Here is a 144,179-nt window from a genome sequence, read left to right on the forward strand (position 1 = left end):
TTTAGCACCAGCCCCAAGCAGTGCACCAAAAAGCCTGCTAGTTGAAATATAGGCTATTTCAAACATACAACTTTACAGGGACTTGTTAATTTCACTTGGGCATTTACAGTATTTATTGTGGCTTTAAAAAGTTTTCTTTAAGGTACTTTGTAGACTAATTGAATACACATGTATGATAGACCGCTAGAAACCAGTGCTTAGTAGAGGTCATTGTTAGAACAGTTACCACTTCTTACCATCAGCAACAAAGAAGGCTTTACTAGATTACCAAATTAAAATAGCAAGAACTCTGTCTTTGGTACATCTAGCCTCCTGGCTTTTGTACATACTAAGTGTGTTCCACCCCCACCCCTCCCTAAAAAAAGAACAAAACCCCACAAAAACAAACAACCCACAGACCTAAAACTATCAGGTTCCTAATATGGACATAGGCTAAGGCTACAACTTTTAATAATTACAGTAACAGCTGTAATTGCACCTTCATGAGCAGAACAATCGGAGGCTGGACACACCAAAACTGTAGGAAACTAAAGACTTGCAATATCATCACAGAATGAAGATATCAAAGGCATTTAAGAGAAAACAGTCGTCTTTCCTTATCAGATTCCAAACCACAGCTAAACAAATGAAAAATCTGTAACTGACTGAATGACAAGCTCCTCTTCTTCTCAACAGAAAAGTTCCTTATTTATTTTAAAAATCCTCTGAAAGAGTTACTATGTATATGATCTTTCTGACTTGAAATAAAAAAGGCTATAGAAACGGTATGCTAACAAGAAAATAACCATGTTTAAAACTATCATCTGACAACTCTTTATACAAAGACTACTTGTGGCTTGAAGGATCATTACTGTAAGTTTCTTCTTTAACTCTGGATGCTACATTTATTATTTTTTATCGGCAAACACATAAGTGCTTACTGTGATTAAGTTTCCAGGAATTAACTTCTTTCTCCTACTCCAGAACATAGTCTAAAGCAGTCTACTGTTATCTATGCAAGAAATAGTCACAGGTTTGTCTTTATCTTGAAAATACCAAGGGTTATTGCCTAAGAGGGAGAAACAAGAAAAAGTTCACTTCAACCTCAGTTTACACTTTCTCTAGCTAAACATTGACAAGATAACACTAACAGACACCATGCTTGTAAGGCAGGCAAGGTCTACACCCTAGAGCTGCTTTTGGAAAGAATTAATGCCTCCAATAAATCAATGGTAATTTAGACAGACAAAACAAAACAGTAGTCTAAAGAAATGTGTCAACATTTCTCAGCCCTCCTGTTGGACTCTAATTTTAAAGCCTCTTTATAACCATTTAAATGCCAGTGTTTTAATTACTTCTTTGATCTTTTCAGCAAAACATTCAGCCAATGAACTGATCCAATGTTTCTGTTCAGATGTTCCAATCACAAACAGACACTCTGTCCAGACAAGGCAGAAATTTGTAAAAAGTTTATTTAATTGTACTATATAGGAGGTCTAAGTAAAGCCTTGAATCATACTTGCCCAATTATCAGTTTGTTGTTCAATTCAATTAAACTTATATAGTTATGAAAATTTATGTATACACTTGTACCAGTTGAAGTTATTATATTTTGTTTTAACTTGAAAATCGTTTACTTGAAGCTGGTATACTTACATATTTTTAAGGGATTGCATAAATAATTTAAGAACTTTATAAATAAGTTATTAAAAACCCTATGCTTAGGTGGTCAAATTTAGCCAATTTATTTGACTAGCCACTAGGGTTTTTTTTTTTTTCTTCCAGAATTCTAGTTTCCGTGCACTGCAGTTAACAAATCTACCTGCATTTTAAGTATCTACAGATTAATGACATTTAAAGTTAATAAAACTTTGTAACTTATTATGACGTAAGTATCTACACTCAAAATTGTTTTGAAAGAACTACTTCTGACCAGGTGTATGTGAAGACAAGACCTAAGCAAGTCGTAGATTTAAACTAAACTGATTTCTAACAGGAGTACTCTGAAAGTGGCCCACAGGCTAACCAGATAAAAAATTTAGACTAGCTTTTTCCTCCTAGAACTGAATCTTTTTCTTTTATTTTTCTTCTAGCAATGTCTATAAAAGAAGTGATTTTTTGTCACCTTTGTTTTCTTCTAAATCTTAATCTCCCCAATCTTTAGCATTGTGCAGCTGGCTGGTTGACGAGGCCCAAGTGAGGGGGGGAGGTAAATGAGAATGGGTTTTGGGGTGTGGTAAACAAAAGAGCCAGGAAGAGTGAAGAAAGCGGCAAGAAAGATGTCGTATTTGAGTGATAGGCTAATGATTGGTTTGCCTACAGGCATTGCTATTGATGTTTTCTTAGTAGAAGGGAGAATGCAAAATGAAATTGAATAAGAGTAGGGATACAAAATGAATGAAAAACAGGCAAACTAGTCTATTCCTGCTGCATGTAACATCAGCTGAGGAGAAAGAAAATTTCTGATGTTGTATTATAACTAGTATTGTGGTCTGTGAGCTCTTCAGGACATGTTTAGAATTAATTGAAGAATAGGAGAAAAATCAAAGTAGTAAGTGTGGTGGGGAGTAAGAAGAGGATAAGAAAAAGGGAAGAAACCAGTACCTAACTTAGTGTGTCATTAAACATTATTTCTTGTGACTATCTTGGCTCACTAAAGACAGCTAGATCCAGTATTTAAGGCTTCACTACTTGTCCTAGTTTCAGCTGGGATAAAGTTAACTGTCTTCCTAGTAGCTGGTACGGTGCTATGTTTTGAGTTCAGTATGAGAAGAATGTTGGTAACACTGATGTTTTCAGTTGTTGCTAAGTAGTGTTTAAACTAATGTCAAGGATTTTTCAGCTTCTCATGCCCAGCCAGCGAGAAAGCTGGAGGGGCACAAGAAGCTGGCACAGGACACAGCCAGGGCAGCTGACCCAAACTGGCCAATGGGGTATTCCATACCATGTGACGTCCCATCCAGTATAGGAACTGGGGAGTGGGGGCGGGGAATCGCCGCTCGGGGACTAGCTGGGTGTTGGTTGGCGGGTGGGGAGCAATTGCACTGCGCATCATTTGTACATTCCAATCCTTTCATTATTGCTGTTGTCATTTTATTAGTGTTATCGTTATCATTATTAGTTTCTTCTTTTCTGTTCTATTAAACCATTCTTATCTCAACCCACGGGTTTTGCTTCTTTTCCCGATTTTTTCCCCCATCCCACTGGGTGGGGGGGAGAGTGAGTGAGCGGCTGCGTGGTGCTTAGTTGCTGGCTGGGGTTAAACCACGACACTACTTTAAAAAGGAAAAACTTCTTTGTCCAGAAAAGCTTCTAAATGTTAAGAATAGAGCAGTGATAAATCTTTTCTTTAACATAAGATACTGTGATAAACATGAACCACTACCACTATTAAAGATACGTTAAGGTAAATAACCTGAAAACATAGACATTGAAATGGATTGTGCTAATTGCATAACTGAACTCTGATTGTGTATTGATTATATTTTGTCTACAGGCACAAATCCAACCCAAGAACGGCCAGGGGGATAGGAGTGGGGTAAATCAGTGACACCTTAGGCAAAATAAATATTCTCACCCACATCCTGGAGGCATGCTGAGATGCCAGGAACCTGTAATACAGTTTCAGAAAGACAGCTTATTCCCGTGGGTGATAGCTTTTCTGTAATAACAAAATCTTTGTCCAGCTATCCTTAAAATGTTGTGCTTTACATGTATTTGTCTCTTGATACAGACTAAAAGCGATGTGTGACAGAAGTCAGTATTACTTATGGCGTGAAATGCTGCTAAGATAGGAATGTCATGCATACTTTGCTATGCCATCCGCGAAGGAATTGATTAAAGATGCAATACAAACAAGTTCCGATGTGGAAGAAAAATCCTTCTCTCACAGGGATGTGGAGAAAGATCTCCAGATACTGTTGAGGCAATTTCTACCACTCCAAGTAACAATTGCTGCTACTATATTACTGCACAAGGATCACTGCATGTGTAGCTGTGTGGTGACCTAGTTCAGAAAGTTGAAGTGGCCAAAAAGCAATCATTTTTGGGTGGGGCTACTTTTTGGCTGGTACGGCAAACAACAGGATGGGATCACAGCAGCTGTAACTCCAGTTAATTTAAACCGTCGTGAAACCATACCTTCAAAGGGGATTTCCAAGACAGCTGGGAAACTCTAACAACAACAACAAAAAATCTAGGTGAAGGAAACCGAAGAAGGCAAGAAGGCTATTAAGTAAAATATAACTGAAAATGTAGAGTTCTTCCAAGTTTTGTAATTAGGAGTTCAATTCATAGCCTGCTGAAACAGAAATTTATTCTGCTTGAATATTAAGCCTGCCTCGTATTGCAGTGACTCCAAGTAAGGTGACCAAATGTGAGGCATCTTCATTTCTCAAACAAAAAAGAAAGGGTGTGTGCAGGTACATCCTGGGGAACAGCACTTTGGGACATACTTAGAAGACTTAGGGAATGGAGGTTATCTCCTGGGTTGCAAAGTGCAGGCTAGTATTTTTGACTGCTGTGTTCAGGAAACAATTCATATTAGTGAGCACACAGGCTAGCATGTCTGCTACAGACAGGAAGCAGAAAGATACCTCACACCTCTAACTAAATCATGCAGCTGTAAAAAAAGCTAAGGATTGATCTTTATTGGAAAGGAGGTAGGTTTAACCTTATTAATTTGGATATGAAAACTACTGGTGTTGAAGTCCTGGGGAAAAAAAAAAACCCAACAAAACCCAACCCTGTTTATAGCAGACTATCCAATAGTAGCAGATTATGGTAAAGTTTACACATAAATGCCTTGCCGGCAAGAGGGCACTCATAGCAGGTGCTATGTGTGTATCAATTAATATAAAACAGCATTGCCCACACCAGAACCTTCTAGCAATCACAATGCAGCTCTCCAAGGACATCTGACATGCTTGGCTGCATGTAACTGTGAAGAGGATAGAAGTGCTGTGCATCTGCAAATGGAACCATATGTGACAAAAATTTTTTAATCTTGATAGTCCTGTTGGTAAAATTCTCTAGCACTGACTCTGATTATTAATTTATGCTAATGTTCATTCTGTCGTATGTTCACAGTTAGTGACTTTTGATAGCTAAAATAAGCTACTACAAATATACTTACTGTAAGTACGATCATACCTTCCTACCGTGCAGACAATCTTGCAGAATATAACCATCTTCTTAATGAAGCAGAGGCCCTAAACACTCAGAGAAATGCCAGGAAATTGTGCTCATATTTAAAATGTTTGAAGATTTGGGGGCCTTAACCTGAAAAAACCCTCTGTATGTGCAGTGTGATCAATATTTAAATGTAGAAACGCTCACAACGGTAACTTTAACCATGCAAAAGACAAAGTAGCACTTGCCCTGTGAAATGGAAAACCTGGACTTTCTCCCTGAATTCTTTTCCTGTAAGAACAGGTAGTTTTTGTTAATTCCTGTACTAGTGGCTAAACCAACTTATTATGGGAATACTACTTTACTTTCATTTGTTAATAGAAGTTGATTACTATTGTTGAAATTACTATGGATTAAAAATCAACATGTAGCAAAATGAAATTATGCATATGACTCGAAGCAGCAGCCTGGAAAGATATTTTCTAGCAGAATAAAACTATTTTCTCTACATGATTTCTTACAGAGGGGTGGGAAGGAGGAGAAACAAAGAAAAGAGAAGGATGAAAGTAATTTTATCTCTGTGAATAATTAGGAGCTTGAAGAGAGGAAGTTGGATAGCAAAAATAGAGGAATTTGACTAACACCTGCCCTCTTTATAGTCATTTAGCTTTTTGGATGGTTAACAAAAATTGAGTGCATTCTGCAGCTAAGCAACTGGAATTGCTGGAATTTATTTAGTTTTCTCTCTCTTTTTTTTTTTTTTTTGTTTTGTTCCCCGTCTCCTTTCTTCTCTGAGCATTCTTCATGTATCTCCAAATAGACAAAGTGTAGCAGTTTGCAAGAGGGATTCTGTAAACAGAAAAGGATGGTAAATTAATGTATTTCCTTTTATTTGTACTTAGGTGTGGTTGCATTATTAAAGGTTTTACTGATTCTGTGGATCATATTTACATTAAATGTATTTACATATCTATATTGACCTATGGGTGTTGTGCAATCAGCTCTAAATCCCAGTGAAAACTGCTTTGTTATTTATCTACGTAACTCTAAGTATTCATGTATGTAAGTCACATCATTTGTACACCTAACACCTAGCATGTATCAGAATTCTTATCAACTTGGTCTTATCTCCTCGTTGCTGCAGGTAACTGCTTTAATCCACAATTTCTGTGTAAGGCCTGTCCCTTCCGGTTGAACAAGGCAGTGGCTTTCTACTGTTTCTTTCCTTAAAATTAACAAATCCCTAACAGTAATAAAAATCCTTCCATTAGGGTCTAACCTATCCTTGGTAAAGTGTTGTGTTATTAATTACCTTAATTTAAAACCGTTACTTTCATTTTTACACTCTTGAATTTAAACTTCAGTCCATTGATCTTGCAGCACTCTTGTCTATCACAAGAAAATATTCTCCCATAAACTGACTTAGGCAAACTTGAGTGTCTCAATAAGGAGCATAGTGCAATATAGCCTTCTTGCAAACTTTGAAGCTGTTTTCTTGTCTGAGCAATTCCTGGTGGTTTTTAACTTGGGGGGGGGGGGGGGGGGGGATTATTCTCTGCCATCAGCCACTGAGATTTTGGAGTACTTTCCTATATGGTGCTTGAGAGCTGGGCTAGTATATATGCTTCATCTAGCCTCTTGCTGCTCCTCAGACAGCGAGCTGCTATGCCTGGCAGCCAATCCTACAACCTGCTTGGTGGGCTGAAGGCACAGCTCCAGGAAACCGCAGCAACCTAGCTGAAGCATGGTAGGTACATTGGCTGCCCACGCCCCACTGAGCGCTGAGGCAACCAGCTTTGCTCATGCTGGAAGAGCAACCATGAGGTAAGCTATAGGCCTGAGAAGTCTCCAGCTGACTGACTGTGGCTCAGACCTTGGCTCCTGGCCAACGAAACTCCTCAAGCTTGAATTGATTTGACAGCTACTGTAACCACCTTCCTCTAGTATACCCACACAGTGACTCCCTTCCTTCAAGCTTCCTTTTGTTGATGAGCAAACCGTGTTTTCTTGACCTCTTTCACTCTTGCAGGGTGCTAAACAAATAAATGTCCAAAGGCCTGGTGCCAGCTGTCAGTCAGCAATGACCCCACAATCCTCCTTTAGAGTGACAGAGTGTAACTGCGTACATGTACCTTCCAAAGGGGAGAAGGCAGGTAAGTTGATTCCTCTTTCCAACACAGTTTGGCTGCAGCATTGTGTTGTTTACAGCACTCTTTCACTCAACTATCACTACTTTCCTTTGCCACTCTGGAAGCATGTGGAGACAAAACTTACATGACTTTTTTCTTGTGTGTTTGATTTTGGGGTTTTGGTGTTTTTTTTTTTTTTTCCCGATAACGAATGTGAGGCACGTCGAACAAACGGCTCACGTCAACCGCTTTGAAAAGAACGGGCGTTAGGTTCTGGAATGGAAGGAGGAAGACCAGCCCCCCTCAGCCAGGGACTAGACCTCACGGAGTCAAGCGTCCTCCCAGCAGCAGCACGCCAAGCCTTCCTGAATACGCCCCGGTACCCCTTGTAACTGCATAGACTAAGACATGCGGTCGTGTTTGTCGCCGGGCTGTGATTTTACACCGAAAAGCCCAAAGCAAACACAAAAACCACGCTAGGCAGAACGCTAACGGGCGGCCCGGGCCGGACTTGCGGCCGCGCCGCTCGGGTCATGGCGCCCCGCCGGGCCGGGCCGCGCCCTGCGCCTTCACACGGGGATGGGAGCTGCAGCCACGCCATCCCTCGCGCCCCTGCCGTGCGGCAGGCAGGGAGGGAGGGTGGGGGCTGCCGCCGGCGCCCGCGGCGAGCGACCCATGCCGCCTGCGTCTCCCGCCTCTGAGCAGCCCGGCAGCGCTGCCCGTCGCCTCCGGCCGTGGCTCCTCCTCCTCCTGCCGGTCGGTCCCAGGGCGCAGGGCTGACATCACGCCCGGGGTTTCCATCCGACCGAGGGAGGGGGAGCTTGAGCGGAGCGGCAGCGTGATGGCGGCGGTCGGGAGGACTTAAAAAGCGGTGGCGGAGCAGAGCGGCGCAGCGCCTACCCTGGTTCTCTCGGCGCTTCTGCCTGCCCAGTTCGGGGCCCCATTGTTCGAGCCGCAGAGGGAGGCCACCGCACGGGGCTGCGAGGAGCCGGTGGCTAGCGGGAGGAGCGGCGGCCCAGGCCCCGCCGCGGGAGCAGCCCCCGACCCTGGGCTGCGGCACGAACCTCCCCGTGGGGCGTAGCGCAGTCTCGGGCCGGGGCGGCCCTGGGAAGGCCTGGCCGGGCCGGGCGCACGCAGGTAGGCAGAGGCCCGCCATGGCTCTTCTCCCTTTCGCCGGCCGGGAGTTGTGCGGCTTCCGACGATGGAAGCGGGAGGGACGGGCGGTGCTGAGGAGACGGGGCCTGGGGCCCGCTGTCGGTCGGGAGGGGCTGGATGCCCGGTGAAGTGCTGAGTTCTTGGGCCCGCTCGCTGTTTTCCGCGGAGGGGGGGAGCTGCGAGGGCCGAGGCGGGCAGCCGGGATCGAGCCGCTCTCGCTGGCTCCTGCGGGGGGAGCCAGTGTCGAGCCGCCCGGGAGGCAGGAGAGCGGCCGTGGCTCTCCTCTGGCCATGGGGGGCGCCGGGAGAAGTGAGCATGGAGGACGGCAGCGGTCTTGGAGTCGCTGCCAGGGAGTCTTGGCCGGGAGCGGCGCCTGTGCAGGCCGCGCCGCTAGCGGAGAGCCGTCTCCGGGGGCGGGAGGCAGCCCTGGCCCGGGCTCCCGCGGGAGCGCCCTGGGGGCGAGCAGAAGGACAGTGGCCGTGGGAGGCCGCGGGAGTGCGGTGCGGGCGGCTGGGGCTCGGGGCAAGGCGGCCGCGGAGCAGGAAGCAGGCGGCAGGGAGAAAGTTTCGCCGCTGCTCACAGTGTTTCCCGGGGTCCAGCGGGTGCCGGGCGCGGAGGCGAGGGGGTTTTGTCCGCGCGGGAGGACAGGCTGCGGGGAGCCTGCTGCCGGGCGGCGCAGAGCGCGGCCGGGCCGCGGGGAGCCGTCCGGCTCGCCTCCGCCGCCACCGGGTCCCCGACCTTTCCTCGAGGCCTCTCCGACGTTGCAGGGCTCCTTTCTATCACTTTCTCCTCCTTCATCGCCTTTGTTTGCTGGACGCAGTGGCCCGGGTGTCTGTTACGGTGCCTGAGCGCAGGACATTTCCCGTCCCGGGGGGAGGCTTCCCCACCACCACCCGATGAGCTCTGGATGTTGGATATTATAGGAGAGCACCTCGGGGCAGGCAGCCAGCAGGCGAGCCCCTAATTGCTTTCACACCACTAAATCTGTAAGAGGCAGTGCTCTTTATCTGATTATCAGTGAGTTTATACTTACAGTCCATTTACCATGAGCCTAAACTTTCTCTAGCTGCATCGGATGCTGCAGTGAACTGATTTAAGATGCTCTTGTATGTGAAATATTGATCTGTGGGATCTTGCTGGTTTGATTTAGTGGAGACACTTGTTTTAAACAGGACAACTGCAGCAGGATGTAAGCAATATGTGTGTATCTGGAAATGTTTCCACTATGTTTTGTGCATGAAGTACACTAAGCAGATCTTAGCAGAACATTAATATCAATGGTTTTCACCTGTGTGTTCAGGTAGGCAGTTTTTCTTTAAAATTTAGATCTACTTTGTCCTGAAGTCAGTACTATGGCACAGATTAAGCCACAAGGTATAGTGCAGACATGCAGTAAACTGTTCTTCTCGCCCTGTGATGCTAAAGAGAATGTAATTTCCGTAACATTTCCTCTTCTGCAGCTAGTTGTTCAGCAGAAATTGCCACCTTTATAGCACGATCAGTGAAAAGTTATATAAAGAAGCATAATGGCCTGTATGCTGGCACCCAACTGCAGTCGAACATAAAGGTCTTTCCTTTCATGTGCTTTGTGTATTTCATTTAGTTCTTTCAATTTTTTTAAGTGTAACTAATAAAAAGACCACTTATTTTCTTCTGTCTGAGAAGAATGTTTTCTGGCTTTCACAAACATCAGGAAACATTTTAATATTTTTTTCAGACAAGAAAATAGTGATAAAATGATCAACCATGAACAGGTAACACCCAAAAAGTTATTTTTCAGTTAAAAACATGACATCAAACATGATGCCCCCTTTCAGTGTTGGTGAAAGACCAAGTTATTTTTACTATCTTTTTAGTTGCAAACATGTTACCAAATTGCATCAGCGTTTTCCTTTACTATTTTAGGTATTTGGGGAGAAATCTTGAATACCTGCAGAGCACACTAGAGCAACTACATCAGCTGGAAAACATACAGAGTACCAAGAAGTGGATTCTTGATATCCACCTTGTAATCTGAGTGGACTTCTATTTATCTTTTCAACTTCTTAATATTTACAATGAATGGGCACAGTGATGAAGACAGCATAAGAAACAGTAGTGGAGAGTCAAGGTAAGCACTTGCTCATTTCAGTTATCCTTGGCTATCTATTCACCTAGACTTTGTTTACTAAAACTGATTTATATTTGAACTTGGCACCAAAGCTTCCTAGTTAGCAAGCAGACCATAGTTAGGAGAACTGGATGTGCTTTCTTACAGGTGCTTTATCTCTTTGTTACGTTCACATTGCTTCAGCTGAGAATTATAATGGTCTTGTATATACCTTCCATAATAAAGCTTAAATTGTATTAAAACTGCGTCAGCATCCAACTGGATAGCATTACTCTTTTGAGGAAGAAAAATTCCTGAACTGTCAAAAGCTGAAACATTGGATTAGAATGTTAAGATAAAGCTACTGTCTATAAAGTGCAAGGCACACATGCATTGTATTGTATAAAACCCTAACTAGACTATCTCTAAAAATGGAGCAGTGGGCTGTTCATTTTAGTTTTTGATACAGAGTACTTCATGATTCTTCCTTCTTTAGAGCTGTTAGAGCAGTATAACTGAAAGTGTTAACTTTGCTGAAGTTAACGTACAATTTTCCGGCTGTTTTTTAATAAAAAAAAAAAAAATCAGTCCTCTAATGCTAAATGCTAGTCTTCTAGCATATGTAAAGTGTTCATGTGTTTGGAAGAGCCTGATGAGAACTTCCCTGCATCCATGCAGGATGACAACCAGTTTGTAGGGGTGGAATTAAGTTGTCTTTCTAGAACAGCGCTAAGTTCAAAAAGTCCCTCCTGCGCTAGAAAGTTTGGATTTCTAAAACTGGAAGTATGAAGAATGCTGAAGGTTTAAGAAGTCAAAGTACACTTGCAAATAAAAAGTGGTTTTAGGCTTCTCTTCTAAGAGGTGGTTATGACCGTGCTGTTAGCCCACCCATCTGTCTTTCTACCACTCTTTCTGATAACAGCCTGTTGAATCTGTTAGCTGATTCTGTCAGTCAGAGGGTCATAAAGAAAACCATGTTCTGCAGATTTCATGGAAACTTCCAGTTGGGTCAGGAGAGCTCTAAATTATTGCCTCAAGTGAAGAAATGCAGGAAGAACATAACTGCCAGCTGATCATTCAGTATGAGCTGGCCATTAAGCTTGCATGTAGCACAGTGTATGATGGAGTGGGAGGAGGGCGAAGAGAGAAGTGTTTAGGTGACTTTAGGTGCAAATCACAAGGAAATCTATGAACAGTAAAACTAAAGCAACTTTAATAAATGTGTTTTTATGTCAAGCTTCCTGTTATACAAGGGAGTGTCCCAGAAAGACAGTAAACTTTCAATCTTGTGAATAATTTGTAAGCTCTACTACATAATAATTTTGGAAGATTTCTGCTTCCAATAAGTTTGATACTGTTCTGGTTAGCAAACAAATTTGGAGTTTCTTCTAGTGAGGGGTGAAATATTCCTGTTTACTTTAAAAAAAAAACCCAAAACAAAACCACAAACCAGTGACTAGTCTGATTTGGTGCGTGAATTTTCGTACTACTTGAAACAAGCCACCTTGCTAAAGATATGTGGGAAAACTACTTTGTATCAAACTGTGACTGCCCTAAAATACCAGTATATTAAAGTTATTTAAAAGCTGTATCAATTCATAAGACTAAACCAGCTAAACATCATAAACCTCCCAGAAACTTCATTAAAAGTACATATCAGGAGGATGCTTAGTACTCATAACTTGATACTTGCCTGTGAAGTGAAACTTTGTTCTTCATCTTAAATGTCCTGCTGAGCACATCTTAGCATTTTAAAATTTGTTGAAGCTTTAAAACCTTTTTTCCTAGGCTTGTATCAGTCATTAACCTCATAGCCTAATTCACAGGCAGCTCTTGGAAAACTTATTTTCATGTTTGCCATCTATTATCAGGAAACTGGTTTTGTAAATTAAAGGTGAAAGCTTTCTTTTTTAAATGATGGAACTCTCTTCCTGTCAAGCCTAGTTCAATTATTAAAATAATTATTTCAAAAGGAGTGTGAAAATTATGGAATATCTTTATATAACTCTAGATGGTTTTTACTTGGAGGGGAGTTGCCTTAGCAAGCTGCAACTGCAGACAGGTAGCTAACTGTAACTTGGGAAGTGTTGCTATACAGAATTCCACAGAATGGAAGTGGAGATCAGTAGCAAAATATAAGTGGTCCCATTCTATTCAGAATGCTAGGGAGGGAAGTGGGACAAGTGAGGAAAGCAATTGAGAATTGCTGCTGGGAGTAGATTGGAAAGAAGATCAAACTCTACAGAACTGGTAGAAAAGAAGAAGAGATTAAGATTAATGTAGTGATAATCTAAACAGCGACATTGATGATAACTACAAGAGATCTTTGAAAATTTGTGTCACTTTACAAGTGCAGTAAAGCCATTCACTTCTCTTTGATGTCTGGTGTAATCTTCCATGGCTGTCATTCTGGAGTGACAGTCTTGATAACAATTAAATATAGGCTGAGGTAGGGGTGCTGCCATCATTACATTAAAAAGGTAAGAGAAGCAGTGGATCAGGACTGGATTTACAAAAATACACAGGCCTCATGGATACTGCTTTGTATTGTTTTATGGAAACACTATGACTTGCAAAAGTTGTGGAAAGCCTGTACTATTCTCAGCAGTAGGAGGGCTGGAGAAGGGATTGATCATAAACCTTTGATTTTACGCACTGGTCAGCATTGTGGTAAGGAATTGTAGCTGTCCTTACTCCTGTGACTATCTGCGAAGGTGAATTATTTCTGAAGTGTGTGAAAGGAATGGCCAATTTGCCATGCTCCCACACTCCTTTCCAGTGTTGTATCTATTCATCTGTCTGGTAGATGAGCAGAAAACTTTCCTGTGCTGCAGGTGTTGAGCCTGAAGTTCTGTTTTGCTACAGGTGGAAAAGTGAGTCTCTTGTATTTTCACGGTTGAATAACTGGCTGCATTGTTTGGACTTTCCTTGCCTATTTCAGCAACCTCTGAAGCTATAAATCAGTACTAGAACCAAGCATGACGGAAATTGTAGACTAGCATAAACATTATTATCTATTCTTTTTGCTTGATATTCTGATTTCTGTGTAATAATTACAGTAGAGTCTACTCTCCAGCTTCTTGTTTACTTGAAATCACTACTCTGGAATATTTTTAAGTAGCTTAAGGTAAAATACTACAGGTACTGTTCACCTGGACAGCAAGTGAGTGTAGACACAACTTTATAACTACTCTGAGAAGCTGACTCTTAAGTCAAGCAAAGCATCTTTGTGTAGTGTTCTTGAAAGCATTCTGCTGCAAACCTGAATATGAATACATTCTAGTTAGATAGTAATAAGAAAGCTTAATCAGCAAAAGGAGTTTTACCTGAACTGCAAGATGAGCTCCAGGTAAAACAGGGACTGCAGAAGTGAAACATTGGTGCTAATTGAATAACAATCTGATTTCCCATCTCTTTGCTCTTCTGATGTTTCCTGGAGAGCAAGGTATGGAAGGCTTGAGCTAACCTTCCTTCTCTGTAGGTAAAAAGGGATGTGCTGAGTGGAGCTTAACTGGAAAGTAGCTGGCTGGAATGTATTGTACTCCTGTTTTTGCAGGAAGCAGAAAGCAGCTGCTTACACCGAAGACTTTCACTGTTCTTCACACACTTGAAAGCTGATGTTAACAGAAGATAGTAATTTTAGTGGGTTTTATTTGCTTTGTGAAGTGAATAGTCTGTGGACCACAAAAGATAGTTAAGTAAAGACTAAAGACTTTGTCAACAGGCTTCAATTTACTATATAAATTCATACCTTCCATAGGAGGTAAAAAAGGTGAATTGAAAGCTGTGACTTTAGGTTCTTGCTTTCAAGAAATCTAAGTGTGAATTAAAACATATTCCCCAAGCATATTAGCAGAATTACTCCCATGCGCTGGCTTCTTTTTGGTAGAAGTTTAATTTAATTTTATTTTGGTAGATAATAAAAATGTGTGTATATAGCAAGAGAGAGCATATACATAAAACTACACATATGTAGATACATACTTGTATGTTAGTGCACAGGAATTCTCAGATCAACAAAAGTACTTGAATGGTAAAGGAAACTGTTGGTAGAACTTACTGTGGATAAAGCAAGCTCTTCACTTCTGTTAACAGTAATCTTCTCTGGTTAGTAAGTTGCTATTTTATCAGGAATGATGTCTTACAGAATTAAGCATACTAAAGCATGCGAAGGTATCCTGATCCAAGTTAAAAGCATCCTTTCACTTCTTTTTGGAAGAGTTCAGATTGAATATGTATCAAAACACAAGTGTTTTTTGTATAGAAACCTTTCCAACTAAAAGAAGAAATAAATTCATGATACCGCTGTCATTGTGCGTATGGTCTCTAGTTTAGCTTTGGGACTCCTGCTGAGTTCATCCAGGTCCCAGTCTTTGTGTAACCTAATTGGCTGGCAAATACCTGTTCCACATGTTTTAGATTCACTTCCACCATTCTGAGAGTTTCAAAATTCTAGTTGATGTGAGCTTTTCTCATTCCTCAAGACAGAGCGAAGTTTTGTGATACAGGCAGTGTATACACCAGACCTATCCAGATGTGGCTCCTTGTGGGGTTTTTTGATTAAATTCCATTTAATACTTTTTTGCTGGTGACCTACAAGGAGCTTCTGGTAGAGACATCATCATGTTGTCCCTGGAACTGCATGTGGAAGGATGGTCACATTGCACAACAGAGGAGTTAACCCTTGGGGAACCACTGATACTTCCTGCCTGTGAACGATTCCTGGAACTTTTTTGCGCTCTTAAGATGTGTGACTTGTGGCTCTCAAATAAAGACTTGCAGTGTGGTTCATAGGGTCATGAAAGTTTGTTGATGATCAGCGTAGTTTTGATACCTTTGCTTTGGGGAAAGTTTATAGAAGTGGCAGCAAATCATAGTCTGCAGGAGTGGAAATATAATGCATCTCTTTGAGTTGTTAGCCCGTATCAGGAAAATTCAATTGAGTTAATGTGCAGTAGCTGAGGACAGGAAATAACACTTGGTAGCCTGAACTTCATACTCTTTGTTCCTTCTGCTTTCTACTGGCAGTGATAATGAAGATAAATCTTCCTTATGCATCTAAATCAAATTAAATAGTTAAGATTTCTTTAAAAATAAAACTGAAAAACACTTATATAGCATTTGCGTAAAGAGGCTTATTTGTGAACTTCCAATTTTAAGAGTTGGGCAGTTAGTGTCTCTTACTTCTGCACATTTTGAATGGGCTCTTCGTATTCAAATGCTTGTCTTCCTTCAACTTCTGGTTTATTTTGAAAACAAACAAACAAACAAAACCCAAAACCAAACAATCCACTGTTATCTCAGACGCTTTTCAAAGACCCTGCAGAAAGTAATCTTTTTTTTTTTTTTTTTAGTGTGTTGAACTTTGTTTTGCTCAAATTGGTACTCTCTTTCCTGCTGTTCTTAAAAACAAAGATTCTTAAGGCAGCTTAACCTAATGAATGCGCTTGAAATCAGTGGTGATAAATTATCTGCTCTTGGATCCATTGTTAACCTAGACCTTCCACAGGAGTCTAAATGCTCAGTCAGTTCTTTTACTATGTGACTTGTGTAGCTTTCCATCTTAGGATTTGTCTTCTTAGTGCCTTGTGTAAATGAGCAGACTTTGTTCCTCATTGCGTGATCCTGTCAGGGGCACCTTGTTTTAAGGGGTAAGCTAGTGAAGCAAAACTTAAAGACTATTGAAAAGAACTAATGACTCTATAACAGGATACTTGCTTTTTTAGTCTGTTTCAGTGATCTGTCTTTTTAAGCCTGTCATCTCCCCAAAGCATTCTCCAGTTTGATTGAATAGGTATTTGTTTATTAATTATTATTATTAATAGGTAGTTATTGGGGGGTTGGAAAAAAAAGGTAAAAACAAACATGAAAAATTATCTCCTTGAGTACTTTCATTAAGCTATATTGCTTTGCTGGCAAAGTAGTTTGTAAATAAATATTGCATTCGGGCATAAATTTGTCTTGAATATGTAGGAAGTATCCAGATACAGCGTTTATAAAAAAGAACAGACAAATTACTTCAGTGCATCAAACTTCCTTACCAAATCAGATTTGACGTGTGCTGCTGTACAAATGCAACTACTTGACTCAAGGGCGAGGGCTGAGAGAGGTTTCTTGACTACATATCCTGGAAGGTGCTCTTTATAGACTTCACACCTCAGTTTGTCAACTTGCATGAAACTATACTTTTTCATGTAGAAATCCCATCCTGAGAACATGCTACTCATTTTTAGTATATACTGTGGCTTGCCTGCTACTGCAGGTTATTATTGACAGCTAACTTTATCATCGTTGCTGTGGATTGTTTGCATGACAGAGAAATAGTCTCGCTCCAACAGTACTGAAGAGATGATCATTATTGCTTTATCCATCATGTTTGTTTCTATTTCCATAGCCTTATGATGCCCCACTGTTTTTTACAGTCTTGGGTATTGCTGTCCTTGTTTAGTTTTGGGTTTTGGTTGGGGTGGGGGTTTTTTTTTGTTGGTTTGGTTTTTTGTTTTTTGGGGTTTTTTTTTCAGTTGAACAAAGTACAGTGAATGTTATGTAAGGTTTCCTATTCAGGAACACCTCTAAACAGATAATTCTATTTTGATTTTACTGGGGGTTTTTTGGTTGGGTTTTTTTCTGTTTTTGAGTAAGTAGTATATATAATTTGCTTGGAGCCAGGGGAGGGAAGAAGGCTTATGTGACACATTCTTAGAAGAGGGACTTAAAAAGCAGGAATTCCATTATGAGTAATGGAGTTAATTGCCTAAAAGAGTACAAGTGGTCTTCAACAGTTCATGTTAGCAAATATTGTATTTCTGTATACATTACATTAACACCACCTCTATTCTGTAGCTTAACTTGCTTTGCCCTGTTGTTTCCATCTACGCTTCCTTATCTAGTCGTGGTGGTGTTTATAATTTCTGTTGGCATTTTGTTCCTTGGAAGCCCATTCATCAGTGAAAAAGGTAAGGGGAAAAAAACAAGTTAGGCCACAAAATAGAGTTGGTAAGCAGAGGTCAGCGGTACAAGTCTAGAGAAAAGGGAAGTCATAATGTGGCATGGTGGAATAGGATAAATTTGACAAACACAGGTGACTGAGAATGAAGTGTTGGATGCTGACTTTCTCTGATTATGTTTAAGCTATGTATGACTTTTCTACTGGAAGAGTTGAACAAGGAAAGTAGGCTCCAGCTCTGGATTGTCCTGCAGAGAGACTGTCTTGACTATATTCAGAAGGGGTAAGGGAGAAACAGGAGGATCCTAATTTATGCTAGCTGCCTGAAAATATTGGAGATTTTCTCTTACTTTTGAGTATTAATCAGGCTTTTTTGGAAGAAGGAGAAAAGAGGATACAGATGCACAGGCAAAAGCCTGGTTAAGTTGTACCTAAACCATCTCTCTTACTCTATTCCAGGTGTCCACAGCATGGTGGGTATGGTGTCCACTTTTGCCTTTTGTTGAACTGTTTCCAGTAAAAGCATCTTAAGCAAAGGCAATGACCCTGGCCTGTACAGGAAGAGAAAGTGGCAAGAAATAATGCACTTTGCCGTACATTTTCTGTAAGGGGAATTCTGAAAAGCAGGGGACCAGAATTGCTGTTCCTGAGGTAATACTCATGTAACAGCATTAGACAGCAGGTGACAGGTAATTGTGACAGTATTCCAATCCTTGGTTGAGGAAATATTTAATGTTCCTTGCATCCTACCCCTAGAGATATGATACCAGAATCTTGGTAATTAGTAGTGCCAGTTCAGGTGATTCATTTTGTGGAGGTCAGTGGTAATGCTACTTTGCATTAATGGGCATTACTCATTGCAAGAAAAGTTAGTCAAATTATGGACTGTAGCTAGACTACATCAGATAATACTTAAAGCTCTTCAGCTAGAGAAGGAATTGGTTATAGACTATGCCTCAAAAAATGAGGGGAAAATTGAAGAACTCCATAGGCAAAGGTCAAAAAGAAAGTGACCAAGGGTCTTATTATTACTTCACAACTATTATCTCCCTGAATTTATGTTTTAACATATTTATTACAGAACTTAGGTTCTGTTTCTTTAATGCAGATTAACTGTCTTGCTATCAAACAGGGGGTTTTGTCTTTAATGCAGCAACTGTTTTAAAATTCAAATTTTAATACAGTGTGAAATGCTCTCACTTACCATTTGGTTTGCAATGGTAGCTTCCATTGATTATTTATAGAAAATATACATGTTTTCTTCTTAGATTCTATCTCCTTTTCTGCTTCAAGGAATATTAAACCATTTCTGGAATTCTGCTGATACAATTTGTTAAAATAAGAGATTGCTTGTCTTCAAGCTCTGAAAAACTTGTAGACCTCTCAAGCTGATTATGATTGGTTTTGCCTTCTTATAGCTGGCTATTAGGGTATCCATTTCAGCAGATCAAGAAAATGTCATCTGAGCTACTAGAAATCTGTATGAAACTTCTGTATCCTGTATGTCTTTTCCTATGAACTTCAAAAACTCAAACAGTTACATTTTAAAAACTCTGGCAAACAAGCTGTCTAAATTTCCAGTGGTGCAGGTAGACACCACAGTGTAATAGGAGTTCTGCGTGCTGTTGCCCTTTTTCTTAGTCACGTCAGCAGTGCCATACTCCATGGGAAAGGGGAGAAGGTATTACACCATGTAGCAGTTTAAGCACTTGGAAAAAAGACTTGCAGTATGTCATGATGCAGTGTGGAATGTTTGTGTCCTAAAATTGAAAACTACCAAAAAATCCTTTTTCATTTCAAATCTTTTTTTTTTTTTTTCCCCTAATTTCTGTATTGATTTCCACTGTTTTATACCTTAGTTTCAGGACAGCAGTCTTAAGAAATACTGCCTGTTCACTCCTGCTTGTTTGTTCCACTTCTTAATCAGCCCTTTAGAATGTTTGTGAAAACAGAGGCTGTTAAAAAGCTGAATCTGTTCCCTCTATGGGTAGTGCTGACACCACAGGGGGATTGAAGAGGGCAGCAATAACAATGTCAGAAAAAGGTATTCTTGTAGAACCCTCACCAGCAGGTGAATATACTGGTGAGGACTGAAAAGTGTTTTGAAAGTGCAGTAACTCATACTACTACTCCTACCATTATTCGAATTGTGTGAAAATTGCTGAAACTCAGAGCAAAGGTAGGAGCAGTTAAAGGGAAACTTCTAAGTTCCTTGTTCCTGAGTTCCCCCTTGAGATGGCAGAAGTAAATTTTCCTGAATGCATGTGCGTGTGTAAATGTGTGTACCTTTTCTTAAATAATTCCATCTTTTCTCTTAGGGTTAGCATCTAGTATATGAGGATTTAATCTGAATTACTGCTCATGTGGAAGAGGGTCATAGGTAGTCCCGTGAAAAGGATTACAGATTTATGTTCATTTTTAATAGCCAAGGCTTGCTTAATGTGTCTGGGTTAGAGAGAAGGGAAGCCTTCTCTCCATTATGTTGTTTTTTTTTATCCCTTAGTGCAGTGGTCTCCAAAATTTTTGTTTGCACACTCCTACCAATAAAAAATATTTGAGCATGCAGCTCCAATGTATGTGTATGTCACTTATAAATTATATACATGTACTGCTGTACTAATAGCTACATTATAAAACATGCACAAAAAAAAGAAATTTTCAAAGGGTGACATAAAGGTTAAATAATATTTGAAAATATTTTACTTTGTTAATGGCAAAACGCCCCTTTTCACTCACTAAAATTATGAATATTTTTATTTATTAAAATCTTGGTTCAACGCTTTGTGATATAGTAGTTTGAAGGTATGGTTCTAAGTTCAGTTAATTTTGGTTCTTGGTTTTAATGGCTGGCATAGCTGAAAAACATAACTTGCAGAGATAAACAGAACCAAATGGAAGAAGTGCATCATTAACTGTGCTTACTAAATCATGATACTAATTTTTTCAATCCCATCAACTAATTATGCAAGGGTTTTTCTTAAAATTTGGCTTAAAAGTTGGTAATTTTCCATCTGCCGTAGTGTCAATCATTTCTTGCAAATTAATCAGAAGGGGTTGCAGTTTCATGTTTTCAACAAATGGGTTCAAAACCCACTGAAGCTTTTTGGAAGGTTTTTAAAACAGGTTAGAAATTTCTATCTCCCATTTTTTAAGTGTACAGGTATAAAAGCTTTTACAGGTGACACGCATTGTTTTGGGCAATAAAATCACATAATGATTGAAACCTTTCCAAACATCTGTTTTCAAAATGCTCTCTCCATAGTGTAAGTTTCTTTTGGAAAGCAGTTGCTTTCTCATTGTTAAAATGTCACCTTCACCTGGAAGGGATACACTAAGTGTGCTTTGTTTTTTTGGTGGCCTTTTTTTGTTGTTGGTTTTTGTTGTTTTTTTTTTTGTTTGGATTTTTGGGGGGGGGGGGGGTTTGGTTTGGGTTTTTTGTGTGGGGTTTTTTTTTGTTGTTTTTTTTTTTTTTTCCCCAAAATACCTGCAAGGTAGCATACTGCTGGTGACCAGTAGTTTTCACAGAAAAGGTCAGCAAATTTGGAACACTTGTCTTGTTTGGTTGTTTTTTTTTTGTTTTTTTTTTTTTTTAAAAAAAAGCCCCCCAGACCCCACCAAAAACTAATCTTCAAAGTCAACAATGCTTTTAAGCAGAGAACCTCTCTTGGTACAAAAGATTTTTATGGTCATTCCCCATCTCGTTACAAAGTAATGTAAAAAATTTTTCTATTTAATAGTCTTGTTTTCACAAAATCAACCACACTGGTGACATCCTTTCACACTTTGTACAATTCTGGCTCCAGATTCTTTGCTGCAATAGCTTGCTTATGGTTGATGTAGTGGATTAATTTCATGTGTGGTGTTATCTCTATCACCCTTACTAGAATCTGATTTTTATTCCAGTCAAAGCAGCCACTCCGTCAGTGCTTACTCTTGCACAGTTTTTCCATAAAACTATTTTTTTTTTAATTAAAGTAGTCATTTACCATTAAGAGCATATCTTTTCTAGTACATCTTTCCTTCAGTGGCTCACGAAGGAGTAGTTCTTCGTGCATTTCATCATTGAAACAGAATCTAGCAAATACTGTAAACTGGGACATGTTAGAAGCATCTGTACTTTGATCAAACCATAGAGCAAACCTCCTACGTTGCATGATTTGTTCTAATACTTGTTTCTTCAAATCTTCACCAATGTTTTCTGTATGTCTTTCAACAGTGTTTGCTAACAAAGGCACTTCAGTTTGTCACTATTGTTTTCTATGAATTATTTTAGCCATTTTTACAGCAGCAAGAAGTAAGTTCTCAAATGGCATGTGGCATTTTTGTCCCTTACTCTTAGGAAAAAGAACCTTGAAAGAGCCTTCTAAACATTTATCATTAAATCTAGTAAAATTTTGTGAAGTACAGGATGAGTATTGCATGACGCATGACTTGAAACACTGCTGGAAAAAACAGAGGTTTGTCTTTGTGTTCTGGATGGTTAGTTTTCACATGTCTTGCTGATTGTGATGGCTTCATACTATTGTTAATTAATATCTCAAGGCACAATATACATTCAGTGCAAGGTTAATTGTTAACAATAGTGGATGTAAATAGGTATTTCAAATTGTGTTGATAATTCTGATTTTTTTTTTTTTTTGGTCCAACCTCTTGTCAGATGCAATCAGATTGTCATTGGTTTTTTACCTTGCAGTGTGGCTGATGAAGAGCTTGCACAGGAGTGGAAGTGTCAGCTCTGCCATTTTCTGGTTGCTTGTGCTCACAGCCTTAGTGTTAATCTTCAGTCCACCCTTTCTTTGCAGGAATCTTTTTAAACCACTGTGCCATTTTGTGAGGGTTAGTTTGGTTAAAACTAAGTAATATAATCCATAAATTCACTTAACCAGGCAGAAGCAAACTGCAGTATGTCACAGTGAACAGAAAGGGAATGAAGGAGTTACTGCGCCACTGTCACCCCTCTGCATTGTGGAGCGCGTATTTCCTCCAGGACACCTCACCTACCATATGTTGCGCATGACCCTCAGACATAGAGGCTGAGTGAGATTGCCAGTGTCAATCCATATAGTAAACGTTTGTAAAGCTGAATTTGTGGTTTGGTTTAGTTGTGTTTTTCTGTGTTGTTGGTTTGTTCTGGTTTTGGGGTTTTTTTGTTGTTGGTTGGTTGGTTTGGGGTGTTTTTGTTTTGGGGGGGTTGATTAAAAATAAATCTAAATAGAAGTTCCAATAGTTTCTTCATATACCCCCATGGGTTGACTTGTGCAACTCCTTGGTGCGTGCACCTCTCTTTGGAGACCACTGTCTTCCTGTGCCAGGAGTTTTGTCTTGGCAAGGAAGTGTGGTGAGGCTGGGGGGGGGGGGGGGGGGGGGGGGGGCGGGCGCTGCTTCTCTTTCATGAACACCTTAGGGCAAATACTGCAGCTAAAAGATCCGGCTCCTTAGAGGATTGTAAAGCCTTTAGTTAATCCTGGCACTCGTCACATCAGTTAGCAGAAGTGTGGGTTGTCTTTCTCATCAGGGAGGCTGGCTTTCAGAGGTACATTTCTCAATTAAGTCCTGAGGCAGGACGACTCTGGGTCCTGCTCATGTGATAATGAGAAGCAATGACTCATTGTTAAACTTTGTCTAGGTCAGCACTACATGTGAAACAAAAGCAAAAAGCCAAGTACAGGTAATGTCCCAGTGATTTTATACCTGCAGAGGTAAAGTGCTAGACACGGTTGGTCTCTGGATGTTTAATTGATACTGTGTAGCAGACTGCTAGTATATGCTGAATAGAAGTTGAAACTGAAAACTACTGCTGCAGCAGTTTTTCAGTAAGACTTCATTTTCAGTACCCCATTTTTTCATTACGGACACTGCTTAAGAGACATGGCTAGAAAATGCCACAGAAACATTTTACTTTTCCTTTTCTTGTGAGCACAAAGGTAGTTCTCTATTATCCTCTTTATGTAACACTTCTTCCTTTGTTCCAAGCAAGACTTTGCATATTTTGGTGGCTTTCTTGATTTTTAGAAAAAGCTAGATAGGTCTATGTTTTTACTTTATTGCTGCTGCTTTCTTACAAATATTATTTAAAAAACAAATAAGGTGCTCCTTTATACCAGAAGTTGATCGGTAGTCTGGCAAGTTGGTAGTCTGGTCTGATGCTGCTCTAAAACTATTTCCTGTAAGACATGAATAAAACCAAGAAGAAAACCAGTTAGTAATCAAGTATATTCTTTCTTTCTGTCTGCCTTGTAGATACTTACATTTAGAGACAATTAAGAAGTAAGTCTTAGGCTGAAAATTTCCATTCAATTTCTGTTTGAATAGGTGGCTAGTCCTGTTAGGCAATAGAGGTTTTTTTCTGTGGTGTTGATACAAAAAGGTTTTAACTGCTGGCATTTCCAGATAGCTTGGTTAGGGAATGAGGTTGGGGGTTTTTTGTTTGTTTGGGTTTTTGTTTTGGTTTGTTTTTTTTCTTTCCTACTTTAAGAGAAAATTTCTGTGAGAGCAGAGGTAGTGACTTTGATAGAGGGAATGGCTGAACTAAGTTCCTTTTTCTTCAGCCTTTTCATGATGACTCCTGTGTTAGTGGAAAATCACTTGGAATTAGGTAGTAGTAAGATTTTATTTTAAAAAATAAGAATAAAAAATCAGTATCATAGTTTGAAATGATGATATATTAGTGTTAAGCGTTGGGAAAGAAGATACCATTAGAAATGCTTGACCAAACTTTTTTTTTTAAGTACAGGAAAAGCAAGGACACAGTCTGCACCCAGAAGTGTGTGATATTTTGATCTTGGCATAAGTATGTTCTCTTTTGATCTTTGAGGTCAGTGACTTACGTGATAAAAAGAAAAATACCAATTTTCTCTCTAATTTTGAAAATACTTTTTTTTGTGCTGAAAACAGAGCATTTAACCTGTAGCTCTTAGTGTATGGTGTGTGTCTTGCCTCAGGTTCCCCATCACTGTTACTGTTGGTTCAAATCCTTTAAACTTCTCAGAGGAAAGTAAGTCCTTTGATGTACGGACTGTTGCAGCTGTTGGGGATTTATAGGTACTACATGTCCCTCAGTGCTGCTCAGTACTGTCTCAATCTGCAGTGTGTCTTTATTGCATATGTTTATGCAGAACTTACTCATGTATTATCCCATTTCCTACCTCCTCTACAAACAAGAGCTTTAGGCTTCTGGGTTATAGTACTGTGTTTGTAGAGGTTGTACTTTCAAGTCAATGGTCTGCTGAAGCTCAGGCTGAAACATCATATGAAAGGACACAATGAAATAAACATGCATTCATCGGCTCTGAGGACTAGCAGTTACTTGTCCTGTGAACAAGAGTTCTTCACAGTTCAGTAGAAATGCAGTTGTATCTGTTAATCTTGCCTGTTTTTTTGTATGTGCTGTAGTTGCATCAAGACCTCTGGGAGTATGTGGTGCACATGAGGAAGTATACAAGCAGAAACTCAAGTGTAGTTTCACACATCTGTATTAATTTGGATGATTAGAGTTGAAGTAAGCTCTGCCTAACATGGACTAGTCTTGTGTGCTCGAACTCCTGTGGTGCCTTTTGCTAGTTAATTTTGAACTCCTTTTAAGCATGTATGAGTACTGCCATAGCATCTTAAGATTTCATAAATGTTTTAGCAAGTCCTTGCTCTTTCCCTAGTTTTAAAATTACCTGCTGCTACTCAGTTTGTCTTTTCCCATTTCCTTGTGCTGATGTAACACTGGGATAAGAAAGCGTAGTAAGACATTATTGATGCTATGGCCTTTAAAATGTATTTTTCTGTTTTTCTCTGTTCTATGTACCAATTAGCTGCTAGTCTACAGTTAATTTCTTTTCTTTCTCTCCCCATCCCTTTTACTTCTACCTGCAGGCTTGTTTTGTAGTCTTGCGTTTATTAGTAATGTGGTCGAATATTGACTTTAAGATTTTTACTCCTGTCAGATGTTACTGTTAGTTGATACACAATTGCGTTGCATTAGTCTGTTCTTGTCCAAATCAGGCCAATTTATTGTGAGAAGCAGGGTTTATGAAATAGCTCTTACTTTGCTGGTCCTGCTCATAAGCCTAATGGGAATTAATTCCCAGGCTCACTCCCAGCTTTGTGGAGAGTTAGCTGGCAAGCTAAGGAGTCTGTGTTGTCTGAATATTGAATATTGTATGATCCACATCTGTTGACAAGTACTTAGCTGAGACCTTAGATGATAGATAACTCATCGCTTCATTAAAAAAAAAAACATTTGGAATTAGTTGGGTTTTTTACATCCAACTCCAGAGCAGCTAGCATTGTCTACTACACTTTTTTTCCTATCTCAGTCTGTTTGTTTTTGAACTTACCACTTAATTCCTGTGTTGAAGAACATTAAACAACTTAAAATTTCCCATCAAGTGTGAATCTAACTGATGTGATTTTTGCTTACTTATCTAAGTAAACTGGAATTATCCCCGCCCCCCCCCTCGCCCCCTTTGGTCTCTCCACCATTCTTTCCTGTAGCTGGTTTACGTGTTTCTCATAATGTTTGCAAGTTGTTTGACCAAGATGGCTTATTCCAGTGTCAGTTTCCCCTATGCTACCTTAGAAAAGAGGTACTTTGTTTTGGTTGCCTCTGGCTCTATGTGCAACTGAACCTATGGTTAGCACTGTATTAGTGTGTATGAAATATTTTACTGCAGAAATATTTAAGCTAACTTAATTAGCATCCGTTTGGCTTAGTGTTTTTCATCTTTTTTAGGTTAGGTAATCTGTGTTATTATTGCCCTCTATGAGCATGCCTTGTCCTGCATAGAAGTATTTGATTCCCTTCCCCTCCTCCAAGGTTATGTAGGATTTACATGGTTTTGGTAGCTTTTTGTCACTGGGACCTGGCTGGCTGGTATTTACTTGTGCCTCAAGGTTTCTCCATGCTGAATTTTCTTCTATTTCTCTTCATTTATAGTTAGTGCTGAATTCCACAGTCCCCCAACATTTACTTGATGGCACTTCTCTGTGCTGAGAAATGCTGTTGTTTTCTAATGGTCTGATTTACCCAGCATTAAAAGTACGGCAACATTTGTGTACAAGAACACTATTGCGATTCTCATCTCTTTGGAAGATCATCATGGAGTGGCATTAATTTCTGGTAAACAGTTTAAACTCCGGTCATATTCTGTAGCGGGTGCCCTGCTTTCTTTAGCAAATGAGGTTAGTGTTATAGCACCATGCCTGAAGTAAGCCTTTGATGACAGAAATAGGAAGTTTGGGAGCAGCCTTGTTGCTTCCCATTTTTCCTCTCAGCAGGTGCAAGGAAACCCAGCAGCAGTGTGTTTCTCCATGTCTCCCCCTTCAGAACAAGGAAGCTTCACCATGGTCTTGTTTTTTTTCTTTGTTTTTTTCAAAGCTGACAGTTGCAGATGGCTGAGTGAGGTGCAGTCTACAGGAGTCTGTTTATAAATAGCTTCATTTCTTCTTTACTGATATGGTTTTGTTGGTGTTAGGAAAAGCAGAAAGAGGAGCGATTTTGCTTTGGTTTGTGGTTTTAAAATGTTGTCAATTAAGTATGTTTTAGGGCAGAAGATGATCAATCTGCCCTCTCCGCCCCCACCCCACCTCCAGCTCACTGTCAGCCAGATGAATTGTGCTGGTAGAGATCGGCTAGGTTTTGATATCAGCTTTTGTTTTTATCATTTTTGGTTCTGGCTGCATGTTTACTTTGATTTTTTTTAAGTGTTTGCAGTCAATGTGTACATAATTTGAAATTATTTTGCTCTGTGGTGATGTGATTCTGATGTTTTTTCTCATATCTTTGAAATACGGTCGGATTGACCTAATGAGGAATCTTATGAAAATTTTAACTTGGCTACTTCATGAAGTTGTAGAAAATCAAATGTTTCCAAATTTTTTGAATGGTCATAAAATAAATACTTATCTTCAATTATTGTGCTTTCTAAGTATGTTAAATGTGGTGTAAAATGAACATACAGGTGAAATAATCTGGCAGCTCAAGTGTATGCCAAGGAAAGTGCCTTGGCACAAGTCATAGCATCGGTGACAAATTCAGAGTTGTCTGCATGGGGAATTTGGTGCTGTTTTTTTAACAGAAAAACAGGGTCTGCATAGCTTTTTTTGTTAGATAGTGCTTCTAAATTTTTTTTTTTTTTTAAGGAGTACTGCTGATCTATAAAGATTGAAAACTTTTATATTTTAGTTGGACAGGTCTTTGTGGAGTAGCCTTAACTGTTAAGAGCTGTGTATGTATATGTGGGGTTTGATGGAGCTAAACAAGGATTTTGGAGGGGGTGGGGCTGGAAAGTTTGTGTGGGTAAGAAACATTTCTACCACTTTTATTTCCCTTGCTTGACTCCTCCATATTAATTTGACTGTTCTTGCTTTATCTTGCTTTTTTTAGGCTTCACAAAGAGTATCTGATGACACTCTTAATTCTCATTTGTTGTTTATTTTTAACTTTATTCATCTCAACTTATTCAATTGACTGTATCCATCTATGTGCTACCCATTTGTGTGGTCTAACTTAACAGTTGATTTATAGGTGAAGCTAAGGTGACTTTCTTCTTTTAATCCTGTTACCTTGGCAATTGTATAATATCCTACTAACTTCTCATTGCAGCCGATCAGATGACGATTCTGGGTCAGCATCAGGTTCTGGATCTGGTTCAAGCTCTGGAAGCAGTAGTGATGGAAGCAGCAGCCAGTCAGGCAGCAGTGACTCTGACTCTGGTTCAGAGTCAGGAACTCAGTCAGAATCAGAGTCTGACACATCTAGAGAGAAGAAACAAATTCAAGCTAAACCACCAAAAGTTGATGGGTCTGAGGTAAACAAAACACATATATGAATCCTTTGTGGGGGAAAAAAATTATTAAAAAAAAAAAAAGAAGTCTTTCTGTGCAGTTAGTTTCAAGAGCAGTTTTAATTAAAAAAAACAAGCCAAAAAGAGGTAATGTGGTTTTAATTTTAACATGGTTGGTTAGTGAATGCATGTGCTTAGCTGTCTTAAACATCAGGCTAAGCTTCTCATGGATAAGTACTTGAATTGATGCTTTCAAAATTCTTACATTTGTAAGTATTTTGAGTTAAATGCTTACTTAAATTTCATCATGCAGAAGCATTCACTAATTTACTGGAATTTATGAAAGACAAAGGCACACTTAATGTTATTTCTGAAATTCTATTTTTTACATTGTTTCTCTAATGCTTAGTTTACTTGTATCAATGAATGATTGTAATGAAAATTTCAAGCATATGTACAGTTGGCTTTCTTCATTAGTAAGTTGGCTAAATTCAGGAAAAAGTGGTGTTTAGAAATCTCTTGAATCCAGTGGGCCAAAATTACCTGCACTCTCCTGTGTTACATCGACTTAACTGGGGTGGTAGATCATATTTATGAAAGGAGTCGTATATTAGTTACCACAGGGATTGAAGATTGTTAAGGATTCTATTATATTTTTGGTCATGTACTTCAGTATTACTGTATGAAGCAAAAATGTATCAGCTAAGTGGTCTGAAAAGATTGAAAATTTACTTTATAAATGTTTAAAAATTTTCTTTATAAAAGTTTAAAAACTTACTTTATAAATGTTGTACCGTAACAACACCTACACATAGATTGTTAAAGGTGCTGTAGAAATTGTCCTGGCAATTATTATATAGCATTCTGTTCTGCAGAAATCTTACTACTTTAAAAAGCTGTCTGATATTATTAGTGCATGCAGTATTTTGTAGTGAATTTTTTTAATTGATAAAATCAAGATCAGTTTTAATAGGGATGCTACTCAGGAAAAGTAATACGTGGTAAACTGGAGACTATCAGTATGTTTAACTGACTGTTGCATCTCCATTCCTGTTCAGTTTTGGAAGTCTAGTCCAAGTATACTTGCTGTGCAAAGATCAGCAGTGCTCAAGAAGCAACAGCAACAACAAAAGGCAGCCTCATCAGACAGTGGCTCAGAAGAGGTGAATAACATAATTTAGTTTTTTAAAATGTAAACATGCCCATCTCATTGTCTCATATGTTAGAATAAAATTTATGTAGAGCCAAGTTATATTTAAGTGTGTGTAAAAATCTGGTTTTAGTCAATAAAAGTAACATTCAAATAACTGACATTTTTATAAGGAAAAGTAAACTTATCCCTAGTTACTTGTTTTCAAGTGAGTTGTGCCAAAATTATAGCAACCTTGATTATGTGATATTTTTAGGTAAATACTCTGTGATGTATAGGCAGTTAATACTGTCCAAAAACAATACTTGCATTGTATTTTTGGTTTCTTGAGTTTTGTAAAGACAGTTTAAAATGCTAAAAGATTTTTTCAACTTTCTTCTATATAAAGGTAGCTGCTGTGGTTTTCAAAAATTCCGTATGGAGTAGAAAACTACATTTTTGCAAATTTTGTAACAGTTACTACAAGAGAATTCTTGTATTGTAAGAATTCTGGGTACTATAAAACCTAAACCACAGGCTAAAGAAATGTTGACTTTGTGCAGTGAGAACATCTTTTAAGGACACTAGTGACTATGAAGTGGAATTTATTTATAAAGCAGACTTTTTCTCCTTCATTACAAGAACTATGCAGTGCAGTCACACTCATTTGGTTGGATTTCTGTCTTTGTCTGGTTTAGCAGCTCATCATTAAAACCTAAACATGTTAATTTACAGCTGTTGTTAAGTATTATCTTTCAGAGAGATGTTTTTCAGGATAAAACTTAATCTAAATCTAAACTTAATCCCGATGAGATTGAGATTGGTTTTAGGAAAATCTAAGAGGGTTCCTGTTTTTTCTTTGAGCATAGAGAAAGAAGAAACATGCCATTCTCAAAATTTTGTTAAACTGGTGTTTAAATGTGAAAGAATGTGGAAGGTGAGAAAGCTCCTGAGTGTAGGAGATTTTCTTAGGGTTTTGATAGAACCATCATTTTGATTAACTTGGGGCAGCTTAAACCACAACTTATTTATGTAGGCACAATGGTTATTTTTTAAGATGGGTTTTTTTGTGATGTTCTCTAGAGCTGTGCTGGCACAATGTATTCATAGATGGATAAATACAATAGTAGTCTTTATCTCATTCTGCATTAACAGCTACACTGTGGGGGATGAAAAGGGTAAAACACGAATAATATGCCTCCAACTTGAAAGTAGGAATGGATTTATCTTTTAAATGTTAGAAGTACTTAATCCTTTTTGTGATAATGACTTGGGTTTTTTTTCTTCACCTGTAGGACTCATCAAGTAGTGAAGATTCTGCAGATGACTCATCTAGTGAAACCAAGAAGAAAAAACATAAAGAGTAAGATATTTTCATAAGTAATACCACAATTTTTTGTCAGTGACATATGCTTATAATTTATGCTTCATTTCTCCACACTTGAAATGCTTAAGTTCCCTTTTTAATTCATCTTGATATTGCATTTCCAATTTTGATAAAAATTTTGGAATTTTAAAATAAACTCTCAAAGGAATGTCTATATCACATTAATTTCTGAGCAAAAGAGTCTGCAGTATTGTTCAAAAACATTTATCAGTGCTTTTATTTTTAAAATACTTTGTTGCAGTTTATTTTTGAGCTGAAGGCCCTCCCTGAAAATTTTGTAGAAATGGGAAACTACTTAAGTAGGTTGTCTCACAACAAATTTAATTTAGAATCCCTTAGTTAATGCCAAATTATTTTTATTTGTTTTCTGGGTTTTTTGGTGTTTTTTTTTTCCTCCGGACGTGTTTAAAAGTTATTATAGTTCTAACAGTAATTAACTTTACTGACTAGCAAAGAATTTAAAATGCAAATAAGCTCGTTCTAAATGATAGATCAAAGAGTTTGTGAAAAGGATTATATGTTGTTATTGTAGCAGTGAGAGGCAGTGACCTCTTTTTCTATGAATGGTGTGTAGAAATTGAACTGTTCTATCATTCCTCTCCTTCCAATTCATGATTCACCTCAATGTTCAGGGTTGCCAGTATAACATCTTAAAAAATGGTAGTTAAAAAAAAAGGGGGGGGGCGGCACAAAAAAAGTGCTAACTATGCAAAATGGTACTTTCCTAGCAGTGAGCTGTTATTCAGTCTTTTGTTAGTTAAGAATTTGATTGTGTCTAATAGCATACTCTGTTACAGGAAAAAATTAAGTTTAGGAACCCGTAACCAAATCACTTCATATATCCAGTGTTTTTGTCCTATGGCTCTTCTGAATAAGTATGTCTGCAGTTGTTATCTGACGTGCAGATGGGAGATATCTCAATACAACTTGGTACATGATCAAGCCTTAGAAGATGGTGCTTTATATCTGTTTTTTATATTTCCAGAGAAATACAGGTCATGGATTTATGTTGTTATTTTATTATTTAACTATTTGCAGAAAAAGTATTTTAATAAGACATTCTGTACCATTGGCCATGTGCCATCTGTACAATAGGCACATGCATGTATTTGTCTTGAATGACTGGAACAATGGGAATGTAATTTCCTCCAGGACCCAATGTCCTGGAAGACAGGAAAGGAGAGAGGGATCAAAGCACTGATTCCTAAGCTTCCTGACTGGAAATTTAAGGAAGAGATTTCTTGGTAATATTCCAGCTTTGATGAACATTACTACTGCTCTGGCACCTTGGTCAAGTAGACCTAAACCTGATGTTAGTATAAAGATTTAGCAACATTTCAATAATGTATACCACCTCTGTTTCATGAAGCTGTTAAGATTAAATTTGCCTGTATAAAGTCAGAGTTTGAAGCAAGATACTGTTCATCAGTGGGTAGATCTTTCCTGTTGCAAAGTAGAAGATCTCAGTTAAGCAGGAGCAAGGAGGTCCTGCTGCTCAGTCACAAGTGTCTTACTCATAGTATCTTGCCTGGTTATGAAGCACTGATGTAGGAGCTCAGTGGGAGCTTTTGGGAGTCAGTGCAACTCACAGGTTACTGCAATTCAGGTTTTTCTGGGTGTTTCTCAGATCTGCCTCTGTTTTTTGATTCCTGTGCCAAAGTTGCTGGTTCTTCACATGGGCCACGGGGACCATATGCATTAGACAATACAGGACTCTTCAGAGTATAACATAACAGGGCTTTATGATTTGAGCATGTGTAAGTTCTGATAAATATGTATCTTTCCAGTTAGACTTGTTAAGTGCTTTGTTTTCTTGATGACATGTTGACTCACTTCTTCATGCTGAAATTTATATAGAAATCCAGATTTTTGTTTTATTTTGGTTTTTAAATCTACCTCTTGATAACAGAAAACTTAATCCAACTCCCTTTGAAGCTATTGGGCATTTTTACTTTTCTATTATTCATTGATGACAATTTTCTGTCTTATCAGCTGAAATAACTGTTACGAGATTTTTATTTCTCTGAAGAATGTTGAGATTACAGCAGATACCCTGTGGATGAATGCCTGATTTAAAAAAACAAACAAACAACAACAATGTAAATTACTCTTTTGTCATTCGATATGTACAGTGAAGACTGGCAAATGTCGGGATCAGGGTCAGTATCAGGAACTGGTTCCGATTCTGAATCAGAGGAAGATAGGGAGAAAAGCAGTTGTGAAGACAGTGAATCTGACTATGAGCCAAAAAACAAGGTCAAAAGCCGGAAACCTCCAAGCAGGTAAGAAGTCACGCATTTGGATACTCTGGTACTATTTCTAATAAGCAGCTGAGTATTTACTACCATTGTACATGCAAATGAGAACGTTAATGCTTATTAAAGAAAAATGAAGTTTATTTAAAGGTACATGAGATGTTAATATACTAATGCTTTCTAGTGAATACCTTTTCCTATCTTCTGTAACTGAAAGTGGAGTAACTGAGCATTGATGAAGTACATGTATTCAGAAAGCAATACAGAAGATTTATAGTTGTTCCTGTTGAAACATCATTGTTGTGTCATGTCTTCAAGAATTAAGCCAAAAAGTGGGAAAAAGAGTGCAGGACTGAAAAAGAGGCAACTTGATTCGTCAGATGATGATGAAGAGGAAGAGGAGGAGGATGATGATTATGATAAGAGAGGATCTCGTCGCCAGGCAACAGTCAACATTAGTTACAAAGAAGCTGAAGAAACCAAGACAGATTCTGATGATTTGCTGGAAGTTTGTGGAGAAGATGTCCCACAAACTGAAGAAGATGAATTTGAAACTATAGAGAAGTTCATGGATAGTCGAGTTGGTCGAAAAGGAGGTATGTTTGGTTTTTGTTTTTTTTTTTTTCTGTCCATGTTCTTAAGATCCTGGAGTGCATTGTGGTGCAACTTCAGCAAATGTTCTCAGCTGTAGGTCACCTGTGAGGTTTATAAACAGCAATAATTTTAAAGTTACCAAAAAGTCATCTTGTTCTGTCTTTCATAAGGAGGTTCCTTTTTAAAATCCCTTCTAAGTGTTGCAAAGTAAAATGTAGAAGAATTGCATACCTAAGTAGAACATAAAAATTAAGTGGAAGATAGCTTCATATTGCATAAATGCATACCATATTGTTACGTCACTGTACAGTTTAGTGATACTTGATCAGTATAAATTATATACAGTGGAGTGGAGAAAGTGGACTAGATAGGAGAACTGACTAGTAACCTGAACCCTGAAAGATGATGTTTGCAAGGCTGAACCACTGAGGTTATGATTTCAGTTATTGCTGTACAAATTGTCTCAATACAGTGCAATGTGTGGAATGACCACAAAATGCATCTAAAATTCAGTGGTGCACTTGCATGTGAACTCTTAAAAGTATTTTGTGAATAGTGGTAGGCATGCCATATTTCCAGCAATAATGGGATGCGTTGTCTAGCAGTTCTGCTTATGTGTTTTGAGTTTGCAAATTAGGATTCTAATTATAAAAACAAACACACACCAAAAAAAACCCCAAACCCTGGGCCCCTTGCACTTCAGAGTTACCTACCTTTCTCCATTAGTCATACCCAATCTCTAAAGTTTCTGACCCATGCCAGAACATCAATTTGTTCTTCCTCTCAGCTTTCTTCTCCCATGCTGTCCCAAATTCTTGTGTATCCTGCTCCAAGGCATAGTGTTAACTGCTGTGGTCAAAGCTTCTTACATTCTTCCTGCCCAGATGATGTTGCTGCTTGTGCTGTCTTTTGCTGTTGCCACTGTCTGTGGCTTTATGTGGCCCCTGTACCTTGCTAGGCTCATTTCCTTACATGTCTGTCCTCACTGAAAGAGCCTGTTTCGTGCTGTATTATGCTTCAGCTGTGATCCAGACTGTATTTAATTAAAAATTTTCCCAGGTAAGATAACAAAGGCAGAAGAAGTAGTAAAACATGTTTAGGAAGAAATAGATTTATAGTATGCTTAGTAGGTCATTGATGTCTCAAGGCTGACCAAGCATAATGTCAGATGTCTTTTGTACACTCAGGGATGAGAGTAATATAATAGAAGACAAGAAGCAGCATTAGTGGAGTGTTCCCTGGTGATCACTTTAAAAAGTAGGAATGCAAAGAAAATTCTCATGGGAAAGATAAGCTATTGTAGGTTAGGTACAGAAGTTTTTGTTGCTTTTTTGATTCTTTTGACTACTTGTGCATGTGTGAACGTATCTATGCTGTAATTGTTTGAATAAGAGTAAAGACATGAGAGCTGTAGATACTAGTGAAATATATACACATCTAAAGGCATTACTGGTTAACTTACAATAATGCATACTTAATTAAGGCTTATGATGCGGTTTCTTTCACAGCCACAGGTGCTGCAACCACCATCTATGCAGTTGAGGCAGATGGTGACCCAAATGCTGGGTTTGAAAAGTCAAAGGAGGCAGGAGAAATACAGTATCTTATTAAATGGAAAGGTTGGTCACACATCCATAACACTTGGGAAACTGAGGAAACACTGAAGCAACAAAATGTTAAAGGAATGAAGAAACTGGACAACTATAAGAAAAAGGATCAGGAAACAAAACGATGGTGAATATTTTTATGTAGCCTTCCACAATATTTATTTTGTAACAAGGTAGATGTTCTATTGTGTTTCTGAGACCTGTTACCTCTTCTTGAGGGTGTAATTTCAAGTGTCTATGCAACAGGAAGACAAAAACCTTAAAAGTTGAAGCCTTCTTAACATGTTGCTGTGAGATGATCTTCTGAACCTGGTTTTAGTGTGCGTGTGTGTTAAATTGTACCTTTTACTAATTTTGTTGTTACGCTTTGATCAGAGTTCTTCCAGAATCGCTGCAGAGATTAATGTTTTCTTCGTGTATTAGCCATTTCAGATTACTTTGAAGAATTCCGTTTTCTTGGCTCAAACCTCAGGCTCAAGCCTGAGAACAAAAACCTGAAGAAGTCCATACATTTTGAAGTCACCTTTTTGGTGTTCAGTTTTATTAGTATGTTTAATATAATCAATGAATACTAGTGGGATTATTAGCAACTTAATCATAAGATGGATTCTTACAGTGAGCCACCCTGAATACTGTTCCATGAAAATACCCTGTGAAGTACACTGTTTATTGTTGAGAATAGGTATTCTGAATTAACTGCATGACTAGTACCACCTGTAGCTGTAGTAGTTGTGTCTTTTGTTAAGCATTCTCAGTCATTAATTATGAGCCACCTAGGCCAGATGCAACAGTTTTGTAGTAGGAATTTCTAAGTTGTCCTTTCAAAGAAGCTCTCTAAGCAACATTCCTGTGATGCTTACATTCAGAGCTTTAGAGTTGCCAAATTTTCTTAGTTTTAGAACTACATAGTGTAACAAGTGTTGTAAATTAATTCCCATTACAGGCTGAAAAATGCTTCTCCAGAAGATGTGGAATATTACAACTGCCAGCAGGAGCTTACAGATGATCTACATAAACAGTATCAGATAGTGGAAAGAATAATTGGTATGTTACAAACGTGTGGACAGAAAACAGTGTTGAGAATTCTGTATGTTCACTGCTTATATGTTGCATTTGTAGCTAAGAAATTTAGAATATCAGTATCACTAACTTTTTAGTCCAAAACTTCAGGTAAAGAAAAAAGTTGTCATACTGTCTGTGCTATGAAGCTAGCTTATGTTGTCTTATTACCTAAAATTAATGTGTTCATAAGATAAGTAAAATGCTGATTAGATATCTCTGGTGCATTTCTTCAGCTCATTCAAATCAGAAATCAGCGGCTGGTTATCCAGACTATTATTGTAAATGGCAGGGTCTGCCTTATTCAGAATGTAGCTGGGAAGATGGTGCTCTCATTGCCAAGAAGTTTCAGGCACGCATTGATGAGTACTTTAGCAGAAATCAGTCCAAGACCACTCCGTTTAAGGACTGCAAGGTGAGTATGTAATTTGCAATGGATTTATAATCTGTTGTACTGGGTCTGACTGGGATGGAGTTAATTTTCTTCATAGCAGCCTGTATGGCTGGTGTTTTAGATTTGTGACCTAAATAGTGTTTATAAGACGTTAGTGTTTTGGCTGTTGTTGAATGGTGCTTGCACAGTGTCAAGGCCTTCTCTGTTTCTTGCTGTGCACTCCCCACCATGAGCAGGCTGTGAATGGGCAAGGGCCTGGGAGGGAGCACAGCCAGTACAGCTGACCCCAACTGACAAAAGAGGTATTCCATGCCATTTAATGTCATGCTGAGCAATAAAACTGGGTGGGATGAGCAGGGCATTTGAAGGTGACTGTTGCTTGGAGACTTGCTGGTCATCAGTCTGCTGGTGAGTTAATGTGTGACTCCCTTTGTCACTTGTGGGGGTTTTTTTTGGTTGTGGGTTTTTGGTTTGGTTGGTTGGGTTTTATTCCTTCACCCAGTAAACTCTTTATTTTGACCTACAACTTTTTCTCACTTTTGCCCTTTCAATTAACTTCCTTGTCCTGCTGGGGTGGGGAGTGAGTAAGCAACTGGGTGGCAACTTAGCTGCCAGCCTGGTTCAACCCACCACATCAGTTGTGACTGTAAAAATGTGAAAATCTTCTATGAATCCAGAGATAAGTTATACATATTATGAAATATTTTTTGAAGGTTGTTCAGAACATGATATATATATATATATATATATAATGACATATAGTAATACATGTGGAAAATAACACTACTCGTAGTAGCTTTTTGGGCTTGTTTAGTTTTGAAGTTTATTTTAAAAGTAAACATTGGGTGAGTTAATGTCACTCCCATTTTGAAATTTAGATTAGCAATCAAAACAACTTCAACTTGCAAATTGCTTGGTGTTTTTATATAGCCTAGTTTTGTCAATGAATGAAAATTAGACTTGGTGATGCAGTAGATCCCTACTGCTATTTTTTCTATAGGAAGACATTTTGGTAACTTCAGTTGGTAGTAGAACTGATGATCAATTTGCTTTTGACAGGTTCTGAAACAGAGACCAAGGTTTGTTGCACTAAAGAAGCAACCATCTTACATTGGAGGACATGAAAGTTTAGAGTTAAGAGATTATCAGTTAAATGGATTGAATTGGCTTGCTCACTCATGGTGCAAGTAAGTATAGTCTGAAATGAGTGTTTCTGTTTGTAAACTGTAAGCATTTGTAAAACTTTGAAATTGATTTTTCTGTATTTTTTTTGAAGGTGGAGGGTTTCATATAGTAAGCTCAAAGTAGAGGTCTGAGGGGAGTCGTTTTATTCTAAGTAGTACCAAAACTTATTCCATGGCTGTTCTCAAAAACAGCTAAGCTCTGTTGTTGCTTAACTTTTAATTTCCTGTGGGGGTAAGTCATATTTTTAAAAAGCAAACAAACCTAAAACAGTAAAATCACAAAACCCAAAGCAAACTCTTCTGAAGTGTCAACATTAGTGTTATACTTTGAAAATTAGACCTATGAGGAATATTTGCAAAATTTTTGTTAACTTTATTAATTTAATTAAAGTATTAAGTGGTGGGGAGGAGTTGGAAATTCCTTTTATGGAAAAAGGAAATAAACTTCTTGAAGATGTATAGTTGCAAAATCTTGAAAACTTGTATGAATGGTTTTTATGCTCAAAAGATAATAATTTCTTGTCCAATCCCTCCCCTTCACTATACCACCCCTAAATTTATTTTTTTTTTTTTTTTTTTAGAGGGAATAGCTGTATTCTGGCAGATGAAATGGGTCTGGGTAAAACAATACAAACAATTTCTTTTCTGAACTACCTGTTTCATGAACATCAATTGTATGGCCCTTTCTTGCTGGTTGTGCCACTTTCTACCTTGACATCTTGGCAAAGAGAGATTCAAACTTGGGCTCCTCAGATGAATGCTGTAGTTTACTTAGGAGATATAACTAGCAGAAATATGGTGAGTATTTCTCTTTATCATTGGAAAGGCTTGTAGATAAATAAGACTCAATTCATATTCCTATGCTCTGCTAATCTCCTATATTTTGGTTAGGACTGAGCAAATACTAAAACACTATGTGTTTAAGATGCAAATTGAAAGCTTAGATTTTGATCTGATATAAATGTGTGGGAAAGATTTCCTTCCTGCTTAATAGTGAATAGGATTAAAAATTTATTCTTGCATTTGAGAACAAATTATCTTCTGCAATATGATTATTTAGGTGGATACAGTGAAAATAAATATGTAGGCAAGCCAGTCATGATTTTAATTTATTTCCTGAAATGTTGTTGGTTTGTTTTATTAATGTATTTTCTGAATGTTAGTAATCATATCCATTAAAGTAAAAAATGTGTTGTAGAAATTCTTTGCTGTCTCTTCAGACTTAAAATATTTTTGGAGTGCTTAGACAGGTTTGAAGTTGAGTCTTGTGTATGTTAATATGTTTTGCTTCTGTTTTGTGATCATATTATTGTATGTCATTTAAACATTTACATTGCTGCAGTACTTAAATTTACCCCAGTCAACAAGACCTTTTTTTTCCTTGATTCTTTTTGTAGATAAGAACTCATGAATGGATGCATCCACAGACCAAACGATTAAAATTTAACATACTTCTAACAACATATGAAATTTTGCTGAAGGATAAGGTAATCACACTTCTTCAGGGAGATCAAAATAATTTTTCCGGTGTAGAACTCTCTTTAGACTTGTATTTATTTGGGTTTTGGCCCCTTAAATTTATGGAGAGTGTGATAGCTTTTGTTTTGGAAGTATGACAGTGTGTGGTTTGGGTTTTGGGGGTTCGTGTGTGTGTGTGTTGGTTTGGTTTTTTGTTTGTTTTTTAAGCACTTCTAGATTTTCTGTATGTGTGGTGAGGCTTTCAGCCTTTTTGCATTTCATTAAGTGGGTAACACTTCTTTTTGTCCAGTTTGCTTGGGATTCTTATTACTGTAATAGTCTCTTCGCATCTTAAAAGAGCTCTACTTGTTTGCAAACTACCGTCAAGGAACTGAAAAAGAACCCAACCCCTAGCCCCAAATGTGATTCAGAACTCTGAAATCCCATGTAGTTTTTCTTTGTTATTGTGTATATAGTAGTATGTGTACATGTATTAATACTGTATTCATAGTGGTAGCACGCTGAGTTACTGTTAATTCTTCTAACAGTATATGGAAATTTATAGATAGTCAGGAAGCAGAACGTTTTTACTTCATGTGTTTATACATGCTGGGAGGAAGAGGTCAATAGTGATTTTTTTTTTTTTTTTTTGTCATGTAAAAATTAATGTAGGTCAGACTTTTGGCCTTTTTTTTTCCTTTTAAACTTAATTTATACTTTCTTGGGATGCTTGCACAGCCTTTCATTGAATCTGGCAAATGTAAAAGCCATACTGAGTACTAAAAACATATAGCTGTCCATACTTTATGGAAATAAACCAAGAAGTGATGGTGTTTATTGCTTGATTATACAATATGCAAAATTACGCAATGTGTTTATTTGTATAATATTCCCCCCCCCCCCTCCATTTCTTTAAGTCGTTCCTTGGTGGTCTGAATTGGGCATTCATAGGAGTTGACGAAGCTCATCGTTTAAAAAACGACGACTCTCTTCTGTACAAGACTTTAATAGACTTTAAGTCTAACCATCGTCTTCTTATTACTGGAACCCCTCTGCAAAACTCCCTCAAAGAGCTTTGGTCTTTGTTGCACTTCATCATGCCAGAAAAGTAAGGAAGAGTTTTATGTGATTCTTCTTAACATTTTTTTGGTCAAATTTGTTACTGTGAAGTAGTGTAGTGATTTGAGAATCAATAGAAGTAGAGAATCGTACTGAAAGATCATTTAAATATTCTGTATAAAGTAGATGCATATATTTTTTCATGCTGCTCCTGGTAAGTAATACTAGTAGCAGTTGTCACCTTTTTCCATTTTAGCAGTCCACAAAAATGATGGATTGATGTATGGGTCAGAACCTGGAAAAAAGGCTTCTTAGGCTAAGAAGAAAACTGTACAGAATTACTCTAGGGAAATAGAACGGAATCTTTTCTGTGTTATTTCTATTAATGAAAATAAATTTGTACCAAGATGCCCAATATCCTGTAGTTCAGTCAGATACCTGGTTTTCCCATACGATTTGCATACAGTAAGCTTAGTGTATTGACCTTATTTTGTACTGACCTCTGCTTATACCTTAGACAAGTTAGAGCTCATGTGTGAAAGCATATGTTCCTGTCAGACATCTTGTAAATGTCAGGCACCATAGTTCCATTTAGTTTGAGCTATGGTTTGTCCTGACTTCTTCAGAACCTTACAAGAAAGCCACTATGGTGTAGTACCCATGCTTCATTTGATCATAAAGTGTGTTCTCCTAGTCTGTTAGCACAGAGGATAGTTACGCTTCAGCTATACAAGCTATACAAGCTGCAAAACATACATTAGGTAGCCTCTTGTTCTTTTGCACACCCTCCAGCCATGCAACAGTTTTTTCATGCTGCTCTTGATAAATGTAATAACGGAATTTCTGGAACCATCTCGGTGAGTATCCTTGCAGAAAAAGAAAAATGTTGGGTCTCCACTGGAGAAGTTAAAATTCAGTAGTTTTCATTCTGTAAATGTGTTTGGAAAAATTCCATTCTTCTATTTACAGGCAAAGTATTTGGAATTTCATGTGAGATGAAAATTCAGAAATTGGATAAGTTAAACAGAAGGGAGTTGGGAAGAAATTGAAATGTGTGTGTGTTCTTGTGGTATATATATACACATTCTATGTTTGTGTTCTCTTCTTGAATTTTGCATCTTCAGTCTTTCACAGTATGTCATTATTTTGTGCTTATTCTTTATTATGTTGAAGGTTTTCCTCCTGGGAGGATTTTGAAGAGGAACATGGCAAAGGGAGAGAGTATGGTTATGCAAGTCTTCACAAAGAACTTGAACCATTTCTGCTGAGAAGAGTTAAAAAAGATGTAGAAAAGTCTTTACCTGCTAAAGTTGAACAAATTCTGAGGATGGAAATGAGTGCATTGCAGAAGCAGTATTACAAGTAAATAACAACACTTTTTAAATTGTGCTGGTTTAGTGATATGTCCACATGAAATTTACTGCAGTATAGTAGATTTTTATAATGCAATTTGAACTCGAGGCTTCTAGGGTTTCACAACAGTAAAATTCTAGCAAACAAGGGCTCAAGAATTACACTGGTCTAATGTCTATTCATGTAGCTTCTTTTATTTGGCATGTTTGTACATTCTTTTGGGAGCTGCTTTTTTTCTTTAGCTTGTTTATATTTTGAGAGCTTACATCTCTCTTGCTTCCACATACGGTTAGAAATGACTTACATTGTACATCTTATGTTATAGGTGGATTTTAACCAGGAATTACAAAGCCCTCAGTAAAGGTTCAAAAGGCAGTACCTCAGGCTTTTTGAACATCATGATGGAACTCAAGAAGTGTTGTAACCATTGCTACCTCATTAAACCACCAGATGATAATGATTTCTATAATAAGCAGGAGGCCTTACAGGTAATGTCACTTTTTAATTAAAGAAAAAAAAAGTTCTATTTTACATCTGTAATATTCACACCGTTTTATAGTCCTGGCAGTTTATTAATTCTTATTGAAGTATATTAAGAAAAAACAAGTTCTCTGGAAAATGTGCATCCTGGGTTTTACAAGTCAGTGAATTGGTTTTTGTTTCTTAAGTGGAACTGAATAATTGACAGATAATTGACTAAATAAAATATCCCCAATTTTAATTACAATCAAAGTAAAAAGGAAATGATTTGAAACAGGCTGTGTATTTTCACACAAAATAAACTTGAGATCTGTTTTAAACCCAAGTAAAATAAAGCAGCTAAGCAGGTAAATGTAATGTGAATGTGTGGTGGGTTGACCCTGGCTGGATGCCAGGTGCCCACCAAAGCCACTCTATCACTCCCCCTCGTCAGCTGGGTGGGGGAGAGAGAATATAACAAAAGGCGCATGGGTCCAGATAAGGACAGGGAGAGATCACACACCAATTACCATGATGGGCAAAACAGACTCGACTTAGGGAAAATTTAACTTGATTTATTGACAAACAAACCAGAGTAGGGTAATGAGAAATAAACCCAAATCTTAAAACACCATCCCCCACCGCTCCCTTCTTCCCGGGCACAGCTTACTCCCAATTTCTCTACCTTCTGCCCCACAGCAGCACAAGGGGATGGGGAATGGCGGTTGCGGTCAGTTCATCACACATTGTCTCTGCTGCTCCTTATTCCTGAGGGGGAGGACTCCTCACTCTTCCCCTCCTCCAGTGTGGGGTCCCTCCCACGGGAGACAGTTCTCCAGGAACTTCGCCAATGTGAGTCCTTCCCATGGGCTGCAGTTCTTCATGAACTGCTCCAGCGTGGGTCCCTCGCAGGGTCACAGGTCCTGCCAGCAAACCTGCCCCAGCGTGGGCTCCTCTCTTTCCATGGGCCACAGGTCCTGTCAGGAGCCTGCTCCAGCGTGGGGTTCCCACGGGGTCACAGCCCCCTTCGGGCATCCACCTGCTCCGGCATGGGGTCCTCCATGGGCTGCAGGCGGGCATCTGCTCCACCGTGGACCTCCATGGACTGCAGGGGGACAGCCTGCCTCGCCATGGTCTTCGCCACGGGCTGCAGGGGAATCTCTGCTCCAGAGCCTGCAGCACCTCCTCCCTCTCCTTCTTCACTGACCTGGGTGTCTGCAGAGTTGTTTCTCTTACATGTTCTCGCTTTTCTCTCCAGCTGCCATTTCTGTTCCGCAGCAACTTTGAGTTGCTGACGGGCTCGGCCTTGGCCAGTGGTGGGTCTGTCTTGTAGCCGGATGGCATTGGGTCTGTCAGACATAGAGGAAGCTTCCAGCAGCTTCTCACAGAAGCCACCCCTGTAGGACCCACCCCCAGCCCCCCCAAATCTTGCCATGCAAACACAATACAGAGTGGAAAAGCATGTGACTGGCAGTGATACACCAGCAATCTATGTGATAGGGGAAAGTGATCTGCAGAATGCTTTTAAGCCTTTTTTTATAATAAGATACTGTTCTCTGTATGCCTGCAAACAACCAAAGTGAAAGGAAATGAAAGTAACAAGCATCCAAAGCTGAAAACAATTATCACTACTAAAGATGGTCTGTTGTTTCTTTCTTTTTTTTTTTTTTTTTTTTTTTTTTTAAGGTCAACTAATATTTGTACCAAAACCGCTGGGAAGCATAGCAACAGATAAGATGACTGTTGGTGGTGGTGCAGTTTATACCAACATAAATGTTTGTAAAGATGATTTTTTTCCTGTAAGCTTTCAAGTTGATAATTTAAATACCTTTCCAAAGCTACTAGTTTGTGCAGTGACAAATATTCTTCTCCTTTCTGGCTTAAAGAATAAAAGCACCTAACTGAAAACTTAGCACTCCCCAAAATTCTATCCCAAGTGTCTTCACCTAAAGAGGCCTAACATTTTCAGCATTAAGTTTCACATTTGCTGGAGTTTCTCTTCTAGTTACTCCCAATGGAGCTGAGAAGGCTTAACAGGCTTTTAGGTGTGTTACAATGTTAGGCACCACAAATGAGATTCCCTTCACTTTGTCTTGCCTGAGAAACTTGATTGATGGGCTTCGTTTAAAAATACTTACAAGGATTAAGCAGCAGTACCTATTTCTTTTCAAAAGATGGGAAGTGAAGAGAAAGTAGTACTAAGATAGTTTTTTCTCAGTCTTATATTTTATTGGTTACCAAATTTTATTTTTTATTTGGCAGAAAAGAATTTGTGCCTACATCATAACTGCTTAAATTTTTATGCCCATATATTTACTTCATGTTTTGATGAGATGTTAAGATGTGATTTGAAGAGAGGGAACTGAACAATGCATTTGCTTTAAAAATATGTGAGTTAGTAATGCTGTTGATTTCAGTTAGAATCAGCTAAACACAGAGTAAACTTTCATGTTCAGTTAATGCTGCATGCTAGTAAATTTATATAGCAGTGTTGTCTTATGGTCATGTGAATTTGGTGGGGGTTTGGGTTTTTTTAGGTCTAGGAGACTATATATTGTATGCAAGTTTTAAACTATGAAATTCTTAAGGAATGTCAGAATTTACCTTTTTTTCTTTTTCCTTCCACAGCAATAGAAAGAAAAACAAACCTCAAATGAATGTCTAACCAACTGCAGTGTGTATTAGTGTTGAGATGAATTTATTTTGTAACGTGTGTTTCTTGGTTTTTGTAGCATTTAATACGTAGCAGCGGGAAACTAATCCTTCTTGACAAGCTACTGATTCGTCTGCGAGAACGTGGCAACAGAGTTCTGATTTTCTCACAGATGGTGAGGATGCTGGACATCCTAGCAGAATATCTGAAGTATCGTCAGTTTCCCTTTCAGGTAAGAAGCTTGGTAGTAGCCAAAAAGCTTGGTAGTAGCCAAGAAGCTTTGATCTTGAATATTAAAAAAAAAAAAAAAATCTTTTTTTTTTACTCTGAGGGTGACAGAGCACTGGAACAAGTTGTCCAGAGGTTATGGAATCTCCATCCTCTGTGACATTCAAAAGCCACGTGGGCATGACCTTGGGCAACCTGCTTTAGCTGTCGCTGCCTGAGTAGCGGGGTTAGACAAGACGATAGCCAGAGGTCCTTTCCAATATCAGCTGGTTTGTGATTATGTGATCTGCACCACTTTGCTTAAGAAAAGATACAAGAAAATGTGTTCTTTTTCAGAAAGACTGGCAATTGCTATGTGCTAACCAGTATTTTGAAATGAAACATGAATTAAAAAATTATGTGAAGTGTTGCATTACTTTTTTTTCCTTCACATAACAGTTTTGGCAGTTGAGAATTCAAGTTGCTCTGATTTTGAATATAGTATAAGAATTATTTTTTAACTATAGTGTTCAATCTCTTTAGAGACTTGATGGATCAATAAAAGGGGAATTGAGGAAACAAGCACTGGATCATTTTAATGCAGAAGGATCCGAGGTATGGTATCTTTTTCCTAAGGAATCTGTTTTATTTGTTCCCAAGAAATATAAAAAAAACATTGCACAAAAAATGAAGACTGAAAAGTGAGGTTTATTTTTTATTTCTTTCCCAAAAATTCAGAACGTTCTGTATGTTTTTGGCCATTACTGAGCTAAGGGCTACATGGAAATTCTCAGGATTCATTCCTGAGTGTAATGGTTTGCTATTTCCTGTAACTGTACTGAAAATTGGGGTTCTTTTTTTAACCTGTTTTACTTTATCTTGTATTTCATATGTTGTTGTATTGCATATCGCAAGCTCCTTCTGCAGTCCTTCATGGTTGTCTCTGAATGAATAATTCTTTATCTTCTATGGGCTTTTTCACCTTGTTGCTTATCACATTTTCATATTGTTCATGAATATGTTTAACAGCATTGAACCGGTAGGTTCAAGTGTCTTCCCTGCTCTGGCATGGCTGCTTCGTTTTCCAGGGCTTGGGGTAGGGAGTGTGGGAGAGAGACTTTGTAACATACAAGGCTTTAACAGTAGCGGTTTTGTACTTTTTGGCTAGTCTTTGGTTGGCATTTTTTGATTGGTGATCATCTTTTAGGATGCCGCTTCCTTTAAACTGTTGAGAAGTCAGTAACTATTTATAAAAATATTGGTATCGGTGTTTGTTTTATACTTAAAGAAGCTTTAACTATAGAACAGTTATGGAATTGGTAGTATATGCTTTTGTAGTCTGCACCACAGACTGCATAAACAAGTGTCATATTGATTCCTTTAAGAATATTACAACTATTATATATAAAACTATTTCTTATTTTATGATTTCAGGACTTCTGCTTTTTACTGTCTACCAGAGCTGGAGGATTAGGTATCAACTTGGCATCTGCTGACACTGTAGTTATATTTGATTCTGACTGGAATCCACAGAATGATCTGCAAGCACAGGCTAGAGCGCATAGGATTGGACAGAAGAAACAGGTATGCACATTCAGCTTTAAGCTCAAAACGTGAAGGAGGGTTCCATGCAGTAGCTTGTCCGCTCTCTGTCTGCACCATTCAGTCTTCATGCATTTTTGAGAATAACTAATACTTGCTGTGTATGTCTAAAAATGTTAGTAATGCTCATTTAACTTTCTTTTTTTAAAATCTCCCTATATGGAAAGATAATACGGCAGCTGTGGCATATGGATGGGAGAGGGAGAAGAGTTGTGGGCTTGCCTGTCCCTACATTGATTGGCATCATGTCATTCTAGAAAATAACTGCTACATCAGGCACATTCCCCTTGCTTATGTATTTCTTAGTTCTCTTCAGGTTTCTTTCTTGCAGAAGACATACAGTAATAAATGGACATAGGATAGTTTTGCCTGTGGCAACGCTTGTGCCAAATCACTGAGGTTCAAAAAAGACAGGTCTAAGAGTTTGTTCTCTGGTTTCTTAAAACACCTATGTAAAGACACTGGTAACATGATTGAACTAGTATTTCATATTTGAAAACAGTCAATAAATTCAGAACATATGTAGTGAAGACTGAGATTTCTCCTTGTTGTTGCTTACTTTTTTTAAAATATTCGTAGGTTAATATCTATCGGCTAGTCACAAAAGGATCAGTAGAAGAAGATATTCTTGAAAGAGCCAAGAAAAAGATGGTGTTAGATCATTTGGTAATTCAGAGAATGGACACTACAGGGAAAACCGTACTACATACAGGCTCTACTCCTTCAAGGTATATTTGTGTTTATTTCCATACCAGTTTACCCTTGAGTATATTTGACAGGTAAAAATGTAAGTTATCTCACTTGGTTAATGAAGGGCAAAATAAGATTAAGTAAGTAAAGATGCAAAGTATATTGTCTTTGTAGATTTTTATATGCATATGAAATATGTATTTTTTAAAAAAATACAGGGTTTTTATATAACAGTAAAAACCTTAATTGACTCATGATCATAGAGAACTTTTTCAAGTTACTAACATAAAATGTTTTTCCTGAAACATCCTTTATTTCAGCTCAACACCTTTTAATAAGGAGGAGTTATCAGCAATTTTGAAGTTTGGTGCTGAGGAACTTTTTAAAGAACCTGAAGGGGAAGAACAGGAACCCCAGGTAAATAGTGTTACTGAGCTAGATAGGTAAAACAACTGAAAATATGTATGAATTATTTTGTTGTAAAGAGAAACTTCTTTTTTAGGAAATGGATATAGATGAAATCTTGAAGAGGGCTGAAACTCGGGAAAATGAGCCAGGTCCACTAACTGTGGGAGATGAGTTGCTTTCACAGTTCAAGGTATTGCTCTGTTCCCTCTCTCCTGCCATAATTACACTTTCCATTATAAATGGTACTGTTTTTCTTTTGTGTAGCTATCTGCCTCTTCCTTCTTATGAAATAGATGCCTCAGTAAGTGAATTCTGTATCTCTTTCTAATAAAATGTCGTTTCACATGTACAGGATACCTACCATCAGTAAAAACATTTAAAAATACATGATGTATTTTGCTAATAAAATAAGAGATATTTATGAATGTATTAATGATTAGAATTCTAGGTAGTTTTGTGTTTTTATTTATTGCCTTTGTTAAGCAGCTGTGTATTGTTGAATGCAAAATACAAAGTTTGCATTTTTTAGTTAATGACTTCTAGAAACAGCTTTAACCCTGAAGTAAACTTGAATTCCAGGTATTTTAAGTGTTATCAGTTAAACATATTATAATCTGGGTGCAAAAAAAAATGCAGAGCATGATGTACTTCTTTAGACCATCATATTATTAAATAGGTCTCCTTCTGATCGTTCTTTTGCAAGCAACATACTTTGATTTCTACAGTGTATTAATGTTTGGTGAGTTTTATATTACTATAGGTTCATGGTAACTCAGGTTTTCAAATGTTGTTAGCCCTATTTTGAAGGAAGTGAAACAATCATACAGCTATCAGGGAGGTGTTTCATTATGTAACTGTATTAGTCAGCTTTTCTTTTTAAAAGATTCTCATCTTTTCTCATCTTAGCCCATGCTGCATGGAGTCTGTCTGTTTCATAAATTAATAAAAATACTTCCATTAGGGACAGTCTTCCATGAAGCATTTTGTATGTATAAATTTTATATATATTCTAAAAGAATAGCATATATAAAAATACATAAAATATGTACTTTAGAACTTTGTTTTCCTAAAATATTAGTTGCTCAGTCTTTTTCAAAAAGTCGTGTATTGATTTGATGAAAATATGTATATTCTGATATACAAGGTGGCCAACTTTTCCAATATGGATGAAGATGATATTGAGTTGGAACCAGAAAGAAATTCAAGAAATTGGGAAGAAATCATTCCAGAAGTCCAGCGGCGAAGAATAGAAGAGGAGGAAAGACAAAAAGAACTTGAAGAAATATACATGCTTCCAAGGATGAGAAACTGTGCAAAACAGGTGTCTCTTGGTTCTGACTGACTTGTACTTTTATATTGCTATTGGTTTAGTTTCTTTGTTGGGGGTTATTGTTGGGTTTTGGTTTTTAAGTTGTGTTTTGTTTTTTTTTTTCTTTTCTGAACACATATTTTTGACAGGCTAGGTAAAGCTTTATTTATGGTTGTTAATCGCGTAGCTTTGAACTACCTATTCTGAAATTCCAGATCAGCTTTAATGGAAGTGAAGGGAGACGCAGTAGGAGCAGAAGATACTCTGGATCCGATAGTGACTCCATCTCAGAAAGAAAACGGCCTAAAAAACGTGGAAGACCACGAACTATTCCTCGAGAAAATATTAAAGGATTTAGTGATGCAGAGATCAGGCGGTAAGATATGGGGGGACATGCATATTTAAAGGGACAAGAAAATTTTATTATTGTTGTTGTTGTTATTATTATTATTATTATTAAGCTTGAAAGTATAGAAGGCAGTCTGTTTTTCCTGAATTTCTTTGAAAATTCTTTTGTTCTAGGCATTTAATATTTTACCTTGTGTACTTTATTGTGCTGACATAACGAACTGTCATGGCAAGAATTTGAACTCATTTTAATGTGGGATAAAGTTAGGTTTAAAAAATACTCTTGATTGTTTTAAACTTGTCAATTCCTGCAACCCATGAAGACAGTGATTTTAAAAACCAGTTGTTACAGTGGGTGAGCTTTTCTTTTAACTTACAAGTGAAATAATCTGCTTCCCATCATTTTATCTAAAAACTACAGTGCTGAAAGAATATGTAAATCCTTTTGGTGACAGCTACAAAAATTTGAGTGGATTTTGTTTTCTTTAAACTTCTTGACACTAATTCAATTAATATTGTATCATGCTTTTTTAAACTAAAAAAATATGAAATCCTATTTGAATCTTGTACAGCAGGTCCCTTCAATATTTGGTGCTAAAATATTTTTTTGTTAGAAGGAGGAGAAATTGTTGTGGTTTACCTTTTTGGGTTTGTGAAATACTACTTTTGCTTCTGAAATTGAAGTATGCATGTTTCTCTAAGATGTTGTAAAGCTTTCAAAATATTTTTGGTTAGAGAAATAACTTTAAAGATCCTTTTTGCCTTTCCATTTCATCTAACAACACAGTGAATTGGTTCTTTTTTCAAGGCTATTCTTGTGCTTGCACTAGCAATTTGAGGCCTTGATTGTTGAGGAAACTTTCTTTCTTTTTTCTTAGAATTATTTTATTTTTATTTAATTTCCTTCCTATCTTGGGTAACTCCAGTTTCTTTCCATCACTTACACATTCCTACAGAGAGTATCTTTCATGTCGTATTTTCCAAAATCTCAAATCAGCTGCTGCAGATTGCTCCTTTTACTATATAAGGCATAACTTAATGCCTGAAGCCTCTATTTACTGTAAATCCACATTAAACTTTTATGATTAGACACATCCAGCTGCTAAATCTTCTGTCTTGTGAAATTAATAAAGCAATTTCTAAAATAAATTGTACCTTCTATTGTTTTCTTTACATCAGTTCTTAAACCAATAAAACTCTGACTTTGTGTTATCTGGACATACTAAGCTGCCCTACTCTCAACTCTTTTTTTTTCCCCCCATTGTCCATATAGCATTATACTAACATTAATTATTGTATTAATACAATTTTAAAACCAATTTAGTTAAACATACATTTAAATGGCAAAATTATTTTCTGTTACTAGGTTTATCAAGAGTTACAAGAAATTTGGTGGCCCTCTTGAAAGGTAAACTTGTTTGATTATTATTTGTGTAGCAACTTAACCTTGTTTTCATAAAAATTAGAACAATAAAACAAGAAACCTTAGGCTGAAGAGAAAATACAGTGTCTAGTCTTTTGCCTTGAATATAACCTGACTTTAGCGTAATATGTTACCCTTCTTCATGTGTGGTATGTGCATGAACAGCCACACAACAGACCTCAATTTGCAGCACTGCTTACTCTGTTTCTTTATACTTTACCTGCTGTCTTGTTTAATCTTCATTGGTAATAATCATTCGGTTGTCTTGTTTGATAGCCTGTTGAAAGCCTATCAGTTTATCCACTGTGACTGTCAAAGTTAGTTTTGCCTTTTCTGTATTGTCAGTTCTTATTTTTAAGCTTTCTTTATTATTCCATATTTTAAGAAAAACTTCCCATCCTTATTTTCCTTAAAAAAAATCTATATATTTACATATATATATATGTATGAACATATATATAAAATTATTCCTTTTTCTTTTTTTAAAGAAATGTACAGTAATTTAACTCAACACTGTAGGGTTAGGGTCCTTTACAGTTCTTGTTGTATTGTCCTCTGATATCTGAATCACTACCTCTCCCTCCCCCCCACCTTGGATCAAAATTGCACACAGCATAGCAAATGCAGGTAACTGCTAACTTACATGATGATTTCTCCAGCTTCAAAGTTTGAAGGAGTCATTCACAATCACTAAAGTTTCAGAGCTGTGCAAATGTGTATTTGTTTTATTACAGGTTAGATGCTGTAGCTAGAGATGCTGAGCTAGTTGATAAATCAGAGACAGATCTTAGACGTTTGGGAGAGCTTGTACATAATGGATGCATTAAAGCTTTAAAGGACAATTCATCTGGACAAGAAAGAGCAGGTACAGTGTGTTCAGGGGGCTTGGGGAGCAATAAAAAAATGTCAAGAAGTCTGAATTACTCTTGTGCGGTGATCATAACAGAAAACAGTTTTGTCAGTTTTGTTGGGGGAAAATATAAACTCTTTTATGTTGGCATGCTGGTTGATTTTAAAAAAGGGATGTGGTAAGATGACTTCTTTTTTTTTTCCCTTTCTGTATATGAATTGTCATTGGAGAATGCAGTATGTTTTTGCTTGACTGTGGAATTTAAAAGTAATGTGTTATTATCTGGAATACCTTTTGTTCTGGAGCTTAATTCAAGCCATCTGGTTAAGAAAAGGTCATTTGGCATAATTGAAAATTTGATGCTATAGCATCAGTCTTACTTCTTGTCTTTACTTTTTTCTGTATGATAATCATAAGGGCAAATATTTTAACAGCTTTATCACTTATTTTAAGGAGGTAGACTTGGGAAAGTTAAAGGCCCAACATTCCGAATCTCAGGAGTGCAGGTGAATGCAAAGCTAGTCATCTCTCATGAAGAAGAGTTGGCACCATTGCACAAATCCATTCCTTCAGATCCAGAAGAAAGAAAAAGGTATTGGGTTTTGGTTTTCTGTGGTTTTTTGGTGGTTTTTGGGGTTTTTTTGGCTTTGTTTTTTTTTTTTTTTTTTAAGGTAGTAGTAATGGAGATAATTTTTCAAGTTTTATTACTTTTTTTTCAGACAACTTTGACTCAAAGCACACTGTGACAGCATTGTCCTTCTATTCCTGTAAGCAGGAACCTGCTCCACATCTGTTCTTCATTCTCTCTTCCCTTGCCATAGAAGCCAGTACCACCTTTGGCTTCTCAATTATATTCACTGGGGACTGTGTTCAGTTACTAAGAATAATCAGGACTGGAATTGAGGCTTGTTGAGGAGCTGCTGTATGTCATCGCTGTGTGAGGGGAAAGCAGTGTCTGTGAAAGCCCAACAGCAGTTGTTTCTACCCTCTGAACTTTTTCCCTTGCCACCCTGTGTATCACAATCCCTAAACCATCCACTTAGTTAGCAGTTACACTTGGATGATGACTTATGCTTTTATTCATGGTTAGCCAACTCTGTGATGCAGCTCATGGCCACAGACAGATATCTGTTCCTCATATTTTAGTCTTTACCAGCTTTAAAACACATTTCAGTGCTGATATCAATAAATATTTTATGGAAATGTTATGAAAACCTAACGATAAACATTTGGATTAATTTTCTAAATATACCAGCATCTCAGCAGAGAAAATAAATCTAGATACATCACTTTTAATATGTTCCCTTTCCCGTTGCTTCAGAAGTAAAAATCCCTTATTTGTCTTTCTAATTTATTTCTGCTAGATATGTCATCCCATGCCACACCAAGGCTGCTCATTTTGATATAGATTGGGGTAAGGAAGATGACTCCAATTTGTTAATAGGCATCTATGAATATGGTTATGGCAGCTGGGAAATGATAAAAATGGATCCTGATCTCAGTTTGACACAAAAGGTATGTCATCTACAGCATTTCATCAAGGACTCTTCTTGTTTAGGTAATAATGCAACTAAGAACAGTTACTGAGAGAGCTTATTTTATGATGACTGAAATTTTAAGGTCTGTATTCAGCTGAAGTATGCCTTCTTGCAGTCAATTATGTTGCCATATTTCCATGTAATTGGACCTCTGTCATTTGAATTTTTCCTCTCTACTCTACATGTTCTGGTTTTGTCCATTTTGTGTTCTTGAACTTTTGGAAGGGACGTTTTTCTAGAGATTTGATTTGGTTTCCCCATACCCACTTAATCACCAGGTTCTTCACCTGAAGCCGTCTTGTACTCACAACATGAGAACAGCTGTACTCCAATTAGTGCAATAGCTCCTTAGCAATAGTGAGCAACAGGTATTGAGGGAAAGACTGGGGTGAAGTAAACTTTGTGATAGTACCAACAACCTATAGCTTTGGGTTTTGAGGAGCCAGGGTTGTGTCCAGATTAGTTTAGTAATGATTCCTACTCCTGCTGTCCATTATTTTGCCTGTTTTTTGAAACCACCCATTTATATTTTTGGCATCTGCAATACCCTGTTCTGCATTTAGAAGATGAATGAGGCAGAGACAGCAGTTCTGAGGATGACTAGTACAGGAGCTCAGAATTTCGTAGATGAACTATCAGAGTGGAAACGGAAATCTGTGGCTGATTTCTTGAGTTTGTTCTAAATTTTGAGGCAATTTCCAAGACTCTGCATTGGCTGCGTGATTGGAGAGAAATGAAGACATTTAAGAAATTCTCCATTGCTTCAAGCATGCTGGCATATTTGCTATGTATAGTTGAAGTGGATTGTTTTCTACCTTTTACGCAGCTTTTTCTGTTCTGTCTGCTCCAGGCTAGCACCTTTCAAACTTGATAATATGTACTCATAGCTGTGATACTACCATTATTCTCCTTAGATTTTGCCTGATGATCCAGATAAGAAACCCCAGGCAAAGCAGTTACAGACCCGTGCAGACTACCTCATTAAATTACTGAATAAAGACCTTGCAAGGAAGGAAGCACAAAGGCTTGCTGGTGCAGTAAGTAAAATTTGGCATTCATTAGTGAGATAAAACAATATGCTTATGGGCATGTCAGCTGATCCTTTTCTTTTTCTGATTTAGTTCTGCTCTTTTTCTTTGTGTAGTGTTAGTCTGTATTGCTATTCATATTACATGAGCCTAACTACTGTTGCACTGTGCTCTGCCTCCAGTTCTGAGAAAAGTGGTGGTCATTAGTGGCAATAAATAAAATAAAATGAACCCTCTATTTGATGTAAAAACAAATCTTTTTTTTTGCAACTGTGGTGCAAAGATGCTTGTCAGTTGACATATTAAAGAGGCCAATTTGCCTTCAGGGCAATTCAAAGAGGAGGAAAACAAGAACTAAGAAGAATAAGGTGATAAAGGCTGCAAAAATAAAAGAAGAAATAAAAAGTGATTCTTCACCACAACCCTCAGAAAAATCTGATGAAGATGATGATGAGGATAGCAAGGTAAATATCTTTCATATGGTAAAGATGGCTATTCAGTTCTTCCTGTTAGTATCAGTTTTTACTTTGTCTTCTGCTTGACTTAATAAAATCAAAGCACCTGAATGTCATCCTTTTCCTGTGGCCACTACAGTTGATGTGTACATCAGGACAAGCACATGGAAGACTGTATGTATTTAATGATAAGCCAGTAACTGAGGAATTATGAGTAGTTTTCCAAATGAAATTATAAAAAAATGTTGTGGTCTAATTACAAGTGGCATTGCTCAGTTTCAGCGTTCTTTAAAGACATTAGCATTGTATCTGCTAGAAATGCAAGCCTAATGTAACACACAATTATAAACCTAAAGCTTCTGTCTAATGTGTTCTAATTACTGATAGTGATTTCTCACGTGAAGTTTTTTATCCAGGCTCAGGAAAAAAACATCAAGCTCAGTTAGAATGATCAGCATGAATAAATGGTATTTCAAGACTTGCATGTGAAAGCTCCTGTATATGTCATAGCTTTCGTTATCCAAAAGACTATTTAACTGACTATTAACCTTGTTGTGTTTTCTTACTTCTGATGTGTTCCTTTAGGCCTCTACTTTTGTTGGGTCTTTTTATTTCGAACATTTATCACACAGCAGAAACCACTAGAGATAAAAATTTAGGTGAAGTTCAGGGTCATGTCACAGCTGATTTTATGACTTTGAAAGTAGTTGAAATAAATCAGTGCAAATCTGTATGTATCATTAAAATACTTCCTACTTGGTTTAAAATAAACTAAATTGAAGTGTCTTGCATAGCCATTTTAAACTATTACAAACCATTGTAATTGTCAACTCACTCTAGAGGAAAAAATACGTATGCGAATACATAGTTGAAACTGAGTCAGCCTTAGAAGAACTGTGATAGATCTATAAAAAAATAGTTATTTTTAACTAAAGCATTCCTGTATGTATTCAAATGGTACTATGAGGAATAAAATGTAAAGGCAGAAAAAAAAAAAAATTAATGTCAACTGGCTCATGTTTATAGATCCAATAATTTGTCTGGAATGTAAGACTAAGAACTGTAAGTGTTGTCACAGCTCCCAGTAAATTAACATGGGCAACTGAATCCTAAAATTAAGCAAATTAAGTGTTCAAACTACTTAAAAAAATGAGTGTTAGACTTCATCTTACTCAAAACAGAAAACACTGCCAGTCAGTTGATTGACTTGTTACGTTTTAGGAAAGTGCCTAGAATGCTGTCCCCTTTTGTCCCCTATCATCCAAAGATGATAATAATTCTTGCACCTGTATGTAATACTTTTGTTACTTATTATAGTATTTTTCTGTGTCTGGAAGGATTTGAGTTTCCATCTCAAACCTTGTAAGTGAATATTATAAAGACAAGTGGAGTGGTATTTTGTTCACCCTCAAATAATTACATGGGCTCCCATCAGACAGTCCGTAGCTAAGACTTTTTTTTAAGCCTAGTAAAAAGAACACCTCTGGAAAAGATAAAGTTGGGACTCTGTTACCTTCTCCTGTTTAATATGGGATTGGTAAAAAGTTACAGACAGAGGTCTTCTAACATTCCCATTACTTGAGTGTCCTGACCAATCAGCTCAGTTTTGCAAGACCTACTTCCTTATAGTTTTTAGCTCTTCAGAGCCTAACTACCTTTTAGAGGGACAGAATTCTAAGTTAATTCTAAGTTAAATGGACATAATTTCTCACCCCCACTATCACTGCTAAATCAGTGCTTGCTTTGTCACATCGAGGAGATGAGTGAGTAGTTCTCATCTTTCTTTACAACTGCATTCAGTTCCATTTGATACGTATTAAATCTATGTCCAAAAGGAAGAAAATGCACAGATAAAAAAGTATGTTTTAATCAGACAGTTATGAAACTTGTATAGATAGGAACACAGTTTGATGTGACATATATGCTTGCATATTGCAGGATGAGATTGTTTCAATGAAACAGCCACATAAAAAAATTAAAGCAGAAAAAGAAAATGAAGAAAAGCCTGAGCCAGATATTAGTATAAAGAAGGAAGCTGAAGAAAAAAGAGAGATAAAAGAAAAGGAAAATAAGAGGGATTTGAAAAGAGAGAAAAAAGAAAAAGAGGATAAGAAAGAATTAAAAGAAAAAGATACTAAAGAAAAGAGAGAAAACAAAGTGAAAGAATCCACACAGAAAGAAAAAGAAGTAAAGGAAGAGAAGGTAACTAGTTTTATTTATCTTATATAGCACTAGAAAAGGCCACTAGGTATACGTGAATGATTTTGAGATGAAAAGGTATTTTGGATCTGATCAGTTGTCATTTCCTTGAAGTCTTTTACAACAGTTAAGTTTTATTTTTACTACCTGAAACTGTGAGGACAGGCATTTGAAATGGGAAATTACGTCTTCAATGATACATATCTTAGTTGGACTGAAAGTACAAGTGTGTGCAAGCAATTCTTTTATTCCTTTTCCATCCTACAGAGAAAGTAAATGGTACTGTCGCTGAATATCAGCATAGTTTTTATTCTTATTATTGAAGAGAATGCAGTAGGGGGATTGTCATATATTATAGAATAATTCCAGAGCCAAAATAATGTGTACTTGAAAGTATTTATATCTTGTTCTTAGATAAATGAAATCAAATCTGAGAATAAAGAAAAAACTAAAAAAATTCCATTGCTGGATACTCCAGTTCATATTACTGCAACTAGTGAACCAGTTCCTATATCAGAAGAATCTGAAGAACTGGATCAGAAAACTTTTAGTGTGGTAAGTCCCTTTTTGTAAGTTAGTGTTTATGCTTGATAGTCTAAATGAGGGCAATATCTGATGTTCTTGATGCTGTTACTGGGCACAGTAGAATATTTAACTACACTTTCAAATGGAAATTACTACTGTGGGTTGTTCAGGCTTAACAAATTTGGCTCTTTGTGACAAGGAGGATATGCATTTCATCTGTTTACCCTGCCATTGTAGTTGGATGGTGTTCCTAAGCAAGTGTCTGTAATTTAAATCATGCTAACTAGTTTTATCTGGACTTACTATTAAAACATGTGATTCAGAGTGTGAAAATTCAAGAATGCACATATGACAGATATCTGTGTTGCCATCACTGTTATTACTAATACAGGCATAGCCAAACTAGCTTTACTGTAGATAGCGCATATTCTGCTAGTATCTTCATAGGAATGAGGTTTAAAAACTGCTAAGAGAAGCAACGTTGATCCTCTGCTGAATGCCAGGCTTAACTGTTGCAGAAAGTATCTCAAATGTACTGAACCCTCTCATATTTATTTTGACATTGAGTTTATATAGCTTTCAAGGTGCTAAAAAGTGTAAGTCTTGTCCTATATGCTTGTGCTGAAAGTTATGATTGTAAAACCCAGTTGTAATGAATCCTTTTCCTCAGAGAATCCCTTATATTAAATTAGTGCTTCCTTATATCCTTGATACCTGTTACTTTATACAATTTCATGCTTTCATAGAGCAGTAAATTTCCAGCTGGGTTTAAAATACAACTTTTTCCAGAGGAAGCCTGTGAAACATTTTTAAGAGATGTGAGCAAAACTTGTTTCATTTGGCTTGTAACAATACTGTCTTGTCTCTCCCCCATCACACTCTCTCCCCCCATCGTGCCCCCTCCCTCCCTCTCACCCCCCCTCGCCCCCATCTCCCCCCCCCCATTCTAGAATTCTTTTTTTCTTTTAATTAATACATTCCTTTTTTCCATTTTACAGTGCAAAGAAAGAATGAGGCCTGTCAAAGCAGCATTAAAACAGCTGGATCGACCAGAGAAGGGCCTTTCTGAAAGAGAGCAGCTGGAACATACTAGACAGTGTCTAATCAAAATTGGGGATCACATTACTGAATGTCTAAAGGAGTACACAAATCCTGAACAAATTAAACAATGGAGAAAGTAAGTTATTCTCCACATTTTTTCTTGAAAAAGGACAATCTGTAATCGCTTCTATTAAGCAGAATAGTTTAAAACTATTTCTCTCGTTTCTTATTGTCCCTTTCTTATATCTTTCTGCTGGTTTAAATAGGAATCTATAAAAAGATGATTATAGATGGTTCTGACTTCTGATGGACTGACTTTTTCGTACTGTATAGCAATGCATTTTCTCCAGTAGGTGGTGTCATCTCACTTCTTACAACTGAAAGCAAACACTAGATAACTTGTTACTTAGACTGTGTTTAGTGGAAAGGAATTCTTACCTTTAAGGACCTGTTTTTTTCAACTTTGAGGGTTGTTTTGGGTTGGTTTTTTTTTAATTCCTGCTAAAAATAGGCAATTCTGAATTTCTGTTGACCTTGTATGATTTTGAGTTGCAGAATTCTTTATTCTTTTTAAAATATGTAGTATAATTTTAGAGTATATTACATAGTAATTATGACTTGATAAAAGTATTTATCATAACTTAGATGCATTTAAAAAATGAAAGAAGAGTTTGCATTTTTGAGATGACAATTTTAAAAAATTAAGAAAAAATGTTGGTTTGTAAACTTATATTTAATTGTTAAGTTCTTAATGCAATTTGAGTTACTGTTATCAGAGTGCGTACTTTAATCTTTTATGGTTGAAAATACATCCTGCACTTCCATATACAAAAGTTTGTGTTTCATTTTCTTGAAGACTTATGTTAGTGTAGAATGCTTCTGCTGGTTTTACTTGCTATACTTCAAAATATTAAGGTGATCTGAGAAACAAAAACAAGATCCATGTTTAATATTTCGGTAAATGTTGTATTTCTTTAAGCGGAAACTCATAATAGAACTACTGTTCATAATAATGCTACAATATTATATGTATTTCAGCTATCTTTAATAAGAAGTGTAGTTAAGCTACTTCTGTAAAGTTATACAGGTGTCATTAGGTACACCATTGACTAGTTGTCTACTTTTGCAAACCTCTAGACCTAAATAACAATGTTTAAATAATCACATTGAAGGAGCAGACTGTGGCTTCCTGAGCCTGCATACTTCAGATACTTCAAACACTAGTATTCTGTACTCTTTTAAGCATTCCACCTGTAAATTTGACTAAAAGAATTCTAGACTTTAGATTGGTTACCTGTGATCATAGAAGCAAATGTTTTCTTCATGGTTTTGGCATCTTGACAGCAAAAGACTTGATTTGTTCTTCTTTCATTCCTTCGAGCACAGATTAGGCACAAATTTATTGCCACGCCACTTCCATCCTCTTTCACAGTTCTCATTTGGCTTCAAAGGCTCTGATCAGGCTTTGGAATTCAGTGGAAAAACTCTTACTGATATTTTCATGAAACAAGGCTTGTAGGTCAAATGTATTACACTGTAAGAGATTTCAAGTGTGGAAGAATTTTTAGTTACTTACTTAAATTTTTATTTACTGAGTGGTAAATACTCAAAACTCAAACAAACTTTCAGAAGACATACATAAACTGATGGCTACGTTTTTAAGCAGTTTCACCAATCATTCTGTTAACACAGTTGTTATTAGTACTTAAAGTATGCACTTTGCACTCTGGAGTATGTAAAAATATTACAAAGGGACAAATTGTTAAAGGAATTAATGTTTCAAATGTTTGAAATACAGCTAGGTAATGTTTGCTGTGCAGCTAGGCAATAGTGTGTAAATTTTAGTGTCTCTGGTTTAGTGTCTTCAAATAATCAGTTAAATCCATGTTCTGTTGTATAATACAAGAAAAACAAAGTATAGAAGAATTATAAATTCTCTTTTTTTCTTCCTCAGAAATTTGTGGATTTTTGTCTCTAAGTTTACAGAATTTGATGCCAGAAAACTGCACAAACTATATAAACATGCAATTAAAAAACGCCAAGAGTCTCAGGTAGTATTTTCAGACCCTTTCTAAATACACTAATATATGTTAAGTATTATAAGTCTTCTGTTAGATTTAAAGGATTATAAAGAACACAGAAATACCCGTCAAGTAGTATTTCTGTTTGTATAGTCTCTTTTGTTAGGATATTTTTCTAATGAATTCAGGGGAACTTTGGGATTTGGGATTTAGTAATGAGTTTTTGTACTTGTCTGTTTTAGCAACACAATGACCAGAATATTAGCAGCAATGTGAATACACATGTAATTAGACATCCAGGTAAGAAACCTTAAGTATATTCTTCTGTTAGATATTTCAGTTTTCATGTTTATTTCATTTCACATGTTTCCTAGATCTGTCTCCCTAGATCTGTCAGCCTAGAGATGGGCTGATTAGCGAAACTTCACTAGTTTGCTGATGAAATCCGGCTAAGTGCAGACTGAAACTGGTAATTACTGGTTTTTGCAAGTTATTTGACCATCCTTTAAAAAAAAAAAAACTTTGGAAACATTTTTTGTGTTTAATTTTGGGGAGGGAGAGAGGTCTACTCAAAACCTGTAAATTTCTTGGAAATTCTGTGCCTATTTGTAGCTGTTGTAATGTCACTACCGTGTAAGAAAGCAAGCTATTTCTTGAAGTTACAGTTTATTAGTTGTAGGCTGTCTTTTATTGTTGACAATAACACTGATTTTTCTATGTTCCCACACCTGTCGTCTTGTAATATTTGCTTTTATCTTGTGTTATGTAACACTTGGAGTATATTTTCATGGACTTAAAATCAATATAATGTATTTTAGGAATACCACTGAAAGTCTTTCATTAACAAGGTGTACCTTTAAGATTTTTACTCATGCCAAAGCCATCCCTTCTTAGAGAGGAAGATGCTACCTTTCTGTCTAAAATTGCTCTACTAAAGGCACCTCTGCTCACTGCTCATTTGGGCCACATTTAGCTTCATAGATTGAATGAAGAGGTTGAAAGGTTCAGTTTCCAAGTCCTACACATGTACATTCTAGCTTACTTCCCCCTTCTGAGGTTTCTTCCAGTTCACTCACATCAGTGCATTTGTCTTTCAACTATTTAGATCTTGTTTCTGTCAAATTATAATGTCACTTTCAAACTGCTTTACATTTGACCAGTAGAAGGACTGTTTGAATTAGGTGAACAAAAGACTTTGAGACTTCCTTTTAACCTCTGCTTTATTAAACAGATGTGGAAAGACTGAAGGAGAATACAAACCATGATGACAGTAGCAGGGACAGTTACTCTTCTGATAGACATTTGTCACAATACCACGATCATCATAAAGACAGGCACCAGGGAGATACTTACAAGAAAAGTGACTCTAGGAAAAGGCCCTATTCAGCCTTCAGCAATGGAAAGGATCACAGAGACTGGGATCACTACAAACAAGACAGCAGGTGAGTTTCTTCAGCAATTTTAAAATCTGTTCAGAATTCCCTTCCTGGTAGCAAGCACCAAAACATCTTTTTGAGTAATGCAAAATTGCAAAGATGATATCTTTCTAATGCAGTTATGTTGATTTGACATAATTGTAGCTCTTAATGTGTGCTTAGTAACACTAATACAAAAAATTTCTATTTTTTAGATACTACAGTGATAGTAAACATAGAAAGTTAGATGACTACAGGAGCAGAGACCACAGGTCAAACCTGGAAGCAAGTTTAAAAGACGGCCGGGCTCATTCAGATCACCGTTCCCATTCAGACCACAGGGTACATTCAGATCACCGCTCCACTTCAGAGTACAGTCATCATAAATCTTCTAGAGATTATAGGTACCACTCAGACTGGCAAATGGACCACAGAGCTTCGGGTAGTGGCCCAAGGTCACCATTAGATCAGAGATCTCCTTATGGTTCAAGATCTCCCCTAGGACACAGATCTCCATTTGAGCACTCATCAGATCACAAAAGTACACCTGAACATACATGGAGTAGCCGGAAAACATAACAAAGACTGACATTTTCTGGACCTTCTTTTAGCCATATACAGTAAACTAACACAGTAATTGCCTTACATGACTTGAAAGATATGGACTGGATATTCTATTAGTAGCAGTATTGTTACTTCTTTCCAGGATGCAAGGTCTATTATCCCAACAGATGAAAAATATTTTTGTATTTAAAGTTTATGCTGCACTGTGCTGCAAATGCTGTGGCACTCTTTTTTAAGAAATGGAAGATGTTTACTTTTACAGGGACCTCAACACTGCCCCTTTCAGACTGGATCTTACTATAAAACTCTTCATGTCAGAGTGGTTTTAGGCTGAACATGTTTTAAATTATGTTTGTAAATGAACTTTTAAACACTGACCTGTGCTCATATTTCAGGAAGGAATGAGGAATTTATTTTCTTTTGTTTCTTAGTAAATAAAGAACTCTCAAGGACTTTGTTCACTTTCCAAAGCTACTTGTTTACATTGTACACTGCGACCACCTTGCCGCTTTTCATCACAAGCTTGAATATTTAAATTCTGTACCTATAACTGTAAAATAGCCAGGATTTCTCCTGTTTGTGATCAGTTATAATGCCTTTTTACAAAAAAACAAACAAAAAATAGTAGTAATAAAAAAGAAGAACACAAACAAATGGCTGTAAATTATTGTAAATTAATTAAATGAGCTTTTTTCCCTCTCAGGCTTTTTTTGGCTGTTCCTTTTCCCACCAACTCAGGCCTTCTTGTCACAAGTATGGAAACAAAATCAGTGTACTTAAATGTTTTAATAAAATACCTTGATGAAATCACCGTTCAGAATGTAAAAATGGGGAAAGGGAATATTTTATTCCATTTAGTGCTCTTTTTTATTGGATACTTTAGATACATGTTTGGGGTTATTTTTGGTTTTTTGTTTGTGGTTGTTTTGTGGTGGTTGGTTTTTTTTTTTGTTTTGGGTTTTTTTTTTTGGTTGGGTTTTTTTTTTTTGCTACTAAACTGTCAGTGTTGTGATTGTAATGAAATGGCAAGAAATATCCAGTTAAACTGTGCTCTGGAAAGCTTTTCAGGTGCATTGGTTTTAAAGAAAGAGTTTAAATAACTAAACACTTCAGAATCCAAATCAGCCAAAATTTATTGTAAATCCATTTGTGTTCCCTCTTCAACATGGGCAATAATGTCAAATGTGCTATGCAGCAGGTTAATATTTTAGAAGATTTGAATGACTTTATTGACAGAATTGTTACAATGCACACTGATTGTACATAGATAACTTCTATCTGACAAATTAAATTTAAACTAAAAGGTTATGTGGGCTCATGTAGTTTTCTGCTGTGTTTTTTCTCTAGAGTGTCACTTTTTCTCAGGTTTACCCATAAAAACATTAAACTCTTGCGTACTAAATTTTAGTACGCTATGTGACGGTTAGGGAAGCTATTTAGCCTGGTATTATGTGATTGGAGCTGTATCTGATGCTTTAGTTTTTCTCCGCTCTTGCAATGTTGAGCATTTTTTCCAATTAAACAGGTTTATATGAAAGCATTAATACAGAACCAAAATCTGTCCACAGAGTATTTGTTAGGTTCTCACTGTATATACTGTTGCTGCACATTTAAGTTTTGAGCTTATTTAATGTAGGCTGGGACTCAGTTAATGCTGCTTCATCTTCCCAGGATCTGGAGGGTTTTGAGTTGTTCTGCTTTTGAGCTTAATTGCTGAAGCAGTGTTTAGGCAGTGGAGTGGCATCTGACAAGGTTATGCATGTGTGCTATGCATCTTACACTTCCAGTGGTGAAACTAGAAGCTGGAGCATCTCCAACCACTGATCGACTGTTACTGCTTGAGTAGTGCACAGATCCATCAACAGAGAATAGATATAGCAGTCCCACTAAGCCTGGTTTACCATCAGTGTCACTATATTATGGCATTGTGGCTGAGAATGTCTAATGTGACATGATTAGTCTGCATCTGGTTTTGTTAAAGGTATCTCAGGTCTCTCTGAAGTAAGCAAGACAAAATACTTACTTGGTGGCTTTGATTAGCATCTTTGGCAATTAGTCTGCTTAGGCTGTGTTAACTTTTATTCAACGGTGTTTATAGATCTACAAATCATATTTGCAACAGTTAGAAGTTTTTCACCTCTGGTTTCAATTAAGTCCTAAGTATAAAGTTTGATGGTGGAGATAGCTTCCACTGCTTATGAAGCTGACTGTTATGGTGTATCTTACTATATAGGAGAATCCTGTATCCTCTGCAAATAAACCATTTATAATTAATTTTCCATAAACACAGATTTGATCCTTCTTTTGTTCATTTGTAATGAAAAGTCTTCAAGGAGTGTGTCCAGTTCTGAAGCATCCATCAGATGCTAATGTTGCCTGTCTGTAAGAGGTTTTGGGAAGTAAGAATTCTGGTGACTGCAAGACAAGTCCTTGTATGGCTGTTGATAAAGATTCAGGTGTTTCATCTACCATGCATGGAAGTCTAAGATTTCCATCTTAATCCTGTTAATATTTCTAGTCTGCAATTCCCAGTACTACCTAAAAAGAGTAGATTGTTGGTCAGTCTGAAAAAGCACATTAAAAACTGCTAAGGACAGAGAAATGCATGCTCTGATTGGTTGCTCTGATTGGTAGTTCATCAGCTGCTGTGTTGGCATTGTCATTTACCTGCTCACACTTACTCTGTGTTTTCCCTATTTTGACCTTCAGTGCAGATGTCCTGGTGTCCGAGTGGCACTCAAGCAGCTTGTGGTTTCTGAGAACCTTTCACTACTATCAAGAACAGGACTTGCAAAGGATTCAAGCACCAGCCAAAAAAGGATGGCACTTTCTGCAGAAACTTCACACTCCTACAATAGGGGTGTGCCCCGACATGGACAGCACAGCAACCTAGAGCACTGACTCCCTAGGCTGAATACCTCTGATGCCCGTCTTTGTTCTTTTCACAGCTCGATTGGCTTGTTTTGTCCCTGTATGATGTTCTGTCATCTGCAAATGGATCTTTTCACCTCCATAGCCCTTACTGTTTAGCTGTAGGGTTCCCACTTAAAGTGTAAAATCCCAGTGGGGTACTCTTATAGCAATGTATTTTAAGGAGCTGTTTCACTCTCCAGTGTTATGCTTAGTGTTGTGTTGAGTGACATCAGCTTTTCTTGGCAGGATGTTACATGACTATTACTTAGGAAGATGGGTAAGGCTGAAGACACTAAAGGAGATCATCCTGATACAGTTTTTCTTCCTGATGAGACATTTTATTGAAAGTTGTTCCATGATCAACTTTTATTTGAACAGCAAATTAATTAAATCCTAGCTTCTTTTTGTGTACTATGGCTGAAATGAGGTCTTAATTTTTACCTTTACAGAAGTAAATGTAGACAATCTCTTGCTTCTAACAGAGTAGTAAAGACTGTTAGAATAGGTAACACCTGGTATGAGTCATTCACTTGTACTGATCAAGGTTTATTTTCCTGAACTATGTTGGGACAGATATCTAGCACTGTCGCTTGTATCTCTTCATTCTTCCAACAAGCTACTATGGTTCCACCTGAAATTTAAGCTTTGTTCTTAAAACTTTATGCTGAAGCTTTTATTTGTGAAATGTGCCAGAAGCAGCAGCTAAGAAATGTGTGACACACTGCTAGGAGGAGAAAGAAGAGGAGGTTAGTGGAATTTGTTATTTGTTTCTTATCCTTTTCATTTTTCTCTGAAGTCTAATTATTCTTCTTAAGATAAAAGCTGAGAACAACTGAGTAATGGGGAGCACATTCTGGTGCACCCATCCTTACATTCTGACACTGTATGGGGTCAGTGAAAGATCTTCCTTTGGATATGGCCAATACTAAACCAAAGAATGTTTCTAGCATGTATTTTCCAACCCCCTAGCCCTACCAATTTATTGGTAATTATCATATTTTTTTATTTTCAAAATTTTTAACAAGTGAAAAACTGCTTTTGGATAAATAATGACATTTAATGCTGGTTGTTAATTAGCATAAAGAAGTAAGAATTGCCATTGTCCTGTTGAAGAGAAAAATAACTATTTCTAGACCTAACATACAAAGAAAGTAATTCTGCCTTTTTAATTATTTGTAGCATCTTCATAAACCTATTGTGTAAGTTGCTTACTTTGTTTTACACTCTAAAGCTCAGCACTAGGCTTTCAATTTATATTATAATCAATATAATTCCCACTTAAAATATGGCAGCAGAATATTTTTTTTAAATCAGATATTTGTTCATATTCTGTATGATATATATGGTAGAAAAAATTGGGGGTGGGGCTGTTTCACAGAAAATGGGCAAGTCCTGGTCAAGTGCCTAATTTTCAGTTTACTCCAAAACTTCACTATTTACATAAACATAAATACAGAAAATGTGCATGCATTTATTGTGGATTATCAAGACTATTTCAAATTTGTTTTTTTCCTTGAAGAAAATATGACATACCATCATGAATCTTAATTGCTCACAGGAAGTAAAACTGAGCAACAGTCCTTTGAGATACGTAAGTGTTATGTGGATTTTATGAAGAAACTTCAAAGCAATTAATTATAATTCTATGTTTAGTCAACACCTGAGATCTAACTGTAACCCCAAACTACTTAGTCCAAGCTTGATTCATGACAGTACTTCTATTATTCTAGCTATAAGGAAAAATGTAGCCATGTAATAGTCTACAATAATATATAAGAATTGCATGTGAGGTAGCTGCTCTCTGAACCTGGGTTAACTGCTTAATCTTTCTGTAACAAGCAACCCAAAACCTTTGGCCACAGCAAGTAACATGGCCTCACATGGAAGTTCCTGTGCACCTGGACCTTCCTTCCATTACAGAACCTGCATAGAAGATATCTCTTGTGCATATCGTGGACATATCAATAGTCAGGCAGTAATGGTCTATTTCACCTAACCCTCATGAAGTGTTTCCGTGGCAGTGTGTGTTATCTGTTACATGACTGAATATAAATAAGATACTGATCACTTTGCCTCCCACTGCATGGCCACAAAGGACCCTGCAGCACTTAGAGAAAAGGGCAGCAGGACACAGACTGCCAGAACAATTCATATATTACACAGGTCAATCTTGGGCCACATTTGAAGAGCCTCTGGTAAAGAAGTCTGCAAGGGATGGACCATGGGCCAGATCTGGTTGGCAAACCACAGCATGGGCACATTCTTACTGAGAAAGTTAATCCAGCTGTACCAGCTGTATTCTGGAATTGATTTGCAAACTTTTACTACAACATAGTGCCTTTTTCTGTAAAGATTGTAAATGAAAGCCAGTGAAAATACGCACTGCTGACTAAAGCCATATGAAATATTTTTCTGTTTAGGATTTCCTGCCAAAAATATTAATCTTAAACCTGAGCAAATTGGTGTAACTAATTGTGACAGCTGGGCATTACCACCATTGATCCCATATAGTTAAAGGTACCATGTTTGCACTGACAAAAAGGAGGGCATTGCTGGATGAAAGTCTTAACAGCTGTGTATGGAGTGCCTGGCTTCACTTTGTGGGGAAAAGGAGTCAGATGAGTTTGTATTTCTTGGGTGCCAGCCAAGTGATCACTGGGGAGATGGTGTCCCAGGGTACTGCTAGTCCCTCTGACCCCTGCTATTCAAACCTGAAGTATCCAAGCCCAGCCTGGTACTGAATGACCCTGATGCTCCCAGCCCAAATTCCCATCCCACAGCTTCACCCTCAGTGTGTGTTTTTTGTCAGCCTACCCTAGAGGCAAGGAAGGAAAGCCTTTCTCTCAGCCTTCCTCTCCCTCTCGCCATTGCTCTGCTTTTGAATCCATCTTCCCAACCCTATTCCAGCTTTCCATCAATGCCCTTAACTACATCCTCCAATCAATTTGTTTTCTCCAGGGCCTCTAACTCAGTGCACTCATGCATGTAGCCTGCAGCCTCTCTACAGCTGAATTTTTTTGAAATGTGCTGTTTCTTTTGCTAGCCAATGCCCACCTTTACTCTTGGCTGGCTGTCACAGCTAGTGAAGCTTGTGCATCCCTGTAAAATCAAAGCTTGAATTCCCATTTTGGTGCAGATTTTGGAAACCCAGGCAGATTGCTCTTCCTCCAAATCAACCAAGGCAATCTTCAGAGAATAGAAAAGGAAGACATCCCGGGGGAAAAGTTACTCATGTAACGTATCTAGGATTCTGTGAAGCATATTGTGTTCTTGGGAAATGCTTAATGAAGAGTTTATATCTTATATACATTCATGCAGCTGAGTTCATACAGCTAAGATGGGTCTTACTGTAATTAAACTGCTAGGCTAAAAATCGTGTAGAAAAATTAAGGTGAGAAAGAGGAGGTGAGATATGCTGCAAGTCTGTTCTTAAGCTGTTAACAAGGAACTGGCAAAACTGCTAGAACTGGTAAAACCAGAGTACTCCAGAGCATGAAGTTTTAATACAGATGCTGCTTAATGTTGCAACAGCCCTGTTTTTTACAGTTCTGCAGACCATCAGAGTAGTTTAATGGTGGATGAAATATTAGAATCAAAAAATTGTCATCCTAAGAGCAGCTACTGTCAAAGTACGTTTCATGAGCTTTACTGAAAGTGAGCTGAAAAATCCATAATTATTGAAGACTTAAGGAAATCGCTGATGCAAGACTTTAGGAGGTTTTAAAATATAAACTTTTGGTCCTGTTAGGCAGCTTAAATTTAGATATAGACTGAGTTCATGCACTAAGGCTGAAACCCGAAGAAAATACTTGGACATTATTCATTTGCTAAAAGTAATTATTATATTTGTCATAGGTTTTTCAGCAAGCTCAGTTTTAAGTCTGTCTTCTCTCAAAATAAACATCCGGAACTCATGTCAGAAAATCATATACCACTGATCACATGTAAGAAATTAATTAGCTTTTATTTCTGCAGTACTCTAAGACCTCAACTGAGTTTTAATTGCAACAGAGTTAGTATTTGCTGAAGTCATTGGAGCATTTGGAAAATAATCTTCTCACTCATCACTTAAATTAGCTACTGGTTTTGGTTTGCAGTAATCCTAACACTGATAAGTGACTACCTGTAGCATATAGACCAATTAAAATTAACAAATGTTTCTTTAACATACCTTTTAATCACAGAGGAGCAAAGAGAACTTCAAAGCTCTGATTTTTGTGAGCATATCAAGTCATCATTCTTTTAAGTGAAGCTCAATTTAATCTTATATTAGAAGTTTCTGAGATACTTAAGAATATATTCTGTGAAACTATCTATGTCTATCAGTATCATAATTACGTGCTATGTCTTGTGAATCTTGGAACTGTGAAATGTGGTCGATGACTGAGCAACACGCACAACTATCATGGCACTGAGCATCTGTGATAAAACTCTCAGAAGGCCACAGCCTTAAATGCCTTTCAGTTCTTTTGTCTGGAACCACCTGTTCCATCTCTTTTTGGTACTGTTTGCAAAGAATTTGTTAATCTGAGAGATACCTTTCTGTTTTAAATTTTTAACTAAATTGAATTGGTGGGGGGTGATTATATTCTTCCTGTAATGAAATCTGCAGATAGATTCTCTATCTAGAACAGAATAGGCAGATCAGTTTTAAAAGATCTCAAACAGAAAATTGTAATTCTACCTCACTGAAGTCTACCAAAACTATCAAATCTAGAAGGGTAAGGTCTAATCCAGTCTTTTTCCTAGCATGAAAGTAAACAGGGCTGGAAAATTGCCTTTACCTTCACAAGATCTTAAGGGTTCACTAAGTCACATCAAATTCCAAATAAATACATCTGAAGAGTTAGGATTCAGATACTCATTAACCTTAATGCTAGAGGGAAGTACGGGCAGGAAAGAGATACTCCGTGAGCTTTAATGAAAAAGAAAATGCACATGAAGCACTGCATTCTCTAGTTTGGTGCTTTAAAACTGTATTCTTCCCTTCAAATGTGTTGTACTGGGACAGTCTCCAGCTAGTGACTGAAGAGAAATGTTTGGAGTATATGTCCATGAGCTAACAGAACAGATCACCCTGTAGGTCCTCCATATTCCAGCACATTCTGGTCAGGTTTTTAAAGTATGAACTCCCATTCTATCTGGTATGTTATCTTTGATAGTGCAGCCTTCCCCATTCTGTTTTAATTAAGTGAATTCATTATAAGATGAATAATATTTATTTTCAGACAAGAATACAGCCAGAATACTAGAACAAATGAATATGAAATTATCTGAAAGGCAAAGTAGGCCCAATTATTACAATCTGCAAGTATGTGTATCTCTTGAAATAGTTACCTTTGCAAAGTTCAAGGATGTAGCCTCAGACAATCATAGATGAATGCCCTTCTGCAGTTTTAAAATTCTGGAGAAACTCCATAATCATGACTGCAAGCAGGAGAAAACCCAACCCTAGTTGTACTGTCATAGAAATACAATGGGAAAATGTGTGAAGTTTAAAGAGGTTCTATTATTTCAAGTTGCAGTACTGAAAACAAGGGAGTATGATGTAAGTTATAGCATCAATTTACTTGTAAATTATCCAATTTGCTTTTAAATTTTTGAATATTCCATCTGTACTTAAGGATGACTCTTGTAATTTGGTGGAAAACTATTCTTGATAAGGAGGACAATGTTATTTAAGCATAAAACTCAAAACAGACCTTATTATTAGAACTACAACCTATGTTTCCATAAATACAAAGACATTGTCATTATTAACTTGAAATTTGCTTACATTAACTGTGAGTCAAGTTATTCTTCCATTCATAAGCTAAAGGCTTAATAAATGGATTTGTAGTATAATAACATACAGAATAAACAGATGGACTAACAGCCTACCATTTCTTTACAAAATAAACATTTTCAATAAATACACTGTAAACATTCAAAACTGAGGCACGATATTTTTAGATGACAGTATTTTAATTTTTTTTTCCATAAACGTAAGAATGACTTGACATTTGCATAATTGCAAAACAAATCACTTAAAAGTTAGGAGATTCCAGAACTAAGTTTGCTTGCAGAATCTTAATTCAGACCTCTCTATGCAATTCTCATGATGCAACTTTAATGACAGAGCCCCAAACTACTACTTCTAGGGAAGCCCACTTCATCCACTGCAGACAGTGCATGAAGTAAATTCAGTATTTCTTTTATCATTATTCAGTGTATGATCACAGAATAAAAAACTAATCATTTCTTCTCAGGTGCAGTGATACAGTCAATTTAGTACTGCAAACACTTTAAAATGTATGTTTTATGAGATGAATTGGCGTTATCCCAGCATAACAAGGGGGATATGAGACATACATCTGTTAGTAGTAATGTCTTTTGAACACCAAAATACTTTAATGTGAGTATTTTATTTCATCCTTACTTGGTGGTTCCAAATACTACAATTTATTCAGTGTTTCTTTATCCCTTAATGTCTTCTTTCAGCCGTCAGGATTGACTCAGATCTCTTCGCCTAGGATTTCTTCTCCCAGCTTGTTCCTGAGTCCTCCATGAAGGATCCCTGATTGCAGCAGGAAGGCAAGCATGGCCAGTGCCAGATGTTCCTGTTGGGGCAAGCTGGGAGATGAGACAATCTCATTCACTTGTCTGAAAAATAGCATGTGGGAATTCTGGTTACTAAACCAAGTCTTTTCATTGGCTCTTGGCTTAAAAGTAAAATACTTAGCAAATGTGAGAAACAAAATGAGGAAGCTGAAAGCAGGCATATTGAGGGAGATCTGTTCCAAGTTACACATCGCTTCACAAATGTTGGAAATGAACTGAGTACAGATGTGGTCCTGCTTCTCTAGAGTAGGAATGCATGTGTAATGATCTTCCTCTCTTTCACACTTGGAAACTTGAGTGCTAAGTTGAATGAAAATTTTAAAGTTCAGCTTCAGAGGTCCAGTGCACCAATGTTGTTCTGACAAAATAGCTTCTTCTGGAATTTTTTTCAACAGAAGAGCCCATCAGGTTCATGAGTGAGACTCAGACTCCTGCCTGTATCTCTGTGAGAGAGAAAATACAGAACAGCTGCAACTTTACCTTGGTTCTGTCTTCCCATCTGTTGTAAAGATGGCAAGTGGTTGAATGTAATCTTAAAACTGAAAACATTAGACATCTGGCCAAACATTATTGGTCTTGTTGGTGTCCCACATATAAATACCCTGGTATTCCCAAATGCCAAAATTACACAGAGTGACAGAATACGCAACCTTTGGGCTATGTAATTGGCATCATCTGTGGAAAGCATTTTCTCAAAGTAGTTAGTTGTCTCACCAAACACTGTGGATGACTGCTCCAGTGTATCTTCCATCTGCTTGAGGAGTGTGACAGCAAAGTATGTAAGGCATCAAATCTTTTGATGTTTGCCAGACACTGAACCTAGCTGCAACACAGATATCAGGTTTGGAAGACTGGCCCTGAAATAACTGTTCCACAGAGACAGTGAAAAAATCTGAATTTCAGCCAGCTGTGAAAGAAGTTGCTCCATGGTCATTCACGGGAATGCTAGAACAGAGCTGCACATGAAAGAACACGTGTGCTCTGTGGCAGTCAACAGCACCTGGCTCTCGTGGCCTGCCCCTCCATTCATGCTTCTTGGGAGCATGGGAGAAACAGGCAATTTAGACAGAGTTGTGTGGTTACAGCTATTTAAAGAAAACACAAAACATCCTCTGCCAACGTCCTCTCCTTGCCACCCAAACAGAGACTGATGGATGCTACAGGAAGTTATTCACTCTGTCATAACTGATTCTTCAACTGCAACATCTTGAAGAATAATTACTGCGGGGCGGGATAAATAGCTATGGCACCCACAAGTCAGTAATTATAATTGTTTATTTTATAACCATTTGACCACCTAAATTTGGAGGCTTCAGATTCTACAGAATCTGAGATTTTTGGGTAACAGCATATCCATTTAGTCATATGTAAAAGGAAATTGTCTTATTAGTGGAAATACTATTTTGGGAGCCTAGTAAGGAAGAAATTTCTTTCAGATCCTCTTGTCTCAAAATATATGTTGTCACTTCTGGCTTATTACTTTCAATAACTCAGAACTTTTATATCACTGACTTAAAAGGTTTGAGTTCCTCATTGTTCTCAGATTCTTTTGAACCAGGTGCCTGATATTATCATAGTAGATGTACAGAAGTTTCCAGAAAATGTGAAATACTTGGCAAACACCCTATGCATCTACAATAGGATTTTAGATTGAGTAAGAAGTAGATTTTTGAAGTGCATTTCCTGATCCCTTCCGCTCTTTGCACTTTGATTTGCACTGTTGAGCACCCTCTCTCTGCACAAGCCTGGTTATCATCAGATGAAACCAAAGGGGAAGACACCCTCCCAAGCACCCACGCCACAGGAGCAGACTAAAGCTCAACTGATGCAACTCCATTCCCCCCAAAGGTGTGTGGTATGGATGTTGGGACCTCAACTCTTTTTTTTTTTTTTTTACTCTGCAAACCCACTCCTACTGCACTGCATGACTTACTTACTAATGTAGACATAGCTTTCCTTCCCCCTAAGGAAAGCAGTGAAAGAGCACAGAAAAACTGAAAAACTTTTGCACACACCCCACCCTGGGGAGATCTTTTCAGATCAGTGGTTCCCAGCAAATGCACAGATGTCACATCTGTCCTTTTCCTGACAATTCCAGTGCTTTCATGTTTACCCCAGGACTCTCACACAGGCGTACAAATTAGCAAAGATCTGCCACAGTACCAGTACCAGGCATTGTTATCTTTTAACTTATCAATTAAGAATTTTAATGAGATGGTGAGGTACTCTCCATTTGCACCAAATATTCTGTATGATACTAAAAATAAGTGCTTTGTTCTGTCACTTCAGTAAAAATGATCAGACAGAACAATTTGCTGTACTTATTGAATGCAGTTGATTAAGTAGAACATGCCTGAAAAGACAAGTTCTGATGAAGTATCCTCATTTCTTCCTCATGATTACTTCTTCCCTTCATATATGGCACCAAGAAACAGCCCTGTGGCAGCTACTGTAAATGCTTGCTTGTACATTTCAAATCTCTCAAGTGCTTTATTATTTCTATGACTATTTTTTTAGATACGAAGTGCTCTTGTTTTTTTCCTTTTAACATGATTTTAGAAAGTGAAAATATGGAGCGATTTTTAGGAGTGAGCAGAAAGTATTGCTCTATTTGCTAATCAGAAAGCACTGCTTGAAGTGCAAGATGTTTATTTACTAAGCTCAGCTTCATTTTATTCTGTAAATTCACTTTAAATGATGTAGTCTTTGTAACAGGATATACTTTCTTTTCTCCTTTACGCTGCTATTCAATCTTCTCATATGATAGAGATGATACATTTTTATAACTCGGGTTCCGTGTTTCATCTTGAGTAGAAGATGGGGTGGGAATGTTTCTTCTCTTACCAGATATGCAAAGCAGCAGTTGGAGCCACTGGAGAGAGCTGCACTTCCAGCTACCTTGCACAGCACGGAAGCTGCTGAAATGCTTCCCATGGAAAATTCAGAGCACAGTTTCCACTTTAAGACTGCACGCCTGCGAAAGCTTAATACCTAAATGATTAAAAGAAATCTATTTACAAACGTTTGCACGAGCAGTCATATGTAAATAGTAAATACTGATTTCTCTAAATTTACTAGCAATGGTCAGTAATTTCAAAGAATACAGTACCCTGAATGCTTCTAACATGAATGATTTCTTTTCCTGAAGCATTGGGAATGTTAGATTGTTAATTAGATGTTATATATTTGAGGAATAACTATAAGATTATTTGTATTTATTTTCAGCTTTTTGAGTAGTTCAATTTGACAGGTGAAATTTTCATGCTTCCTCTGGTCTGTGTATTTCTCTCAAACCTAATTTTTATGTAAAATATGTTAGCTTTACTTTTGAGTTCCAGAATGGAGCAATCTTCTTGTCATGAATTCCAAAACAGAAAATTTGAGAACTAGACAGTTCGTACAATTAATTCCACATCTTTCTGGACTGTGAAGTGAGCCCTGTTTTATTTTCCCACTGAGAGAAAAATCAGATTCTAAAAATGACCACTATGGCACAAATATGAGGAGGTCATCGTGGCTATTTCTGATGTACTTTATTGCTTGAAATGAGTATTTCTAGGAAAGCTTACAGCATCAGAAAGAGGGATGAGAATAGAGGAGCACAGCGTCATAGAATCCAAGAGAAGACGTTTATATCAATGTCTTAGCTGATGGATAAAGTGAAACTTTCATCATGGATTTGGATAATACCATGATAACACTGTGCAGCCCTTAGGGTTCATGAAAAAGAGCAAAGCAGACAAAGAGCAAAGGAGAGTTTTCCCAGCAATCCACTGATATTAATTAAAGTCTAGGGCAGTGCTTCTCAGCCTTGTTAACTTGTGCTTGACCTCGCTTAATCATGTCTCCTGATAGCAATAAGGGATGTGTCAGCTTCTCAGAGATGCTGTGGCTTCAAAAGCCTGAACCCCTGCTGTACCTGAGGAAGCAGGCAGAGTCTGTGCATACAGGTGTGGGAAATGAAGACTCTCAGGAGGGCAAAGGCTGGAAACTGGTGGCTTTCAGTCCCAGGAGGGTATTCTGCCCCATCTGCAGGTCTTCACCTACAGAAAAGATTCAGTGTCTTGGTAGCAGTTGAGGGGTTGGGAGCTGCATCTGATGAAGCACCCCACCTGGCTGCACCTGAGCCCCATGGCAGCCGGGGAAAGCAGCAAGTGATAGCAGTGCAGAACTGCCTGCTGTGGGGCAGAGGTCTCCATCTGCTGACCTGACCTAGGAGGTCTGCTGCCTGCCAGGGATTCAGGTCCAGGACGTTGTGGGGAGGCTGCCAAGGTTTCTCTGGCTCTTGGTCTATTCCCCACTGCTGCTCTTCCACATGAGCACCAGCAGTGCAGCCAGGGCAGACCAGGAGCATAGCAAGAATGACTATGTGGCTCTGGAGGTGAGGGCCAAGGGCACCAGGGCACACTGGTGTCACTTGCCCATAAAAGGAGGAGCTTGAGGAGAATTAGATAGATCCTGCAGGTCAACAACCACTTTTGCAGCTGGTATCACTTATAGGGTTTCGGCTTTTATGACTGCCAGGCCATTTTGAAGACCAAGGACTGCTAATTGGTCCCACCTGACTGAGTATGACAAAACATCTTGATCCCTTTGTCAAGTCTCACCAACCTGATGAGAAGAGCTTTAAACTAGGAACAGCAAGGGAGGGAGACAATGATCCACGATCAAGAGAGGAAGTTGTAGCCTGGATTGACAAGCAAAGGGCACAGGGTGATGTAGACAGGAGGGACCCTGCAGCTAGCAAAATAGGGTGGAAGGGGACCCGCCCCAAGAGTAGGCACACAAATAAGGATGTGCAGAGAGGACTGCATGATGGCAAAAGCTCTCACACCCCTTCTGGAAAATCATTGTGACTGGGTGCCTCTCTACATGCATGTAGCATGTAGTCACTAGGGACTTCACCTGACTGCCATGACTTTTCAAACACAACAGAGAGCAGTTTAGCGACTACATCTGCCAGATCCCTCAGGATCTTGGGATGAATCTCGTCAGGTCTCATGGACTTGTGGATGTTCAAAATCTAGGCTCATCTGCAAAAATAGAAGTTGGTTACCTTACACGGATTACAGCCTTTAATCACTGAAGAATTTAGACACCTGGATTCAATATTGCAGTCCTCAGAGCCTGCACACAGCTGTTGCCTAATCCAGTAGTACCTGAAGGGCCTCATATATTAAAATTTACTGCCTTTCTGTATTTCTGCTTCTGATCACACACCTACACTACCCCCTGGCTTCAGAGGTCTGAGCAGCTCAGTGCTGTCTCCTGCCTACATCCAAGAGGATACATTTCTATGCTGGTCTTCCTTCAGGGTTCAATCTTGTAGGCATTATCATTTGCACCTTCATTGCCAGATGCCAACATTGATGTTTTTATTTCCCCTTGTGGCTTTGGCAAGACTTCTGTTGACATAACACCAGAAATGGGTTAGGTATTATCCACATGTAGAGGGCTATGTTGTGAATTTCTTCAGTCTACGTAGAAAATCTCCAAGCGTAGGAAAGTGAGAACACAAAGCTCTGTTAACTTCACAATGAAATACTGTATTTTTCTTGTGGGCTGCATATCTGCTTGCCTGAATTAGATTTGTGGGTGTCAGAGTGGGAAGGCATTGCTGAAAACCTAGAGATGAAATGGTAACTTCAGCTCCACTGCTTCCTTGACAGCACAAAGCACTCAGTGTAAGGAAATTATGAGAAGTGTTTTGATCCTTTATAGAAAAATGCAGTTATTGGTCACTGCTATGAGCTTGAAACAAAGCTTTGGAGGGCACAGGCAGGGGAAAGAGCTTTCCCGAGATTCAGGGATGCAGTCCTCCAGCCAAAGCTGATACACGACACTCTAATCCCTATATTCAAAGTTATGTGTAAGGGTGAAATAAATGAAGAATGGAAGAATTCTATTGCCCCTTTATGAGTAGGATAGACTGAATGCTTACTTTATGGATAACGAACAGAGGTGAAAAGGATTGGCAGTGGATATGCTCTTTATTCAAGATGGAGAAATGCCTAATTGTCTTAGAGGTTCTAAACCACCACATAAAGTCACTTTGGCACATCAGAAAATTATATCCTGAGACTAAAATCAAGCAGGGTCTCTATGTACATACTGATTCATGTGCACACTTAGTCTCCAAGATCCCTGCTGAGGGGAGCAGAAAAAAAACCCACCTAAATTGTTATCTATCTGGGGAATTTTCATTAATGACTGTCAGATAATCTTTATTGTCCACAATTAAACTGCAGTTAGCAGCTGTATATTTAAGGCAAGTACTCCACCAGAGACCACTATTGACTATATTGTCATTTAACTACTGGCCATTTAAATATCCAGTAAAAATATCCTCTGAGCAAAGCTGAATTTGGGAAGATTTTTACTTCTTGTCATTAGACTAACTTGTTCACTTTATAAATGAACTGCTTTTAGATTGCAGGGTTGCGGGTTTTGGCTGTTGTTTTTTACCCAGAGAGATATTACATAGCATGTTGATTTTAAGGATTTGCATTGTAATTGTCAGCACTACCGGGCAAGTGATCTTTTCTTAATATTGAAAGAGCTGATAAGATTTCACTTTTGACATGAACATCCTTATTTCCCTCTCCTTCTTACCATGCTTTGGTTCACGTCTCTGACTAGATGAAATGGATCTTTCCTGGTGAAACTAAATGGGAAAAAGTGTTCCAGAAGATCATGTAATGCACTCCAGATGCTGACAGCTGTTTGCTCTGTTCAAGCCAGTGTAGAACTAAGCCAAAGCAAAATTCTCTGAAATGTGCAGAATAAGATTTCACTACACACTTCTGCTCCCATCAGACAATGTAGGAGCAATATCCTAACACTTTTTTGAACAAAGTTCTGCTTAGCTTGTTTTTTGTAATTGTGAATTCAGACATTTTACCAGAGTCTAAACCCAGAAGTAGAAAGTTTTTCCATTTGTAAGGGTCCTCTATTTCAGTCAGTGAAACAGCCACATCAGGATTCCCAGGTTTGCTGAACAGGTCAACAATAAAAAATGATGCATGTAGAGAAAGCTAAAAAGTAGTCCACAATCTTACAAGGGTTAGCTGAAGCTCTGCTGACAAAGAAAAATCTCTTAGCATTTCTGTCAATGGACATACATGTTTACTTGTAGAAAACTTTCAAGGACTCAAACACAGAGGGTCATCACCGAAGGACTTGGTATTTTTTGACTGAGGAGCCTTAACTCATTGTGGGGAGAGCGGAAGACTATGATTGCCATAGACGTAGGTGCATCTGAAATGATTTTTCACTAAATATTCTTATTATAGAGGAATATGTATATCTGATTTCCCAATGGGACTATGTATTGATCTCTTTAGCATACATAAAGGCCATCTCATTTGCAAGAAGAGGTGAGACTTGTGACTTTTTTATATGCACATTAAAAATATATATATTTATATATTCTAAAATGGTGGCATTCCAAAGAATCACAAACTCTACTTGTGCAAGCCACAGTTTAGGGCCTTTTTACAGGATTTATAATTGCTAAACTATTGTAAAATAACTAAATAAAAAAAGCCCCAAATGTTATTTTTTCAAAAAGTCTATTCTGATATCACCTACCTCTCATAGTTTAGTATCAACTTACTTTTTTACAGGGAATTAGTTAATCGTGTTTTAAGGAAGAGAGATGGGGAGAGATGACTGGCAGCACCTGAAGAAGCAATGAGTAGATGAAGGCAGGGCATGCCAAACCACTGGCACTGCATCAAGATCAGGACAAAGACATTAGAGATAGCACCACAGACAATGAGGTACATTACTTTTCCACTTGCCCTAGCCACCAGGAGGGTTTGCCACTGTTGGACTATCTCTACAGAGACTGGGTTAGAGAGAGAGTTATTCCTCTGACATGAGATGCTACCCCAATTATACAAAGTGGGAGTGATGTGTTTCAATCCTAACACAGTCTTTATAAGGCAGGTCTCATGTGCTTCTAAGCAGACTGGTATGAAAAAGCTGAGCATTTGTTCTGAGAAAGGACAGCTGCTGGATCAGGCCTTTGGGGTTCTTATAAAAGGGGGGCCAAGTTAAAGGATTTAATCAGATACAGGTAGGTACTGAGCTATTTGTATTGAGGATGTTACAGGCATCTGCAATGATTTCAGGGGTCAGCTAGCTTTTAAAATCACTTAAGTCATATACTGGACCTACTCTTCAGCCACTGCAGTGCTAGGAAGCATAGCATGCAGACATTTGGGTTGCACTGCTATCTAGTTAGACATTTTGAGAGTGAGACACCTTGAAGCAAGTAAGGATCCAAAGCAAGGGTTTGTAGCTTTTAGCTATCCAGCAGGAAATACTGGAGTAAAATTCTCATGGGACTTCACAACTCCAGCTCAGAGGTAGTGCTCTTCTCGTCTACCAGAGTTCCCAGCTAAGGAGGCAGCTTGCACTTTCATTTATCACTGCCAAATAAAAGCTGATAAACCCAGTAGGATAATGATTATTACAGTGTGCTGGGTTTGGCTGGGATAGAGTTAATTTTCTTCATAGTAGCTAGTATGGGGCTATGTTTTGGATTTGTGCTGAAAACAGTGTTGATGATAGTACAGGGATGTTTGTTACTGCTGAGCAGTGCTTACACAGAACCAAGGCCTTTTCTGCTTCTCACCCCACCACACCAGCAAGAAGGCTGGAGAGACACAAGAAGTTCGGAGGGGACACAGACAGGATGGCTGACCCCGACTGACCTAAGGGATGTTCCAGACCATATGACGTCATGCTCAGCATATAAAGCTGGGGGAAGAAGAAGGAAGGGGCGGAGGGAGGACATTAGCAGTTATGGTGTTTGTCTGCCCAAGTAACCGTTACATGGGATGGAGCCCTGCTTTCCTGGAGGTGACTGAACACCTGCTTGCCAACGGGAAGTGGTGAATGAATTCCTTGTTTTGCTTTGCTTGCATGCACGGCTTTTGCTTTACCTATTAAACTGTCTTTATCTCAGCCCACAAGTCTTCTCACTTTTGCTCTTCTGATTCTCTCCCCCATCCCACTGTGAGGGAGGCGAATGAGCAGCTGCGTAGTGCTTGGTTGCTGGCTGGGGTTAAACCACAACATACAGTCAACCAAGAAAGCAGGAAACATTTGTTTAAACATCTCCTTTACATAACTTAGAGCAGGGATTCCAACAAACACAGATCTCTTACTTTCTAGTCAAACACATTAATAATTTGGCTGCAGGGTATTTAAGGGTTTTGGCAATCTCACCTGTTGAAACTTCCGCTTTCTGTAAAACACTTGTATGGTAATGGCAGCAAGGGACACACCAAGGACAGCCTAAAAGGTAAAACACACTAATTAGAAAACACAGCCCTTGCTCCTATGCAGACGTATGTTATATACTTTCTGTCATTCATTGGAAAATGTAAACAGTCTGAGAATTAAATGCCAAAATTAAGATTAGAAGCCTTACCCACTATGATCCCACTGAATCTCTGCTTTCCTCTTGTCCCCTGACTCCCGCCTCTTTCTTCTCTTCTCCCCCCGACCCCACATAGACCTGCTTTGGGAGGGGAGAAGGCCCCAGTACAGAAAGGATGGGGTGGCCTTGTTGCCTTCTTCAGGTATGGTTTCAAGAAAAATCAAATATTGAAAGCTTCAGTGTGCAGGCCAGGCCAAGAAGGTCAAGTGTGAGGCTTTCAGAGGCCAAGGTGTATCTATCAGTCAAGTCAGGCCTGGGAGACGGATGTGGTGCTGTGCAGGAAATGCTGGGTCAGCTGGCTTGTCTCTACTAAGTCATCCCTGAATAGGAACCTAGGCTGGAATTCAAGATGAACCCATCAGGGCTGGACTAATTTATTTGACTTCAGCTATTTAAAAATTAGCTGCCTGGGTCTCTCCTCTACTGAAGGATATCAGTAGGCACCTCCAGAAGACAATTCAACCCAACCTACAATATTGCCATTTACTCCACTCACTACAGAGAAGGCCTGCATTGTTTTGTTTACTGAATTTAGGTGAAATAACTCCCAAGCATAAAGTATGCCGCCAATCTCCTTCAAGGCACTCATGACCTTGTTTGGATAAAGCTATCACTTTATAACAACACAGAATGGCATTTATTTGATAATAGCTCCCAACTGTTAGGGCACTGGCACTCTCGCAAGATGTGAAAGATAGAGGCAGAAGAGGAATATTAACTTGCCTCTCCCAAACTCTGGCAGACTGCTCACCACCACTACACTGTAACAACTCTTATCATCATTTGCCAAACATGGACTGAGCAGGTCAGGTACCTGCCAAAAAAGTCCTGCAAGTAGATCAGGCAGATGAACAACACGTGAATCTGGCTAGGGTGCAGGTAAAACACTCAAGACTGCATTTGTGTTCTCTGCTCAGCAGCAAAAATACATGTTCTTTGAGGGATGTTGCTGGATTAAGATGAGAGAAGTAGAGATCCTAAAGAAATGTCTTGGTTCAAGCTGAGAAGGCTTCACTGTGTATCTCAATTCTGGATTTAAACACTTCACACACCAACTAGACATATAAAATCTTTTGTAGGCACAGCCCTCAGCACATACTAGAATCAATGACATGTATGCATTTTGTTTATATAATGGATTATTCTTCTACTGTTATGGTGTAGAAAAAAAAGAAAATTAAGCTTCAAAATTGTAATAATAATGAAAATAATTCCTATAAATAAAAGTTATTGGCACTCCATATACGTCACATTAAGTCCTTTTTATATCTAGTTATCTATTCTGATACATATCCCTGCATGTATCCAAAGTCTGTAATAAATGTTACTGTTCACAGTTGATTTACTATCAGCAGCTTTTAATTTCAATGAAGGGTAATTTACAAACATAGTCAGATTAAAAGAATTCTAAATCAGATCAGATGCAATTGTTTTACATCAGCATCACAAAAATTTACCTGCATACTTGTACTTGATCTGTGGCTACATTCCTCTCTAAAACAAGCTAATTGGTAAGAATGATAAAATCTAATGAACAACATTGACCCACACAATCCTTATTTGTTTTGAATATAGATGGAGAGAACTAGCAGCACAACACAGAGAATACTTATCTTGTAAAAAACAACAAAGAATACCTTCTAAAAAAAGGGAATTATTACTAGTCATGTCTATGCATTGTATAGATGGTAGTCTTTAATAGCTGGAATAGGGAAAGACAGAAAGAAATACAGTTTATATCAGTCAAGATACAGAGGGGAATTAAAATAACCCAAAGCATGAAAATGTCAGTGTAAAACACTGCAGCTGTACTTACATGAAGAAAATGAATGCAAGATTTGAAACTGTGCTATGAGTCTGTCAAAAGAGAAGACAGCCACAAGCCACTTGGGCTTTTTTTCAGAACATGTCCACTAATGAAACCTTCATTAGGCAGTGCAAAGCTTCTAACATCGCTTGCTTCACTTCAGGGTGTATGGCAAATAGCCACCTGCACATCCTCAAAACCCATAAATTGCATGGTATCCATAATGCTAAGGTAAGAGAACATAAATAGTTGATGATCTATTTTCAGGCAGTACAGCAGCAGTTTGAAAGGAAATGCACTACTGAAGGGCCCTGACTTGACCATAAGAACAAAGAGGTGGTCTATGCAGTTTATACTTCCAGACAGCTTTTCCAGGAAGAGAGAAAAAGAGAATTTTTGGTTTGACAGTCAGTTGAGCATATTCCCTTTTATAATACCCTTGTTTAGGAGCTGTATGTACATACAAAATGCAGGACTAAGCACCCAGTTCTCTGCTTGTTTCTGTGACATGCTTCCTAGGGAAGTTGTCAAGACTCCACAACTACAGAAAACTATCCTCAGCTGCTGTTAAGAGCTCTGTTAGCATAGGATTACTTAAAATAACTTTTGAATAAGCCACTAATATCCAAAGAGTCAAGCTAAGCTTAAGACAAAGGCCAACAACAGATAGTGTCAGTAATAGCTTACTACTTGTCGCATTAAAATACTAATGATCATGCTATATTGCCTTCTGCAGAGCTTGTGGTGGTAGATCAACACCTTTGAAAGTAAGCTCTTGCAGATTCAATGGCCTCCTGTATACACTAAACATACATATATTTAAAGCTCCCTTTGCTTTCTACAGTGGTTTCCACAAAGCATTTCAATGATGTATCTACCATGTAAGATTGTTACACACACCTCTCAAATTCTAGCTGAACACAAGCTTAGCAAAACAACATTCAAAGTTGTGTTTCTTGGTATGTATCTGACATAACTTGTTTCAAGTTTTGGCACTTTCAGTTTGCCTTCATACTGTGTAATTAGCCCTGCAGCTGAAATATTACAGGCTCCCATGTATACTTAGCAGATCATCTTTGAAGTTCTGTAATCTTATGGACTCCTGTATCATTTAGTCTTTCAATGCCTCAATCTCTTTTTCAGTTTTACAGCAAGTAATTTTCTCTTCCAGGGTTCTTCTTGTCTGAGACTTCTCCAGTAACTTTAAAAGAGGATTTTCGTATTGCCTCTCAAGGTGGATGCAGCAATATGAGATAACTGTTAAAGCTCTTCCAAGTACCTCCACAAGTACTGCAAAGGAACTGTGCAAGTGGGATCCTGAGGGGATGGTTCCTGCTGTTAGTTTCCCACACACTGCCTCTTCAATAAACTGGCCTGGTTTGCAGCTGCTGGTCATAAATTTCACTACACAGCTTATTTAGCAGAGGGGAAACAAGCATCTGCAAAGAAGTATAACGATTGTACTCAGCACAATCCTATCCAACAAGTGATGGCTAGGAGACAAATTGGGGCTTTATTTATAGATTGCCTGCCCAGTACGTGGCCCACATCCCCAATTTCTATGCACCCCATCAGGGGTCACTAACACATTACAGACGTTCCTCAGCAGGGTAGGCAACTTTATTCTTCTATCATAATAATTTAAAGTATTTACAGATGGCACAGCCACTCCTTTCCACAAACATATACTTACTGGTATATTCATGAACCACATCTAAAAGGTTTTGCAAAGACTGACACATTGTTGGGTTTCCAAGCATGAAAAAAAACCAAAAACCTATAGCTTTCAAAAAGACAGCCATTTTGAGGGCCTGTGAAAAAAAGCATTCCCTCTAAGCTCAAGTTTTCTCCAGAGACCATTCACTAGCTTCAAAATATCTGCGTTTGGTATTAACTAAAGCTCTCTTGGCCATGGCAGAATTCAAGAATGTACACTTGCAAATAACATTTTCTCAAGAAATCCCACAGCAGGAGCAAGAAAATGGGAAACTCTTTAGGGGAATTACTACATTTCTGAAATACTATTCATCTGAGAGGCTCACAACTCAATGTTAGTATACATATATACAGCATATATATGCATATACATATATATGATGCAGGGACAGAGAAAATTAACTAGTATATGGTGCCTGCCCAATAAGTATGTGCACCACTGCAAGCAACACTAGGTTCATCCATCAGCTTTCAGCCATCAGAACTTTAAATTCAGAACATTGATGAGGAAGCTGAGCCACACAAAATAGGGAGAAGCCTGTCACCATCAGGTGAAACCACATGAGCCACTTTATCAGACATATCATAAGTCCACAAGTCTAACTCATCTGAAACAGCACCATCAGACAGCACAGACACAAGAAGCCGCCAATAGTCTAGTCTAAAATAAAGTTTCACCTTCAGCCTTAACTCAGTTCTGACTACTTTAATCTCAAGTATTCCCAGAATAACACCTGTATGCAGTTATCCATCCACACAGGGAACTAATTAGTTTATTTGAGAAGACTGCTGCTGTCCTTACCAGTCAACAGTCCCTAACCCAGCCAAGAGTCTTCATAAAACCTAGGAACTTTCGTTCCACAAATGAACTCCAACTCCCTCCACCAAGAACTAGCTTGTTTGCTTAACAAAGGTAAGTGCTACTTAAGTCTTACTCAGGTAGCACTTCTAACATGTCAGTCCAGTCTCAGATGAACAGTTTTGAGAGTGAAATAAGCCCATCTTGGAGATGGGTTTATTACAGCATGTATTAAAGCTTCCATTTCTTGCAGCAGATTAAGGCACTAAGTAAAACCAACCTTCAGGCCACCAAATCATTCTTCTCCTAGCTCCTCAATAACATTAGTCAGAGCCTGTGGCCTCACTCCCCTCCTCCTTCTGAATGTATAGACTGAATTAGCACCTAAGCAAGGGACAGAATTCAGGCTTGTGATTTCTCCAGTCCATCTTGGAGAATGACTTAACCCTAGAGGTTTGAGGCAGCTGCAATAGTTACATTACATGCTTACACAACTAGACCACTAATATCTTTTAAAATCATCATCTTCTCACTGGTTCTAATAAGCTTCGTAAGTCTCACTCCAACACATTCCCTTTTCTTCTTTTGAAATTCATGCCATGAAACTAGGAAATGTCAAAATTACAAAGAAGGTTCTGTAATTCATGTTATGCAAGACGGTCATGTGAGCTAATGGGAAGCACTTCACTCTCTCCCTCCAAAGAAAGGATGGCCATTAGTTTGAGGGACAGAAGACAATCCCATTCTTAATGATTTTAACTAGTAAACCCAGCAAATCACCAACATCATTACAGGACAAGAGACTCTAGAGTAAGACTCTAGAGTAAGACATATGATAGAAAAAAACCACAAATTGATCCAGTTAAAAAAAAAATGTGTTAAACCAAGTAGTACTTACAGGGAGCGCTGAGTATTGTATGTACAAGTTAATATGAATAATACGTAGTTACTCAGATATACACATAAATATTTAATATATAAAAAATAAAGTGCTTTCTATTAGGTCCCCATGCAGGGACATTCACCAACTGCAAAACGAATAGATACAAAGAATACTACATCAAACATACATGAAAACAGTTAACACAGTATGTACAGTCTGTTGGGTGTCCCAAGACAAAACATCCCTTCATATACATGGTATATACATATACACTCATCTTTACTCAATATATTATGACAATATATATTTCAAAACTTTGTTATAGGCAAAAAAACCTACAAAAATGCAATAAGGATCAAGCACACAAGTCCAAGACTGACAAATAATTTGCTACCCTTCCCCACACCTCCACTGCTGGGAAAGATATGCCAGTGCTCTTTTCTGGGGTGCAGTGCCTCCACATCCTGCAAGGCACTGTGAGCAGCAGTCGTGAAGTTAGCGTCACCAGTGGTGAGTAGGTCAAATACACATGAGTAAAAATAGATGTCCTTCACCAGCATCTTCTCATAGCATTTCGTGGTGGCACTTTCCAGTGTGTACACTGACCAGGGATGAGCAGCACCACCCTGAGGGAGAAATTGCCCCATCACAGGCAATGGTAAGTGGCCACTATCATCAATACGTTCACTTGAAGGGCAACCGTTCACACAGAGCTGCAGATCCTGGCTCTCCTCATAGGCCATGACCAACTCTTGAGGCATGCGAATGGCCAATGTTAAGTAGTGCCCAAGCTGACGTATATACATGGTGGTCCCAATGTACCTGGCATGCATTTCGATGTATTTGCCACTGACTTTCTCCACAATTCGCAAGCTCTTGGTGTTCCCATCACCTCCACTTGTTGTACCATCAACAAAAGCTGCAGGCAAGTCATCAGTCACTGCTTGATATACTTTCTGATCTGTACAGTCTTGGTATGATTTAAAGATAACAGTTATCTGGGGGGGGTGGGGAGAGGAAAAAAAAAAAAAAAGCAAAGTTAGTGGAAAAAAATCATTTCAGTCCTTTCCATTTTGCAGCTGAACATATCTGGGACTGCTCACTACCTCAGAGCTTGGTAGTCGTCCCCAACTCACGCCTAGAGGAAAACAGTCTGTACACATGCTTAAAGCAATATTTTACCAGATGGCAATTACTAAATTTGTTTACATTGGCCTAGAAGCAAGACTATGAGTATGTGGCAACAGCCACAAGGTCAAGAAAGGAAAAGGCTTTATATTTAATTAAGCATCACACGTCCCTCCTGCCTATTGGTTTCTTAACACTTTGGAGTGCATCCTGCAGTCACAGAGAAGTCTAAGTGCCAAGTCATTCCCACAATGCTAGTCACTACGGGAAAACCAGAATAAGACTGTGCAAAATCACAGAAAGGTACAAGAGAACTCAGCTTCCCCCACTCACAATATTCTCATCACTCCTTTTATAGTGACTCTATGACCATTGTTGGGGTACTGTACACTTGTTGGATGTGTTGCTAGGATTAGTTGTGTGAGACTACTTTAAAAGCACTGATCTATTTAGTGCTTTATCAGCCACCAACACAACAGGCAGTGAGATGACAGATGCATGACCAGGAAGAACTAGTCAAATAACTGCTTAGGGCTCCTGGACCCATTAGTCCTCGGAACTGGGAGATTTGACACTTCCAGTCCACTGTTGCTAGAAAATGTGCCCATGGAGAAACAAAGCAAGACCAAACAATACTCAAAAACATGCCTTTGAAGAGTGACTTCCAACACAGAAACCAGGAGCATAAAGCAATTACTCATTCTTTTAAGATTACAACTGGCCTTTTAAACCTTTACATTTATTTGAATAAGCAACAACAGAAAGAGTAGGTCCTCCAGTCTTACTTGAAGGGAATAATTAGGCTATTTGGCAGACCAAGTTTGGAGTGTCTAGTGGTTTTTCCTATAATAGAAAGTATAATGAGGAATCACATATAAATATTAGAAACAGATATGCTACTTCCTTTACAGTTTCAGAGGGGAGTGACTTCTTGAAAAGGTCAAAGCAATTCTACACCACGAATAGGTATTTTAATCATTATTTTCACCATTGACTGATTACATCAAAATTACTTACAGTCTTATTTAAGCAGTCTGCTACAAGATTCAGAGTACTCCAAAACGTATTAGAAAGCATTTTCAACCCAACATTACACTTCTTCCTTAAAATCTACTCTATAGCAACCTTACATTTTAATTTCTGTTAACCAGCACACTTCTGCACAACAGTTTCCTGCCCCTCTACTTTGAGGTAACAGCTAGAGGTTAAATAAACAGATGATTACAGACAATCCGAATGAAACCTCTACCCTCATTAGCCTCACCTCTTCATACCATACCAGTTGTATAAGACAGAAGTCTTGCATTCTCCCTCCTCCCACTGCAACAATTTCTCCTTTGGAGTATGCAGACATACCCTAAACAGTATTTCATCGGTTTTTGATGTTTGGTTTGTCCCAGTTGGTTGATGTTGTCAGTCTTTGTGTCTCATACACACAAACAATACTTGCTATTTTGATTTCCTATGTTCCCACTGGTGCCTTCTGACTGGAATTTTCCACTGTTTTTTCTTTGCAATAAGCAGTTATACAGCTAGCTTGAGACCATCTGTAGTCAAGCAATTTGGTAAACTGATGTCTGTGGACCACAGCTAAGCTTGAATGCCTATGCCCCAAATCCAGAAAATCCAGAAGTACCCTTGCTGCTGTAAAGACCACCTCACAACTCTATGATTAGTGAAGTAAGCTCAGCAACTCAAAGAAGAGAAACCTGAGATCTGTCAAGTGATTAGTATTTCTGCATATAATCCAGAGCCTCATGCATTAAATCAGGTCTTATATAACACACTTTTGATGAAACAGGCTTCTATCTCAGCTTGCTCAGACAAAGAGGCATTCCTACTTCCCCAAGCACATTTGCATTGCTCTGCAAGGAAAGAATGATTTACATTTCAACAGCAGTAAAGCTCTAAGTTTGCTCAGCACCTGAACTGTCTGGAGTCAAAAAGAGTTAATGGTTTTAATGAGACACAGAACTGGCTACTTAAAACAGTTAAGCACAGCGCCTGGTAAAATTTATCAGGGAGCAGCCACCAAACTGCTCCCCCCTCTGCAAGAATGAAATGCACACAATTTCAGAGACAGAGAGGGAGAACAGAAGCTTCCACCCTAAGGCAAGATTAGCAATAACACTGCACACTGAATGAGGGCTGAACGACTATTAAGTGAATGAAGGCCTCCACATACACCTTGCAAAGATGCTCCAAGTAGAGAATCAACAGAGACCATTAAGACTTTCCGAGGACACACTCATATGGATATTGTGTTTTCTGCTGTGTGACATCCATCTAATCCATAGGCCAGATCAGTAAAACCAGAGTTCTGTAAGGTCCTTTCCTTATCACCCACTCCTACCTCAATCTCACGCCCTGGTACTGAGGGATACTCAAGAGCTTGTTGTGAAGGGAGATGAAGGAAATTCCACTGCAAAGCTTCCTCTGTTTAAGTTCTCAAGGTAACAGAATGCATTAAATAGTGAAAAAGGTTATTTCAAACAAATCTAATGTGTTATATGTGTACAGGTTCATATAATACTTTCTACACTCTGGCTGGGTTATAAGAACGCCCCCCCAAAGCTGCTCATGCATCACTGTTTACAGACTAGAAACTAGCTGCCCTTTCTAAACCTAGGACAGAAAAATCCAAATGCCAGGATATCCAGATAAAGAAAGTTTTTTTGAAAGTATTGGTATCTCAGCCTTGTTCTCTGGGCACATACAGAGCTCTTAAGCTACTGCAGGGAGGAACCTGGAAGACTAAAATAAGATTATTCCAGACTTACCTTAAGATACAATATACAACCGTCACCTATACTAAGAGTACTAAAAGCAATGAAAAACCCACAAACATTCAATCTGCACTTGAAATATTTCATTTGGACTTCATCATCTCACTCCTACTGATGCCAGTAACATCATCCTCGCTGAGCGTACTGATCACAAAGATTACTTAAATCCCAGTGCACATGCAAAGCCTTAAGGATGGTGTTACTGAGCAGCCAAAGTGAAGTTTCTGGAAGACCTTCACATATTTGTGAAGGTGCCTGGTTTGTATGCCTTAAACAAAAGCAACACTTTCAACTCTGAGTTCTTGTACTAGTCTTCACTAGTGCCATAACACAATTACAGTGCTGTAGGTCTGACTTTATGTTGCTATTTTTCCATGCATTTCATAGAATCATAGAATGATTTAGGTTGGAAAAGACCCTTAAAATCATCGAGTCCAACCGTAAACCTAACACCACCAAGTCCCACTAAACCATGTCTCTAAGTGCCACATGTACGTGTCTTTTAAACACCTCCAGGGATGGTGACTCAAACACCTCATTGGGCAGCCTGTTCTGATGCTTGATAACCCTTTGGGTGAAGAAATTTATCCTAATATCCAGTCTAAACTTCCCCTGGCGCAACTTGAGGTCATTTCCTCTCGTGCTGTCAGTTGTTACTTGGGAGAAGAGACTGACACCCACCTCACTACAACCTCCTTTCAGTTAGTTGTAGAGCGCAATAAGGTCTCCCCTCAGCCTCCTTTTCTCCAGGCTAAACAACCCCGGTTCCCTCAGTTGCTCCTCATAAGACTTGCTCTCCAGAGCCTTCAGCAGCTTCCCTGCTCTTCTTTGGACACACTCCAGCACGTGAGTGTCTTTCTTATAGTGAGGAGCCCAAAACTGAACACGGTATTCAAGGTGCAGTCTCACCAGTGCCGAGGACAAAGGGACAATCACTTCCCTAGTCCCGCTGGCCACACTATTTCTGATACAAGCCAGGATGCTGTTGGCCTTCTGGGCCACCTGGGCACACTGCTGGCTCGTATTCAGGCAGCTATCGACCAACACCCCCAGGTCCTTTTCTGCCAGGCAGCTTTCCAGCCACTCTTCCCCAAGCCTGTAGTGTTGTATGATGTTGTTACGACCCAAGTGAAGGATGCAGTACTTAGCCTTTTTGAATCTCATACAGTTGGCTTTGGCCCATTGATTCAGCCTGTCCAGATCCCTCTGTAGAGCCTTTGTACCCTCAAGCAGATCAACACTTGCACCCAACTTGGCGTTGTCTGCAAACTGACTGAGGGTGCACTCAATCCCCTCATCCAGATTACTGATAAAGGTATTAATCAGAACTGGTCACAATACCGAGCCCTCCAGAACACCACTTGTGATCAGCCACTAACTGTATTTAACTTCATTCACCACAACTCTTTGTGCCTGACAATCCAGAAAGTTTTTTACCCGGTAAACAGTACATTAATCAAAGCCATGAGCAGCCAGTTTCTCCAGGAGAATGCTGTGGGAAACAGTATCAAAGGCTTTACTTAAGTCCAGGTAAGCAACATCCACAGCCTTTCCCTCACCCACTGAGCAGGTCATCTTGTCATAGAAGGAGATCAGGTTAGTCAAGCAGGACCTGCCTTTCATAAACCTATGCTGACTGGACTTGATATCTTGGTTGTCCTGTACATGCCATGTGATGGCACTCAAGATGATCTGCTCCACAACCCTCCACCTCCCCAGCACCAAGGTCAGGCTGACAGGCCTGTAGTTCCCAGATCCTCTTTCTGGCCCTTCTTGTAGATGGGCATAACATTTGCTAACCTCCAGTCAACTGAGACCTCCCCAGTTAGCCAGGACTGCTGATAAATGATTGAAAGTGGCTTGGTGAGCGCTTCTGTCAGCTCCCTCTGTACACTGGTGTCCTGCTTCCAGCTGGGATAGAGTTGATTGTCTTCCTAGTAGCTGGTACAGTGCTATGTTTTGAGTTCAGTATAAGAAGAATGTTGATAACGCTGATGTTTTCAGTTGTTGCTAAATAATGTTTAGACTGAGTCGAGGATTTTTCAGCTTCTCATGCCCAGCCAGCAAGAAAGCTGGAGGGGCACAAGAAGTTGGCACAGAACACAGCCAGGGTAGCTGACCCAAACTGGCCAACAGGGTATTCCATGCCATGTGACATCACATCTAGTATATAAACTGGGGGGAGTGGGGGCAGGGGAATCGCTGCTCGGGGATTAACTGGGTGTCTATTGGCAGGTGGTGAGCAATTGCACTGTGCATCATTTGTACATTCCAATCCTTTTATTATTACTGTTATCATTTTACTAGTGTTATCATTATTAGTTTCTTCTTTCCTGTTCTATTAAACCATTCTTATCTCAACCCACAAGTTTTACTTCTTTTCCTGATTTTCTCCCCCATCCCACTGGGTGGGAGGGGAGTGAGTGAGCAGTTGCGTGGTGCTTAGTTGCTGGCTGGGGTTAAACCACAACAACTGGGGTGGATCCCACTTGGCCCCAGAGACTTTTGTATGTCTAAGTGGTGTAGCAGGTCAGTAACCATTTCCCCTTAGATTATGGGGGCTTCAGTCTTCTCCCTGTCCCTGTCTTCCAGCTCAGCAGGCTGGGTACCCTGAGGACAACTGGTCTTACTGTTAAAGACCGAGGCAAAGGAGGCGTTAAGTACCTCAGGCTTTTCCTCATCCTTTGCCACTATGTATCCCGACACATTCAATAAGGGATGGAGATTCTCCTTAGCCCTCCTTTTGTTGTGAACGCATTTATAGAAACATTTTGTACTGTCTTTTACTGCAGTAGACAGTAATTAAGTTCTAGTTGGGCTTTGGCCCTTCTAATTTTCTCCCTGCGTAACATCATGACATCTTTGTAGTCCTCCTGACTTGCCTGCCCCTTCTTCCAAAGGTCATAAACTCTTTTTTTACCCTGAGTTCCAGCCAAAGCTCTCTGTTCAGCCAAGCCAGTCTTCTTCCCTGATGGCTCATCTTTTGGCACATGGGGACAGCCTGCTCCTGCACCGTTAAGATTTCCTTCTTGAAGAATGTCCAGCCTTCCTGGACTCCTTCAGGACTGCCTCCCAAGGGACTCTGTCAACCAGGCTCCTAAACAGGCCAAAGTCTGCCCTCTGGACATCCAAGGTAGCAGTTCTGCTAACCACATTGCTTAGATCTCCAAGAATCAATATGCCTAAGACAGTCTCCAATCATCACATCACCCACAAGTCCTTCTCTGTTCACAAATAACAGGTCCAAGTGGGGCACCTTCCCTAGTTGGCTCACTCACCAGCTGTGTCAGGAAGTTATATCTTCCATACACTCCAGGAATCTCCTAGACTGTTTCCTCTCTGCTGTATTGTATTTCCAGCAGACATCTGCTAAGTTGAAGTCCCCGTGAGAACAAGGGCTAGCGATTGTGAGACTTCTCCTAGATGCTTATAGACTATTTCACCTGTCTCTTCATCCTGGCTGGGTGGTTTATAACAGACTCCCACCATGATATCTGTCTTATTGGCCTTTCCCCTGATTGTTACCCATAAACACTCGACCCCTTCATCACCATCATCAAGCTCTAGACAGTCAAAATACTCCCTAACATACACACAGGGCTACCCCACCGCCTCTCCTTCCTTGCCTATCCCTTCTGAAGAACTTAGAGCCATCCATTGCAGCACTCCAGTTGTGTAAGTCATCCCACCATGTTCCCGTGATTGCAATTACATCATAGTTTGCCAGCTGCACAGTGGCTTCCCGCTCCTCGTTTGTTGCCTATGCTGCATGCATCGGTATAGATGCATTTCAGTTGGGCTATTGATCCTGCCACCTTTTTTGGGGGAGAAGCCTTAATTCCTATGTGACTGTTCTCAGGTGCTTCTGTTGTTTCTAACACATCAACAACCCTTGTGTCTTTGCTGCCGCATGGATCTCCATCCCCTACCCCCACTGAGATGGCTAAGCTGCTGCGTGCATTAGTATAGAGACATTTCAAATGTGCTACAGTGTACTCAGCACATCATCAAGCAGATTGAAGGACCTCACTAGCACACCATCCTTCAAACACTGGCGTGCTGCCCCATGGCTTATCTCTAGGGAGCCTGGTTTTATCCCTTTCCCCCAGTCAAATGCAGTTCAAAGCTCTTTCAATGATCCCTGCTAACTCTTTGGCAAAGATCCTTTCCCCACTTTCAGAAAGGTGTACCCCATCTGTTGCCAGCAGGCCTGGTGTCGTAGGTTTTTTTTGATCATGGGTTGGTCTATACAATTCTGCTGGTGACACCAGTCATGGAGTCAGATATTGATCAGCTGGGTCTTCCTGTTTCTTCCAGCATCATTCCTTGCAACTGGAAGGATAGAGGAAAAAACTGCTTGTGCTCCTGGTCCCTTAACCAGTCATCACAAGGCCCTGAAGTCTCTTTTGAACACCCTTGAACTTACTGCAACTTTGTTGCTGCCTACATGATAAAGCAATAATGAATAACAATCCAAGGGCTGTACCAGGGTAGGAAGTTTTCTCAGAACATCTTTAACCCCATCTAGCCCTTCCACAACAAGACACAAATCCAACTCCTGTACCTAGAAAGGCATTCAAGTCTTCTATGCCTACTACAGGCAAAATTCCTGAGGAAAGAAGTCAGACAGAACCTGCCTAAGAATTAGACTTCATCCAGATGTTAAAAAACACAGATATGAGGTACCACATGCAAGAAGGTGACACTACCAACTGAACATGCAGCGACTCTGGACAAATCTGAAGGTTGTTGGTTGTTCTTTTGTTTTGGTTGTGGTTGTTTTTTGTTGGTTTTGTTTTGGGTTTTTTTAACATAGGACAGAAGGTTCCTGTTGTTCTATGGACATATTTTGATCTTGGCTAGTTTTACTCATAATTTTACTGTAATAGTCCCCAAGTCCATTTTCCTCCCCAGATGTTTGTCATGACTGGGTTGTACTTTCAGGGAAGAGCTTATATCACCATGCAATCATGCAGAACCTACCTCAACACTGCTGAAGCTGCTACTAAAATTCACAGATCCACCCCGTTCTCCCCAATTACTACTCCAAGCACAGATGGCCACAATACATGGAAAGGTTACAGTCAGCATTCAGGTACATAACAAGGAAAGCTAGTCAGAGAGGCAGGGAACACTGACTACAAGCATGTTATGCAAGTATTTAACAACTGAATACCCCACCAGTGGTATATGCGCATTGAAAGAGTGTCTCCACAATGCTTCTTAGGACATTAGATTTTGCTACTGAGCATTTCTTCTCCTGACAGAGAGCAGCAAGGAAGCAGATAAGATCCCACAGTGAGCCTATCCAGTGACATGTCTGTAAGTCTGCATAAAGCACAGTAGGTCAGGCAGACTACTGAGATGGCACTTTGATGCAGCAGCTAAAGAAACACCTTGCTATTCATGCTTCCCAGCTTTATCTTCAGCATAGGTCTGCATAGCCTACCTCATGCCTAGCATCATGAGAAAACATTCAGATGCTCTCCTTATGCACCATTTCAGTCTATGAGAAAAGACAGGGAAAAATGTTTAGAGATCACAGCCCTGATGATTTCATCAAGCCCTGGAGAATTGGTAGGAGATGTTTCAGCAGGAGGTTTTATGATACTAGACCAGTGGTCTACCAAATATCCTTGGGAAGTCTGCAAAGGACTTAACAAGTGATCTATGAAAGGCAGCTACTAGAAGTTCATAGGCAGATAACTGCATAGCATACATGACATTTCTAAAGGGGTCTTGCAAAAGCTTTTAGAGTCCATACATACATATAAGAAAATTTAAACTTGAATGCATTGAATAATCTTCCAATCACCAACTGAAAATGTCACACCTTGCCTTTCCAGAGGTCTGCAACAAGTGTGAAGCATGTGAGTTTATCTGGGAAACCAAGCATGACTCATCACCTATTGAAAAATGGCCTATGCCAAAAAGTGGAAGTAGAGAGATTTAATAAGGAAAATAGTAAGGACTCATTGTAAAATGTTGATTCAGTAGACTCATTTCAAGTTACATCACAGGCTAGTTCCTTTTTATATGCATAGCAGGTCTTTTGGGATGAAACGAAACTGAAGGGTGTGTTACAAACTCTAACGACTGCTCAGTCCATCAGACAGCACCAGGCATCACCCAGAGCAAGATTTCTTCACATTTTTCTCCATATACCCATGCTTTTGCAGTGCACTATTTGCTGAAGTCAACATAGCTCAAGGACACCAGCAAGACGTGTATGTGCAAAAGAGACTTTGCTTCTTCCATGCATATTGGGGCTGGGGAGGGCATGGTGAAGGCAAACCGTCTGGGAAAGATTTAGGGACTGCCTCAGTGATGCTGCTGGGGCTAACTTCTCAGAAGCAAGAACTGCTGGGAGTGTTACAAAACTAAATACAGTAATCTCTCTGCAGCTTGCTTCTATGGTACAGAAGCACAAGACATTTTACCATGACACGTTCCTATTTCATGTCAGAGGAGAAAATGGGAAGGGAAGGCATGTGGATTCCATGCACCACAGAGATATAAAGAGGAAGTCAAGCTGAAAACAAGACAGTTCAGCATTAGATGATTTCCAAAAGGAAAGCCAAGAGCACTCAGGAGAGCATTTCTTGAACGTGGTTAAGCAAGAAGGTCACTGTTCATAAATCAGTCTAGAAATTAACCTACTATTGATTAATTTCAAAACTGCCTAGAACTTGACCATAGTTAAGCATCCTTAATCAATGGGAACCGTAGCTAAAACATTCCACCTCCTTTTCTCAGGTGGACAACCCAAGAAGAAAGGTTCTCCCCGCCCCCGCAGTGGGACTATAAAGCTTATATGGCAACAAACAGGAAGGTAAAGCCTGTTTAAGTTCACAACATTAACATTTACTGCCATCACCACATCTGAGAAAAAACCTGCCACTTATAATCGTTAACTTATTCTCTGTCCTACTACCCCAAAGAGACTCCCAGAGGCTTTAAAGACATTCAGATAGATATTGCTGAGTGAGTATGTATGCATCTCTCCTTTCCTCTCCACTCCTCAAAGGCATGCATTGAAGGCACTGAAATATCTATAACAACTGTCCAGGAGTCCCACAAACATCACAGGCAAGAGAACAGTTTAATGCCTGTCAAACTGCCATAGCTTGTCCTGCTAAGACCAGGCTGTCCTGAACACCAGGAAACAGCATTGTTTATCTTTACACCAGTAAAGCTGAGATAGGTTGCAGATAACGCCAAGTTGGGTGCAAGTGTTGATCTGCTTGAGGGTACAAAGGCTCTACAGAGGGATCTGGACAGGCTGAATCAATGGGCCAAAGCCAACTGTATGAGATTCAAAAAGGCTAAGTACTGCATCCTTCACTTGGGTCGTAACAACATCATACAACACTACAGGCTTGGGGAAGAGTGGCTGGAAAGCTGCCTGGCAGAAAAGGACCTGGGGGTGTTGGTCGATAGCTGCCTGAATACGAGCCAGCAGTGTGCCCAGGTGGCCCAGAAGGCCAACAGCATCCTGGCTTGTATCAGAAATAGTGTGGCCAGCGGGACTAGGGAAGTGATTGTCCCTTTGTCCTCGGCACTGGTGAGACTGCACCTTGAATACCGTGTTCAGTTTTGGGCTCCTCACTATAAGAAAGACACTCACGTGCTGGAGTGTGTCCAAAGAAGAGCAGGGAAGCTGCTGAAGGCTCTGGAGAGCAAGTCTTATGAGGAGCAACTGAGGGAACCGGGGTTGTTTAGCCTGGAGAAAAGGAGGCTGAGGGGAGACCTTATTGCGCTCTACAACTAACTGAAAGGAGGTTGTAGTGAGGTGGGTGTCAGTCTCTTCTCCCAAGTAACAACTGACAGCACGAGAGGAAATGACCTCAAGTTGCGCCAGGGGAAGTTTAGACTGGATATTAGGATAAATTTCTTCACCCAAAGGGTTATCAAGCATCAGAACAGGCTGCCCAATGAGGTGTTTGAGTCACCATCCCTGGAGGTGTTTAAAAGACACGTACATGTGGCACTTAGAGACATGGTTTAGTGGGACTTGGTGGTGTTAGGTTTACGGTTGGACTCGATGATTTTAAGGGTCTTTTCCAACCTAAATCATTCTTTGATGACCTCCAACAAAACTGTAGTATGTACTACTTCTTAGAAATAAAGACAAATTCATCTCTACCTTTGGCAGGGTGTCCACAAAGACAAAAAAACTAATCATATGTGATCAGGTATCTGATGCTCCTACTTAGAAGAACAACTGAACGGTAACTGGAAGACAAACATTTTAATATTACTTAAAAGAGACTAAGTACACTGTGTTCAGTCTCCAACAATTTCCTACAAAAATAGAAACCATGCTGCAAGAGAGATATTTAAATGTTTTGACTCTGGGAAAAAGAACATTTTTACCCAATGTTTCCCCATCCTGGTAATACCAACAATTCCTAGGTTCAAAGCTTTATGCCCAGTTAATCCGCTACAGTAAAAGCTCTGTGGTTTTTTCACTCTCTGTCCTTCCATTCACTCTCTCACCTTCAACCTATCCACTACAAAACACCTGGATAGGAAAAACTCCATTTCCAATTACTGCAAACAACAAGGAAAGTTTTCCACAGGCAAGCCCAAGCATCTCTGACTCATTAGCTATTCAGGGACACCTATGCTAGCGATATCCAGAACACCTGTCACAATGATTAAAGCCAATAAAGGCTTTGTACCCCTCCAAATAAAGCACACAACAAATAATAATAAAAAAAAACCCCAAACACCTTTCTCTTTAATGCATTCTACAATATCCTTCCTATCTGCTCCCTCTAGAGCCCCTTGTAATAGCCATTTATCCTCAGGAAATCCCAAAACAGGTCCTAGGACAGGGGAGCTCTTTATCTATAGCTGAAGAAATCAGATATAAAGATGCCAGTGACATACCCAAAACTTATACACGAAGTCCATCAGAAAGAAAAAGAAATGAGAGATTGAACTCAGTTTCCCAGCTAGTTGGTGATGATCCTTCAGTCTCCATCTGACAAGCCCTAGGATCCCATGCCAAGGGGCATAAGCACAGCAGAAAAGCTCAAAAAAAAAAATAGACTTTGATGTTTCAGCTAGACTACAGAACATACAGTAGCCTTTGTTCACTGTGAAGAAACAGATGTTGTTACTATGGCATCAAAAATATGCATAACACCTACAAACAAACTGCCAAGAGCATTTTGTGAATAAATACACAACTCCCACATAGAATGTACCCTTCCAATCAAGGAATTAAAGGAAGAGTTTTCCTGCTTTTCATACTTTCCTGCCAGATGCAGGGTGGGAGGTGGGGGCAGAAAAACATACTTTTATTCTTCAGATTCTTTCTTAAAAGTCTCCTCCTGGCATTCTCTTGTTCTTTATGAACATACTGGATAGCCCTCAGACTGTTGAGGTTACTCAAATCTCATCAGTTTTGGAGTGAGGAAACAACTTACTTTACACATAATGCTCGCTTCATTGCTGATTCCCTTAAAGCTTGGTCCACCAGAAAACTATGATAAATTTAAAGGTAGTAACTACCTACAACGGCAAGTGATGGTATGCCCCTCTCAAAAGCACACTGCATATGGGGTGAAGATTAAGTATTCTGTTCCTACAGCTTCTTAAATCACTTCCCTAAAAAAAATGCATTCAGGAGAAACCAAATTTTCTACTCTTTTTGTCTTTGCTTTCGTTAGGTCTGCTTTAGAGTGGATTAAGTAGGCTAGTTAGCAATTTAATATTTGCTTTGGCTTCTGCACAATTTAAGTTCAGGATAAACCTTTGTTATTATTTCCCATTAAACACCTATCTCAAATACCTGCAATGAAAAAGCAGCAAGACTAACAATGGATAATGTTCTGGAAACTTTCCTCAGGAAGAAGGTCAAAGACCTATTTGCACACTTTCAGCTAGGGAAAAAACACTATGTAGGTAAAAGTCACTGAACTTCTCTTGGTAGCTCTTTATAAGCTACCCTGTGGCCAAAATTAGGAAAGTACACCCAGCAGCAGATAGTCCAGAACCACAACCAAAATGGAATACTTGCAGAGAAAAATGTAACAGGAATGAAACTAGCACTGGCACTGCAGTTTAACAAGCCTTTTCTGTACCTTTTACAGCAGCCTGCTCCATAAAGAAATAAAGGAGTCAACAGAATGCATTCGAGATATGAAAACTTATCTTGCTAAGTTACTTGTACATTCAAACAACCTTCATTTCCTGCAAACAGGTGTGCTGATAAGTTTGATTACCTGCCAAAGAAAGAAAAAACTCAAGCACAGTACAACATGTGACAGATACTAGCATTAGAGACATTTCTAATATCCTAAACCACACATCTTATTTCATTTAATTGCTTCTGCACAATTAGCTGTACTTGTGCAACAGCAGGGATGTTAAACCACTATTATAAAAGAGGAAAATGTATTACCACTTTTTCCAGAATGACGAGTCAAAGAAAAACACAAAAACATTGAGAATAAATAAAGACAGAAGGTACACCCTTTAAAACATGTACTTTCCCCCAGTACGTACAGACATTTATCTCCTGAAGTTCTCCTATTGGTTATCTGTTTGAGAAGACATATACCAGCATAACATGCTACCCTAGTCAATCATTTTCAGAATGTGGCTAAAGGGTACGATAAGATCACCTATCTACTACCATCACACCCTAGCCACCCACACAATTTGTACACAAGAAGACTCAACTTCTTCCTCCAGCACTACCAGGAACAAGGAATTAAAGAACATTCTGCAAGACTTCAGCAAAACTGAGGATAAAAGCTTACTTAACTGTCTTTAAAAAAAGCCACTGGAGCAGATTTCAAGGGACCCAAGTCTCTTTTGCAAAGCTTACTCAGGTTAGCCTCATTCCCTCATTTTATACTCCTTCAGAACTCATTCATGATGCAGACTGTTCTTGCAACAGGCACAAGTTAAGAAAAGGTGGTTCTGAATTTCAGTGATGTATCAGTCCAGCCTCTGGCTTCTCGCAAATGCAAAAATTTGCCTCACTCATACAGGCATTGACATTAGTCAGTACCTCAGAATCCATCATGAATGCAATAGCAAAACTGATTTCCACATACTAATATTACTGCACAAACATCTCCATGGAAGATGTGCAGGCTCTAACCTACTGTGACCGGCACACCCTGCTCCTGACTGCAGTAATTAAAAAACTACTTCCGAACTTAACAAAACAGTGAAAATTCTCCAATATTGATGGTCTTGAGACTGTGTACCCATAGCCTGACGTACCTTGACAATACAGGAGCTACACTACCACAGTTAAAGAACGCCATGTCACTCCAAAAAGGGAACAAGATATGTGACAGCATGAGCGATGCACCCAACAGTTCAGAGCATTTTTCACCCCTGGCTCTGGAGGTAAATCAGAGGATGTTTTAGCCAGGCTCATGCTTTATGCCTCCTTGTTTTCTTCCTACAGACAGAGACAGACTTGCTATCTGCCTTCAGCAGAAAGAAGGAAGTACTTTTCTTAAGGTAGAGAAATGGCATAAGCTATCAATACTAGTGCATGTATTCCTTCTCTAGGCACCTCAAGTGGCTGAGAGAAGAGCAATCTTAAGTCTTGCCTGTCTGAACAGGGACTTACACTCTCAGCAGAATTTTCACGCTGCTGCTTCTTTAGTAAAGCCAGGGTACTAAGACCTTCTGACAACCAACTGGCATCAATGTAATTTTTTTGCTACATTCTTTCAATTCTCTGCAGTTCCCCTTCTTGTTTCTGCTCTGAACCCTTAGCGTCTTGGTAACTCATTTGTTGTGCCACTCTGTCAGTATTTTTTGTTATCTACTGTCATGGCTATACATTTTAGAGAACTGATGAAAAGCAGAGACTTATGCTCTTTCCTTGCTCCTTGCCTAGAATTCCTACCTAGTGCAGAGGCAGTCACAGATGCTGAAATCTGGTAACTGTTTTAAAGCATTACATTTAGTATCCTTAAAGGCTTATGTGGTGATATGTACAGGGTTTTCTTGTGGTAGGGAGGAACAAAAGGAAGAAAAGGACCTGGTTTAAGTTTTGTTTGATTCTCAGAAAAGAGGGTAACAGTTTTACTTTCTTAGACTACTGCACAGAAGATTCTCAAGCTGCTACACTTCTTAACTGTTAAGGGCTAAGTGACTTACTCTACTGTCTTGGCCTTTTACTTTGGTACACAAGCCAGTGCTTAAGAACAATCCATACCTTATTTGTAGCAGTAGCACTGGATCCTGGAACCACAGGCACGTTGGTCACTTGCACTGATAAGTAGTTATTGTCTATGAGGGGCCAAGCACCTTCCACTTTGCATGTCTGGAAGTGATCCTTAAAAGTCCTCAGATGAGGATCACCAAACAAGCCACAAAATAGGTAAGTAGTAGGAGGAGTCTTCTCCCCTCCCCGATGTTCTCTGGCTTCTGTGTGGCTACTGTAATTGCAGGGATCATGGGTCACTTCAGGGTTAGTGGAGGATGTGGGTCCATCTTTGGAACAGTTTCTCTGGCTCATGAGATCACTGATCCCAAGCACTGCAGAATGGTAGACTAGATTTCCACGGCATGCTTTAGAATTGCGATAGGTACAGGCAGAGTATGCTCGCAGGGCCTTGCAGAACTCCAAGTCAAAGCCCTCAAGACCCGAGTTTAGATGTGAAGTTAAGGATACGAAATCGGTGGTGCACTTCTGGATTCGACAAGGTGTTTGCAGCTGGCAGTCACCTAAGCACAAAACAGATGGCAGAGAGAAATCAAGTAAACCTCTTGGATTGCAATACCCTATTCCACACTCACAGGTGCTGCAGAAAACAACCTGAAGACAACTTACAGCACTCACCCATTAGGGAAACACTATATAATGGAGAAAAAGTGTTGGGCGACAGAAAAATAGCAATACAGACCACTTCAAAGGCTGAGATGATCCATGCATGACTTAATCCGTTACTTGATATTGTCTAAATGGAAATTAAGAGCACTAACCCCTGCCAAGTATGAGCCCAGCATTTCTGTGCTTAAGTTAATCACTAGGTCAATAAGCAAGTCTCCATTTAGTCTTTCAGAGCTTTACACAAGTTAGTGAACTTTTAAACGGAATCCTGCCCCTCAGAAGGAAGTGGTAAAGGTGGCAAATGATACATGTTTACACAAAACCTGAATGAAGCAGAAATCAAAGTTTCTCTTCTAGCAAGCAGGGTGGGGGGAAGGAGGGTAAGGAAGTAGGCAGGCCATAAATTCAGTTTGCTTTATTTCCCTGGCACCGCCATAACTAAAGTTCTACCGCTCACTTTCTGCGACTAATGAGCGAGAAAACCCACAGCTGTCTGAAGTGCAAGTTGCCAGCTAAGGAATCCATATACTGCAATAGCTGTACCTCTTACAGTGTAATTCAACAATAAGACAAGGGGCTAAGAAACCCTCTCCCCATTAAAACCTGAAGTACTTATCAGATGTACGCAACAGGTATGCAGTTCAGTTTACATGAACAAACCAGTTAGATCTTATCTGGTCACCTGATTTCCGCAAAGAAAGCATAATTACCATCCCAGCAAGCAAACTGGAGTTTTACAGCCCCTCTCCTCCACAGCTTTCACTGTCATGATCTGAAATCCTTCCAGATTCTCATGGCAGTTAACAACAGTCTTCCGCAGGTAACTTTTACACAAGAACTCATGAGAAGCGGAAAAGAAACAAACAAGACTGCACGCTGCACTAAAGGAAACAGAACCACACGTTCCATAGGGGTTAAAACTAGCAGGACCCCAGTCAAAGGAGAGATAGGGTTCCCTCCCATCCAAAGAGCTGAAAACAGCCATAACATAACATGGACCTTCATAAAGAAGATGTGCAAGACTTCATGCAACAGCTGTCCAAGCACCCAAAACTATCTACAAAAAACATGCTGTGCTTATTTGTTCCTTTTATGACCTGTAACATTCAGCTGTGTGTATACTCTAATTTCAAACTGTCATAAAGCAGATTCTGAACACCACAAAAAAGCTTACAAAGATACATGAAGTGTGAAAAAAAGGGAAAATACAATACTACCAGATACCCTTTTCCCACCCCTCAAACCCCTCTTTACAACATTTCCCACTCATTTTGTATGTTCTCAAAGTAAAAAAAGGCATGGGTCCAGTCTGATTTTACAGTCTAATTAAAATGTTCCTAAACTCCTGAGACACAATGGGTGGGAAATGGACTGAATAGTAATGTAGCACTTTTTGTTTTTAAACACAGTTGTTTTCTGCAGTTCACACAGTGATGAGAGAATATCCAAACCATGAATTTATAAGGGCAACACGTTTTGCCAGTGATGGATAGCTAACGCAAATCTTCTGTCAAAAATCCCAAGACAACACAGAGTAGGAGGAAGTCTCTAACCTACAGCCAAGCGTGACCATAAATTGTATGAGTAAATAGTAAGCTTCTCACTTGACCTTTGTGCAAGCAAGATGTAGCTTTGCAAAAGAACAGAAAAAAACCCCAATCAAATTCTGTGTTTTCAGACACACAAACAAAAAAGACCTATGCCAAGTAAAATGACACATGCAACATTGGTTCAGAGCCTGACTTTCAAAGCATCAAAACTTTTCTTATATTTCCCTTCAGTTTGATTTGTGATAATATTTTAATCACGTATAAATTAGTCTAGCTGAGCAAGTCAGTCAAGCTATCAAATAGTCTAATAAATCTGTCCCTCCACACTCCTTGCAACTTTAGGAAATTTGCTTGCTGCTTTCAGTGGATTCTTGGTATAGAGAGGGGTGAATGAACTGCGATTTGACTAAAATCGGATGGCCCCGCCTACAATTTATTTCACTAAAACTATAAATATATAAAAGTGCTCAAGCTAGAGAGAAACATTTTAACAGAACTACAACTGCTCAGATCACTTCCGAGCTGAAAACACAGTCCAATTTAGTAGGCATCTGCCGTGTGCGGGGTACCTTCCACCTCCTCCCCAGTTTCCAATCCGCCAAGCAAGCGCTGGCTCTGCCTGAAGCAAAAAGACACAGCAGATCCCCCCGCCTTCAGGCAGGCCGCCGCACAGCCCGACGCTGCCCGGCTTCACTCCCACCACTTCCAGCGCTGCATCAGCCTTCCCACCCTCAGGCTCCCGCCCCGCCCCGGGCGCGACGCACACGCTGCCCGCGCGGGGGGAAGGGCACGCCCAAGCAGGCAGCGGTCGCAGCCCCGCACCGGCCCGCGCCCGCGCCGCCCGAGCCCCTAACACCCTCCCCCAGCCCCGGTGCCCGCCACGCCCTGGCCCCCCTCGGGCCCCGGCCCGCCCCGGTACCTGAGCCAAGCAGCAGCCCCAGGGCGGCAAGGAAGCCGAGGGCAGTGAACGACGGGCGACGCGGCCCGCAGCAGCGCGGCGCCTCAGCCCCGGCGGCGCAGGAAGGCGCAGCTCTCCCCATGCCCGTCCATGCAGGTGCCCGGGCTGGCGGCGGGACGGGGCCGCGGCATGAGGCGGCGGCGGGCGGGCAACCTCCTCCTCGCTGCGTTCTCCTCCTCCTCCTCCTTTTCCTTCAGCGGCGCGGCGACGAGCGGAGGCCGCCGGGCCACAGTGGGGCAGGCGGAGGGCGGCGCGGCATGACGGCAGGAGGAGACGAACACAAAGGGAAGGAGCCGGTGAGCGGGCGAAGCAGGAAGAGAATCCGAGCGGGCGGTGGAAAGCCGCAGACCCGAGCTACCCTAGGCCCCACGCCGCCGAACGCACTGCGCCCGCCCCCGGCCACACCCGCCGCGCGCAGCCCTGGCCTCCCCGTCGCCTCCCATTGGCTGTTCGGTCTGTCCGACAAGCCTCGCGACGTACCGTCGGCGCGGCCCCGCCCCCCGGGCCGGCGCTGATTCGAGCCCCCCCGCCCCCTCGCGCCTTGCGGCCTGCCCGCTGGGCGCTGCGCAAAAAGCCCCTCCGTCCCGCCGGACGGCGATCCCGCCTGCCTGCCGTCGGCCCCATTGTCACCTCACTCGGCCACGCGCGGCCAATCGCGGCGGCGTCCACGGGCGGACCCCAGCGCTCCCCGCGGCGGTGATTGGCTGTGCCGGCACACACGCAGCGGGAGGGTCCGCAGTTCCACGCGCCGCCGCCAGGGGTCCCGCGCCGCCCGTGCGCGTCCGGTCCGGCCCGGCCCGGCCGGGGGCGGGGGCGGAGGCGCCGCCGGCGCGGGGCGGGTGGTACGGCAGTCAGAGCGGCGCAGGGGTCTCCGCCAGGCAGCGGTGAAACCTCCTGTAGACGGGCCCGGCCGGGCATAAGCCATATCTGCAGCTTTTTCGTAGCAGCCAGGGGGTCCACACCGCCCGCTCGTCCTCAGACAGGGCTCCAAGCACACCGGCAGCAGAAGCGGGAAAAATAGCGAAATTAAACGGATGTGTCAGTCCAAGAAGCACTACTGGATTTTGACCTAGCCATGGTTTATTTTCTGGAAGGCAGGTGTGATGCCTAAGCTGCTGCCCTGTGGGCAGCATCTCCAGTCCCAAGAGGCAGCACCACGAGCAGCTCTCTCCAGGCCATTCTGGGTGCCACAGGGCACACGGTGTTCCTCTGTGTCTGCCCATGGGGAAGGCAGAAGTGCTAGCACTACAACCCTGGTAACTTGCCCATGCCACACCAGGTACTTACATGATGTTTGACTAGTACGCTGCGTTGCTCACTGGGGTCAAGGCTGCACCGTGCTCTCCCACCGGAAGGTATGGGATGCTTGGCAGATCAAAATCTGCATATCACATAGGTGACAACATGGACATGGTGAGTGGCCCTGCTGTGGGGGCAAGAACAGGGCCTGCACAGAGGTGGCTCTGTGTCTACATTGTGGAGTCTGTTGCTGCAGGCACGCCAGCCAGTGCAAGACACATTTGGGGCCTTCCTGCCAGTGCTGAAGAGGTAGTTAGGATGTTTCTTACCAATTTCTCTGGGGAAACTTGCACCACCTTCCTACCCAACAACATTAATGGCAGGCAAAAACTGCAAAAACTTGAAAGCACAGCAACCTCACAGATGCACTGGTATTTTTGTTTCTTGCTTCTTTCCAGCTGAGCAAAGGCAGTCATTGCCATGTGTCATACTTAGGGTCTCTTAGGTCCTGGTACTGGTCCTGGGGCCTGCCAGTTCTACCCAGCATGGGCCCAGAGGGCCACACCATGCTGCCCACCTTTGGGAGATACCTGCAGAAAATGCGTGCTGCCAGCACTGACTCCACCAGGGCTGCCTTTTCAGCAGCACCCAGTGGGGGTCACCTTCTCACCCACCTCAACTTCAAGAAGGGAACACGGTTTAGGCACAGAGCAGGGAAAAACCGGTGGTACCTCTGAAGGTGACATTCATGGAAAGCACACCATATCAGCAGCTGTTTGCTTTATAGGATGCAACCTGCAGTTTGCAAACTCGCAAGGGAATCCAGATGTGTGCCTGGACAGCTCGGCAATACTTCCCTTCCCTCACCCCCAAGATCTTGGCATTTCTGAGCACTGGCTGAGACTGCTTAAAGGCAGGTGGAAGAAACTCAACACAACGAACAAGCAAAGGCGCTATCTGAAACGCACCCCTCACCGCAACTCCAGCTCGAAAAAAGGCACACGACAAACGACTCACCCCGAGCACTCCCATTGCCTGCTTGCATCACCGGCGGCGTGGTCCGGGCGCAGTGGGGCCGGCGGGCAGCTCCCGAGACCACGGGGCGGGTGGGTGGGCAGCTGCTGGGCTGGCGGGCGAGCAGCTGCCGGGACCTGCCGGGGCGGGCGGTGGGTCAGCGCCCGGGCGGGGCGGGCGGGAAGCCGCCCCCGCCGGGCACGGTGGCACCCATAGCGGCAGAGAAAGCAGTGTCCGGCGTCGCGACAGCGGCGGCAGCAGCAGCAAGTGGCCCGCCCCGGCGTGCCTGCCGCCCGCCCCTCTCTCCCTGGCACGGGGACAAAGAGAGGGGAAGTGCTTTTAATGACAGCACGATCTTTCTGCCACCGATAGAAAAACTAATGGAGAGGTGGCGGGGAGAAATCTAGGAGAACGGGCATCTCCACCGGAGCGCAGGGATGCTCCTCCGCCCGCCTTTCCACTCCCCTCCCGTCCAGCCTCTGCCCCACCGCACCCGCGGCCAGCACCCACCTGCCCGCACCCTCACCGGCGGCCCGACCCCGGCCCCTGGTCCCTTGCCCCCAACAGCCAGCCTGAACCCCGCCCCGCCGAGGCAGCCCCAAGCAGCCTCCTGGCTCATCCGTGGCTCAGTGCACATCTTCCCCACACCTCTCGGCTCCCAGTCACCTCAGCCGCCAATAGCTTCATACGTATCCGAGTGCTGGGAGCGCACTTGACAAGCTGCACACACAGCACAGCCCCCCACTTTGGGTTTCGCCCCTGTGGGGCTGCCCACCACCTCTTTGCACCTGCTAGTGGGCTTCTCTTTATTTTGGGCACCCACTGCAGGGGCTACCCACCCCTGTAGGAATAAGAATGACAGATCAATATACAACATCTGTCTGGAAATCTGACCTCACAAATGCAGAATCAGAATAGAAAGCTGGACAGAAGGGTGAACAAAGAGGGGGAAAAGACTTCCAAACTTGGCCTTGTGCTGGAAAAGTCTTGGTTGTGTTATTAGAAATGCTATGGATCCAACATGATGTTCTTTCTCTGGCTCATTACATTTTCACCCCTGAATTTGCCACACAGTGTTTTGGGGGAGCAGATGTACCTCTGGTGTTTTGGGGGGCTAGGGGCTGTGTTGTGCACTGGGTAGGTACATCTTAAAATGACCAGCCCTTTGCCTCCCTTGCTGCATGTGTCACTGGTTTCTCTGTTTCTTAGTCCAGCTGTAGATGGATCTGAAGAAAGCCTGTTGGAAATTTCTTAAGGGCTTCAAGGTCCTTTGGGTGAGAAGCACCCCTAGAAGGGAGGGAGACCTCAGTCTGTTCACAAGTCTACACCCATAGCCTGCTGTGGTCTATCAGTCACAGATCACTGTGTGGGGCAATGGGAGCCCAGAGCTCCTTAAACTTCCTTCCCCTTCCTGACAGTGGAAGCAGGCTCTTCTTTTTAAGAGCGCTTCAAACAGCTCCATTTGCCGCCCACGGAAACATGGGATTTTAATTTACACAATTGCTTTGGAGCTTGAAAATCCACTGTTGCCATCAGGAAAGTTGCAGCTTTGATTAAAAATCCTAAAGGCAAGAGTCATGTTGTTTCTTACGCTCCTTATATAAGCACAAAGGAGACTGGGTGCATAAAATAATGATGAGTGAGAGTTCAAAGCAATCCCAGAAAGCTGGCCTTAGAGGTTGTTTTCTAATGAGATTCCAACTCTTTACCATTCTTCTTTGTTGAGTAAGCGCCAACACAACAAACATAATTTAGCAAGGCAAAACCCTTTTCTTTCCAAAAACATTAGTCAATGTGTCTTAGAAGTTAGCTTGTCCGATCGTAAAGAAATGCAGTAATTAAATAAACACTATGAATAAATAGGGTCTGCTACAGACCTTTCCTCTGTTATCAAGGCAAGGGGCCTGGTAAGGAAAATGTCTGCCCATCTCACGCTTTTGTTAGATTTCTGAGCTGTTTGACACCTAGAAGCATTATTATTATTTCTAAAGCAGTTTTTTCAACTGCTTAATAATTGGGAGGGGGCAGGGGGTGGAACAAAAGAAAAAAAAGCAAAAAATAGACAGCTTTTCTCTTTCATTACCTTTCAGAGATGAGCTGTCTTGTATCGTTTACCTAGCAATCTGGTATCTCTGTAGTTTTGTAGTGATGCTCATTATTAGCAGCTTGAGAAGTACCTCTGATTGTCACTCTGATTTTAGCAGAAGTCATGTTTCACATCCATATCACAGATATTTAAAGTGCTTTCCAAGCAGCAATTGATATTTGGAATATCCCCCTGAGACAGGGGCCCTACACATTTTATCCGTACAGAAGCACTGTCATGCCAACACCATCCCAACATATAGAAGATTATATTTTTCCTTTTTTTAAAAAGGCAAAAATGGAGAAGGAAGGCAAAAGAGAGAGGTCAAGTACTAGAGAGAGAACAAAAGAACTGTTAAGGTTCTGTCAAGTCTGTCAAAAAATTAAAACTTGTATGTTGAAACTTTATATTTTAATGTAAAAAGGCTATATGTCATCTTAAAAAATTCAGATTTAACATCCCAACTAGCTTCTGCTCTGACAGTCATTTCTTTGCTGTGACAGAAACCTTACATACAGAAGACCCACATCCATCTAAGGATTCTGTGCAGAAAAAAACCAACTTAACTAGTTTTTCTGCTTTTTTTGTCACTTTGAAAATTATTGTAATCCAGTAAGTTCCTCTTCATTTTGCAGAGGAGGACTTAAGAGGAAGGGCTTTTGCCAATAACATAGCTGCCATCTCTTTCAAACAGCCTCATTCCTCTCAGCCCAGTATCTCTAAGCAAGTATCAATTGGGATAGCAAGACTGGAACCTTAGCATCCTGTGACATACATTCTCCCAGTAAAGGGGATAGGAAAGGGAGGCACAACACACTTCAAAACAATAAAAAGTTTATTAAAAAGATTTTGGTAGGATGCCATTTTATGCATTCCTAAATGCCACTGAAAGACAAAAAGAAAGGAAGAAATGACAGGAAATAAAAAAGAAAGGGTGACATTCTCATAGTCAAAGATAGAAGGTGAGCATCCTTCATTCCTACTTTACTAGTACAGCCACTGTCCTAAGTAATGTTGCTGTTTTACCCACGTTACTCTACAGAAATCCCACTGCTCAGTGTCTATAATGGCAGCTGCTAAGGGCTCAGTGCTTTTACAATTTAGGACAATATTATTACACATAGACCTAGGCAACACACATTTTTCCTTGAAGAGCTTGATTTCCTCAGTTACATTAATCAGTTACACTGATACACTTGCATTAGAGCTACTCCCAATGTCCTCTGGTAATAAACAAAAGGAGAAAGGTTAAAGAAAGGCTTGAAACTAAGGAGTTTCTTTACATTAGATGGAGGCCTCTGAAACAATTGATCTAGCTATAAGTCTGGCAGCTGATGTATGTGAAGCCAGGCAGTTTGGTGGTTGGAGTCTTCTGAGGCCAGGCACAAACCTGAAGGTCACAAGCTAGCGGGAGGTGGGCCAGCTTGACAATCAGAAGCAGAGGAGCCATCTCCTGTGGAGATGAACCCAAGATAACTAGTTCTGACAAGAGTGGTTAATTGTTGTCACTGAAGTGACAGGGTATACCAGAGCTGGTATCTCTGCAGAGACATATCCTGAGTGTCCTTCTGCAAGCAGATTACAGACATATATGTAATGCTGATCAAGGTTCCCTTGCCACCAGAGAATCCAAGAGCTGACACTGACACCTGAGCACAAGCTATAAAATGGAGGCAGGCAAGGCAAGTCCGAACATCAGCTACTGTCAGATAAGAAAAAAAATTTTCTTTGAGTGCATCTACTTCGATGGTTTATTTTTAGAGACTTTCAGACAATCTTTTGGTGTGAGAAGATGTATGATTGGAGCCCACTTATGGAAACAGCAGCATAACTGCCAAAGGAAGTGCCAAATAATGGTCTCCCAACACCTCATACAAAGTGCTTGGCAGCTGTTGGAGAGAAATCTGCTATGGATAGCAGAAGATTGAACCTGCAGGGCAAAGCTAGAAATTTAAAGGGGGAATGCCAACCTCCAGTGAGCTCAGAACGAGCTCTAAAATACCAGTCCCCGTTTGAATAGAATCTGGTTGATTCACTTTTTCAGGAGACGCTCCTGGGAAGGGTTTTGATTTCTTGCCATTTAATGTTAAGGTCCTGCAACATCCAAGGCTTGCAATGTTCTTCCATATGAAGCTATGATAAAGATCCATATGATAATTCATGGATATGGATTATCCATATGATAATCCATGGATCCATAAAGATCCATATGAATCCATATGATAAAGGCTTTTGATAGGTGTTTAATTTAGAAGTAAGCTTGCAGCTGCTTCAGCTAGGAGTATGGGGTATGGCTCAAGAGCTCTTTTTACTGGCTGGAATGTGGCACTTAAAGGTGCTGCCATTAGAGGTTGTGGGTATCTGCTGTTGTGGGTATCTGTCCTGTTTACTGAGTGGCTGCTATTTTTTATGAAAGCAGAACAGATTTTGCAGATTGCATGTGATTTGAATGGAGGCCCAGTAATGTAGCCAGTAATATTTAGGTCTTGAACTGTACAAGGATTGTTCTTGCAGTGAGGGAAGAAACATGAGAAAAGCTTTTTTGGAATTAGATGACAGTGGATGGGAAAAGACTAAGTGATTTTCAGTAGGATGATTAGAGGCAGAGAAGGATAACCAGATGGTATTTGACAGAAAAAAATCCAAAGCCAAGAGGTTTTTTTAAGAACCAGTGGATCAAAATTATAGATATCTGTGAGACACCAAGGTAGAAATAATGTCCTGACTTTTAAATAGTTTTCTGTCCGCAGTATGTAAATACTTAGCTTTACCTAATAGAATCCCTTCCAAAATGGAATAAAATTATCTGAATGGCAGAGAAACATTATTTCTGTAGGGCTGAAATAACAGGTATGACAGAAATTGGGTTAAAGTTCTAAGATAATCTCTTTATCTTGGGATATTGAGTCTGGTATCAAAGGAGCAGATCCTGGAATACAAATGTCTGAGAACATCAGCTCCAGTGTTAATATGACCAGCTGTCAGAGGCACTTTAGGAGGCACATGTAATCACGACTTTGCAGTGTTCTGTGAATCACATTTCTCTGAGACCTGATGAGACGTGACTTCTCAGATCATCACCCAGAGTCTCCTTAGACGCTGAGGATGAATTATTGTAAGAGATATACTGAAAGGATAAACTCTGTGGCCAAAAGCCATCTGGGGTAGGAAGGATGATCACATTCCATGATTCGTTACAGTCATTTTGTTGTTCATAAAGCAAAAAGCAGTTCTTGTGTCAATGGTAGGGGTGTGGTGAAAGTTTTCCAACCAACATAGGCTTCCTGCATGCAAATCTGGGTACTCTACAGTCTAGGTTCTCTCTTTGTCCTAGCTGCAGAGGTTTTGAGTGGGAGGGCTAGGAGGGAAGTGGTTCTTTTCACAGCTGACTAATGTCTTCGCAGCAGTTTAGCAATGAATGAACATCCTGGGGAACCAGCAGAGGCTTGTCTAAACTGTGGCTACTTTGCACATTTATTTTAGCCAGTGCTGCAAGCAGCGTAAATGCAGTCTAGCAAGCAATGTATATGATATGTCATGGAAGTGCTGGCGGCCGTGTGTCTAAGTGCACTTAAACAAATCCTACAGTACATGTTTGTAGTGTTCAAGCGACGTATGTTTGAAGTAGAGTGATGAGGTTGGGCATAATTTTGAACAAGCAGTGTGGTAACTCGATGAAAGTAGATACACCTGAGAAAAGCCTAATCTGTGCAAATTTTGAACTTTCTAGTTTTGCTAATTCTTGCTTTATAAGCACTATAAAACTGCTTGTTATCAACCTAGTAAAAGAAGCCAGGAATACATTAAGAAATTCCTCTTTAAAAATATAACTGAAAATAAGAGATGTGTGACAGAAGTATGGAGAAGAAACAGTTGTTGTTATTTGCAAAAAAGTGTAGGAAGCTATTTTAGACTTTAAGTCATTTTCTTCTCAGCTGTTAGTCCAGGAAAGGGTCTTTGGGGTTGTGAGAGACTGAAAGAGTTAATGTCTCAAACATTGTGGTGGGGCAAGTTCTGCTTAAAGACAAACCCTGCACAGCAAGGAACCAAGGTGAAAAGCCCATCAGCTCAGACATCAGCAACAGGAGGGGGAGGGTGTGCTGGAGGGTGCGCAGCTCCCTGTTCTGATAAGCTGTTCTGATACAAAGATCAAACAATGGCCATGTCTGCAGGGAAGGAGAAGTTACTCCACAAACGACCCCAAACCCAAAGGCTCACAAACTGTTCATTAACCTGACGAGTTCAGGTGCCTGCCTGAAGGAGGGGCAAGGATGATAAAAGGACACAAACTGAAGCCCTGGGTACACAAGCCCGCCGGGACTGGACCCCTCAGCTGACTGGACACCTCGGCTGACTGAACCAACGCTGGACCCAGGACTGTTGAAATCGTTCTCTCTTCCTTTCTCTCTCTCTGTCTTCTTCTCTCTTTCCTTTTTCTTTTCCACAATCCCTACACCTCAATTGTTTCAAGATATAAACCGTTGACCAAGTCTGAGACTAAGAGTGGATCCAGTCACCCCTAGACCCTTCTCTGAGGAGGAGTCTGGAAAGCAAGGGGGTCTGCTCTGAACCTCGTGACTCAACGGGAGGGATCTCCTTATTCCCTGAATCGATGTATGTGGTTACACGGTTTACAGAAGTAGTCTTATGCCAATTCCTGTTGTGAGAAACCCTGCCACCTACTACCAGGCCTCTGCAGTTCAGTTTGCTTCTGTCACGAATAAAATCTTTAACTGATCGTTTGGTGTCGTTTCACCTTAATTTAGCCCGAGGGAATTTCGAATTAAACATGACTCCCTGGTCTGTCCAGTCTGGGTCCTGACATGAACACCCCATTTTGACTGGCCCAGAGGCCCTGTGCATCCTTGGCATAGACTGCTGCAGGAGAGGGTATTTCAAGGACCCAAAGGGGTACCAGTGGGCCTTTGGCATAGCTGCATTGGAGATGGAGGAAACTGAACAGCTGTCCACCTTGTCTGGCCTCTCTGAGGACACTATGGTTGGTTCCTGGGGGTTGAAGAACAACAGGTGCCAATTGCTACCACAATGGTGTACCAGTGCCAATATTGCACCAACTGAGACTCTCTGATTCCCATCCATAAGCTGATTTGTCGACTAGAGAGCCAAGGAGTGATCAGCAAGACTTGCACACCCTTTAATATTCCCATATGGCCCAGGCAGAAATCTAATGGAGGGTGGAGACTAACAATTGAGTGTCATGGCCTGAATGAAGTCACGCCACCGCTGAGTGCTGCTGTGCCAGATATGCTAGAACTTCAGTACGAACTGGGATCAAAGGCAGCCAAGTGGTACACCACAACTGACATTGCTAATGCATTTTTCTCAATCCATTTGGCAGCATAGTGCCAGCCACAGTTTGCTTTCACTTGGAGGGGTGTCCAGTACACCTGGAATCAGCTGCCCCAGGGATAGAAACAGAGCCCCACCGATTGCCATGGACTAATCCAGACTGCACTGGAGAAGGGTGAAGCTCTGGAACATTTGCAGTACATTGATGAATCATTGTATGGGGAAACACAGCAGAAGAAGCTTTTGAGAAAGTGAAGAAAATAATCCAAATCCTTGTGAAAGTCAGTTTTGCCATAAAAGAAAGCAAGGTCAAGGGACCTGCACAGGAGATCCAGTTTTTAGGAATAAAATGGCAAGATGGGCATCATCAGATCCCCATGGATGTGATTAACAAAATAGGAGCTATGTCTCCACTGACTAATAAAAAGGAAACACAGGCTTTCTTAGATGTCGTGGGTTTTTGGAGAATGCATAGTCCAAATTACAGTCTGATTGTAAGCCCTCTTTATCAAGTCACTCAGGAGAAGAACGATTTTAAATGGGGCCCTGAGCAACAACAAGCCTTTGAACAAATTAAATGGGAGATTGTTCATGCAGTAGCCCTTGGACTAGTCCATGCAGGACAACATGTTAAAAATGTGCTCTATATTGCAGCCAGAGAGAATGGCCCTACCTGGAGCCTCGGGCAGAAAGCACCTGGGGACACCCGAGGCTGACCCCTGGGGTTTTGGAGTTGGGGATATTGAGGATCTGAGGCTTGCTATACTCCAATCAAAAAATAGGTATTGGCAGCATATGAAGGAGTTTGAGCTGCCTCAGAAGTGTTTGATACTGAAACATAGCTCCTCTTAGCACCCCGACTGCTGGTTTTGGGCTGGATGTTCAAAGGGAGGGTCTCCTCTACACATCACACAACTGATGCCACATGGACTAAGTGGGTCACACTGATCACACAACGAGCTTGCACAGGAAACCCCAGTCACCCAGGAATTTTGGAAGTGATCATGGAGTGGCTAGAAGGCACAGATTTTGGAATGTTGCCAGAGGAGGAGGTGATGCGTGCTGAAGAGGTCCCACTGGACAATAAACCGTCAGAAAATGAGAGGCAATATGCCCTGTTCACTGACGGGTCCTGTCACATTGTGGGAAAGCATTGCAGGTGGAAAGCTGCTGTATGGAGTCCTATACAAAAAGTCGCAGAAACTGCTGAAGGAGAAGGTGAATCGAGTTAGTTTGCAGAGGTGAAAGCCACCCAGCTAGCTTTAGACATTGCTGAAAGAGAAAAGTGTCCAGTGCTCTATCTCTATACTGACTCATGGATGGTGGCAAATGCCCTGTGGGGGTGGTTACAGCAATGGAAACAGAGCAACTGGCAGCGCAGAGGTAAACCCATTTGGGCTGCCGCACTGTGGCAAGATATTGCTGCCTGGCCAGAGAATCTGATTGTAAAAGTACATCATGTAGATGTTCATGTACCCAAGGGTCAGGCCACTGAAAAACATCAAAATAACCAACAGGTGGATCAGGCTGCCAAGATTGAAGTGGCTCAGGTGGACCTGGACTGGCAACATAAGGGTGAGCTATTTATGGCTTGGTGGGCCAATGACACCTCAGGCTATCAGGGAAGAGATGCAACATATAGATGGGCTCATGATCAAGGGGTAGACTTGACCATGGACACTATTGTGCACGTTATCCATGAATGTGAAATGTGCTGCAGTTAAGCAAGCCAAGCGGTTAAAGCCCCTGTGGTATGGAGGGCGATGGATGAAATATAAATATGCGGAAGCCTGGCAGACTGACTATATCACACTCCCACAAACTCACCAAGGCAAGTGCCATGTGCTTACAATGGTGGAAGCAACCACCGGGTGGCTGGAAACATATCCCATGCCCCATGTCACTGCCTGGAACACTATCCTGGGCCTTGAAAAGCAGGTCTTGTGGTGACATGGCACCCCAGAAAGAATTGAGTCAGATAATGGGACTCATTTCTGAAACAACCTCATAGACACCTGGGCCAAAGAGCATGGCATTGAGTGGGTATATCACATCCCCTATCATGCACCAGCCTCTGCGAAAATCAAACAATACAATGGACTGTTAAAGACCACATTAAGAGCAATAGGGGGGGTGGAACTTCCAAACATTGGGATACACATTTAGCAGAAGCCACCTGGTTAGTTAATACTAGAGGATCTGCCAGTCGGGGTGGCCCCACCCAACCAAGACTTCCACATACTGTAGAAGGAGATAAAGTCCCTGTAGTGCGCATGAAGAATATGTTAGGGAAGACAGTCTGGGTTAGTCCTGCCTCAGGCAGAGGCAAACCCATCTGCAGGATTGATTTTGCTCAAGGACCTGGGTCCACTTGGTGGGTGATGTGGAAGGATGGGGGATTTCGTTGTGTGCCTCAAGGGGATTTGATTTTAGGTGAAAACAGCCAGTGAATTAGGCTGTATGATGTCAATTGCTAAATAACCTGCTACTGTATATCATTACATCTATAGTGGCTATATGCCACATCAAGGGTATTACAGTAAGAATTACCCAAATGGCTGAACGATGGACTTTGAGACCGAGTGAAGTGCAGTGGTGATGGAACTTGAACTAGTGCCCAGCAACTTCCTCAAGATCGACAACTTCAACCCACAGACCATGGGCATGGATTGCGTCAAATACACCAGCCGCCAGCTCCAGAGGCAGCATGCAACAATCCAACACCACACACCATCTCTCCTACCCTGAAGGACTGTTATCACAGGTGGACCCCCAAAGTCATGGATTAAATAAAATCGATCAACATGCTAGAGGGATGGCCTATAGACTAAGGGAATGCTATTTGGGTGGGTAGGTGTATATATATATATATATATCTCAAATACAGGAGAAGTGGTGGTGATTAATTGGAAAATGTAGGAACTGGGCATGATGTAGTTGATATAGAATAAGGGGTGGATAATGTCCTGGGTTTGGTTGGGATAGAGTTAATTTTCACAGGAAGCTGGGAGGGGGCACAGCCAGGACAGCTGACCTGAACTAGCCAAAGGGCCATTCCATACCATGTGACATCATGCTCAGTATATAACTGGGGAGCGGGCTGGGGGGTGCTCTCTCTCTCAGTGTGGGAAGTGGCGGAGCATTGGATTCCGGGTGGTTGAGTGGTTGCACTGTGCATCACTTGTTTTTGCACATTTTTTTTATTAGTACTGTTGCTGTAATTTCTCTCCTTGTGTTGTCCCAGTAAACTCTTCTTAACCACAAGGTTCTATTTTTTTGTTTGTTTCTCCTTTCTGATTCTCCTCCCCATCCCACCGCAGGGAGTGGGGAGGAGTGAGCGAGCAGCCGCGTGGTGCTTTGCTGCCACCTGGGCTGAAACCACGTTTGTCTTCCTGGAGTAAATTCACTGTTCATTTCATCATAGCTTCCTTTCAGTCTTTCCCTCCCCCTTTTTATTGCAATTTTATTGCTAAATCTAGGGACCTGTTACAGGGCAATTCCAAGTAGAATTACAGGTTCTACTATGCATCACATGTTCTACAGTTACCATGTAATTGTAAATCTGCCACTGCTACTTGTACTTCCCTTAAACCTGTATCCTGACAACTGCTTCCATATTAGCATATCTGACTAGGCTTCAAAAGGGTTTTGCCTAGGCACAGGAGCTTGCCTCAATAGATCAATTTACAGGCTGATTACAAGCTAAAGATAAGCTCAAGGAACAGCATGGAAAGCAAAGCACTGTGGTGAGCAGGAGAGATAGAAATCTTCCCTTTGACACCCCTAAGCCGTTACTGAGCCTCCCCCATCCCTTTGCCTGTTAACTTGTCTCATGTGATTTCCTGTAGAAAGTCTTCCTTTCTTGAAGCACAAAAAGAGAATGAGTTCATTAGATCATTTAATCAGAAACAGTAATTTAGCCAAGATGCAATTCCTAGCCTGCACTCAAACTCAGATGGAAAGTTAAAAATTATCCTGCCTCTCACTGTCCCGTCTACTGAGAAATCATTGATCAGTAAATACACACATGCTCAAACATTTTGTATGTGTGTTCGGCTGCAAAAACAGAGGCTAAGCTTTCAAATTGAATTCCAAACTGGAACATCTGAGGAGTACGTAGCCTATAAAAAGGAGTGTCTGGGGGATATTTTTTTGTACCCATTGTTTTGATGGCACTGAACAGTAGTTACTACAATGTTAATTGTTTACCACATTAAATATTTAAAACTGGTTTACTATTGTTATTTATTTTGGGGAAATTTACTCTATAAACAGACTTAATTTGAGAAAGCTATATTTGTTTCATTGTTTTGATGCATTAATGGATGTGGGTTGGGTCATGGTAATTATATAGGTCTGTTGCCTGTCCTTGCATTTCTGGGCAGCTTGCAAAACAGTTTTTCACCTGCTATGACATCTGGAAGTCTTACTGTCCCTCATGATCACATCATTGTTGGAGTAGGGAGCTGCAGTTGTGGTGAGATAATGATGCATACCAAACAAATGACTGGTTTACACTGCAAAATATGTCTCTTTACCATTCACCTTTGTCTGCAGTTGCTGGATCCCACTTGATCTGTGCACAGTTGCTAGCATGCCAGGATATTCCCATGTCAGACATAGATGTTGAGGTACCAGTGGCTCGTCCTACATGCAGATTTTAATTTCGATCTTTTTTTCCTAACAAACATTGGTAAAGGATCTTTCATGTTGTTGGGATTGACCTGTATAGTACTTGCTAACTACACAAGAGTAATCATCCTGCAGAGTCTGACATCTTGATTTCACAGGGAGAGGTGATGCTGGTTGGGTTTCAGGCTGGGAGCCCTCAGGTTCAGCTCCATGCTGGTACATTCTCCCCTTCCTTAAAAACCTCTATTTCTAAGAAAATAAGTCATGCTGGCAAAGGTGAGCTTCAGAAAGGCAGCTTGTAGGGATCATGTGTGTCACGCATCACTGGTGTTACCATTGTTGGTCCCCTAGCATGCATGGGTGCACCCCGCTTCTTTCCTCAAGAGACATGGATGGTCAGGATTTCCACAGAGTATTAGGGCCATGCATAAATGACTGCACTGGAACCAGAAATTGGTGCTTGGGTTTCTTTTCCACAGAAAAAGAGGAATGTTGGAAAAAAATAATACTTGCTTGGTCATGTTCTGGCAGGAGCTGGCAGGGCAGTTCTAGGGTGTAAGGGCTGGGCAGTGCTTCCTGTTCCTGGCATGTGCCACAGTCTAGAATTGCTGTATAGCACTAATTGAGTATACTACTAATTCACCCAAAAAGCTGCCAAACATGATCTGATTCATTCTTCCTGCTAGAGCAGTATGAATATCTATTATGTGCTCCTGCCTGACTTTAGGTATCTGAGTGGTTACTTAGAAGTCAACCCTTTTCTGATTTCATGGTGAGTGAGAAAGGACATCACCAAGGGCCAGCACAAGGCTGAAGTGCCAGAGAAGTCTGGAAGAGATAAATTAATCCTTCTTTTTGTAAGCATTTTTATGGAAGCCCTCATTTCCCCTGCCAGAGAACAAATCCTGGTTTGAGGTATACTTCTTTAAATCCTCAGAAAAATTTACTTTGTTCCTGCTCTAAATGAAATGACTCAGCTGAGCAGGATAGTAACCACTGCATTTTAGATCAGAATTACACTGTTAAGGTTTCTGCATTTCCTGCTGAGCTTAAGTTTGTGAATGGTAACAAAACCTTTCTGCTTTTTGACTGTGATCAGCTCAAAAATGTCTCAAGTGAGACTTCGGAAGAAAGTAACGAAATGCAATAGCTTGATATTCCACTACTAAATTTGATAAGGATTTGCCATTTAACTATCTCAGGATCCTTCTCATTTATAGGATCCGTGAAATGCTGAGCCTCACTATTTAAATAAAAAGCATTGCTTATATGTTTTCATTCTGTATTCATTATCTGAGTGGATTAAACGAGTTATATTGTCAGCTGAGTTAAACACAGATGTCAGGAACTAAGAAAATTCATTTTTGTTGTTTTCTTCTTTTATTAAAAGAAAACTGTAAATTTATTACAAAAATGTGGCAGCGAGTAGATTTTTTTTCAAAGGTTCTTTGAAAGATATTTTAATTCAGGAGAATTAAAACTCTAAAGCAATCTGACACATAGTATGAAAGAGAAAAGCCTGTTGTTATGTTAGTCATTTCCTCATATTACTGGCATTTGTTTGCAGAGTAGCAGGCAGCTGATAGAGTGCTCAGAGTTTTCCAATTATCCTCCTGTTCTTAGCTTCACAGGTGTTAATTTTTCATCTCTACGCCATAGTTTATTGATGCTGACTTTCTGGTATATTTTTGTGGTTAATTATACCATAATTATTTTGAGATGCATAAAAAGGTGACTTTTCATTACAGCATAATGTTTTCAATTATTTATCCATTTATACAGCAACACACAGTGCTTAGTTCTAGTGTGGATACCTGAGCACATGCAGACATCTTATTGTTGACTGCTTTGCAGTACTCTGCTGTCAAGAAATGCTCATCTAAAAGTAAGGGGGAAAATAAAGCTCCAAAAATTTTATTCTAAAATAAACATTTTTGTTAAAAATCTACTTTATTAACATGCTGAGAAGGAGGAAGAGTACATAACAGTGTCACATCTGGTTAAGCTAGGACATTTGAAAGCCCGTCATGCTTGCCAGTTTTATTGTAGAAACATTATTGTGGAGCAAGGAAAGATGCTATTTCTGCTGAGATCTGCATGAACTGGGCTAAATGTGAATGGGCTTTTGATTTTGTCTGTTTCCACATCTAATCACACCTTGTGCTTTGGTGGGCTTGGTGAAACTTTAGTAATTTTGGAGTTCAATGAATTCAGGGTTAAATGGTTTATTTTAATTCACCTGCCACATAGACCTATTAGTTCATTATTTCCCAAACATTATCTTTTATTCCCCAAATTATGTTTCTCTCCCTGTTTGAGAAAGGAAGAGGTTTGTAAGTGTATACATAATATAGTTAGAACTCCCACCAGCTTACAACAGGAGCTAGTCCTTATCAATGTCTTGGAAAACATTGCTGGGTTAAATTAGCCCTTTTTATATATACCATATGAGGAAACAAAAGTGGCACGTGATCACTTCCACCCTATTTTTGTAAGGAAACGAGGTTTACACAACCACACTTACTGTAAGGCATGTGTGTGTTTGTGTGTGCCCCTCTTCCCAGCTAACTTACGATATTACTGGGTATTGCCAAGCAAATATGACAGAGAGGAAATGTCACAAAATGTGAACTTCTTGCAAGTTTCATGGAAAGAGGCACCCTACTAGACAAGGAGCCCTTGCCCATGCTGCCATAGAGAGAAAGGTGCATGCCTGGTCCAACACTTATTAGACATCAGAGAATCCCTGTAGGGCAGAAGACCTGTTTGAGAAGGGGTAGAGAACACAGTCCGAATACCCAGCCATTATGAAAGCTTAAATAGGTGTTTCCATCTGTGTAGACATGACAGAATCCTTTTTGCTGTCATTCGCCTTCTGTGTTGATGCTTTTTAAAGCAGACTTTACATTTTTGATAAGATTGAATGGTTTTGTCCAGGCATGCAAGTGCTGGCTTCATTTCACCTTACAAACAGGGTGCTCACCCCAATCTTGTTGAGTTTATGCCAAGGGATCTTTTTTTATCACTCTCACCATCTGTACCATTGTTAGCAATCTGTCAAGGAAAGATGCTGTGTATAATGTCTGAGCAAGTACATAATGCTCACAGACCCTCCTCTGTGCAGAAGATGGTGTGACCCAAGCAGAGACCCAAGCCTGCCCATCACACCCCTATATCTGCTGCATAACTGTGATGAACAGCCCAGGATTTACTTGTCTTTTCAGTAGGAATATAAGTATAATAACCATTTCAGCTTTTACAGAGCTCAACAAATCTAGCTATCTTCAGATGGAGAAATGAAATTGTAATTCTTACCTCTGGCATTTCTTTCATGATAGAGTAAAACCCACAAGAATGTTTAACAAATTATGTTGGCCTTTCTATTTCTTTTCTCTGAGGCTTACTTTTCTGTATACATTTTAAGGGGGAACACAAGGAAGCACAATATGTTCCCCATTATTAAGGAGCTTGTTTTCTCACCTTGCTGGAACATCTACCAGCCTTGATGGACCTGGAAGTAGAGAGTGGAAGATCCACAAATGGATATGCAAACCTCATTGGTTTACGTAAAAAGAGAAAGTTAAAATCTGTTTTGCCCATGCGGAAAGTGTGCAAACTGCATTTGCCTTTAGCTCCACCAGTACTCTGGGATCGGGCTGGGGAAGTGCTTGGTTGCATCATTGCAAAAATCCTCTCCTTTCCTGGTGCTTCTCTGTACTTTCCACCTGCAGTGCAAGTCAGTGGGAGGATATAACATGTTTTAATCCAGTGGTCCCTGGAAACCATGCCAATGCCACATTATAGGCTCCTGTTGCACACATTGATACTGTTTGCTAACTTGAGGCTGTACTGTGATCCTATTTTATCGCCTGCCTTTCATTAATTGCTGCATCTCTGGTTTTGCTGCCAAGCCTTGTTGCCTGTTTGGGGATATGGAAAGGATATCTTTCCCCATTGCAAATTAGCTTTTCCTCTGTCCATCTGGGAAAGCATAGATTGTTTTGAGGATTAAGCTACACTTGTCACAATTTTGACATGTGCCGCAGGGTTTGGAAAACATAGAAAGGTACCAGATGAAGATCTTTGTGTCCTTTTGGAGTACAAAAGCATTAACATTAGGTTGATTGAAGAAAAAGTGATGTGAGCAAGACTTTAACTTGTGCAGTATTCCTTGTGCTCATGTTTTCAGTCTGAAGGGACAGGTTGCGGCTTCCCATTGCAGTTACTGGGGAAATATTGGAACCGCAGAAGGGCTGTAGCTTCTGCACCTCCAGGTTTTTGTTCACAGTGCAGTTAGGAATGCTCCCACAACATGCTTTCTGGAACATTGGAGATTACCAGTGTTTGTTGATACATTTGTAGCCTCTGCAATTTTCTTATTGTCTCATTGTTGCTATATTCCTATCTTTCTTTTGGTGAGGGTTATCAGAGAAGTTACAGGGAGGGAATAGCTCTTACACATAATAGGTTGTAAGGACTAAAACTTTTCTCTTTTTTTCTCTTTTCTTTCTTCTCTTTCTCTTTTTTCTTTCTCTATTACTTTTTTCTCTTTTTTCTTTTTTTCATTCTCTTTTTCTCTTTTCTTTCTTCTCTTTCTCTTTTCTTCTTTTTCTGTATTACTGTTCTTTATTACTTTTCATTTTTTCTTTCTCCCTTTTCTTTTTCCTTTTCTTTTTGTAGGAAAATAATAAACTTCTTTCGAGGAAATTTTTTGTATTCTTTGTAACAAAAGATATTGAAAGGCTGACTTTTAACCAACTGCTTCTGTAAATAATCTTCAGATTCTTCTGTTCCCCTTTCCATACACATGTGGCTTTGCATTTCTGTCTTAGTTTTGCTTCTCTCCCCTTAATTCCCTCTAGTTCCTCTTGTTTCTGTTTTCTGTCACTTGCTTTCTGCTCTTTGCATGCTTTCTTTTTTCCCATGTCCTTGTTTTTGAACCTCTGTTGATTTATTTGTGGAATTCCTACGCCCTTCCCACAGTTCTTGCCTTGTGGCTTTTTTTCAGACCTGATTCTTGGTGTATTTAATTTCCCATTCCCAGTTGTGCCATCCTACACCTAACTCCCTTACTCTGCCATCTGGGGTGCTATAAACCATCAGTCCTGTGTTAGGCTTCCAAATTGCTGACTGTTCTAAAATATCTTTATTTTAGCATGGTTACCAAAGAAAAATGTTAATGTAATTATCTCTGCATGCATGTTTTTACCTGCCCCTCCTCCCATTTGATTTCTAAACTTTCTGCACTGTTTCAATCCACTTAGCAGAAGGGGACAGGTTACAGAGATACAAACTCCTGTAACTTTAACTTGAGATGAGTTGAAAGGAACAAAGGAAGAAAGCAAGCAAGAAATCCCCCCTGGGAAGGAAGGCAACACTGTTAGTTTTGCTATTATTAGGTACTGCAGAATCTTTACAGAGGGTATAAGGGAAGAGGAGAGGGAGACCTGCTTCAACAGTGGGAAAAGCTTCAGTTAGTACTTGTACATTATGAGACAAGAGTGACTTAAAGACTTCAACAGGGAGACTCAAATCTGTCAGAAACTAGTCTGTGATCATTTTACTGCTTCTAAAGCTGCTTGTTCAAAGAGTGGACTGTCTGTTGCATTTCTTCACATATACACAGAGTTATTCACAGTTTACAGTGTTTAATGACACAGAATAGCCTTAGATAAGGAAATTGTTTAAAGGTTATTGTTGTCATTCTGAAGCTGTATTATGTTCCGAACTGTGGGAAACAAGTCATAACGCTCAAGCAGGTTGTATGCTATAGAAACCCAAAGCAGATGCAGCCAAGACTGGCAAGAGATGGAAATAAAAGCTAAGGCATGGGAAGCTAACAAAATGTGTATGTCAAAATGGTCCTTAATCCTCCTTGTGCATGCCCTACATTTACAATTCAGTATAAACCCTTGCATGATTTGCATAATTCATGTGAGAGCCTTGTACTTCTGCTGTTATGATTCTCTCAGAAAATACTCTGTATGGATATCTGCCACAGGAAAATGAATAAATTCAGGTAGGAGGAGAAGTAGAAATGCTGCCTTTGGAATAACTCACTGTGGTGGGTTGACTCTGGCTGGATGCCAGGTGCCCACCAAAGCCGTTCTATCACTCCCCCTCCTCAGCTGGACAGGGGAGAGAAAATATAACAAAGGGCTTGTGGGTCGAGATAAGGACAGGAGAGATCACTCACCAATTACCGTCACAGGCAACAGGCAAAACAGACTCAACTTGGGGAAAATTAACTCAATTTATTACAAATCAACCAGAGGAGGATAATGAGAAATAAAACCAAATCTCAAAACACCTCCTCTCCACTCCTCCCTTCTTCCCCGGCACAACTTCACTCCCGGATTCTCTACCTACCCCCCCACAGCGGTGCAGGGGGATAGAGAATGGGGTTAACGGTCAGTTCATCACATGTTACTTCTGCTGCTTCATCCTCCTCAGGGGCAGGACTCATCACACTCTTCCCCTGCTGCAGCGTGGGGTCCCTCCCATGGGAGACAGTCCTCCATGAACTTCTCCAACGTGGGTCCTTCCCATGGGCTGCAGTTCTTCATGAACTGCTCCAGCATGGGTCCTTTCCACGGTGTGCAGTCCCTTCAGAAGCACACTGCTCCAGCGTGGGTCCCCCACGGGGTCACAAGTCCTGCCAGAAAACCTGCTCCGTGGGCTCCTCTCTCCACAGATCCGCAGGTCCTGCCAGGAGCCTGCTCCAGCACGGGATTCCCATGGGGTCACAGCCTCCCTCGGGAACCCACCTGCTCTGGTGTGGGGTCCTCCACAGGCTGCAGGTGGATATCTGCTCCACCGTGGACCTCCATGGACTGCAGGGGGACAGCCTGCCTCACCATGGTCTTCACCACGGGCTGCAGGGGAATCTCTGCTCCGGCGCCTGGAGCATCTCCCCCTCCTCCTTCTTCACTGACCTTGGTGTCTGCAAGGTTGCTTCTCTTACACGTTCTCACTCCTCTCTCCGGCTGCCATTTCTGCCTGTCCCACAACTTTTTTCCTTCTTAAAAATGTTATCACAGAGGCATTACCACTATTGCTGATTGGCTTGGCCTTGGGTGGCGGTGGGTCCATCTTAGAGCCGGCTGGTATTGGCTCTGTCAGACACAGGGGAAGCTTCCAGCAGCTTCTTACAGAAGCCGCCCCTGTAAGCCCCCCTGCTACCAAAACCTTGCCACACAAAGCCAATGCATTCTGCTAGAGCAGTATAAAATCAAAAGGACGTAAGAGTTGCCACTTGATAGAGGAAAAAGCACAAATATTTCTTAGAGAGCATTGGAGCAAAAGCAAACCATAAGTGACAGGTTCTCACAGCCACAGCTCTACTGATGAATAGCAAGTGACTTACAGTAAAAGCCAAAGGTTTTCTTCCTAGGTTGTGGCAATTTACATTCATTCTAACTGCTAATGAACCTCAGATTTTTGTTTCTGTTTTCTTATTCTGTTGATACAGGTAAGGTTGATAAAATGAACAGTTTCTTTCTTGGACTTCTTTTTTTTTCAGAAGCTTTCCTAATAAAGGGGAATCCAAGGGAATCTGTTAATGTTGACTATGTTTTTCCCAAGGAACCATATATATTGTCACAGGTAGAGGTTGTGGGAGGTAGATGGAAAAGTGGTCCTTATCAGGCCTGTTGTGCTTCCATGATGTCTTTTTTACCTAAACCTGGTATAGAAGTACTATGTGGTGTAGGAAGTACTGTGTGGTACTCCATACAGTACATGAATCTTTATCCCATGAAATATCCAAAGTCATGTCTTCTAATGCATATCATACACTCTGAAAGTAAAATAAAATTGGTTAAATTTAGGCTTTTTGTGACTCCGATTAAATATGTAAATATTAAAAAAAGCCTCAGATACTTGCATCTTTTCTGCTTTTAGTGATCATGACTCTTTTCCACTACTTCATCTGTAAGAGTTTACTTTTAAATGTGAATTTAATTTCACACGTTTTGGTCAATTCCCTACAGCAAAATGAGACATCCAGATATGTCTGCTATGCCTAGAAGCAAATTGTGGTAAGCAAATAAACTGGGCAAGCTTCCAAGCATACACATATATAAAGATGGTGTCAGAAAATTGCTAAGTTGATATAACAGAAGGCAGTACAGATAACACTCATGTATCTGAACTGTCTGACAAAATCCTATCTGATTCTGATAACATAAAGTATATTTTCTAGTGCTTTTTCTCCTGGGAAGACCCATCAAAGTATACCATGCCTATATTAAACCAAGTTATTTTTACCCTTCATTAAGACTTGCTGCAGCAGTAGTCAAAGTCTTTCTTCTCTTTTGTCATATTCTTTTGCGCACACATGCATACAAACAAAATTCTGCCTTTGCATAGGGCTGATAACTGATAATAAAGTAAACTTTAGTCCTAGTTTAACACCCCATGCCAGAATGTAAGGCAGGCACACTAATAGACTTTCCTAGCATGAAATTGTCTCACCATATTAATTCTTTCTGCATTTCCAAAGTCAAGGGGTAATCACAGAAATAGATTGGAAAAAGAAATAGCCTGAAAACAGTATTTTTATTTACAGCTGAGATGGGCTGTATATTTCTTCTGTTAGCTTCTTAATGACAGACAAATTGAAGGAGAATTTTACCTTTGCATGCTCAAGAAATATTCTGACATGATGGAACTGATCTTCTCTTGCAGATACTCTTTCTAATTCTCCTCCTCCAGGGATAAGTTACACATAATCTTTGTCTGAAAAGTTCAGATTTTTTTCCAGATCACACAACATCCATGGGCTTTAAAACAGCATTAAACTATTCAGATTGGAAGATCTTCAAAGAATCAGTTGAAATTTTTCACCACAGGGAATTTGGGATGTACAAGTGGGAGTATAAAAAAGGATATTTTTCATCAAGCACATTCCACAAAGAGCACAACAGACCTTCAAATGTATAAACAACTTATTCAAAGAGAACCATTTCAAATTTCTAGATAACCTTCACCACACTATTACACTGAGTGGTAGTGTTGATTGATCAGATTAGACCATTTCAAAATTACAGAAGCATTTATTACTGGTGTCATTCTATAAACAAAGAAAATGGATCTCAACATATTCAATCCAAGTGGACTGGAAAGAAGATTTTGCATATAAATGTACTTTACAATACTAATAAACAGTTTTTAAACTGAAAATTATTTTTCCTCCCTTGCATATTGTGTTTTCATGTTGCATACATCAAGTAAGTTTCAAGATCCAGGAATAACTCTTGTCAAACATTAAAAAACCTGAAAGACATCTGGATCCCTTTCGTAATGAAAACAGATCCTGTCTTGAGCTTTATATCTATCCATGGCAGATTAACCATAGAACCACTGATGCATATCTGAAACCTGAAAAATTGCAACACAAGAATAGAGGTTCTTACAACATAGCCCATGGAATGCTAGAAATTTTCATACCTGGATACTCAAAGCTAGCTATATAGACAAGTGCAGATAACAACTTCTCACTTCACCTACACCACAAGCCAGACAAGCATAAGCCAGCTCTACTCAGATGATTGTAGCCATGTTAAAACATTGCTGTGCCCATGCAGACACCCATGCTGAGAATCAGGTTATATTAATTTAGGCTCAGCATTGTAATGACACAACAGGCTAGATCTACATTGTTTCCAGTGAGGGAAGACTGTGGAAGGTACCCATGGCTAGAAAATCTGAGCAGAGGCAAGTATACCCAAATCTCCATACGAAAATCATGGGTTTAATGTTTTTTTGAGGATGACTGCTATGCTATGTTCTCCTCCAGGTATTCTCAGTTTGGGAAGATTGGTGGCTTCTGAGCCTAGCATGCTGTTTGGTGCAACTCATTCTCAGATACCCCATTTAACTCCTTTTTACAGAGAACCTTGTTAATTCCAGTAAACCCAAGGTATTAAAGACCTTAGTATCACAACTTGTCAATCTCTGTTCTCTAGTCTCAGCCTAGTTCAGCCTTCTGGATGGATTCATCTCACTTAACTTCATGCATCAAAAAGATAGGTGTTTAATTCAAGTATTCTTTCCAGCTCCAGTGGAGAGATTGGCCTTTCCACAGGATGGCATAACCCTTCTGAAATAACTTTCTAACATGGAAAGAAGAAATCATCCCCCAATATATGCTGTTTGACTTGGCCATAGAAGGAGTTTAGGCAACTAACTTACGTTAGACATCTTACTTTCGGGTGGCAACAGTCAGCTGAGATGAATCCTACCTTCTCTAAGACTGCTATCAGTAAAATGAGGCTATTATTTCCCATTTCACAAAGGTATTACAAAGCTAAATACAAGAGTTAAATCATGAGTGTTTGTCCTGCAGTGATGGGACTGGTTAAGAAAGAAGGATAGAAAGAGATAAGTGAACACAAATTACATTTTTCTACCAAACTATAATCTAGACCAGGAAATTTACAGTGACACTGGGTTAGGGTCAGTTTGGTGATTTCAGGGAGGATGCAGATATTATTACAGCCTTCTACTCTGTTTCTTTGGTATTTGCTTTTTATTGGTTAGCAAGACTCAGTCTCCACTTAATTTATAATAATAATTTATTTTTAAAATGGGCAGGTGGGTATGAAGGCTGAAGTGGGTGCTGATTTTTTAAACATTGAATGTCAAATGTTATGATTCATTTTAGTGTCTCCCAGACTGTTGATTTGGATAGCTATTTAACTTATTTCCAATCTGATGGTTAGACTTGAAAACATGGAACAGCAAGTTTAAATCTTTCTATGCTATGCTTAGCAGTTACTCGAGTTTGTCAGATGTTTGTAAGTACTTGAATCTAAAAGGAATAGAGGTTCTGGGAACATAACATAGATTGAGGTAAATGTACTGAAATGCTCCTTCAACTTTTTAATTTATTCTGTAGCTAGGAAAAGGTGAAACTCCACTGGGCTTGCCCATGGCAGTATAATCTAAACTATGTAGATAGATTAGGTGATTTAAAATGTGAAAAGCTTCCATTCTCCCAAATGTTGTTACAGTTGGAGCAACACAGTAATTGAGGTGGTTGTGAGTGATTGGAACTCAGAGATGGAATTAATTTTCTTTACTTAATACTGGTTTTATCCCTACATTTACAGTAAGAGTAATTAAATAGCATTTGCTGGACACTGTTTGCTTGGTAGATACAGAACTAGGGCAACATCCATAGATGCAATTTTGTAAACCATTAAACCAATAGATTGGCAACTGAAGCTGAAGGAAAATGGAAATGTAAAGACATGATTTTATGGTGGCTGCATATTATGACAAAGGAAATGCTATGACTATCAATGTAATTTACCAACATAATCAAAGCAGTGAATGAGCATCATAACCCAGTATGGCATATATTTGTACCTGTAGGAACAGAACCTACAACATGTTTTGTTCTGTTTTATTTTTATGTCATTCATTGCCTGTGATCCCAATACTAATAGAAAACTCTGGAAGACAAGGTCATTTGATCATGCATAGAGTCAGTGTTGTTGCTACAGCACCACTGAAGTTAAAGGAATCTGTGGAGTTAGTCTATCATATACCTCAGAAGATGTCTCACTGCTTCTTTTGTATCATATAATAATTTTGCATAAATTACCATGGCAATAATAGTGACATGCAATCGTATAAATAATGAGTAGTAACCCAAGCAAAACTCTCTCACCAATGAAATTAGTGAAGGCAAGGATCTCCTTAGTCCAAATCCTCTGCTTGCAAAAGCATAGATCATCGTGTGACATTTCCTGAAGTAAATCTCAGAGGTTATTATTAGCTTGTTGTAAAATATCTAATTCTCTTAGAAGCTAGTTCATTTTCCACTGGAAATCAGATGGCTTGATACCTAACTAATCAGCTTGTCATGGTTGTTCAGAGCTTTGAGAGCTACACAAGCCATTTTACTTACTCTGATGCCTGAGCAAGCATTAAGGACAAAAGAACTTTTCCCAGCTAAAGGAAGCTGTGAAGCAGCATTTCCAATATCACAATCCTATTCCTGTATGCCAGATTTTGAAGCAGAAGGTTTATGCAGGGCCAGGCTATTAGAAGGTCCACACTTACTAGAATAAGGCCAAGGACTGGAGGTGAAGAAGTGGGAGGAGAAAGGTTTCAGTGACTGGCAGGTATCTCAGCCATACTGGGTTAACACTCTGGGACTGCAAATGCAGCAAGGAGGGTCTGGAGGAATCTCGTTGTGGGCACTATTACTGAAGCTCTTTTAAGGCCCCAGGACTGAGGCCAACAGTGAAAGTGAGTGTATTGGCTTTGTGTGGCAAGGTAGCAGGAGGGGTTACAGGGGCGGCTTCTGTAAGAAACTGCTGGAAGCTTCTCCTGTGTCTGACAGAGCCAATACCAGCCGGCTCTAAGATGGACCCACCGCCACCCAAGGCCAAGCCAATCAGCAATAGTGGTAATGCCTCTGTGATAACATTTTTAAGAAGGAAAAAAGTTGTGGGACAGGCAGAAATGGCAGCCGGAGAGAGGAGTGAGAACGTGTAAGAGAAGCAACCTTGCAGACACCAAGGTCAGTGAAGAAGGAGGAGGGGGAGATGCTCCAGGCGCCGGAGCAGAGATTCCCCTGCAGCCCGTGGTGAAGACCATGGTGAGGCAGGCTGTCCCCCTGCAGTCCATGGAGGTCCACGGTGGAGCAGATATCCACCTGCAGCCTGTGGAGGACCCCACACCAGAGCAGGTGGGTTCCCGAGGGAGGCTGTGACCCCATGGGAATCCCGTGCTGGAGCAGGCTCCTGGCAGGACCTGCGGATCTGTGGAGAGAGGAGCCCACGGAGCAGGTTTTCTGGCAGGACTTGTGACCCCGTGGGGGACCCACGCTGGAGCAGTGTGCTTCTGAAGGGACTGCACACCGTGGAAAGGACCCATGCTGGAGCAGTTCATGAAGAACTGCAGCCCATGGGAAGGACCCACGTTGGAGAAGTTCATGGAGGACTGTCTCCCATGGGAGGGACCCCACGCTGCAGCAGGGGAAGAGTGTGATGAGTCCTGCCCCTGAGGAGGATGAAGCAGCAGAAGTAACATGTGATGAACTGACCGTTAACCCCATTCTCTATCCCCCTGCACCGCTGTGGGGGGGGTAGGTAGAGAATCCGGGAGTGAAGTTGTGCCGGGGAAGAAGGGAGGAGTGGAGAGGAGGTGTTTTGAGATTTGGTTTTATTTCTCATTATCCTCCTCTGGTTGATTTGTAATAAATTGAGTTAATTTTCCCCAAGTTGAGTCTGTTTTGCCTGTGACGGTAATTGGTGAGTGATCTCTCCTGTCCTTATCTCGACCCACAAGCCCTTTGTTATATTTTCTCTCCCCTGTCCAGCTGAGGAGGGGGAGTGATAGAACGGCTTTGGTGGGCACCTGGCATCCAGCCAGGGTCAACCCACCACACAGAATAACACCACCACCACCACCACCAATAATAATAATAATAATGATAATGTCACATTCCAGTTTCTCAGGATGACGGCTCAGGTTCACCAATTCCAGGTCAGAATTAAGGTGAAACAACACCAGGGATCCTTTAACTCACAAAACTCAACTTTTATTCACTCACAACAAGAATTGGCATGCTCACAATAAGAATTGGCATGCTCACAATAAGAATTGGCATGCTCATAACAAGAATTGGCATGAAACTATGTCAGTAAGCTGTGTAACGTGCTAACCATACATCACCAAACATACACTACAAGCCTTGCTTATATGGGGATCAGTTCAGGGAAGAAAATAAGGAGAGCCCTCCTGTTGAGTCATGAGGTTCAGAGTAGACCCCCTTGCTTTCTAGACTCCCTCTCAGAGAGAAGCCTAGGGGTAGCTGGATCTACTCCTAGTCCCAGACTTGGTCAACAGTTTATGTCTAAAGAGATGAGGTGTAGGGATCATGGGAAAAAAAAAAAAAAAAAAAAAAGAGACAGAGAGAGAAAAGAGAAAGATTTCACCAGGCCGAGGTCCAGCATTGGTCCAGCCACTCTACAGGTCCAGTTCTGGAGGGTGCACTTACATGGGGTTTCAGTTTGTGTCCTTTTATCATCTACTTGCTCCTCCTTCAGCCAGGCACTCAAACTCATTAGGCTAATTAGGTGCCATGCGTGGTTAGTCCTTCCAGAATCTTTGGGAAATGGGTCAGTGGGCTTGGGGGTCGTTTGGGGAGTAACTTCTTCCTCCCTCCCTGCAGGTATGACTGTTCTTTGACCTTTGGCCATACACTGTGAGCTGCCCCACTCAGCATGTCAGAACAGGGAGCTGCGCACCCTCTGGCACAGCACAGTACACCCTGCTACTAATGGTTGGGTTTGTTGTTATGCAGGGTTCGTTGTTACGCAGAACTTGCCCCACCTCAGTGTTTGAGACATGAACTCTTTCAGTATCTGACAGATAGTAATAAGGTAGTACAGCTACTTGTATTCCCTGAACCCGTCTTTGACTTTGGATGCTGTCACAGCAAGGGTACATCTACATGCTTCTTTTGTAGGCTCACCTTGTCTTTTCTCCCTGTGTTCCAGAAGCCATGTAGCTGTATTAGTGCAGGGCTTAGCTGTGTTACTGTCTGCCTGCTGTCTCAGAGGGGCTTATCCTCACAAGATCCATGCCATGGCAACACCCGTGGACTCAGGTTTTTGTTTGGCTCTGGCTGACCTCTGGCCAGATCTGAGCATAGGCCAAATCTTCTCATGCTGAACTACATAATACGTGAAGCTCTACAGTCTCAGATTTTTGTGATACTATTTTCACCAATTAACTCTATAAATAGCTTACTTAAGAAGATACTTCACTAGAGGTCATGTGGTATCTTTCCTTTTTCTTAGGATCTAATACTGTCATATTGCTATGGACTTTTTCCACTGGAGTAAAAAAGTACAAAGAAATCAAGATACCTGAAAAATGTGATATAGGAAATTTTGTTTCCTTGACTAATGCATTCTACAGGCATGGCCATGAATTTATAGAACCAGATTATGTCACCCTTTCTCATGCTCACTGATGTAAATCAAGGCTAAAAACAAACAGTTGTAGCTATAGTATGTTTTCCTCATCTCCTCTATCATTGCCCTAATATTTTTTCAAGCATTCAAACACACAAGCTGTTACGGGAAAAATTTCCCTGATAGTATGAGGACGGACAGCTTGTGAGGGACTGTTGATAGATGAGGCAATTCTCTCTTTACAAGGCTGAAAGTGTCTGTGAAGTGCTTAGGGCTGTATTTTGAAATGTATTTCTCAGTGAGTACACATATATACAAATAGATTGTTGTGGTCAATAATTGACAAAATTTAAAAAATAGGTTGTTGTGTAAAGAATGAAGCCTTCTCAACAATATTGCCTACACAGTGGAAAGGAACAGACACCACAGCTAGCAAGGAGCAGTCCGCTGGAAAAGGGGGGCCTACTTCTTCACTAGGTGGTTGCTGGGCCAGCATACTGAAGAAACTTGTTCTACTCAGAGAGTCTCATAGTTAACTGATCAAGTTAATGATTACTTCACTTGTGTATTTCCTCCATCATATGATGGATTACATCCTTTCACCATGAAATATTTTGAGTATTCTTATTGTAGCAGAAGTGTAGCGCTGTCATAAATCACGTATGCTTATGTCAATGAGTGAGCACTTATGCCTGAGACCTGGCTGACCTATGTAAAGACCTGATGTGTCACAGAGAGATTTTGTCATCTGTATTGGATTAAAAATGCTACCAAAGTTGGTGTTTTCTAAGATTAGATGGTGATTTCCAAGGTTAGATATAGACATTGACATTTTGCACTGATGTTTTGATATTGCTTTTCAGTGCAAAGCATGAAGAGCCTATTAACGCAATGCGACAAAAGCAAATATTGCTGGTTCTATGGACGAATTTCACTTTTTGGTGCTGCATGGCTTTACCTACTGTAGTGGTCTCCAAAACAGTTGAAATTGAGTTTTCTGAAGCACCAGAGTAGTTGCAGAGAGAGGGAATCCAAGAATCTCCTAGATGGAGATTCCCACTGACAACACAGCTTTCCCTTAAGCTTGTCAAAGAAGATTAACAACATCAGACAGATTATATTATCTGAGTGGGTTTATTTGTTGCATTTTTGAACAGGATAAAATATGAGGTAAAAGTTTAGACTTCATATGTACATGGCAAATTGTTAGAGAAAGAATTTGATAGCCATGCTGCTAGCTATTACGACTGTTCTTCTGTGGTCATGTTGTTAAATATACGCATTTCAAGTGGGTAACAGAAACTACGTTAAAATTTCCTCCTCACAGAATGGCCCTCCTTACTGAATATTTCTTTCTGAATAATTTCCTACCAAAATATACCCTCAGTAGCTAATCATTCTCAGAGGCAGAAGAGAATAAAAACAAAAGTAGCACATTATTTTGTATTGCACATTAATGCAATTAATTGCAATAACAAATTGTTAGACTAATTCCTGAATCCAGTCATACTAATGTGTTAATTAGCAATGCTACTCTAACATTATCTTACTCTGTCAATGTAATTACTGTACTATTCTACTCACACATACCCTGCAATACAGTTAATGTATTGTAAGTAGGAGTCTGACCCACCTTTTATCGCCAATGCATACAGTATGTCATTTGCCATACAGACTTCACATTCCTGCAAAACTAGAAGGATATGAACAATGTTGTCATGCATAGAGAAAGGTAAATACACACATGTTTATGTGTGATATGTATATATTTATACACAGTTGATCTTTTGTTTGTTTACAAGAAATATTATACATGAAGTTCCAATATAAAGAGTATCTTTTCCTGAAGATGCGGGCATGTATGCTCTAGTTGTGTGTATGGAAAAGATTAGCTGTAATAAGTCTATCAAATTTAAGACGTGAAAAAGCCTTTATGATTTGAATCAGGATTTCCAACAAAGCATCATGCAATTGAGCTATCAGATCTGATCCTGGTAACAGTTAACACTTGACAATTCAGAGGGAGGTGAGCACATCCTTCTCCAGAAAGTGCTTCTCAAATTTGATAATGCTCTGGGGCATAAGGAAGTACTTCAGTTTATGTAAATTAAAGCTTGGTCCCAAATTCATTGAAGTCAATGGAAAAAGTCCAACTGAATTCCTGGTGTTTCAAATTAGGATTTTAGTGGCTAGAAAACTTAAAAGCACAGTTGCTGTTTGACCCTTTATAAATATGCTTTGAATTGAATTTTGAGAGACCTGTATATTCTGTTTATTATAGTGCATTTTAACTGTACTGAGAAGGTGATTCTCCCAAGGTGTAGAAGAGAAAGTGAAGACAAAAATAACGTCTCTTAATACCATTTTCCTCTTATGACTTAAGCTACCACAGTGACTGCAAACTTCAACTTATTTCAAAACCTGTGTGTTGCAAAGACATCTTTTTTTCCCATGGAACTATCATTGAGAGTAACTTGCTAAGTATTCACAACCCAGATGGGAATCCTCTGCACTGCACTGTGTATTTCCTGCTAAATAAGAGGCAACATCTCCTGTGACAGATTGGTTCATACTGTCTTTCTATCCTCCTCACCACTTCTAATTGTTCCAGCATCTTGGGTCTTCATCTCTGTTCTTTGATAACTGCTGCTTCAAGCACTAGTTTGAACCATGTTATAGCATTAAACCACTGAACCTTCACTAAACACACACACAGAAAAAAAGACAGAAACCTAAGATGTTTATAGAGAGCATCTTATACTGAAAACTGTCCTCTGAAAATGTTCTGAAAAATCTAACCAAACTCAGCTGTAAGTGGAAGAAGTCCTTTTAAATAGGCAGATGCTCCCTGCCCCTCTGACAGAAGCAGCTGTACAGACTTCTTGGAAGACCTCCTTAAACCACAGCTTAAGCAGTTGAATTTTACAAAGATTCATTCATCATCAGAAGATTAGAAAGCTCAGTGTGAAATTCTTGCAATAGTTAGATTAATGTGGAAAACATTCACCCAGCATGCACACAGACGACAAATTTGCCACTTCTTTTTCCTGTTTCCTGGACTCCCTGGGGCTGGCGCAACAGTAGTTGCCAACTGTGCTTCTTAACCAGGGCTGTTGGACCAATCTGTTCAGTCCAAACTGTGAAAGAGTACAGACATTTTGTTAGTATTTAGGAAGGAAAGCACTTCTAGAGGATTTCCAAGACTTTTGAAGAAAAGATCAATTCAGCAAAGCTGTCCTAAGGAGTACAGACATATCTTGCTACTAATAGCATCTAAGGAAAACAACAAGTTTCCACTGTCACTTGTAACTGGCCATGAGGTTGTCATGTTTGGAATCCTAGACATAGGACTGGTTTTGTAATCAAAAGTCCTGGCTTAGGCTAAATGCAATGAAGTAGGTGGAAAAGCTGACAGAAACCAAGAAAGCTATGCATCTGTACAAAATAGGGATTCCTACTGACTTTTTCACTTTGTTATCTCCATAAATATTAGAGGATGTCCCTGCCAAGAGTTAGTTGGTTCCTCTGATGACTCTATAAACAAATTTTATGGACAGGGAAGAAGAGTCACAGAAGTATGGAGTAGCCTGTCAAGGTGGAAAAGGAAATCCGTAATAGCTGGAGAGGTGAAACCCAGATAATGTGTATTACACTGGTGTTTTGCCTTTGAGGACATCTTTCCTCTGCTAAACAAGTAAAGTAATAGAAGACAGGCTGGTGGTAAAAGACAGCAAGGGATTAGGAAGGGTAATGAGAAGAACTAGAGCAAGGTGAGAGAAACTAGCAGGAGAGAGAGTACTGGCTCAGAAAGAAATGCCAATGGTCAGAATGCCAATGGGAAGAAAGAACTACATTAAAACAAAACAAAACAAAACAAATCTCAGATGTGAGTATGAAGTAATTGGATACATCTATACAACATGTTCTAGGCAGATGTGGACTTGCTTTTCTTGTTCTCCTAGCTAAAAAATGACCATATGACAGCATTAACATCATGCTAATAAAATCTGTTCAGAGGCAGGTGGAAGACAGGGTACATTAACTTGACAGTTAAGAGTTCAGCACTGTGATAAATGTGGTCATAAGGCTTTTTTCCAGCTCCAAGCAAGGACAGAGTTGGCTCTTATTTGCCTGGAGCATCATGTGTAAACATATCCTAACTTGAAGTTAGATGTTAAAAAGTTTTGAAAGTATGTGTCTGGGAAAACTTAGCCTATATCTTAGCTGTAGTTTAGAATTGGGTTGGCAACATCAAGTATTTTGATATTGTAAAAGTGCGTTGGAAGAAGAAACTGTTCCTTAAGCTCATTTTTGCAAATTGCAGTACCAAACCTGAAGGCCAGGTTCATGAACATGAAGTTCAGCCAGCTTCAGTATTCAAAGAAAACCACCAGGTTTTAATAGTAAAATATTTGTCCAGATCTAACACAGGAAATCTGCAAGCCATTTATACAACAGTCTAAGAAGAATGTTTGTCCAAATGGACACAAACTGTTGGAGTGTCTAAAATCAGTAATATGTCTAGGGGGGGTATATCTCTTTATTTTTTATTCTTTTTGTAATACCAGAAATCAAATGTAAGACTGTATCAGAGTCATTTAGAAGTTTATTTGCTAATGGCTGTACTTTCCCACAATGTCCCACTGAGGTGAGAGTGGGAGAGAGGAGTAACACATTATATTACATTTTTGTTCTTTCAGCTTTAGTATGTTGGAAACAGAAAAGCATCAGCCAGGGACTCAGTACCACATCCTCACAGTTAGAAAGACTGAAAATACTTCTTTTTCAGTGATGAATGTGTGTGACATATTATTTGCTTGCGCACATAACTCCCCTGGTAGTCACACTATTCCTCTCTTTTTAAGCTGAAAAGCAGTAAAAACTGAAATTAACTGGTTTTGTCCTTCCTGTGCATTTTCTGGAGGAGCTAGCTACTATCTTCTCTTTGTATTCAGATAGAAACAACTAAATGGCATACTTGTGGACCAGGTGCTTTCAGACAGAGAACCAAAGGATGATTCCTTTGGCACCATACTTAACAATGAAAGACAAGAGGTAAAACAGATTTATAAAGGAACACGAACACAATAGTCAGCATGAGCACAGCAGCTGCCAACCAGGTGCCAAGTTCTGTAGGCATCACAGCAGAAGGGAGTTTTTAAAAGAATTTAGAGAAAGATGTGGGTTTTTTACTGCCATTAAAAAAGTAATAAATCTTGGCCTAGGGAAAGATGTCTTACTACCACTAAAATTGGTTGATACACTGTGTTCTCTCTTGGACAGAGATGAACTGCTGGATCTGATAAAATCAACAATAAAACTTCCTCAGTTAAATGGGCCAAGATTTCAAACGTTTTTTTTTGCTACAGCTTCCTTTGGGTTTGTATTCTATATTAGGATATGCACAGTATCCCTTGCTGCCCCTTTCTGTTCTTTCCTGAGCCATTGCAGACACTCTACAAATGGAGAAATGTGCCTGCTGTGCAAGTGTGGAGGAAGAGTGAGCAACGGCTAGGCTTTATGAAAATTGCTTTGAGACAGAAGCTACAAATTCAGATAAAGCCATTTCATACAGCTCCTTACGTAAACCCAATTATTGCGCTACTTGTCAAGGTCTTTTATGAGCACTGCTTGTGCAATGGCACCACCCTAGCAACCTTCTTTGAAAGAACTGTCACAGAAAGCAGGTGTATGATGTATAAGAATAAAAATATTTGTGCTGTTAGATATAAAAAAATGCAGTACTTTCGCAAATTCAAAGAAATGCCTCTATGAAGACTGTGGAGGCAAATACTTTGTCCTTGCATATTATTAATCTGGGTACAAAACTTTACACATTTTAAACTTTTAAGTGAGTCTTATGAAAATAACTGAGCCAGTTAATTCTGATGATCATGAACTCAGTAATGGAAGGGCCTAAATTGGATGCTGAATCACCTTGGTAAAATGTCTATTACCAACAAACATTCCTGTCTTCACCCTACAGTTCACTGTGATACAGTATGACAAATTGACACACTAAGGTTTGAAAAACATCCCTGCAAATTGGCATACATATAAACAGGTAGAGCTGGTATAAAGCTAGCAATGCTCTGTTGACTGTCCATATCAGTACTGGTGAACTGGATATGTGAACGGGATGGGAAATAGGACATTAGTGCAAAGAAATTCATCATGGTTGGACAGGTACTTTTATGTTCCCAAGACAAGGCAAGCACAATGTACTTTAATGTCATTTTGTTACTTTATCTAATTTATTCATGCTTTAAGTTCAAGGAAAGACTATCTAAGATTCAAAAGTCCTTTGTCTACTTGCATGATTCTGCCTGAACCTTATCTAAAGTAATCACTATAGTACGACTAATCTTTGACTCACATGTGAATGGCACGCTGAGCAGTCAGGTTGAGTCGTCATCACATAATCCCAAGGGATCTCAGTTAGTTTAATCTTCTGAGGTTGCAATTTATATATGTTGATCACATTGATATTGCCCTCATAGAAAATTTCTGTATTTACATATTGTTTATACAAATGCCAACACAGACACACATGCATTTGGTGTGAGTTTTGTCATAGAAAAAGGAAAAGTGGTACTCCTGGTCTTCCAGGGCACAATGTTAAGAAAAATTCACACCCGACGTATGAAGATTTCTTTTCAGACAATACTCTGTATTCTGCACTATTATTTATGAGCATTTCAGGTGACACAGCAAAAGGAATAAATATGGGAATTGAATCAGGTTCTTCTGCAATTTAGTCTAGTCACTTACTGCTAGACCACACTTTGCTAAGCCAATAATTAACCTCCATATAACAAAAGATATAAAACCATATCTTAAACTGAGAGAAGACATATGATTTTGTTAAAGAAATGAGATGCAACATAAGTTCCAGCTGTTAGTTTGAGTTCCAAGGTAAAGAAGCCAAGAATAAATACTTGGTTTAGCTCTCAGTCCCTGTGACTGCCTGTTTGACAGGAGAGGGTAAAGCTGCAGCAGAGAAAACTAAAGTAGCCACAGCATCACTGCTAGCCAGTGCACAGCAAACTTTCTTAAATTTGGAACTACTAACAGCAACTCATGACTTCCACTCTCTGCTGAAAAGGTCTCCTAATAATGCTTTTGTCCTGCTGCTTGTTTTCTTATAAGCATGTGCTTCATACTTCTGCCCAGCTGCATCCTACACATTTTCAGGTCTGCCTAGATTCTTCCCTAACCCTGAAGGGACTGTTTACCTTTGTAATTCTCAATAGCTTTACTATAATAGCATGGTTCATTTGAAAAGGCATTTTTCAAAATAATTCACAGTACCAGGACCTGCCTTAAACAAAACTCAGGAGATTTGAACTTTTCTTTCAACATTAAGAGTTCTCCTTATTACAAGTCAGTTTTTATAAAACACATCTGCCTCCTGCCTCTATATGGTTAGCAGAAACAACATCACTTCTTTTTCAGTAAAGAAATATTTTAATTCTAACAGTAGCAGTTTTACTTATACGTGCAATAGTGCAATTATTTACAAAAATATTGCAGAATGAGGTGGTATTTTCAAATGCTATGCTCATTTAAAATGTATTTTTTAAAAGTTAGTATCAATATTTCCTATTTCACAGCCAGAGTGAAACAATAAAATGTTTAATTTATTTGTTTATGGAGTTATATCTTTCCTGGCTTGGCAGAAAAATGCATACATTTTTAAATTCTGTTGTAAAAAGAAGGCAGTGAACTATTTCAAAATTACTAATTCTAATTCCAGACTTAAAGTGGATGCTATACAGGTCTTAGGTCCATGTTTGTCCTTACCTTAACAGCTGTTTTTCTTGGTAGGTAAAACTTAACTGTAAGGAGTTTCCTTTTAATGATCTTTTAAGTAGAAGTAGCTTCTGTTTAAAAAAGAAAGTGACTTTATCTAGTTCTTAATATAAATGCAGCTGAGCAGTACCAGCCTTTAGTGTTAGAACTTGTTCACGGTTTTGTTTATTTAGGACTTAAAAGAAGTGTCTCTTTAAAATTCTTCACCACTTGAAGGACTGGTTATAAAAAGAAAACCTTCAGATCTCTGCTAGAAATAAATGAATCAATCCCAGCTCACCAGGATGTATGTAAAACCCTGTTTTGCAAATGAGATCTTTTACTGCTTAACAGGTATTAAGTGGGTTACAAGAACACTGGATATGATCCTACTATGCTGTATCAGAGAACTGTGAAACAGAGGGCTTTGATAATCCCCAGTGGAAACAGCTGTGTGGTGGTAAGATTATTTTTCAAAACCAAAACTGTAGGAAAAATTTTCAATAAAAATGCAATCACACAGCTTTCAAGGAGACCTTGCTCTTTCAGATCCCTTTCCCTTTTGAGTTGTTTGAATTTGCTGTAGTTCAGATTAGTGTGATATTTTAAAAGTATATGGTACCACAAAAGTGTAGGTTCTTCTTATTTTAACCCAAATTATGCATAAAAAGGGAAGAAATATTGAATTCTAGAGATTTTATGTTCAGTTTTATAGATCTCTATTTTCAAATGTCAGACTGAACTCACATGGCTGGGAATTGGAAATTAGAATCTTCACTTATAATATTGATACTGGTACAATTCCTTCCATCCAGTCATGTCACATCCCAATTTCTCAGGACGATCACTCAGGTTTGCTAATTCCCAGGTCAGGACTAAGGTGAAACACCACCAGGGATCCTTTAACTCACAAAACTCAACTTTTATTCGCTCACAACAAGAATTGGCATGCTCACCACAAAAATTGGTATGCTTATGTCATGGTTTAGCCCCAGTCAGTAACTAAGCACAATGCAGCTGCTCACTCACTTCCCCTCCACCCAGTGGGATGGGGGAGAGAATCGGAAAAAAAAAGCAAAACTCGTGGGTTGAGATAAGAACAGTTTAATAGAACAGCAAAGAAGAAACTAATAATGATAATGGTAACACTAATAAAATGACAATAGTAATAATAAAAGGATTGGAATACCAAGTGGTGCACAATGCAGTTGCTCACCACCCGCCAGCTGACACCCAGTTAGCCCCTGAGCAGCCATCCCCCTGCCCCCACTCCCTCAGTTTATATATTAGATGTGACGTCACATGGTATGGAATACCCCGTTGGCCACTTTGGGTCAGCTGCC

At 39.9% G+C, this 144,179-nt stretch overlaps 2 protein-coding genes across 18 annotated transcripts; one reads left to right on the forward strand and one right to left on the reverse strand.

Annotated features, from left to right (window-relative positions):
* Positions 1–7,979: 7,979 nt before the first annotated feature.
* CHD1 (chromodomain helicase DNA binding protein 1) lies at positions 7,980–63,725 on the forward strand. 5 transcript variants are annotated; one of them, XM_030003754.2, is made up of 37 exons: positions 7,983–8,375; positions 10,299–10,503; positions 28,023–28,227; positions 29,262–29,366; positions 30,628–30,695; positions 32,852–33,001; positions 33,293–33,570; positions 35,077–35,302; positions 36,119–36,219; positions 36,471–36,649; positions 37,688–37,815; positions 38,394–38,610; positions 39,210–39,299; positions 40,188–40,378; positions 41,503–41,691; positions 42,008–42,170; positions 44,874–45,026; positions 45,545–45,616; positions 46,436–46,585; positions 47,183–47,331; positions 47,614–47,710; positions 47,796–47,891; positions 48,846–49,022; positions 49,226–49,386; positions 50,725–50,766; positions 51,516–51,646; positions 52,085–52,223; positions 52,996–53,146; positions 54,084–54,206; positions 54,524–54,661; positions 56,591–56,854; positions 57,266–57,406; positions 58,375–58,553; positions 60,372–60,468; positions 60,681–60,738; positions 61,670–61,880; positions 62,069–63,725. In XM_030003754.2, the coding sequence occupies exons 2-37, from the start codon at positions 10,451–10,453 to the stop codon at positions 62,430–62,432; spliced, it is 5,436 nt and encodes a 1,811-aa protein (XP_029859614.1). In that variant the 5' UTR covers positions 7,983–8,375; positions 10,299–10,450; the 3' UTR covers positions 62,433–63,725. The 5 variants fall into 5 exon arrangements, with proteins under 5 accessions (XP_029859616.1, XP_029859614.1, XP_040976992.1 ...); XM_041121058.1 differs by lacking the exon at positions 7,983–8,375 and adding an exon at positions 8,499–8,517; XM_030003753.2 differs by lacking the exon at positions 7,983–8,375 and adding an exon at positions 9,290–9,379.
* Positions 63,726–70,533: 6,808 nt separating this feature from the next.
* On the reverse strand, positions 70,534–106,462 carry RGMB (repulsive guidance molecule BMP co-receptor b). Of its 13 annotated transcripts, none has more exons than XM_030003775.2 (5): positions 105,787–106,462; positions 102,700–103,211; positions 81,168–81,236; positions 74,775–74,921; positions 70,534–72,373 (listed from the first exon to the last, which is right to left on the reverse strand). In XM_030003775.2, exons 1-5 carry the CDS (start codon positions 105,905–105,907, stop codon positions 72,341–72,343), a joined length of 882 nt encoding a protein of 293 aa, XP_029859635.1. In that variant the 5' UTR covers positions 105,908–106,462; the 3' UTR covers positions 70,534–72,340. The 13 variants fall into 13 exon arrangements, with proteins under 13 accessions (XP_029859635.1, XP_029859629.1, XP_029859631.1 ...); XM_030003769.2 differs by lacking the exon at positions 74,775–74,921 and adding an exon at positions 87,409–87,584 and having other exon boundaries at positions 70,534–71,972; XM_030003771.2 differs by lacking the exon at positions 74,775–74,921 and adding an exon at positions 87,409–87,584.
* Positions 106,463–144,179: the final 37,717 nt, after the last annotated feature.

This window comes from Aquila chrysaetos, chromosome Z (assembly GCF_900496995.4).
Source record: "Aquila chrysaetos chrysaetos chromosome Z, bAquChr1.4, whole genome shotgun sequence".
Taxonomy (NCBI): Eukaryota; Metazoa; Chordata; class Aves; order Accipitriformes; family Accipitridae; genus Aquila; species Aquila chrysaetos.

What these genes read in the sequence shown, in the direction of transcription:
- CHD1 (XM_030003754.2), top strand. Translation starts at nt 10,451, where the DNA reads ATGAATGGGCACAGTGATGAAGACAGCATAAGAAACAGTAGTGGAGAG. An exon ending in AAATTTTGCTGAAGGATAAG is followed by an intron (nt 39,300 to 40,187) that starts GTAATCACACTT and finishes CATTTCTTTAAG; the next exon opens with TCGTTCCTTGGTGGTCTGAA. An exon ending in ATCTCAGTTTGACACAAAAG is followed by an intron (nt 53,147 to 54,083) that starts GTATGTCATCTA and finishes TATTCTCCTTAG; the next exon opens with ATTTTGCCTGATGATCCAGA.
- RGMB (XM_030003764.2), bottom strand. Translation starts at nt 105,907, where the DNA reads ATGGGGAGAGCTGCGCCTTCCTGCGCCGCCGGGGCTGAGGCGCCGCGC. An exon ending in GTGCTACTGCTACAAATAAG is followed by an intron (nt 87,585 to 102,699) that starts GTATGGATTGTT and finishes CACCCCCCCCAG; the next exon opens with ATAACTGTTATCTTTAAATC. An exon ending in GAAAGCGGAAGTTTCAACAG is followed by an intron (nt 75,974 to 81,167) that starts GTGAGATTGCCA and finishes TCTTTTCTGTAG; the next exon opens with GTGAAGACCTGCAGATGGGG.